Here is a 141472-nt window from a genome sequence, read left to right as displayed (position 1 = left end):
TACATGAAGGAGCACTGACTCACCAGCGGAGGCAGTAGAGCTGCATGTGGAGTCACAGCAGGAGCACATTGAGGCCGAACCATACAGCTCAAACCATCTGAGAAAAGCAGTGAGAGTAAAGGGGGGCAGCATGAGAACCATTTCCTTTTATTTCTTACATGTCAAGAAACATGGAAATACGCATACCACACAGAATACTAATTGGGAGTGCCATGCTGTTCTCTGGTATTTCTTATTCCCAAATTTCCTTGACATAAAAAAAACAACAACCAGAACTCACCTTCCTGCTTTTGTGTCAAAGTTACAGGACTTGGCTGTAGGAGTGGGGACAGAACTGCCCACAGACATGGTGCAGTGCATGTAGAGTTGCTGTGGGTGATAAATTTGGCCTCAAGTCAAGACTTTCTTCCTATTTCATGCTTCACAATCTTTTAAAATTGTATTCAACCTTAAACTAGATAGTTCACAACAAAGAAAGCAGCATAATGGCAATAGAAGCTGCACAAAAAAATGTGCGTAACCCAAAAATACAGTCTAATATCACACTAAATTCACCAGTCTCACTCATGTTATAATTTGAGGCATCGTTGCTCACCTGGCCTGTCATTCCCTTGAACAGGAATGCATCCACAGTGAATCTCACAGCGTTCTTCTTGTATGGGATGAATCTGGAGCGACTCTCCTTGCTTTCAACCATGCACCTTTATCAGGGGGGAGCAAACAGCAGACACATTTGGTGGATGCATACATTGTTTTTCCCCCTCATTTGATTTTTGTTTAATAAATCAGATCAAACCTCTGACCCTTGCACAGGACAGGATGACAAACATGTTCCAGAGCATTTGTGAGCGGCAAATGTTTCATTACCCAAAGTTTTCCACAACTGGGAACTGAGGCACTGAGGTGTGCGACTTCTTGAGGGTCACATGACAGGAGTGGACATACAGTCTTCCATCTTGGGACATGGATGGAGCCTCAGCCTCGAAGTACATGGGCTTCCCAATCACAACGTGATCTGATGGGGAAAGTCTTTCCCACTGAGCTGAAAGGCAGAAGATAAAGTCAGACAACCAGACCAGCAGCAGTTTCAAGACTCTGTCATTTCATGTAGTCAAAAGAAATCCAGGGTTCCCACACTCACTTGGACATCAAATTCGAGGTCTTGTTTAGTAGGAATTTCTTCACTTGCAGTTAAAGTTAGGTTTTATTGGGAACAGCGTTTCGGTACTAATACTTTCATCAGGTTACATAGAGATAACCTGATTGCAAGTGAGCTGTCACCTGTCTGTGGAACATCCAGGTGTGCAAAACTTCTATTGAACCCAAGGTCGTATTTGGTGATATTCAGGGCATGACATTGGTCAGGAAGGCCTTGTTTTTTACTTGTGGGTTAGGGTTAAATCCTTCATTTTAAAACTGCTGCTACAGTAAAGCAAAAATCCATCACAGTTTTCCTCAGGATGTGAAGTGTTGATCCTTAGGACAGAGAGCAGTCTGGGGAGCTGTGGCAAATGGATGAATTTGGATTCGCTGTTTTAATAATAAAAAATAAAAAATAAAAAAAAGAGTTATTTCCAGGCCATCCATTAATTTTCAAAAAGTTTAAGGCTTTTTTTCTAAATCCACAAACTTTCAATGATTTTTCAAGGACCGTGTGAACCCTGGAAATCAGACAGGAGCAGAGCTTTCAACAATTAGATGTGATTTGGGGGTTTACCATTTCGTGGAGTGAGAACGAATTTAACTCTGTTCTTCATTGGTTTGAAGATCTTGCGCATCTGTATCTTAGGCGTGTAGCCAATCTTGTATGAGTATTGATATCTGGAAAGTGGAAATACAATAATGTTCATGTTCTTAAAAACACAGGCTCAAAGAACTTCGTGTAAAATACTTTTCGGTCGGAAACCTATTCCAATCCCAGTCTCACCTGTTATAATAACAAGCAACAGGCAAGGTGAAGGGTGCAGCTCTTCTGATTGGTCCAAGGAGCCTCGGCGGGTCATATTGAAGTGTGTTTGAATAGGCCACCCGGCTGTTGATCAGCTGTTATGAAACCATCAGTTAGCCTATAAATCTGCCCTTTACAACTGGTCAAGTATTTAAAGAATAACTATCAAAACTTACCGTGCGCTTGCTTCCACACTGGCCAAGGTCATATTCAAAATAAAGGAAATATTTTGTAGATTTACTGGCTTGGCACGTCCCCAGCTTCAGTTGAGAAGAGGATCCACCGGCGCCTAAAATGCTTCTCTGTACCTGAACTTGCATCTTGTTCACCTTGCACACGGTTTTCACGGAAAAGGCTTCGTCTGAAGCGGTGGGTGAACCGGCCGTCGGAGGCACCGGCAGCAGAATTTCCCTCACGGTTTCGGGTAAAGGCTCCTGTCCGGTGCCGCTGGTCGGAGAGAAATGCTCCTTCTCCACCAGCGGCAGCCTTGAATGCAGAAACACAGGGAGCTGTAGGTATGGAGGCGGTAAAGTCTCGGTGTCTCGCATCTGTCTCACAGTGTTCCTGGAAACCTGTTTCAACACCTGTGTTGTCAAAGACTCAAACCTGGAGTCAGACCTTCCTTCAGTGGCCAAAGGGAAAATAGCACAGATGAAAAGATAAGCTATGCCCATAACTGTTGAGCAAAAGGTAGCCTAATACGTTTCAAACAATATTTTAAGCTGAGGAATAGACCAAAAAATCAGACGGATGATGTGATTCTCGTTCAGGCCCAAATTAACAGCACCTGGTGGTGAGAAGGCAGCACAGTCACTAATTGGTTCTTGCATGCACAGCAGCAAGAGTTTCTGCTCTACATTGAAACCTACTGACTCAACTGACTCAAAGCCAAAGCAGAAACTGTCTTGAAGGGTGTAAACAATTCCATTATTATCAGGTAGGCTATCATTTAGCAACAAATGCAAAGGAGTAGGTAGAGCTGTAAAAGATAGCTTTGATTATGACACAGATGTCATAAAAATGAGCTCTTTATCCTGCAGCTATAAAAACATTTTTTGAAGGCTTAGTAAGTAGTCTACTTTGCCCAGATGTAAAAAAAAAAGAAAAGAAATGTGGGGCCTATTTTCATTTCAGTTTTAGCTATTGATGTTATCTTTCATTGCATATTTGCATCATGGTTTATTTCAGAGAAAACACTTTGTAAATCTATCAGCCAGTGCCACTTGATTTACCAAAAGCCCAGTTGTTGCTTCACATTTTGAAAGAGAGTCACATAATGAGCTGTAGTGATTTTTAGCATAGGGAGACCAGGGATGGCTGTAACAAAGGGCAGTGGTTCCCAACTCCAGTCCTCTGATGAACATATTTGCATCATGTGCAACCTCTCACCTCTACAGAGACGACGCTTTAGGAAACCACAGTGTGATGGAGGTTGACTTCATTTTAATAACAAGCTGTGAGACCATTTACAAATAAAAATGGAAATTACAAAGATGTTTTAAATAATTTCCAAACATGCATTGGTTGTGTGCCAGTATTTGTGTGTGCATGCATGCCTGCATGTATGTGTTGTGTACATTTGCATGAAATAGTTCATATGAACAGACACACAAACATGCACGTCTGCTGTTGAGAAACACCAGAAAAATGGAGATTTAAAAAACAAAACAAACGTGTGTCAAACACAACCTCTGCTAAACTGGAAATCTTCAAACATATTGGGCTGTCTGATTTTAGAAGTATATTCTTAATTTAAGTTTCTCTTTTTTTAAATTGTATGGTGGAGGCTCATGCTTCTGCTGTTTTCTTGTATTGTAGTCCCAGCTAGTGTTTTAACATAGTCCAGTAGTGGGGTGGATTGCAACAGTTGAACAATTTGTTAAGCTCGGTGATAACATTACAGATACTGAAAGTTATGTGATTAGCAAACAAATAGAAATACTTTTTTATCAAAATTTGAAAGCTCTAGCCTATGTAACAGGTGAGTTATGGGAGCAGAAGTCAAAAGTGTTACTCTTGTCCCCAGTCTCCCCTACACAAACACTTCACTATGCAATCAAAAAAGCATCTCCTCAAATTAAGCCACTAACTAAGCACTAAACTAAGCCATCGGTAAAAGAAGACTTGGCACATACAGATTAGTGGACAGTTATCAGAAGTGAGGTAAGTAGAGTATCAGTCTATTAGAGGACAGAAAAGACAAATCCATTACACAAGTGTGTGTTGCAGCTTGTCAAATGTAATTAGCAAATACACAGCAAAAACCCAGATGTAAGCCTCTCTTCCAATATAAGCCTTTGTTATTTTGTGATCACCAAATTGAGTATGAAATGAGGAGTGTGAGTAGTGTGCCAGTCCAGTAGGGGGCAGTAGGTGCTGAAGCTCCATTGCACAGGTGTGTGTTGCAGCATTCATTGGTGAAAGTGAAGTTGAGTCCCATGGCAAACTTTTCACCGGTGACGCCGCACAGGACGGGCAGGACGCAGCTCTTCTCATACAACACCACACGGAAGTCTCCTGGAAACCAGAGGTGGTTGTAAACATCAGTGTGGGAGACACACACACACACACACACACACACACACACACACACACACACACACACACACAATGTCCCCACTGCATGTGACTGAACTACATTCTCAAATGCTTTTCTTTATTTTTTAATTTGAATGTGTGTGTGATACTTCTGAGAAAGGCGTTTTTTGTATTTTGAAAATACTTCAGTATTTTCTGGCTGAGATCAGACTTTTGATATGAAAAATGGCCATTTACATATTACATTTCAAACATAGATGATGCATACTTGCTAGTAGCCTAATATTTATGATCTAGGAATTTCATTGTATTCTTGTTGTAAATTGCTCTGGATTAGAGTGTCAGCTATAGGTTTTAAAGGAATAATCCATCCTCGATTACTTTTACACTGTTAGATACCATCAATCTGTCATGTTCGATGCATTCCAGGAGTTATTTTGTGTTGAGGTGCTGTTACTTATGTTTTCATTGCACCCACTTTCCCTCAACCTTGTCTACTTTTACTTTTTAGTGATTTCATTTCTCAGAATGACTTTCAACAAGTCAGAGAACAGGCCTGACCATGTTGCATTCAGCTGTGGGTGAAACGTGGAGGTGGAGAGAACGATAGCGATAGCAGAGTGAGAGAAAAAATGCGAGTCACACTGTTCACTCAAAACCCAACATGTCTTGCTGCATTGCATCCTGGTCTATTGAGGCTACTGTTGGTGGAGAAATTGGTCTCTCTGCCTCTTCTACGATGGATTTCTCCCTGTATGATTGTTGAACACTGGTGCAAAATGGTGAGTCTAGAAAGAAGCCCTCGCTCTTTGATTCTTTCTCTTTGACACCAAAACCTGACGTTTACCGTTGGAAATGTCTTAACATGGACCCAGGAATGCAAAGTACATTGTCAAACACTATTTTTACTTAAAGGAATAGTTCACCCAAAAATGAAAATTCCGTCATTATCTACTCACCCTGAGGTGAAGTCACCCACAAGTCACCCACAGGTGAAGTTTTCAGCTCTGCTAAAAGTGTCTCAGTCAGATCTAACCTTACCTTTTCGGTAAATAGATAGATATTTAAAAAGTCTTGGATGCTTCAACAGAGAGAAGCTTTTAAGACTCTGTGACGGGTAGTAGCCCATTCAGTTACATTTTCCTCCCCGACAGGATGGGCTACCGTGATTGTTTTTTTCAAAAACAACGGCTGTAGTGAAGATTTGCGCTAAATAATGGTGTAAATATCTGTCTTTTCCACTCACTGTGCGATTGTTTGGCTTCAGAAGACTTGGATTATGCTGCATAACTCTGTGTGGATTAATTTTATGCAAATGTTTTGCTCTTTTTGGAACTCTATCAACTCTATCTAACTTTATCAACAAGTGAACCCAGTGTTGAAGTGTTTAAGGTGGATTTTCCCTTTAAATGTAAATGTACAAGTAGTCTTTAGGTCTATGGACCAATGACATTCGTAAAGTCAGATGGTACAGGAGGCCCTGCTCAAGGAATACCAATCCCATCAACTTTTACTTATTTATTTATCTGAATGTCCTGGAAACAGGTCGAGGGCTTCGAACCCTGGTGATCCTGTGTAGCTCAGCAGGTGGAGCATGGCATGCACACTGTCAGGAACAAGGATTCAAATTCCTACTCTTCCAAAAATGTATGCAGTTTTGGTGCTGTAAAGCGCTTTCAATAAGATTTTCCAAATTGCATACCGTATTTAAATTTATATTAGTTTATATTATAAACCTTAAAAGTGAGGTAAACAGCTAATTATAAGTATAGGCTCTATTTGTGCCATGAAACAGTTTATTTAACTTCCTGGGGTCACACCTGATCAGACAATGGAAAGGATTTGATTCACTCCCAGGACTTAGGATTTTATTTAGGATTTATGTTTCACTGTTTTGAAGATGATCTTCACTCAAAATTCTAAAAAAAAATAATGTATACTATAATTGAATAACTTTTAGTAGTGTAATTTATTTGGATACATTTATTGAGGAGGTATTTGTAATATATTTTGTAGTTTTGTATTTTTGCTCTCTCATTCTCTCTCTCTCTCTCTCTCTCTCTCTCTCTCGTTTACACACGAAACAAGCCACCAAAACACAACCCACCCAGCTACACACACACACACACCCCCCCTCCACACTCACACAGCTCCCTCTGTGCCTATCACAGTCATTCTCAGTTCTTTTTCTCAGTTTTGATTCATTTAAATGTTGTTGAGTCACTTAAGGCGGCCTCACCTTTCTGTCCCACAGCCTTGCTGGACAGGCAGAGCTGGCCTGGTGGACACTTCATCGGGAATCTGATGCAGTCCAGAGGCGAGATGGCGGGGAACACACAGGTGTAACAGAACAGGGGAACTGAAGGACAGAGAGATTGATTATAACCAGAAAATGACTTTGAGAAGTTTAGTTTTGCAGTGGAGCAGGAGTGACATTAGGATTTCTTTCCAAAATGCAATCTATTTTGGAAAAGACAAAAACTGTACCCAGTGTTCACTGCTCAATATTTAAAAACACAGAAGATTACATCCTCTAAAATGTTACCAATTTGTAATTAATGGCCTCAAAAAACATCTCACAATTGTATTATTATTCAAGTTAGTTTGTGCATTATGTATATTGTTGCAAAAGCCCTAATATAGCTATTGAAATAAGCAGATGCATGTACACAGAGCACACACACACTCACACTCACACACATACACACACACCCACACACACACACACACACACACGCACACATCTGCGTTGTTCACTTACCCACAGCTGGAAGTAAACACAGGAAAAGCAGGGGGTAAACCAGCTTCGACATCACTGACTGTTTTTGTCTCACAGTAAACAAAGAGAAAACCGTCTGGCAGCTCGCTTCTTCTGCTCTTCAGGTCTTTTTAGCTTGTTACTGTCTATACAAAACCTGCTGTCTTCATCTTGGACAGAAGAAACCTGATGTCTTTTCCACTTTAACTCCTTTCCCAATAATCCTTATCAGCTTTATCCAAGCTTGCTCTCTCCCCAGGCAGCCGGCTACAGAGATCTGACGGCAAATCTCCAGTTTCTCTTGATATCATGTTAATTAACTCCAAGAATCTCCCCACCCCAACACTTCTGATTCAATTAGGCTATTAGCTTCCCAGTGATAACACTGAAGTTACGCCACTGCCAGGCTAACTCCCATGCAAACATGCCATTTAACAGAATCAACTCTAAATAGGGCTTTGTAAGGAAACAATGCTCCATATGAATTCAATCTATATTAAACTATTTTTATGCCTGTTTATATAACATTTACAAAGCCTGAAAAGACATGTGCCCTGTACAGAAGTAAAGCAGGAGCAGGTTTATTAAATCATCTGTTATTTCTTAATGAAAGACGTGAAGTTTGGTGGGACGGCTGTCAAGTGACCTGCAGTCTCATGACTAGGGAACTGAATAGGAGGAAGAGATAAGGAGCTTTACCCTCAGCAACAGTGAATGGAAGACATGTTAGTTCACAGGTAAAAATAGCTGGTGAAGCACTGTTGACTGTTTTGGTTTTAAGTAACACAGATAGTTGTTGGTTTATGTATTAAACTCTGATAATAGACCCTGGTGCCAATGTTGTAATCTTATTCAAATTTAAGTTAAAAGGTTAAGAGTTAAGTTTAAAAAATGAAGCAGAAGAAAAGGTCTTCAGCAGGTAAGAGGAACTGATTCGTTCACATTATGAATGAACTTACCTAACCTGAGTGAGTATTAGATTTCTGATAATCCTGGCACATATAAGTTAAGGTGTAACTGTGTCAATTTGAAATGCTGACTACTAGCTTTTTTTTTGACCACATAAAATGTCCCTCCTCCTATCACAGGCATGTTTTTGGGTCATGTTATGATACTCTGGTTAGACCTGGGTCAAATAGTGGTAACAGATAAATAGCAATTAGCATTTCTTTTAACTTGTTTGGAGTAACAGAAGGATGTGATTCAGGTACGTTGTCAAGTACAGAAAAGTATAGGCCAATTACAGCGACTTTCAAAAACATTCTGGCATTTTTATATAATTCTGTGGCAAAACCTGCCCTTTTGGTACCTGAGTCGACTGAAACAAGTCACAAACAGAATTTGCTGATACCATTTGACCAGGAGTGTAAGGATTTCACAAGAAGAGTCTTACACATAGAATTTAACTTATAACATTTAGTTTTAGCTTTAATAAAAGTACAATGTTTGGTGGTCTCCACTGGAAAACAAACATTCAATTTGGAATGAATTGACATGGTAAAAATAAACATTTGCAGCTCACTGCAGGAACGCAGCTGATCATCTTTTTTATTCCACACATCAGATTGCAGCTCAGTAATCTTGCACCGGCCCTTTCACACATCTAATATTTCACATCACACTTTGAAATAACTCAAGTGGCTGTACTTGCATGCAGACTCCACAGAACACAAGGCGATGGGAGTTGGTTTCAGTTGGTTTCAGTTGGTTTCAGTACGCCCCCTGCTGGAGGACGGTAGGCATGGCTCTCTTGTCGACCAGCTGCCTCCTCATGCGGACCACAGCTGAGTCCACCTGAGCTGCGGCTCTCTTGCCCCGCAGGTTGCCCAGCAGCTGCAGACAGGCGGACTGCAGCCTGGACAGCTCGTCCTCAGAAGAGGTCAGACAGCGTCTCAGCACTGCGCTGCCCTAAGAGACACGGAAAAAAACACAGAAAAACACATTTATTTTGGCGCCCCGGTGGCTCAACTGGTACAGTGCATAGGCGAAGTCCTAATTGCAGTGACATGGGTTTGAATCTGGCCCATGCCCTTTGCTGCTTGTCATCCCCTTGTCTTTCTTGTCAGCCCCTACTGACCTACAAATAAAGGCACAAGGTAATAATAAGATTGTTTTTTAGAGACACTCAGTAGCAAGTTTAAGGTTAGTAGAAACTAGCAGTGTTTTTAATCTATCAGTGTCATATACTATATTTACAGTCAGTATACATTGATTCTGATTTGTTGAATAATACAGAACATTAGATTTTCCTATAGTTTTACCCTTGATGTCACTGTCATTAGACTCATTTGGAGTGAGAAAGTCCATGGAGCAACACAGTTTTTTGACCCAGAACAATTATTGCCAATTGATGAATCTTGTTAGTCTGTAACTGGATAAATTTCTAATCTATTCACTCCCCATCTGGTTTGTTGTTATCCCCCTGTGTTTATCTCAATGTATTATTTCTGGGTCGTAAAAAAGCTCCTCTCCTATATATCTGGAGCCCTTCCCACCACCTTATGACTGTTCAGGCAGAAGTCGGGTTCTGGCTTTGGTTTGGTTTAGATCTGTCATTCATCTTTGTGCCTGCTGGGGCGCAGAGACAATCTTAAATAATGCGCTTTAAAATCATTCCCCAGAAGGATTTATTTGTCGCGACACATGATTTCACAGTGTTTCCAAACGTTTGCCTTTGTAACACCAGCAATTATGAGTGCATTTGAACACGGCTCGTTAGACATTTTGATAACAGTTGATACCTGTATGAGATGAGCAGCCTCAGGTAACTGAGTCCCCGGGTGTCGTTGGTAGACCTGCACCAGAGGCCGGTTCAGCTTCTCTCTGGACAGTATGTCACCACTGTACTCTGGACCCTGAAAACAGAACCACAGCGAGGGGAAACTACATCACCCACTGTTAACTGTCTTTGGATTTCAAATAAATTCAATGAACCCTATCTCCCATTCAGTATCCATGTAATCAACACACGCTGGCTGACCTGCGCCCTGCCGTGGCTGTGGAGAATACAGTTGATTTCCCTCTGCTTGCGAAACACGGCCTGCCTGGTTGCTGCAGACATCATAGTCAGGTTTTGCTGCCAAGGGAGAATGAGTTATTCTAATACCAAAAGGATGTTAGATTTCTGATAATCCTGGCACATATAAGTTAAGGTGTAACTGTCAATTTGAAATGCTGACTACTAGTTGTTTTTTTTTTGACCATATAAAATGTCCCTTCTCCTATCACAGGCATGTTTTTGGGTCATGTTCATTTTACAGATACTCTGGTTAGACCTGGGTCAAATAGTGGTAACAGATAAATCTTAGCATTTCTTTTAACTTGTTTGGAGTAACAGAAGGATGTGATTCAGGTACGTTGTCAAGTACAGAAAAGTATAGGCCAATTACAGCGACTTTTGAAAACATTCTGGCATTTCTTTGATAACCGGATTCTCCCTTTGACAAAGGGAGAATGAGTTATTCTAATACCAAAAGGATGTTGCAGAGTATTTCTGTACTGCACACAGAAATGCTCAACACTTTGCTGTGTTGGTATCTACCTTCAGAGTCACAGTCTCTGCTATTTTCTTCACCAGGCCGTCGTTGACGGTGCGGTGAGCTGCTCTCTGCCTGGCGATGGCACTGGTCAGCATCTGCCTGATGTTTTCCCTCAGTAACTGAGACTGGTTGACTGTCACAGTGGACGACTCTAAAACCTGCTTACATTCTGTGGACACAAACAAGTGAACCCTGTATTCAGTGGGTGATTTGTTTATATTTAACAAGGGGAGGTGGACAGGTAAAATACTATTTTCCACGCTTTTCCCATGCCACTTTTTATTTTTCTTAAAACCAAGAGTATACAACAGAGGCGAGTTTTTAACATGTGGGTAGCATCCTGCAATAACCCCACCCTTCTGTTGTTGCTATTTGCAGTGCTATAATAACTTTAACTCAGTTTCTGAACTGCTGACTGGGTTGTTTTAAACCAGAAGAGTCAGCCGTCCCATTGGCCAATTGTTGCTCTCACCCACTCCTCTTTCTGTTAACATCCAAGCTAGCTTTCTACATGGGCACAAGGGATAGTTACATCAGATCCTGTGCATTGGTATATGTGGTATACTGTATGTTCCATGTTCTTATAATAGTGATATAGTGATACTGTGAATAATAATGCAGATGGTTCCTCTGTGCTGGAAAAGGGAACAGCTAGTAATGTACATATCCAAATGGCACATTCTGTTCATATGCTATCAACATCTGTAAAGTGAATGTATTTGATAAGGTGTATAGTTTTTTTTAACACTAGTCTACAGGGCAAAACACATTCTGTACATACATATATATGGTCTTCTGTAGACTTAATACGATGCACATTTGCACACCATGTACATTTTTGATTCACATACTCGCTTCTTCAGTTTTCACATAACTCTCTCACTGTTATATTCTGCATAATGGTATTTTCATAATGGATCCACTATTTCGTACTATCCAGACAGATACTTTTATATTTTTAATACATTATGTTGATATATCCTTAAATTTATATATGGCACCTATTTCTACTAATCCATATTTAAGTAAACAATTGTGAGTGCTAGTAACAACTGTAACTTAATCCATACATGTTAGTAATCCATATAGTCCACTAAATGTGTTTAAATTGACACCAAAACTGTTCACATTTATTGCTCTGTTGATGTTATACGTGGGTTTTTTTTTACTGTTTTTATTGCGTATTTTATGTTCTATTTATCTTTTCCTTGTTGAATCCTATTACTTTTGCTGCTGCAATGACCTGATTTCCCTGCGAGAATCAATAAAGTTTCATCTCATGACTCATTCTGACCCGAACTGCCCTGACTGTACCTGGAGTGAAGGGGCTGACTGGGTCTGTTCTGCTGAAGGTCGGAGAGGAAGGAGACGGAGATCCGCTGAGCGGCAGCAGCTCCAGGACTCGAGCCCTCTCACCGGCACAGTCCAGCAGCTGCCTGCTGCACTGACCCAGGGCCTGAAGGGGACACACACAGACAAAATATGGAACCATCAAACAAGAGTTTTTCTTTACTGTCTGATACTCAGAAATTAGCTGTGATCCTTGAAGAGGAAGATGATACCTTGTTTATAGCTGAAATATATATATCAGCTTTACATCTTTCAAGACATTGTGATTAACATTGTATATTGACTATAAATATAGTATATGACACTGTAAATTACATATGATATGATATATTGACATATGATATATTTTACTATTCTGTTGTTAACTTATAATATTGCACCTTAAGTTTACTTCTATTCTGTTTCTTTGTTTCCTTTTTGCATTTTAATCATATGTCTTGTGTACATACTGACACAATGTATGTCATGACACATTGTATGTATACTGCTTTGGCAAAATTGTATCCTAACAGTCCTGCCAATAAAGCATATTTGAATTGAAATTTAATTGAATTGACAGAAGGGAAGTCATCTATATGTGCTGATGCAGCTGAGACTGAGACTTAACTTAATTTGTTGAACTGTGCATGTCTGAAACGCCTGTTGTAGGCCTGTAAGTTATATGGTTATTTTTCACTGCAGTTGCTTTTAAAGACTGCTTTTTCCATTTCACATTTCTCTGCAATTAAAATTTATCGTGAAAGCATTTTGCTAGCTAGAAGAAGATTGATTTCAAGTTTCCTGGTTTCCTAATATGGTAAGTCGTGTCATTTTGGATCATATGACTGATTTAGGTTTTGAATATTGTTTGTTGGACTTCTTTATAATTGGGCTTAATTCTTTGTTGAGGATCTAATGTAAACATCATATGCTTTGCTAAGCGTATGTTAGTAGTAACATTAGTAGTTATAGCAGTGAACTATTAGTGGTGATTTTATTGTTTTTTTCAATGTTATATTTTCAGGTTGCTTTTCAAAACTGATGTTCATGCTAACAAAACACTTGTAAGTGAGATTATTGGTACTTGGAGGCTTTGCCAATATTGTTTCTTTTTCGATATTCATGCCAATAAAGCACATGGAAGGGTGAGATGAACTGGAATTGAGAGAGGGAAAGTGAATAGATGAGGGGAGATGACGTCAAAGGAAATGAGTCAGTCAGCCAGTGAAGACAGCACAGTAACAGATTCACCTGCAGCAGGGTCAGAGTGTTTCTCAGCGCTCCCTCCAGATCCTGTTTCAGCTCAGCCAGCTCTCGCCTCTCACACGCCAGCAAGTAATCAGCACCGTCTCTCTCCTGCATCACCACACAAGTCACACAATGAACATCTCATCTCCTGACGCATGAAGTTCACAATACTTCAGGGTCAGAGGTCAAGCTCCGCTGTGGTGACTCTGCTGGTGAGTGTATTGTATCACTTGTACTGTCTGGTGTTGGAAGATTAAACAGTAATGGCTGTGAAAAATAATTTCCTCAGTGAGTTAAAAGATACTTAGCAGTCCTTGCTGCCAGGATTTAGAAACAATTACATGTTATCATAATGTAATCATAATGTGTGTTACTTTATTGATTGGTGATTGATTACACCAGTGATTCTCAACCCTTTTTCATATCAAGGACCCATAATTTAGTCCACATTAGGGCCACGGACCCCCATTTGGTGAGATTTTGTCTCTCGAACCCAAATCTAAGAATATCTTTATTGTTAGCTATATATGATTTTGTCCAGAATCCCATGACTGTATTGTAGGTAGAGAGATGACAGTGAAACTATGATCAAAACAGTCATTCTTCTACATTCTCTAATGGTGTTAACTTCTTGTAAATGAAATAACGGTGAAGTTTAACAATTCATCACTTTGCTGGGGACCCCCTGTAACTCCCTCAAGGACCCCTGGTGGTCCCCGGACCCCACGTTGAGAACCACTGGTTTAGACCACCTTAGTCAAATCCAAGTCAATTCCAAGACCAAGTCCTGTTGAGTTTGAGTTGAGACCCAAATCCAAATGGGGTTGAAACCAAGTCAAGACTGAAACCAGAGCAAACCGAGTCCTATTCAAGATCAAGACCAAATGCAAAAATAATGATTAAGGAGTTTCATTATCAACTCGTCGCGCCTGATCTTTATACCTGACAACAACTTCAACAACAACTTCCACCATCCACTTCCCACAGTCCCTCACCGTCTCAGCAGTGGCGGGCCTCCTGCTCCTCCCCTCCTTGCTCTTCCTGTTGACCTGCAGGTCGACCCTCAGGCTGCGCAGCATCTTCTCCAGGTGAACCCTCTCCCTCTCCAGCTTGGTGCCCTCCTGCCTCACCCTGCCGGCCTGTCTGCGCAGCTGGCCCTCCACCTCCCGCACCCTGCGCATGTACTCGCTGGCCGCTCCCACGCTGCCCGCCGCGCACTGCTCACGCAAACTGGGCGGCGGGAACGGGGCCACAGAGGTCCTTTGGGTGCCGTGAGGGAACTTAAGAAAAAACACAGAGAGTGTGACTGAGACTGTCCAAAAAAGGGAGACAGGTGGAGTTAGAGAATTGACATTTAGGCTAAATTTGGTTGGAAATTCTCAGTTCTTTGATTAATTGTCACTAGAACAAATCTCATAATAGTCAAGTATATTGATACTCTATTCCAAATCAAAAATTCACTAATATTCTTGTAGGCTAATACATAGAAACTTAAAATGGGTCAGTGGTAATCAGTAGTGAGTTTATTGTGACTTTATTGTATTTTATGGTTTTTTATGATTTTATCTTATATGACAGCAGCACTATAATACCCCTATAGAGACTTAAAAATGTTGTGATAATTGTATAATAGATACAAATGTATTATAGGATTGCTATAACTCTTTTTCATAAAGGTGGATAGTCCATTTTGGCACACATGGGGGTCAGCTGAGGCATGGTGTTGCACTCACCATACCTCAGCCTAAATTAATCCAGATTTGATCTTGCAGTATTTATCATTATAATGGAGTAAAAATCCCAAGGAGTTTATTTGGAAGACCAATGCTATCTTAAACTGTGTGGATTTGATAGTTTAGTAAGTAGGCCTAATTTATCACATTGACCAAATAATATTGTGAGGCATCAGTCATTGCTCCATTTGTCTCTAGATAAAAAAAAAAACATATATATAAATTTTGGAAGCAAATTAGATGCAGGTACTTTGGCTTTAGTGAACTGACGCCCCTGTCGGCAGGTCGTTACTGTCTGTACGGGCCTGTGTTTCTCACCATTGCCCCCGTCGTTTGGGGCCTCGACATCTTCTTGTTGCGGATGGAGTCTCGACTATCTCCACGTTCCCCCTCCGTGATCGTATCTCCGGCTGCTTCCGCGTCTGTGCGCTTTGGGAAGAAACCGGTGGCGGTGGCGGCGGCGGCGGCGACGCAGGTCCGGGGGCGGCTGCCGGTCCCGGCCCGCCCGGCCCGGGTCTGCCGCACCAGGCGCTCCGCCCGCCGGATGGAGCGGACCGTCTCATCGCGCCACGACTGCGGTCCGATGGTCACAGAGCCGAGCGGGACCGACTGGACCTGCATTCCTTCAAATAGACTTTCCTCCTCAAAATATCATTTACTATCGGCTACTACCCCTCTAATGTGCTGATACCTCTAACAAAAAAACGTCTGTAGGCTACTTGTAAAGCATCAAATGTGACAACTTGCAAGTGTTGCCTTCAGCTCCATAGCAACAGTTCCTGAAGTAACTAGAAACTCGAGGCCGTTTGGTGATTGGACAGTAGAGACCGAGGAGAGTGGAAATGAGGTCAGTCAGCATTGGCTTTTACTGCAATTTAATAGCTAAAGATCATATTTCATGTGTAGCCTATAGAGCTATAGAGATACCCACAGGTCACCAGTAGGCTAAACATACTGCTGCATGATAGGCAATGAAATAAAGTCAGATGTAATTTGGATCAGAGTATTTTATTCTCTTGAGTTAAAAGAAAGGAAAGACAGCTCCAGTACCAGACAGACTGACAAAGCAACACATGTAAACAAGGAAGATAATCCAGAAAAGTTCCAAAAAAAAAAAAAAAAAAAGCCATACATATATAAAAAGGAGACAACAAAACGTTTAAAATAAATGATTTTGGTCCTATATAAGTGTATTCAACACCTTGACATTTAAAGTGCCAAGCAAGTACTGTAAACAAAAATGGCAGTACTGTACCAGGAAACTAAAAAGGGCTCATCAGGACGAAAAGGATGAAAATATTAACGATGAAAAAGAAACACGATTTAGAAGACAGACAGTAGAAGAGAAATTGACATCCTCATCCAAATTTAAAGAAATCGTACCCACTACAGGCCAAAACCTTACACAAAATCCTACTGATCATGCCATTCAGAAATGCATCAGCAACCATCCCATCCCATGAAATGAAATCTAATCATCATCGCCTAACCATTACACCCATTACATTCAAAATCAACTATACAGCCATGTAATGATTTTTAAATCAAGTATTGAATATCCAGCTTTAAGAAGCTAGACCTGACATCGCTCCATATGAAAACAATCAGGTTGTATTTGACTCTACAGGACTGAAATGACTGTGCTGATTCACTCCAGAGAGTTGAGTAGTAAATTAAGTTAATTAAGTAGTCAATATGGAAAATTTTATTTTCCTTTGGCCCATGCTAGAACAAGGCAGGTCTGCAAATGCAAACCTCAAGAATGAGAAAAAAAACAAAAAAACCCCACTTAAATAGACTCAAATGTACACCACAATAAATATGTTGTAGAGGCAAACGTGGTGCAGAAAGTGCAAGTTATTCTTCTGTCTCGTACAGTGAATGTGCATCCTGTCAGTGTGTCAACACAACAGTCTTCTATCATAATGTGTGTTTGACGGCAGTCACAGGTTCGTATTTGTTGTGCAGGTTCTGCTGCAGCTCTCTGAACAGACAGTCCCGGTCCTCAGCATCCAAGAGGATTTGCTACATTGAAGAAAATAAAGATAATCAGAAGTCATCGCAATGAAGTTCAGAGCATCATTTAGTCTAAAAGAAAAGGGATGTGTCATGTTCTACGTATTCTACATGTCTGTGTGTCTAGTTTAGGAGAGCACACAACTCCTCAACACACCAAATGTTCATAACAACATGTATCGGTACGTGTTGCCATGTGTTGAAAAAGTGTTGAAAAGTGTTGTCCCAAACTAAATGTGTTGAAAGTGAAGTGTTGAAAAATAAAAGTGTTGAAATTGAAAAATCATTTACGAGAGTGTTGAGATAAAGCACAAACATCAAGATGGAATTTACAAGGGATGGGTCATAAAAACAAAATATTTGAATATTAATTTGCAGGATCAATGTTGACTTTTGCAATTTTATTGTTAACATTTTTTTTTTTATATTGAGATACATCATTAAAATAATCTTAACAGCATTTTAACTGGAACTAACTTGTGGCTATGTAGCTGTATGTTCATAGAGCAACCACTAGAGGGCTTCTGGTGTCATTTAAAGGAAGATCTAGCCTTGGAACCTGTGATGCTCAGTGCATTCCAGGAGTTACTTTGTAATAAAGTGTTGTAATTAACTTTTTTCTTTCCCTCAACCTGCCTCCTTTACTTCAATTCAAGTTAGCGATTTCCTACATTTCCGAGAATTACTTTGTTCCCTTACTCATAATACAACATGTCTTGTGGCTGCATTGCATTCTGGTCTATGGACACTTCTGTCAGTGGAGAAATTGGTCTCTCTGCCTCTTCTACGATGGATTTCTCCCTGTATGATTGTTGAACATCGGTGCAAAATGGTGAGTCTAGAAATAAGCTCTTACTTTTTTTTATTCTCAGGGACTGATACTAAAACCTGACCTTTACTTTGATGCTGAAACATTTTCTGCTATCAAACTCCATTGTAGGTGCACTGGAAATATCACAACGCAACGTCATGGTGTCTACATTGGGCCGGGTATCTCTGGAACTAACAAAAAAATATGCCACCAAACAACAAAAAAAGACGCAGAACTGCAAGGTTCATCGCCAATAACTGCTTTTTAACAGTGCTAAAAGTGTTTTAGGGTGGATTGTTCCTTTACAAAACCATCCACACTCTCCATCTTGTTTTGTAGTCATCCTTCAGTAAATGCTGTCAGTAGCAATTATGTCATTATCAAGCCACACAAAAGCTCAATGTGGGCGAACTTGAGGAAGTTAAGGGCACTCTTGTTCAGTGTAAGGTATGACAACAATGCTGAATCGTATCAAAAAGCATCCAGCTTTGTTTACGAGTGATGAGAACAGACCTAGCCAAACCAGCATGACGACATATGTGTGAAGTGTGACAGAAGCCAAACTGAGGGATTCTCTGCCCTCATTGCCAAGATGATTATTCAAATATTTGTTTAGAAAGCACACACTGAAGAGTCCATGAGAAAATAGACTTGTGCCCATCCATGCTCTTTACCTCTATGAGTTTGTCTCTCTTGTCCAGGCTGTCCCTCAGTTTCCTCTCCTCCCTCTGTCTGTCCTCCCTGTCGTTCTGCCAGGCTCTCTCCACCTCCTTCTTCTCCTTCCCTTTCTCCCTCAGCTCCCTCCGAGAGTCTCTGAGTTGGTCCGCCAGAGAAGAAACCGCCTGACTGTGACTCTCCTGCTGATTCTGATGAGAGCAAAGGGAGCGGTTTGAAAGACAAACTCTAGGGTAATAACATAATTTTGCCTCATATTCCAGTACTTTTCCATGACTATTTCAGGACATAGAATGCATTTTTCCATCAGCGATATTTGCCAGTGTTTAGTTACAGATGAGTTAGGTAGTCAGGAAAATCAAGTTAACTTGTTCTAACAGCAGCCAAGCTTTACATTAAACCAACTGAAAAGAAAATAGTATAATTAGGGCTGGGCGATATATCGTATAATATCGATATCGTAATATGAGACTAGATATCGTCTGGGATTGTAATATTTTGAAATAACTTAAATGTTACTTCTTCCTGGTCTTGGAGGCTGCGTTACAGTAAAGTGAAACAATTTTCTGAACTTATTAGCCTGTTCTGGCTGAGTAAAATGAACAATGATTGGCTTTACCTTCTCATCATATCCACATTACTTATTACTCATTACTGTTTACTAATGATCATTACTAATTTTCAAAATTTTCTTGTGTAAATATCTTATGAAAAAACGAATACTCATTCCCTCAAAATATTGTCACGTTATCGATATCAAGGTATTCAGTCTAAAATATTGTGATATTTGATTTTGTCAATATCGCCCAGCTCTAAGTATAATATAAAAGAAAACAAAAGAAAATATAAAAAGAAAAGAAAGACATTTCTCAACCTTTCTGTATATGTGTTATTTTGCATGATCTTGCCAGTTTTCTATTGGACATGATAAACCTTGAAAGTGTAGAAGCAGCAGGTGAAAAAGTAAAAGTTGTAGTGAACTCAGAATATGTGGAACATAAGAAAAGCCCCTCCCTGCACTCACCTGCACCATGAGCTGGTATTCCTGCAGGGCCGTGGTGAGCTTGGTGACCTCCTGGCACATGGTGGCGCTGTTTGCCTCTCTATTTTGCAAGCGGTCTGCCAGCTGACTCTCCTTCTCCTTCAGCTGTGAGGCAAGAGCTGCCTCAGCCCCGCCCCCTGACAAACCCTGGCCAATCACAGAGTCGGAGAGGGCCTATAGAAAAACGACAAGTTATGAGCAAAAACTTTCCCTGTGGTGGGTGAAGTCAATATTTACCGACAAAACTCATCTGCCAGAAAAGACCAGGAGGGATGAGGACTGCAGAACAAGCTCCTCATTCAATAATAAAGGGGGAATGACTGCTATGCAACTTCTTTAAGGTGGAACTACTGAAATTAACGTCATTATATATCCTGGTCACACTGCAGTACACTAACAAGCTCTTTTCCCAATCCAATATATTTCTGTGTCTGTGGTTAAAATAATACCATACCACTTCCAATAATGACCGGGCCCTTTATTTACCTCAACAAAAAAGAACAGCAGGCTGTTATCAGAGACAGGCTATGATTAGAGTCACCAAGTTATTTATTTTGGCAGGTCCACAGTTTCATTTACTATGCTTGAAAGTGACAGACTTTGCTGGTATTCTGTAAAGAACTGTGCCGCTCAAATTTACTCAGTTGCCTTATGGCCTAAAACTATTACTGGCAGCTGATGTCAGCTACTACTACTACTACCACCACCACCTATATCCATGGCAACAAACATGTCAGCATGTTCCACTACATGCAACATCGTGTACATGATGTTGCAATACATTAGGCCATAAATATTGTAGGAATTTTGACTCCTTTCTGGTAATTCTGCCATATGCATTTACCTGGCTTTTTATTGGGGACAGGCCCTTATTTACACAGACATAGAACTCTCTCCAGCTCTTATCACTATTTAAGACCCAGTCTTTATTGTTTCTAGGTAGAATGAGTTATGTGTATTACCTGCACATCTTTCTGACAGCTCTGTAGCTCCTCCCTGAGGCAGTGGAGCAGAGCCTCCTTCTCCTGCAGCACCGCAGTGAGAGCCTGGTCCCTCTGCCTCCACACCTCCCTCTCCTTCTCCACCTCCCTCTGCATGTGCTCCTTCTCCCCCAGAGCCAGTCGCAGATCCTGGAGTCCAGACAAAATGCAGGTCTATCTAAACAACGCCTCTGACACACTGAACTGTGCGTGGGACAAAGTGCAATGTGTGCAGTGTGTGAATGTGGCGACAGGGTGTGTTTTTGAGCTGTAAGGCATGCAATTATGTCCAGGGCTTGTTGTGTGTGTGTGTTCTTACATTGATAACATCCTGGTTGCATTGCAGCACGGTGTTGAGTGTATTGAGGTCTCTCTCTCGGTCTCTCCCAGCCTTCCTCAGTGCCTCGATCTCTCTCTCCATCCCCTTTTCTTTCTCAGCCATTTCAGACCTCAAACTCTCCAAGGCCGTCTAGAGAGCACAAAACACATTACATCTATATCTGAGGCGTTTAATTTAGATCTGGATTACAATGCTGGCAAGCATAGATTACAACCAACAAATAGTAAAGAGGGTCAAAGCTGCAATGCTGTCAGACCATAATGTAGCTGTAAAAATATTCCTGTGTCCCAAGAGTGTCCATGTATGATAACATACACTTTAAGGTCCAAAAACACAATTGCAGTATGGCAGCATCTGTTGACTGCTGGCTTTGCTTAGATTTTGATTGATTGGATTGAGGACATTTTTCTCTGTCTCATCTTGATTGACTGAGCTATAGGTAGAGCTATACAACAGCTGATGGCATGTGAAAGCTAAACATGAGATTCAATTTATTTTGAAGATGTAAAAAGTTTGTTTACATTTGTACTATTTTGTTAACATCAGAGCAAAAAGGAGCAATTTTGAGTGACAACAGCCGTCTCCGGACGCCATTATTATTACCAAGAGAGAGGTCAACTGATTTTGCCCATGCACATCAGTAATTTTAGTCAGTCATCTGGAAGGTAAAACAATTAACTGGGGGATCGTAGTAATCCAGCGACACACTCCACAATGTTACCTACAGTAAAGCAAAACAGGCCAAACTCTCTTCAAGTGCCTCCATATTGCTGTAAAGCGCCACTACTAGTTATATGATGCTAGTATTTGACATATCAGGTCCACAAATTGATAATTGCATGAAACACCATGTCAATCCTGACAGGATTAAAATTACCTGTCACAGAAAATCACTGACATGTTACTGCTGGATGGGATAAACCTCCTGAGGTAAAAAACCACCAGATCAACCTCCTCTGTTAATGCTAATGCCTTTGAGAGAGGGCTAATGAAAACTAAAAGTTTACCTCCAGCAAACTCTACCCTTCAAAAATCTGTGTGCTTATACCCATCATTGCTGTACTTAAGTGAAACGGCATCATCTTTAGTTGTGTCATCGTAAACAGACTCAACACTAGGCGTTTAACATTAATCAGGATCAGGAAGCCCTCACCTTGTTGTCAGACAGAGTCTCCTTCAGGTTCTCCTCCAGTTTCTCAGTCAGCTTGTCAGCCAGCTCAGTCCCTGCTCCCTCCTCCACACACAGCCTCCTGATCAGACCCATACACTCCTGAGAAGACAGAAAGATACTGTCTGCTTAGTGGAAGATGGAAAATACAACATACAAATACAAACATCTTAACTGCAGTTTAGCTGATGTTCATGTCTTTGTTTGAGTTGAAGGATTAAACGGCCCTCCAATATGGTGAGAGATTCTTATGACCTTAAGCCTTGATGAAACCATTTCAGAAATCACTGGACAATTTCAAAAATGCACTGTTGTCAGTCTAAAAATATTATCTATAAATCTCTATAAAATAATCATAACCGGAAAGTAATCAATATAATATTTTTTTTTTCTTAACTAAATTTTGGCAATATACAGTTTTAATCTGACAGTAGAGCCATCCTTTTAGGACATATTACAATGTAAGGATATGGATCTCCATCATGGGAATTTTTTCAACCAATAATGTGAGCTGGTTAACTCAGTGTTGTTACACGCTGCAACAGAGGCAGTAAAGAGCCATTTGTATAATCTGTTTGGCACATGGTTACTGGTAATCTTTAGCAGGCAATGGTTCCTCCAAACACTCAGATAAGAAAAGCTTTGGTCAGCTTTTTGATAAAGCAGACCTATTTGCTTTAGGCTTTCACCAGAGAGACTTGTGCAACAGTTCAATAAACTTAAATTCCTAGATTACAAACCTTACAAGCAACCAAAATGAAGGATAGTAAGGGTCAAAGCCAGATGATAGATGTAATAAATATTCCTATATGGCCCCAGGATAATCATGTATGATAGAGAACTGCTAGGTACAGAAACAAAGGGAATGCATCCCGGTAGTACTGCAGCTTTAAGGGCGTACAGTGACTTTAAAGACAAACAACATTCCAGTGAGCTTTGAGCCGGAGCACCAGCAGTAGGAGAGGATCCCGCTGCTGTGTGCATGACCGAGTCCTGTCTCCCCTCATAACCTCACCCACCTGGATCAGACGCTCCCGGCTGCGGAGGGAGTGGCCGAGGCTCTGCAGCAGGGGACTGCCACCCTGCTCCTGGGGCAACTGGAGAAGGAAGGACACATGACACTGTTTTCATGACACAAGTCAGAGCAGTAGATAAAACCATGGTGCATATAAAACCAGGCAGTGTGGTATATGAAATCATGGTGTATCTGAAACCATTTTGGAGAGAGAGCGAATTTTGCTTTTGCGTTCAATTGCCTATTTTGATTAATTTTGTTTTGTTAAAGTGCATCTCCAATTGTTGTGCGCATCTATAATCTAAGTTATCCAAATTATGTAATTCTTGTCCTCATCTGGCAAAACTCTCATCCTCCATAAAATCCTATAGTAGATGTTTAAAAAATAATTTAATCTCGGGTTCATGCTCATACTCATATATTACACTAGTTATACCAGTTTTTAAGTTCTTTTACATTTCATGTTTATAGCCATTACTATCATTGTATTCATTATTATCAGTATCATGTTTTGTTCTTTATGCTCTTGATTTGCTTTGTGGTTTTTTCTCTAATCTTTCATAATGTGTTGTAATAATGTTTATTACTCAGGTAGAGGCCATGAAAAAGCCCCTCAGGTTTTCCTGCCTCTTACCCTGCACTATCTACTGCTACCTTTTTTTACCCCCTTTCTTATGTCTTCTCTTTTTTGCTCTTAAAAAATAAAATGGGCAAAATAAATAAAATGGGCTGAAAGATGGAACCTATGCACCTGAAGCACACTTCTTTTTGTACTATTTATAAAGAACTACTCCACATAGATTACTCTATAAATAAATAAAAATGAAAAAGAAAACAAGTAAAGTTGTCATGTGAATAAAGACACTTTGATTCTGATGGAAAACAGGTCATGCAGAACACAGGCTCTACACAGCTGAGAGGCCTGTTAATGATATCTGCAATCATAAGACCTCTGAGCCCCGGGCAAACTCCACCGGTCAGGGAAGATTCCAGAGAAAGGCCTTAGTGTACGTTTCTGTGTGTGTGTGTCTGTGTCTCTCTTTATGTGCACCTGCATTAAGGAAAGGCGACACACCCTTGCAGAGTGACAAAGCTCAATACACCCACCCACAATTCCTTGCATAATGCTATATTTGTGCTCAGTCAACACAATATTTATGGGGTGGTTTGTGGAGCTGTTTAGCCACGTGACTAAAGAGGAGGTTCTGCTGTGCATGTGTGCGCCACTGCACCGCATAATAAACCTGTTTTTCTTGTGTAAAAAAAAAGTTCTTAGCACTCAATTCACATGACAGTTGGCAAGAAACTGTGTGGGTAAATGTCAGTGTCTATTATGTCATGGCGTTGCTGACATTTGGGAATTTGTTACCGTTAATAATTATATTTGTGGAAGGCTTTTATTGTTAATATGAACCATTTTACCATCGAATCATCTCATCAATGCTGCCCTATAAAGCTAAAGGCTACTAACTGCGTGAGAGCAAGACTGAGAAAAATGACTTAATTATCTTCATCTTGCTGACAAAAGTATTCTTGGTACAGAAGTGGAAAATATATTTTTTAGTAGCACCTATAGGTCTAATTTTGTTAAATTGTGATGTTTGACCTTTGAAAAACCCCAAATAGTTCCTGTTGTTTACCTTTATTAATGGAAGAATAAGATGTGTGTCAGATTACAAACTAAATGCTTACTGGGGCCCAGTCCTCTGATCCGTTGACTTCAGTGTTAGCTGTTGGTTTGCTCTTTCCATGTTTCAGCTCGGCCTCCAGGGTCCTGATGCGGGCCGTAGCTTGATCCAGCTGGCCTCGCAAATGCCTGACGGCATGGTGAACCCTGCCTGTAGTGTTCTGAAATGACAATGAATTCATGCTAAATATGGGTTGTGGTATTCTTCAGTGAAAACACCTGTAGTTCAAATCTTGTCATACTATTGGACTGACCTTTATTGCTCCCGGATAATCTATTGCAGTGCTCTGTGTCAATATTTACACGGGACTATCATAGATCATTTGGTCAACCACAGGCCAGCTTTCTTCAGTTCCTATATAGACACATTTCTACTGTCTATGGCATGTTTGGACAGGAGTGAAAACACTCACCTCTCGATGAAAAGGCATGAACTCGTCCCTCAGCTCAGTTAGAATATCGCCGTCTTCTCCATCCATTTCATGCCCTCCGTTCTGTCCATTCTCCACATCTCCAAAATTCAGGACCCTGTTCACTTCAGGTGACACCGTCTCTCCTGAGTACCTCCCTTCCTTCCTGCCTAGAACCGGGATCCTACTCCCTGATGGCGAGCTGACCGGCTTTCCTTCAATACGTTTCAGCTCTTTAAGCACCAAGTTAACTGACTGATCACCTGGCGAATCGAACGGGTCAGCGTCATCAAGAGAGTCCAGAGACTGGACGGACTCTGTGCGGGAAGGCGCCCGTAAGGAGAGACTGGACCCTGACAATGAAGCCGGGCTGGAGCCGATGGATGCCGCCCTCAGCCAGTGGAGAGGCATGCTCTGGGACTTGTCCCGCGACAGGGCCAATGGGGAGAAGGGCTGGAAGGGCAAGTGGCGGGGAATCCCGCAAACGGACTCATAATCTGAGTCTGACACCCGTAAGGAATTGCACCCTTCACAGCCTTTACCCTTGCTACACCTTTTGCCCGTTCTGATGAAATACGGACACGTGTCCCACTTCTCGGACCAGCACTCGTACTCTGAGAGAGCCATGTTCTCTTTGAGCATCTCCCTGTAGCCCTCCTTGTCTCCCTCTCCATCCTCCTCACTGGTGCTGCCCTTGCTCTGGGCGTCCTGCGGGTGTCTCTGGCAGTAATTGTGGCGCACCCACCGCCTGATCTTGTCCCTCTCCTGGGTCAACTTCTGAAGCCTCTCGGACGAAAGCACGCTCACCCTGGCTATGACCGAGTCGAACTTGAACACTCGCTCTAGGACGCAGACACATTTGCCGCACAAAAACTCCCCCCGCCCACTGCCTCGTGGTACACACTGCCCCAGTATGTGGGTCAACACAGACAGCAGGTCCACTCCTTTTGAGGGGGAGCACAGGGACAACTGGGACTTGGAGAGAGACACAGAGGACCCCAGGGATAATGTGCTACCTGTGAAAGGCAAAAAATAGTCGCTAAAAGACATTCATGCAAATACTTCAATCTCTTCAATAGGCATGTGTACTAAAATTTGTTTTTTTTGCTTCCTTTTCCTGCAGACTCACCCCAGGGGCTGCTCTGGGAGGACCGGGACAGGCTTCCTCCTCTCAGGGACTCGGTCGGGGTTTGAGGCGGACCACCCCTCTTATTTTGGCCCCCGAACAGCCACCGTCTTTGATTCCCTTGGAGGGCCCCCCCACAAATTCGGCAGCAGTCATTTTTACCTCTGGAGGACATTACGGACGGAGGGCTGAACTGTCCCCCCCCCTTGATGTCCACTGGATGTTTGGAATTCTCTGCGAATACAGAAGAAAAGTTTTTGTGATTGTGTTTGCAGCCTACTTTATTCTCACAATGTTAATTCGAGGAGATAATAAGCTGGGAAACTAATCTAGGATTCATTTTACGATGGCTTGCAGCCTTTACTGCTGGCAGCGACTCGGCTTCAGCTTCAAAGTCGCTCCTCAAGTCAGAGCTGGATGCTGAATAAGTTGGCTTCACTTTTCTCCCTCTTTAGAGAAATTAGGCCAGGGGCATTTTGATTCAGCTATCTGTTCTGGCTAGTTTGAAGTATTAAATGTCTTCCTAGTGCTTTGTCTGTCAGTTTGGTTTTTATCTGTTCCCTGGTGGATGTTTGGGCCAGTCAGTCTGCTCTTGCAGCACACAGCTGGTGGGTGTTTACAGTAGCTTCCCACAGGGCGGGACACGTCGACCTTGAGCCACGCTGACAGAGAATTCAGTCAGACTGTCGATGACTGAAACAACATTCAATCTCTCCATACGTTTTTTCCCTAGTAGTAGTACAGGATGTCTACAACGTTCTCAAAGTGAATATACGACTTTTACAGCCATTTAAATCCTGTTTAAATGAAATAAGACCATTTTCGCATCTGAAATAAACGCGAAAATGAGAACAACTGTATATCGGCTTGCATACAGCGACCTTTTAAGACCTCGGAAACTCAACTTATGACTTTAATTGCCACATCGAACTGTATCCACCACATTTGAAGGCTTTATAGCTTTTTTAGATGATATCATTTAAGACAGTGTAATCTTTTTCGGGACCTGCAGACAGCCTGTAACACCATGTTTCCAAAGGGAATAACCTTTGGCTGAAATGGACTCTTCACCATCCAGTGGAAAGCAGATGAACTGTTGCCTATCTGCGTCTATTTTAAGCAACTGAGGTGCAGCGATTCAATGTGAAAAGTCACGCTGGGCTATGAAAGAAAGACGTGTAACAATCTTTCACCATGAGGGTACAAACTATCTTGCACGCTCGTTTGGTACCTTCGGGTTTAGTTAGTTCAATCCGGTAACATACGGCTACATAAACCCACGATTAGTTTTCATATAAATCATTTTGAAGCGGAGTCATAATCATTTCAATCCGGGTTTCGCGAACTCACTGAGCGTGATAAAGTTGAGAAATCTGATTAAAGCCTATCACAAATCGTTACGGACAAGATAATAAATACACCAATCTCACAACCAATCGGTAACATCTTCCAACAAAATGTGTGTAAAATCATATAGAAGAGTTTCTTACAAAATCTCCACCGGGAACTGGAGCGCGTTGCAACACACCGCGGAGAGGAAGGGAGCTGGGTGTCACCTTGCTGACGTCATCGATCATACCTGTTTAGAGGAGTTTGGGCAGCTGGGAGGACTGGTTTTCATGTGCACCCCATCCAGGGGCGCAGCTAGGAATTATGGGTCCTATATGCACATGAGATTACTCTGAACGCCAGCCCCCCCCCCCCCCCTCTCTCTACATTATCCCGTCATCCCCACACCATTAATATGAGGGGGGGCAGTAAAATAGATGTGATGCAAGTGCTATTGAATTGACAACAGGAGTGATAAACTGTTAAGAGATTGGATAAATCCAAAATAGAGGTTATTTGATAAAAACAGAGCCGTTTTTTTATCACCACTTTCTATTATCAATCATTTATCATTTAAACAACAAATTGCCATCTGTTGTTTAAGGTGAGCGACCTCTAGTGATAAGAAGGGTGGAAGTGACAAAAAGGAACTGATGAATGCAGAGGTGATAAAATATAATGTGAACTGAAAAACAGCATGATGAAAATGCATGAGTTGAACAAAAGAGTGATAAATTGTGAGTTGACTTTATAAGGCGGACTGATTAAATAACTGATAATTTTAAAATTTGCTTTCATTCAATACTGGCACTACAAACTTGTCATTTATTGTTTAAATTAATTTATCAAGGCACTTGACAATTTATCATTGTCAATTGTCAATTTCTACCTCTACTACCATTATTACATTTGTGACAACATCTATGTCTCTCCATCCATAACTACGTCTATGCCCCCCCCCCCCACACACACACACACACACACACACACACACACACATACACACACACACACACACACACACACAAACACACACACACACACACACACACAAACACACACACACACACACACACACATTCATTTAGTGATCAATTCACTGACACATCACTAATTTAAATTATAGGTTTTGGTCTCTACCCTGATAGTGCTGATCAGCTGTCTTCACCAAACTCTCACCAGTTGTCTCCTGTTCAAAATCTGTCTAGGAATAACAATTTTGTTTTAGTCTGCACAGGAAAAACTTTTATTTTATCAAATTGTATTCCTGCTTGTTTGTCTCAGATAACACAACAGTTGCTGTGTCATCTTTCTGAGAAAGTTTTATTTGTTTGCAGTTTTGTAGATTTCAACAAAACCTTGTTTCAAAACCAGAGCAGTGTCAAATAAAAGTGTAAAACATTTATAAATGTAGCCTACACTTGGCAGTCCAGACACACAGCACATATTCCCCCCACTACAGTATCACAGAAGACACTGAAGGAAAACAAACAAATAAATATCTTAACATTATTCAAAGAGTTTCTGATTAGATACATTTCTATCACTCTGGAATTCATGATTTTCCTCTTATCAATCAGTTTATTAGGGAAAATCAATTGGTTCAAATTGATTGATGATGCCCTCCATGCTGCTTTGATGTAATCATGTGTAAAGGGCAAAAGGGGCATGTGTACATTTCAATCTGAGGCTAAATGAACAAAATCTATACGGGTTACCAGGACAAACTGCCTGAATAAGCAGTTTAACCTTCAGCAGTGTGGCATAAAGGTGGATCATTTTGAATTACAGTAATGATGCTTCACAAGATTTATCAACAAGAGGAACAAAAAGACAGACCATCACTAATAAAGGGTTCTTGTGGGCTAAATGTTTCTTTTTAAAATAAGTACTTGAAACTCTGAATGGTTCTCTTCTGCTATTTGAGGAACTATTTTCGGTTCCTTTAACACCTAGCACTTCTATACAGAATTGAACAGTTCCTCAACAGCTTTGACTTTCAACTCCAGCAAACCAAAACAGTTTGCTGGTGATTCAGTCTTTGCATCTGCATTTGGATCAAGTTAACGGTTGACAGCGGGTGAAAAACAGACTTGAACTCTTGTCTCCATCATTCTGTCTATGCAGAAAACAGGAAAATAACGATACAGAGATCAATGTTCCTAAAAAAGCCTCATTTAATACAGCTGGTGGACCATTTCATTTATTCTTAAAGGACTCCATAGCATCACAAAAGCACACCAGAGGCCAGCGATTGGCTTGTTTGAACTGTGACTTATGTTGACCCATGATGCACAGCAACATCTTGAGTGTTAATAAGCAGGGTTGGGGACAATTCATGAATTAACTCATTCATTCCACTTCAACTGCAGGATCTGGAATTTGAAAAAACCTACAGGAATTTAATTCAAGGAAATTCCATGTTTTTTTTGGTTTTTCTTACCACATATCTGAGCGTACACGTAGTGTTATACAGTATATTATCAATACTGAATATCATAAAATGTTAAAAGTTCCTTTCAGGTGGTATTTGATGCAGAACATGTAATCATAATACATACATTATGATTGAATGCATTTGATTTGTTTAACTGTCATTTATTTGATTCATACAGTTTAGCGAGTCAAGACGAACTCTCTTAGAAGTGGAATTTAATGGAATTTAATGGAATTAAATTCTGTTTCCTGTCATTCCAATTCAATTCACATTCTGTTTCCTTAGAGCTGGGTGACATTCACATTCTAGCTCCAGGAATTGAAGTTGAATTTACCATGCATTCTCAATTCAGTTCATGAATGGCCCCAACTCTGTTAATAAGTGTTGATTTGACTCTATAAATACTGGCATTGTAGATTTTAACACTTTCAGAGTTAAATTAACACTGACAATTTTACTGTGTATGGCTGGCCGTGTTTCATGGGAATTATCAGCATAGTTGACGTGTGTCTTTGACCAGTCAGGTTGCTACAGACTGAAGTTACCCACAGTACGAGGAACCATTTGAGCATGGTTCTATAAAGAACATTTCTTTCATTCATGGTTCATTACAGCACCAAAAAGTGCAGCAGAAGCATCAGGAGAAAGCAAAAGCAAGTAGATATTTTTGACTTAAAACACAGTATCAAATATAAAATCAGAAAGCTTATGCAAAAGTTGCAAAAAGCGCTCTATGTAACCAAGCATATTTTGGTGTCTGTGTGCGTAACCAGTGTTGATTAGACATATGTGAAATAACAGCCGACTTTACACTGACATTGATAACACTCTGTATGGGATGAAACAGTGTGTGTTGTCATGTGAGCCACTCCTCTATGCAGCTGCTGAACACTGTGTAGTTGGAGTGCCAGAAAACGTGCTGCACTCCTGAGTGCACACACACCGACAAGTCTCCCCGAGCGTCCAGCGTCTTCAGCCCGAACGAGTCTCTGATGTAATACTTTCAGAGAGAGAGAGAAAGAGGAGAGAGCGCACACTTACCAAACACATTCAGTTGTTAATAAACACAATTCATATTTGAAGGGTTTCAATCCAAAATGAGATATAAAAGGTGTCACCTACTGTTTCTAAATGATCGATAGCATGAAATTAAAACAAACAATAGTTCCTTTAAGAAAATAATAGGTAACTTAAGTCATCTCTTGATGAAATGATAGTACTTCCAAAGACTGGATCCTCTATACCTTAGATATATATTGTCTAGCTGATGTTGAAACAACTTACTTCCTGGTTCCTCATCTGAACTACATGTTCGTCGCTGTCATAGAATCCAAAGTGACTGTGTGAAAAGAGGAAACAAGGAGTTAGTCCAGGTAAACAGGCTCTGCACTGCAAAGAAACTCACTGATTTACACCGAAAATCTGCAGCCATTTTGACCGAGAACAGAAACAGAGCTCATATAACAGCTGCTTTTAAGTCTCTTCATTCATTGCCTGTTAGTTTTAGAATTGATTTTAAAATTCTTCTATTACTTTTTACAGCAGAAGAAGATTTGAGGGCTGCAGAGTCAGTGGACAAAAAGCTGAGGACTTTTTAGCATAACGTTTCCTTAGAGCATCACTCTCCCCTGTAAACTATCTTGATATATTGTTGCTCTGTATCTTTTATTATGATAGTGTATTTTATTTGTCTTATTGTATCTGGTTGTACACCTTTGCTATAATATTATTTTATTCACACTCTCTTTTACTCTGTGAGACACCTTGAATTACTTTCCTTGTATGGGTTGTGCTATATAAACATACTGTATTCATTCATTCATTCATTCATTCATTCATTCATTCATTCATTCATTCATTCATTCATTCATTATCTAACCAGGTAAGTCAATTAAAAACAAATGTTTTGCCTGGAAAGAGGCAAAATGCCTTTTGATGGGGAATTGGGGGAAAGGGGAGAGAAATAAATAGAAAAAATATTATTATTAACAGTAGTGGTAATAGTATTATTGGTATTATTGCTCTTATAAGAGAAAAAAATGTCAGGGAAACAAGATAAGAAGGATAGTAGTTTGCATCGCTGATTAATTAATTTATCATAGACCCATACAAATATCAGAGCTATGAGTGAAACAGAATAGAAATGTTGATGCGATGTAAAAGCTTGATGACATTTTCCACCTGGACTGCCATGGTGTGATGACGCCATCATCCGGTCCACCAATCAGCACAAGCTTCCTGATGCGCAGGAAGTTTTCCCGCCAGGCTGAGGAGGATAAAGGGAGAAATACATATACACATATACATATACATTTTGTAAATGCATATCATTAGAGTAAAACACACCATGTACGTTTCAGATACGATGCCCAGGAAGGGAATTTAGTCCATTACCTTTCATCTGCTTGTGAGGCCTTTCTCCGTTCAGGAGAGCCAGAAAGGTGCTGCTCTGCAGGTAGCGGGACCTGTGGTGAGGGTCTGAGGGGAAATTCAACATACTGCATGATGAAAACAAGTTTTAGTATCTATTTGGAGGGAGAAGTCACTGGTTTTTTAGTCACCAGTACTTTTACTTCTACTTAAATAAAATATCAAAAGTAACAGTATACTTCTACTTGAGTAGGACATTCTAGTACTCTTTCCACCACTGCCTAAACTGGACATGGCCTTGACTTCTCCCTCCAAATAGATACTAAAACTTGTTTTCATCTACTTAAGTAAAAGTCAAAAGTAGCTCATTTTGTACACAGAATAAAAGTTACTGAGTTACTTTTTTAGAAAAAAATACATTTTTAGCTGTGATCTTTCCCATGCAATTCTAAAAGGACGAGATGACAGAGTTAAAACTAGATTCTTTTAATTGGAAAATTTAGAAATTACTCAATAAAGTGCACAAACAAAGTAAAGCAAGATTACTCTTCTCATGGCTCCACAATTTGTCAATTTACATCAGTCCAGTTTCTGTTGCTTATGGAGAGCCACAAAATCTGTCCTCTGTAATGGATGTGATTTAAAATGTAGCTAAGTACAATACTTCAGTAGCAAAATGTAATTAGTTTCTTCCACCCCTGGTTATAATTGCCAGCGGTTTAAAAACTGAGGACCCTTCCCCATTCTCACCGTTCCAGTAGTCGCAAATAGAGAATTTCTGCCCATATCTGTTGTAGCAGATATGAAAGACTGTCTTCTTTACATGCTCAGGGAAAACCCACCTCAGGTAGTCAGTGTCTGTGGAGTGAGATAGGTAGAGATAGTCATGTGATGCACAAGAGGGAAATGTAAGTAAGTAAAAGTTCTGGTGATTTGGATGAGAGTCCTATATTTCAACACAGTCAGTCGCTCAGAAGACCTTTTGTTAAGTCCTGTGTCAGTGTGTGAGCTAGTTCCCTTGTCAGTGTGATTGTTAAAGGCAGAAATCATCTTTGACACGTTTTGGACAGTAAAAGGAAGCGGCCTGACCTCCGTACTGCCCGGCCTGCGGCGAGGAGAGCGAGATGAAGGTGTGGACGTTGTGGTCTGGAATGGTGGAGAGGAGCGCTCGACAGATCAAACCGCCTGGGGAAAGGAAAAATCACAACATCAAGCAAGACAGAGATCCACAGTGTTACCATTTCAGAACCATGAGGATCTGATTTGATGTAGCTATCTGTTTGCTGTTGAACTACTGGGTGAATCCTTCTGTAGAAATGTTAAAGGATAAGGCCGGTGTTTTTTAATGCATTGCTTACCGTCAACAAATCCTATGAAAATAACAAAATCAACAATGCGTTTGCTCTACTCCCGTTACTTTCTGACTTCCCACGTACCGTTTTTAGCCGTCAACCCGGAAGTCACTGGCTCCAATTGTAAGCTAAAAACCTTTAAATACAGCTCACAAAGACATAGTTTCACTTTTAAAAATCGCTAACTGTTACCACGAAAAGTCAGGCTGTTGTAGTTATTACCAAATCAAATTCAAATGGGAACAAATTCTTCATTACACCGGGGACTATTTTCAGTGCTACGGAACTACTTTCCTGAGATCCTGCACCTCCCATCACAGATGTTTCATCAAATTAGGCCTTGAAAAGGGTCGGAAAATATAAATATTGTCATTGTTGGGCGAAAACATCATATCTCCCAAATGGCAGACTTTTGAGACTTGTTTTTAGCTTTACCACCAGGCATTTTTGAGTTTATCCAATGGTTTTGAAAAGGGACAACACACAGTTGTGTAATACATTTTAACACAACATGTGTTGTTATTACAGTAACATATCTTGTGCTGAAAAGTAACACAAAGTGTGTGTTGTCCCAATGAAGAAACACAGTATTACTGTAAAAATGACACATCCTTTGTAAGTGCAGTGAAATCACGAAAATCACCAAAATTTGAGTTAAAATTTGAGGTTTTCACATGATAGCATCAATATGCTCCTAAAAATAAATATATGCTACTGAGAAAATGTAAAAAAGAGTATACAGCTGTATGTCCAACTCAAGGTTTAAAAGCAGGGTGTGCATTTCCAATTATTTTTACACTGTAGATACTTTTAAAAGTGTTTCCTGCTCCTGCACTTCTCATATAGCAGAACAAAGTTACTGCACAGCCTGGCAAGACCTGTGAACTGTTTGATAGAAATGTCACTTATCTTGCTATGCCAAAAATGTGGAAGTGAGTTCAAGGCCTTCAGTATCTAAATATTTTTATTCCACTTGAGTGTATGTGTGTGTGTGTGTGTGTGTGTGTGTGTGTGTGTGTGTGTGTTTGGAGTGTGTGTCTGCCTGTCTCTGTATGTATGTGTTAAATATTTGCATTCAACCTGTGTGTATGTAGGTATGTGTGTGAGTCTTTGTGAATGAGATGAATGAGTGAGTGGCTGCATGTGTGTGTGTCTGACTGTGTGTGTGTGTGTGTGTGTGTCTCTGTATCTGTGCATATGTGTGTGTGTGTGTGAGTGTGTGTGACTGGGAGAGACCTTGTGAAAAGCAAAGCAGATGGACGCCCTCGGGCGCCTGTTGCATGATGGGATCGACGGCCATCCTGAAGCCTCGGACTTGTCTCCACATGGGCTTCAGGCTGGACAGGTCATCGTACAGATCGATCACTGTCACCTCAGTACCTGGATGGACCTGGAAAAACAGATAAAAGTCTTATTGGATTTAAAAAAAATAGGACAGAAGTACAGTAATCAATGATAAAGCCCATTTCCAGCAGTTTAAACCCTCATCGTTCTGATTGATAATGTTATCAGCTCTCGTAACAAATAAAAGGTGGTTTCATATGGAGGAATAGAAAGTGATACCGGAACAGAAATCAATACCTTGAAGTGGCTTGGTGGGATTCTCACTTCACTTGAAACCTATAGCTGCCTTCAAAACAGTGTGCCAGTTCCTAAATGTTGGCTCTAGTCGAAAATAAGTTTCAGCAATTCCCAGTTGAGAGTCTAGTGGCAAATTTGTCCAGTAGGCTAACACAGTTCAAATTACAACCTGCAAGAATATTTTTTCCATCCCACATAAATCAAATAGAGATGTAATCTCAGCAAAGCAGGTTCATTCCAAAATAAGATTTCCACCATTTGAAAAAAGTGGCTCATAATCTTACAAAATGTTGGATAGCAAAAATGTACTCAAATTATACTTCTTTTAAAAGACTCAACTTAAATCCTCATATATACATAGATACAGAAACAGTGAATGATGAATTTCAGGTAAAGATATTACATAGCGTTTTGGGGTTTCCTTTGCGTCTGCACTCCGTCCTTGCACTGTAAATGAATGAGTTTGTGTAATTTTACGGTCTTAAAATATTATTAATATTTGATATTATTATTAAATATTATTTTAATTTGATGTTTTCTGTAAAACCACAGTTATAATTTATAGACTGGAATTACATGCAGTCTGTATATTCACAGTAGCCTATCTGACAGTTTCTTACATTTACAAACACGAGTGACATTTTACAGAAATGTCACCTTATTTTAATAAACTAATAAACTTTGACCGATTTTTCTACTTTTTTAAATTTTATTTATTTATTTTACAGTGCATGCTTTAAAGTCAGATTTGAGATGTGTACCTTGGTTATGAAATGAGAAAGCATCTGGAACTGCTTCGGTCCATCCAAAATGCCATGCACGATGATGACAGGCTTGTATCCGTCCGTCCTGGGAAGCAGCAGCAGCAGCAGCAGCAGCAGCAGCGGGGCGCCTCGGCTGTCTGCAGGTTTCCTCATCTCATCCCACAAACTCTTCCGACTGTCCGGAGCTGACCTGCGGGGAGACAGGAGGGCAGAGACACCGGGACAGACTTTGACCTGGAGATGCAGACTCGACGTCTTGATGCTGATGAATAAATATCGACCTCTTTGTTTCGGTTCTGTTTGTAGACGAACCCGGAGAACAGTGCGGCACTTCCTTCTTCCTCTGTCATGTGTGTTAGTTCTGTTATCAGGTTACTAGTCTCTCTCTCGCTCTCTCTCTCTGTGTGTGTGTGTGTGTGTGTGTGTGTGTGTGTGTGTGTGTTTTTTTTGGCCACATCAGTGTCGACTGAGAAGTCCTCCGATACGCCTGTGTAATCAAGAATGTAGTGGCGTGTAATCTCACATGAAATTCAGTTCAACAAGCGTGTTAGTGGCAGAATAGAGTTTACACAACTTTTAGGCTGACGTGCTTTACACACAGCTGGTGTGAGTTGTAGCTTATATTGAGGAGATACTGTCATTTTAGGGGAAAACACTATAGGCTGAAACGAAACTACAATTATATATATTGCTATATATTGCTATAGCCTATATATGCCTATTGCTCACCGACTGGTCCTCTAGACCTTTTTATTTAGCCTACCACTAAATCAGTGGGCATATTACACATTTAATATGTTTTTTTTCTAGAGTTATGTGGGTTGATTGTTCAAATGAATGAATGTGATTATAATTTATGTTAAGGCAAGTTTCGCAGCATTCTTCAAAGTAGGCTAATAGATAAAATCTAGCGCGTGACGGCTGGCTTGAATTAGTATGAAAAACAACTAGGCCTATTCCAGAAAAATTAAATGGTGAATTTCACTTTAACTGTGTATGTGTGTGTGTCATAGCTTATTATAGGCTACTGTTTAAATCACGTAGTATTCGTTGTTGAGTGGGAAATTGAAATGCCCATTTTTTGCAGGATCTATGGCCAAAAGCAGAACACAACCCGAACAACAAATCACTGATATTCCTATAAATCTTCCAATAGACCGTTCTTTATGGTATTTTTTTCTCTCTTATGGTATCGCTGCAAGATTCCTGTCGGGAGTCATAATTTTGCTGTGAAGTTTGTATAAATGTATTAGGCCTATAGGATTACTACAGTTCATTCCATGGGGGAAAACCACGCAAGTATCAAGGGGAAACAAGGCTACACCTGTCGCTTGTCAGTTGTTTGTCAGCTGACCACGTGGCGGCAGCAAACTGGATGCAGCTCTGTCTTCTTCGGAGTTTGGTCTTCTTTGGTGCGTATAGATGACGCATTTCCGCTTCCGACTACAGTGCGCGTTAAGCTAAGTTAGCACAACATGTATTGATAACTCGATTGTCGGTGTTTATAATCAACAACAAATGATTACGCGTGACCATTATGGGGTGTACGTAACCGTTAAGTGTCATTTTAGGAAACGTGCAAGCTACAACTCAAGTTAGCGGCTAATCTTTAACTAAAGTTAGCCAACTCATCGCAGTTAGCCCGCTGCTTCTGACCATCACAACAACGTTGTTACAACATTTTGAACCGGGGTAAGATCTGTTCGGCTTGTTCTCTGCGTAATTCTAGTTTGTCTTATGTGCTGCAACAAACTGTGAGATGATTTTGCTTAGAGTAAAGCGTAGCAACGCGTACTGTTGTCCCCCATCCAGCGTTAAATAAAACGGCACATGCTGCATAATATTTAACAATGTGGGCATGGAGTTATTTGAGTTGTAGTCAGCGTGGAAACTGAACTTCCTCAACAATGTCTCCTCTTCACCTGCCAAGGGCTGGTGAACTACGAACAAAAACACCTGCCAAGAACAATTTTACCAGCCAAAAAACAATTTAAAAAATACACATTTTTCATTGGAGTGTGTCGCCCTGCCCACTTTTCTGTTTCATTTATAGATACAGGCACTGTGTGTTAATATAAAACGTGCTTGTTCACTTATACTGTACAATGGATTGGACAAGTGCAGCAGACTTCAATATATCCGAGGCATTCCAATGTTGTGGCCTCAAAAAGTTACCACCCAGTGTGACCCTTAGTGATTTTTCTGCCAAAGACAAATTTAACAGGCATTTACAGGCATTTGGTGGACGTTAATTTCGGACTCTGAGCACAGGCATGTACAATGGAAATGTCAACAAAATAATTTGCTTGTAGCTAGCAAGAAAACTGTAGGTACTACTACTACTGGGTTCACACCTTGATTGCAGCAGAATAACACATAACCATGTCCTCGCCAGGTGACTCAACATGGCCAATCTGGAGCAGTGGGTGAAGGACCGTCTCCATGACATCCTCGGGCTGAGTGACAGATATGTGGCCCAATTTATGATTGGCACCGCGCGAAAATCCTCTGGCCACCAGGACTTTGTGGCCCGCCTGCAGCAGACGGGCACAATCGACATTGACCAGAGTGTGATTGCCTTTGCGCAAGAGCTCTACGACAAGGTAAACGCTTTTATTGTATAGTCAGTATATTTATGAGCTTTAGTGGATCATTAGTCCTGGTGAACACTTGCCATAACATGGTTAGTTGTATTGTAAATGCCATACAATACAGGAAGTGCATACATTCTCAGTATGGAAGGTCTCAGTGAAAATCAAACCTCTAACCATAGTAAATGCAAGTATCATAACATCAACCTCTTCTACCGTTGTGCATTAGATTCCTCGCAAGCAGGTTGTCGAGAAACCGGCGCGAGCGATGGAACGGGAAGCCATAGAGATGGATAGGAAGAATCGGACGTACACCTTACTGGAGGACAGCGACAGCGATGGGGACGCAGTGAAGGAGAAGGAGAGAGGGAAGAAGAAGAGCAAGGACAAGGACAGAGGAAACAGGAGGAAGCACATCAGACAGAAAAAGGAGAGCGAGTCGTCAAGCGAAGAGGAACCGGCCAAAGGGTAACATAGAGGTTTTCTACTGTTTTCGTAATGCTTGTTTAGTGTTTTGTTGCTTTTGTCTATTTGTGTTGTTGACATGCAGATACCTTTGAGTAGTGTTAACAGGTAAGCTGTCTTGTAGTATTTGTTGGTATCAGTCAGTCCCCTACAGTACAGTTATCCTGATGCTTGTTTGCTTTTGTTTCTTCCATATTTGTTTCCTAACATAGACGTGCCATAACATACAGTTAGGGCTGGGCGATATGGTTGAAATCAATATCACAATACCCATATTCTTTTTTTTTTGTTGCATTTTTTTGTATTGATATGCATCACAATATGGCTCATGTATGCAAAATCACATGTTAAATAATCAAGTTAATATTCATCCCATTAATCCTAATAATGGTAATGTTAGGTCTGAAGTAAAAAAAAAACCCAGAAATTTTCAAATAATATTCATTAAAATGTTACATACGTCATTTTGTCAGCTTTAAAACAAAAATGAGCTTGTTATCATCAATTTAGACAGCAGAATTGTGTGTCACGATATCCCAAAATCACCATATCATCATGATATGATTCCACTGAAAGATGATAAATGATAATATTGATTGCCCAGCCCTACATACAGTTATGCATGAGCAGTCCTCTTATTAGGCTGTCTTAAAACTGGGGCTGTGGCACAAAAAATGGGGTTCCCTTTGTTCACTCAGATTGAGATTGGCTCTAGAGAATAGCTGATCCCTGTGTAGCAGATATAAGTAAATATTTATCACAAGTAGGTCAATACAACACCCCAGGGAGCAGCACTGGTCCAGCAATCAGACTTTGAGAAGCATGAGAAACAGTGGTATGATGCATCTTTCTTAACATCAGGAGTAATTCCAGCCGAGGGGACCAGGAGTCTGTCAAGAAAGAGGAGGAGGAGGAGGAGTGGGAGAGGGAAGAGAGAGAGCGACTGCAGGATATTGAAGAGAGAGATGCGTTCGCCGAGCGAGTGAAACAGAAAGACAAAGAGAAGACCCGCAACATAACGGAGAGGACTGACAAGAAGGTGGGGATGGCTGAATCACAACACGGCTCGTGCATTTGTCAAAGATGACCCACTATGTGATCGCTTAAATAAAATCCCTTTGTTTATTTTTCTCCAGGCTTATGAAGAAGCTCAGAAGAGACTGAAGTTGGCTGAAGAAGATCAGAGGAAAATGGTGGGTGCTTGGACTCGCCTATAATAATGGGAACAAATTTCTATTTGAGCTGGAAAACCAGTTTCTCTTTTATGAACAGAAAACATTGTCTCATTCGTCACTATTCACACAAGGGGAGCATCAGACTTCTTTGTTACCGTATCCCTGTGTCCCTCTACACAAGCAATTGTCTGAATCAAGCAGAATTGGCTTTTTTTTATGTGGACATACAACAAATACAAGAACATATTTGATTGCAATACAATCCTTCGATTGCTGTGTAATAAAATAAAAATTTCGATATGTAATACAGTTTGTAATCCTCTCCCTTCCTCCCTCCCTAGCTGCCAGAGTTGAGGAAGCGTTCCCGCTGGGACTATCTGCAGAAGAGAGAGGCGGAGAAGCTGGAGGACCTGGAGGCAGAGATCGCTGACGACGAGTACCTCTTCTCCACAGACGAGCTGACAGAGAGGGAGAGAAAGGAGTTAGAATACAAACGCACCCTCCGCGACCTGGCCAAAGATTACAAGAAGGCTGGTGCCAAGGAGAAGGAGGAGAGGAAGAACAGATACTACATGCCGGAAGAAAAGAGGAGCAAGGTATGGATGATGGATGAAATTGTGATGCTGTTATTTGTTTCAGTCTTCATCTCTGCACCTCTCCACCTCTTTTATATTAATCTTTCTCTGCCTCTTTTTTCCTTTGCACCTTCCCCCTTACTTTCTCTTCCTCTCTCCCCTTCTCTTTCTGCTCTCCCCCCTGTTTCCACCCTCTCTGTCCCTCTCTCTCTCCTTCCACCCCCTCCCTCCCCCCACCAGGAGGTGCCCCAGAGGGACCTGGAGCTGGATGAAATGCCCATGGAGCTGGGAGGAGAGCAGGGCCGCTGGGAGGAGGAGAGGCTGAAGACGGCCTCCCTCAGCTTCGGGGCCAAGAAGGAGCGGGAGCGAGGGATGAAGGAGGAGAGGGAGAAGTACCAGCTGATCCTGGAGGAGGATGAGATGATCAACTTTGTCAGCAGCGCCGTCACCATGAAGGGAACCCTGTCGGAAAAGGTGGGTTTTATGTGTTACCCTCAACTATCATATTAGTATTTGTGTCCCAGGAACATGGATTGGAACAATGAACTCTAACAACCCAGCCAAATGTTGGCAGATTTTGACTTTTTTGAGAGTTAGTTGGTGTGTTAATTCTCCCAGCCACTTTGGCAGCATGTGTTCAGATGGTTTATTCTAATCTTCAAACGCAGTTCCAAGTCCTGCAGTGTTTGTTACAGCACTAATGTTGTGGACTAATAAGCAGCACTATGAATAAACAAAATTCTTTTGTTTGGAATAAATTGTAACTGGGGCCAATTACAATTAAATGACAGTGACTGGTGTGTCCAGCAGGGTTGGGCTCACTTTCAAGTCAGGCAATTCAGAATATTACAATAAACTGAAACTGAAATTCACAGAATAATAATGATAGAGCCTTAATTCTTGATTTCTTTAGAGATTGGTTACAAGTACATTTTTATGGCAAATGATTTTAAATTTTTGAATACTGAAGAACATTCTCTTTATGGATTGTTGAATTTGCGTGGGAGGATGAACAGAAAAATTCAGCAGCCAGTGTATCCATCAGCAGCCATATATTCTGTCAAGGAGTCCTGGAGCAGGACATTAAACCCCTACCTCCTTCACAGCATCTGCTACATGCCTAAAAAAAATAATAATGTTAATGAATAAAGAGTCACATCCTCCACCCCCGGTGCGTTCAGGAGCAGGAGACCCCGGCTCCGTCCCAGGCGGAACTGAAGAAACAGTCCATCCAGGAGGTGCGACGCAGCCTGCCGGTCTTCCCCTACAGAGGAGACCTGCTGGCTGCCATCCACGAACACCAGATCCTGGTCATCGAGGGCGAGACGGGCTCCGGCAAGACCACCCAGATCCCACAGTACCTCATGGAGGACGTAAGTGGAAAAGCTCATGAAGGATGGAAATGAAAAGTCAAAATAGATAAATGGGTGTTGTTATTGCCGAGAGGGCAGACCATGGCACAAATGCTGCCAGGGTTAGGGGTTTGAATCCCACTTGCCCCACTCATGCTAAAAATAGATTCACTCATAGAACTGTAAGGTACTTTGGATAAAACACTAAATTAGCTTTAGATTTCTTATGATGGTCGCATGTCCACGTGTGTCCATTTTCTTTCTTTCTTTATTTCAGAATCATTTATCAGGCTCTGCAAATGGACTTTATCCAAACTAATCATCTGTTTTCCTCAATTTGTCTTTGATTTTCCAGTGATGTTGATATCTTTTAGGCCAGACCTGACACAGCATGTCAAACTGCGTTATACTTTAAATGTTGAGTGTTAATAGAAATGTCAACTTGTTTCTTTGTTGTTCCTCTCTCTCAGGGCTACACTAAAGGAGGGATGAAGATCGGGTGCACCCAGCCTCGCAGAGTGGCAGCCATGTCTGTGGCGGCCAGAGTGGCGGAGGAAGTGGGCGTCAAGCTCGGTAATGAGGTGAGCATGACACACTTCTTTGGGTATCTAAAATGTCTTGCCAGCTTTTTGTTTCTTTTTATTTTGGTTTTTAAATTGCTCTTTAATTCAATTCCAGCTAGCATTAGAAAGATCTGAAAAGTAACCTGCAGATACCCTGAGATGAAACAAATATGGTCTATTTTGTTCTGTTTTCTCTTCAGGGTTTCACTTGTATTCACGTTTTTGTGTACTGTTACTGTTCTATGGCTGTTTGTTGATCTCAGTGTGTACTGTATGTAGTTTTCTCTCTATAATGTACTTGAAAAGTGTTTTCAGATTCATTTTGTATTGCTTCACCCAGGTGGGCTACAGTATCCGTTTTGAGGACTGCACCTCGGAGCGGACGGTGCTCAAGTACATGACAGACGGCATGCTGCTCCGAGAGTTTCTCACCGAGCCGGACCTGGCCAGCTACAGGTAACAACACATGGAACGACTAGCAGTGCTTAGTTGATGCCTTTTCATGATGTACTTTCACTGGAATTTGCTGGAAAATAATAATCACACAGTCAATCCATTACACAGCTAGGTGCATTTTTTTTCAGGATTTCAGGTTTAATTTCAGGTTACACAACATAAAATGTATTCATTTCTTATGGGAGATAAATGTTCTCCTACCTTTTTCCTGCTTTTTGTGCTGCTGATCACATCCCTCATCGCACCATACTAGTTCAGTTTTCATTGTGTGTCTTTGAATAATGTTTTACTGTAATAATACTAATTATACATGACATTTAAAGGTTAACATACCAGTATATTATGTTTACTACACATCTGCCTCTTGTTCCCATTCACCTCCCTCTTTTCCCTCTGCAGTTTGATAATCCTGGACGAGACTCTGCGGTCTGAGTTAGCCTATTAAAAAAAATTCATATCTGATCACGAGTCTTACATTAACATTAGATTTTCACCTTTCTTCCTTTTCTCTCCAGTGTGGTCATCATAGACGAGGCCCATGAGCGGACGCTCCACACAGACATCCTGTTTGGCCTGATCAAGGACATCGCCAGGTTCAGACCGGACCTGAAGGTGCTGGTGGCCAGCGCCACTCTGGACACGGAGCGCTTCTCCTGCTTCTTCGACGACGCGCCCGTCTTCAGGATCCCTGGCAGGAGATTTCCCGTCGATATCTACTACACCAAAGTAGGAATTCGCATGCTATGCAGATGCTCGATATGGTGGAATTGTTGCAAATAAGAGATTTGTACCAAGGCACTCTTCAAGAAAAATTTTAAAAAGCCTTTATTTCATGGCTACTTCAAAAGAACACATGAAAAACAACTTGAATGTTTTTCGGCCAGGCTGTGGCCTTCATCAGGGAGTCACACAACAAACTGCTTTTTCAATTTTTGCTTTAAGAATGCCTTGGAACTCCTTTCTTTTTCATTCTTTTATTTTAAAAAAATGAAAAAAATCCAAAAGGAGTAAATAATTAAAACATAAAAAAAATAAAAGTTTGTCTACTGAACATTAATCTTTTTAGGGGTTGAATAATCTATATATTTTTTTACCTATTGCTTGATGCATTTGAAGAAATAAATTCTGTATATAGTGTTTTGGATTGAAACCAACCCGTTAACCTGAAGCTTAGTGGTTTTTGCGTTATAGTTGACGGATTGGTGGTTTCAAGGCACAGAAATGTTTGTCTGTAACTAGACAATGCCAAACTTGTTTAGACAATTTTGTCACCCTTCCCCCCCTCCCAAAAATAAAACTTAATATTTTCTGTTGATGGAAGCGTCTGTATCCTGTGTTGTGTAGGCTCCGGAGGCGGACTACCTGGAGGCATGTGTGGTGTCAGTGCTGCAGATCCACGTCACCCAGTCTCCTGGAGACATCCTGGTCTTCCTCACTGGACAGGTACTGTTTCTGTCAGGGATTCTCCAGGATTTATATCAAGGGTTTGGACACAAGTTTTTGGACAACTTGCTCATTTGTAATGGGAGATTACAGTTTTCCTACTTTTTTTTGTGTTCCAAGTCACATCCTTGTATTTTTATCCATTATTGAAAGGTTAATATTCAGGTATACTTAAAATTCACACAATGCTTTTTTATATCACAGACAAATCAGTCTCCATGTATGCTTCTTAAACAAAGTGCTTATGACCACAAAGGAGACCTAAGTTAATACGTATTCAATGGAAAGCCAAACAGTGCTGATACCATTACCATAATAGGGCTAATACTGTAACAGAATGGTACTGGTGCAATGGGAAAAATCCTTTAATTCACTTTTGTGGGATAATTGACCTTTTGAATCTAATCTAATCTAATCTCTTCCCCTGTGTGTGTGTGTGTGTGTGTATGTGTGTGTGTCTTGCAGGAGGAGATTGAGGCGTGTTGCGAGCTGCTCCAGGAGAGATGCAGGCGGCTTGGATCCAAGATCTCGGAGCTGCTGGTGCTGCCCATCTACGCCAATTTGCCGTCTGACATGCAGGCTAAGATCTTCAACCCTACTCCGCCTGGAGCCCGTAAGGTGAGGCGCTGTGATGTCATTTTTTATGTAGTTTAGTTGGTAGACTGGTCTTGGAATACATAACACAGTGGTATATTTAATTAGTTTACTTTTACAGTTCCATTTCTTGTAGAATACAGGTATTTTACATTTTAAATTGCTAGATTCATAATGGTCAGTAGACTCTGTAAGCTTTTCCCCTTTGTATTTGCTTCTATTTCTAGAGACCCTGATATAGACAATCACTATATATTATCTGTTTACTGTGTAATTGTGTGTAAAGTAATTTAACAGGTGAGAGCGTATTCACATTTATCCAGTTTAAGTGGTTGTAAATGTCCATACTATTATCCACCATTAGGGGTTGCTGTAGTACAGTGAATGTGAGTCTGAGGTGAGTGGAGAGACTTGGACTGGCTGTTAACCACTGTTATCATCATAGATCAAAGCTTTGTTTTGTTGTTTTTATCAAACCATTGATCCTGTTGTTGTTCACTCCTGGATTTAATCCAACTTCTGCTGTACTTACACAGCGCTTGCTCACTTTATCCCTCGGCTCTGTGTGTTCTCTCCCTGTCAATCCAAGGTGGTGGTGGCGACTAACATAGCAGAGACTTCACTCACCATAGATGGCATCATCTACGTCATCGACCCCGGCTTCTGCAAACAGAAGAGTTACAACGCCCGCACTGGCATGGAGTCACTCATCGTCACGCCCTGCTCACGGGTAACTTCTGGCTTTCTCAGTGCATTCTAGCAGCAACTCAATTTAGGAGTGATGTTAAATTGAGTTTTGTCCACCAGTGTAGTGCACCCAAAGATTTTGAGGGTATCCAAATTCATACAACACATCCACAGTGCAAATCATGAACATGCACAAAAAAAGTTATTGCCAGTTTAGCAATAACTGCATTTGCACATGGGGACGGGGTATTAATGCAGTATGATATATTACACACTTAGAATTATCATTAGTATGTTTTTACAAATAAAAACAACCTCAAATCCCTGTTTATTTTATGCCTGAGAGATGTTGGATACCAAATACCTGAAGGGTTTTATATCCCCCTCAGTTTGAATGGGCATATTGCCACTGATTTAAGATAACTCATATTGAGTTTGACCATCCTTTGTAAAAAATAAAAATAAAAATCATTTTATAGATTGTCTTCATGTATTGTGTATTCTTAAAGTTTCGCCGTTTTGCCAACTCGTGCCGTGTGTTTTGTTCTGCTTTCAGGCCTCGGCCAACCAGAGAGCGGGCCGTGCAGGCAGAGTGGCTGCTGGGAAATGTTTTCGGCTTTACACGGCCTGGGCCTTTAAGCACGAGATGGAGGAGTCCACCGTGCCCGAGATCCAGAGGACCAACTTGGGAAATGTAGTCCTACTGCTCAAGAGTCTGGGTGAGGAGAGGAAGTGCTTTATCTAGTAGTTATAGTGAAGATATAGTTTTCATAAAAGAACAGATAAAATTTTACCTTTTAAATGTATAGTCTAAAACACTAAACAAAAAGTGCAACAGAGAAGGTAATATGATTTTAAATGCACAGTGATGACACATAGTGATGGAGCACGGTCACGTGTCGATCACGTTTGATTGCCATCATTTTATCAGTCTAGTAAGCATGATATCTTTGTTCCCGCAGGCATCAATGACCTCATTCACTTTGACTTCATGGACCCGCCTCCTCATGAGACTCTGGTCCTGGCTCTGGAGCAGCTCTATGCTCTGGGAGCGCTCAACCACCTGGGAGAGCTCACCAAGGTACTGGGCAAACTTAGGACATAGTGGACAAACAAAGTAATAATCCGCAACATTTTCATATGAATAAATGTCATTTTTGCTACTCTCCATTGCCGATTTTTCACGAAAGCATTTGCCATTCTAAACACCCGGTGTCAGTTAGGTGTTTCCGGGGAAAAATCCTCTGCGGTACAGGAAGTGATGTGTTTTACATTTCTGGCAGCAGCAATAGTGGTTTGTTTGAAATAAATAGAGGAACTGTGTTGTTAGAATGAGCAGCGATAGCCACCATGGCTGAACAGACAGAGAAAAGAGCGCCACGTACAGAAACTCAAACTTCATCAACAGAAAATCCAAGCTAAAAGACGTCACAACACACTGTTTGATTGACAGGTGATCTGTGGGAAGTGCAGTGCAGAAACACCACTAATGATAATAATTCTAATAGTGACAATGATGGTAAACGTTTCTTATATAGCACTTTTCAAAACAGTGTTACAGTGTTTCTAAACAAAAAATGCCAAACTAATAAGACAGCCAGTAAACAGGTAGACACACTCCAAAATCCACCACATTGTTTTCAGAGATGCAAGGTAAAGATATATTACTGAGAAAATCCTTACAATTATCCTTGTTGAAAGAAATCTGGAGAATATAAAGGAAAGAATTTTTTTTATTAATTTGATGAGGTTCACTAGATTTGTTGGCCTTTACATCAGTGAAACGTTTGTCGTTATGTAATTTGAGAGGCTTTCATAATCTCAAAGATACACGTAGAGACAAAGACCTGCACACATTCCGAGATCTGAAGATCGTCATCTTCCACGCACTTCCTTTTAGTTTTATTTACGATTACATTCTTCAGTGAAAGCCTATGGTTTTCCCTGGGATAATAAACTTGTCTGTCTCTCGAATCTATTCTAGTTCAAAAAGCCATACAGGACGTATATTTCAACAATTTGCCTTTGAGACGGATTTATACAAATGTGAAACTGTTCTCCAAAAATCCCCATCACCAAATTATCCACTTCAACTTTTTACACAGAACTTATCTTGCACCTAAAAAACAACATGCAATGAACAATAATAATTTCCTATTGCATACACTGTGCACTGAAAATGGTATAGGCTCTTTCTTTCATATGTTTTTTTGCACTGTGACACTGTACTTTCTTTTCTGGAAACAAGTCAGCTCATTATTATCTAATATCAATGGGAAGATGATCCCATGTTCCCAAGGGTTTTCCTGTTAAATGATGATTCTGAATTAAATTTAACAGCTCGGAAAGATCAGTATGGCTAGCTGGACTTAGAGCTGGAAACCACCTCATCATTTGTCCATTACACACCGGATCAACACATTTCATGGTATTCTACATATTGATCTTTGAGCCTCCAGGATCCAGCAGTCTCTAAGAACCTTAGAGTCATGGACTGTAGACATTAAGAATATAAAAGCCTTCACATTACTTAAGTTTCTTCCATTTACTCCTTATCCACATTTGCTCTATTGCAAATTTTGGTATGGGAAGAAGCGTGGGGTGTCTGCAATTATTGACATATTACTTGTTTGTTGCTATACACACAGAATTGTATATTCATTGAAATAAAACATTTGATCACAAAAAATGGTTTCATAACATTAGAGTTAGTGCAGCATCGATGGCCATCTTCACTCAAAGTACATACCTGCCCCTTCTGATAGTGTGGTATGCGTACTACTTACGTAATACTAAAGAGTCACTCCCTTTATTGATCGCCAAAACTGATACACGTGAGAGATGATACATGGTGTTTCCTTACAGCTGTTATTACTAAGCCAGTCTTGTTAATGAGTGATTTTAAAGGAAGGAAAATGTGTTTCCTATAGGGCCAACAGCATCATTAGAAATTATTATAGGTTAGTGTTTACTATTAAAGGAGCTGAGTCATGGTGTTGAATTGGTGAAAGGTCATTAACTGTGTGTTTTTTTTTTTTTTTTTTTGGTACAGTTGGGTCGCAGGATGGCTGAGCTGCCGGTGGACCCCATGCTGAGCAAGATGATCCTGGCCTCCGAGCAGTAAGTCTCTCATAAGCCTTCACTATACTGTCAGCTGGACGGATGCAACAGAAGAGCATACTTTTTCTCACATTGAGAAATTGCCCAAGCTGGATAAGCGTCAAACATTCTATAACAGCTTTTAATTGTCAGTTTTGGCGGGGGTGGGATCAATCTGGTTAGCTCTTAAAGCTGCACTAGGCATCTTTCCTTGTTGGTAGCCCCAATGGGAGTGAAAGGTATCTGTTTGAAAAATTTGAACTTCAATACCCACAAATCCTGTAATGTGACATCAGTAAACGTCACACAGCTCGCTCATGTTTACCAACCTGACTGATCTGTGATGCTCAACGTGGGGTCCGGGGACCACCAGGGGTCCTCGAGGAGGTTCCAGGGGGTCCCCAGCAAATTGATGAATTGTTAAATTTCACCATTATTTCATTTACAAGAAGTTAACACAATTATGTAGAAGAATGACTATTTTGATCATAGTTTTACCTCTCTACCTACAGTACAGATATTAATTGAATTCTGGACAAAATCATATCTGACAATAAAAATATTCTCAGATATGCGTCCGAGAGACAAAATCTCATTAAATGGGGGTCCATGGCTCTAATGTGGACTAAATTAGGGGTCCTTGATATGAAAAAGGTTGAGAATTACTGCTGTATACCAAAGGAAACCAAAGAGACAAGAGAGGCAAAAGATCTAACGTTTGTGAGTCCAGCTTTCTCTGGACGGAGCGCTGCTCACTGCTGTTTAGGAGACAGTTTGTAGTTTCAAGTTTCAACTCATCACCTCCTGTGGGTGGAAAAGTGACTAAATCTGACAGATCTACAGGGTTTCAATCAGGGGATGGGACACTCCTTCCTATTGAAGCCTCATTCTGTGATTTAGACTCATAGGATTAATGTGTTTTTATGTAAAAATGTTGCCTAGTGCAACTATAAAATGTGATCACAACAGAAATTTGATTTCTCTGATACTTCATTCAAAATTCAGGTTGAGGTCAGCACAAAAGGAGACGAGTACAGGATGCTCAACACATAAATAATAAAAATAATTCCTATATTCTCACACACAACAGTACATTGGATTTTACCCACATACACACACTGCATTCTCACAAAACATGTTGCCCTGTTAGGGCTGTGAGGATGAAACTTCTTCTGCTTTTGTTCTTTACAAAATGGGACACTGTCTCCTTTCAGAAGGCAACAGTTCACCTTCACCGCCTCTCTATATTTCTCTGTATTTCAGTTTCACCTCTCCCTCTCTGCCTCCCTCTAGGTATAAGTGTTCCGAGGAGGTGCTGACCATAGCGGCCATGCTGTCGGTGAACAACTCTATTTTCTACCGGCCCAAAGACAAGGTGGTGCACGCCGACAACGCCAGGATGAACTTCGTGGTGCCGGGGGGAGATCACCTGGTGCTGCTCAACGTCTACACACAGGTATGAGGACAGCAGTGTAGCACCAGTTAGAGCTGCAGATACAATATGTGTCCAAAATACACTCTCATTGAATTAAAATGTTTTACAACCTGTATCACAAATATTTGATTTTCTATTAACAGATGTAACCTACCAGTTCAAGTTCAAAGTCAAAGTAGAAATTTAGTTTGATTGTGTTTAGATTATACCTGAATTCAGGGACTGGATCCACTAAACAACCGGTCGGTTAACAGCTGGGTCATATACTAGTTAACAAAAATGAAACAAGTAGGTTAAACTGAATTGAAACTATATACAGAGTTGCCACAGCAAACCACTAAACTGAATAAATAAAGGAGTTGTCAGTTATGTTTTTTGTATCTTTATGTTTTTAGACCAGTTTTTACACTTATTTATGATTAATTGGCAGTGAATAATTTACCTGTTTTTTTGCAACGTATAAAACATTTTTGGAATTGTAGAGCTGCAAGATTAGGACTAAAATGATTGTCGCATTACATTTAGATTGTGATAATTAATCACAGTTATTAGTCTTTGTCTTCATGATTTGAAGAACAAAATAAACTAAATCGTGAAGAACTGTTATATATATACGATTAATTGCGCAGCCCTATGAAATTCCCATTCCTGCCTAAAACCCGAGCGCTGTGCTGATGGAGGTCATGGTGTCTTTATCCCTCAGTGGGTGGAGAGCGGTTACTCCACACAGTGGTGCTATGAGAACTTCATCCAGTTCCGCTCCATGAAGAGAGCGCGGGACGTCAGGGAGCAGCTGGAGGGCCTGATGGATCGCATCGAGGTGGAGGTGGTCAGCTCCCGGGAAGACAGCGTGCCCATCCGCAAGGTCAGTGTCACCGACGGGCATCCAGAAGTTTTGACCTTTTTTTTTTGTTGACCGCTATTCTTGCCTAGAACCTGGATGTGCTATACTGCATTATGCCCATTTTAAAGCTATATGCAACTTTTTTTACATGAATAAATAGGATTTATTGTACATTACCAGTCTGTCTATCTGTCTGTGACCCAGTGTGTACATGCCTCAATCCCCTTTTTTGCGTGAAATTGGCTTTTCAAATATGTTGGGGACGTTTTGGGGTGTGTACCATTTGCTGTGGGTGTACCATATGAGCGCACCCAGCGGTGAGCACGGTTGTTGCTATCAAGCACAGGGAAGTCACAGCAACAACAACAATGGCGGAAAGCGGTAAGAAACGACAGACCGGCAAAGCTAAACATGTGGCAGACAAGACCTGTTCAAAAAGACAGAGAACATCGGGATCGGTCATTTCTTAAATTGATTTTGTGTTTGTCTGCTTCTTCAACGCCCGTGGCGACACTTCCTGCCTCAAGGGGAATGGTTGCATATTGTAGCTTTAACCAGCATGTCAACATGCATCATTTGTTACTCTATGGATTCCTAAAGGAGAAATTCATCTTTTGGCTTGCTCCCATCCACCGGGAGGTCAGAGGTGAGTGCTTGCTGTCACTGCAGGTTTAATCTGGACCTATGAGTTGAAGCATGAGTCCCTTAATCACTACACCACACTGGTTGAACACCAATAGATTGGGGTCTGGAAAAAGTTTTAAGTTTTAAACTGTGTAGGAATCCTTTAACCACCACCGATCAGAAGTGGTGAGCATGGCCTGCATCGACCTTTAAAACCTTCTCATATCAGGGTCTGTGTGGTTTGTGAACGCACCCCTAAACCACTTGAGATAAGCGAGGGCGTTTGTTTTGTGAATCGGGATACGCCTTACGTGTCAGAAGCTGTCACGTGTGCTAACAAACCTGCAATCACAGAATTGGATTAAAGGAATCCCATTTTGAATTTTAGTTATTTAGATGTACTAAATTAATAGTTAAAATAAGTAAACAAATCAGTAGTTCATACAATTATTGAATTAAAAGAAAATCCCTCCTCCCTCTCTTCTTAGTTGTTATTGCTCTTGTGTCTTTTCCTAGCACTTCTCTTACATACTCATTACAGGGTAACAGGAATATTGGCAGGGCATCTTTTGTAATTTTGGTGATCTACAATTTGGAACCTATTCTACTGTTGCACTTGTAAGTTGTGCTAAGAACTTCAGGCATGAAGCTTGACATTAAGCCAATTTTTTCTCATCCGGAACATTGTGTGGGGGACAAAGTTTCTAACATTACATTTGTCCTTCAGTTTTTCTATAATTTGCCTTTGATAGCATCGTTGGTGTTCTTCATTTAAAGCACTGATAGCTGCAAACAAACATAAACTAGAAAATTAGGAATTTTAAAATGTCAGTGACGCCTGTTTTTCTTTTAACACAATCACTTTTCTTTAAACAACTTTACAGTTCTAAAAAAAATGATGACTTAAAAAAACTTATGATGATATGAATCGCAGTTTGAATCGCAATTGCAATATTCTGTCAAATAATCACAATTTGAATTTCAGCCCTAGCCTCCTTTCCAATCAAATTACTCCACCGGAACTAACTGTTGTTTAATGTTTTTTTGTTATGCTGCTGTTGTCGCCCTGATTTCCCCCCCTGCATGGTGATTAATCAGCTGTATTTATCCCCTCTTCCCCCTCCCCCCCCCCTCCCAGTCGGTGACGGCAGGATATTTCTACCACACGGCGCGACTGAGCAAAGGCGGCTACAAGACGGTGAAGCACCAGCAGACGGTGTACGTCCATCCCAACAGCTCTCTGTTCGAGGAGCAGCCGCGCTGGCTCATCTACCACGAGCTCGTCTTCACCACCAAGGAGTTCATGAGACAGGTAGGAGGAAGCACAGGATACCATACAGCTTAGCTTCAGATGGTCATCATGTCAGGGCTGGGCGATAATTCAATATTATCGTTTATCGTCTTTCAGTGGAATCATATCGTGATGATATGGTGATTTTTGGGATATCGTGACGCACAATTCTGCTGTCTAAATTGATGAAAACAAGCATATTTTATTTAAAAACTGACAAAATGAAGTATGAAACATTTTAAGGAATATTATTTGAACATTTTGTTTGACATCACACATCACCCTTTGGGTTAATGGGATGAACATTAATTTGATTATTTGAACATGCGATTTTGCATATGTGAGCCATATTGGTAGATAATGATAGTAGTAGTAGTAGTATTGGTTTGTCTAAATTAGTGATAGTCTGTGTGTTTTAGAAGCTTGTCCACTAATGCGGAAGACAAATCATGCAACAGGGAAAAAGCAATAGTCATTGTTTAAACTACATGAAACACAGTCACACCTTCCACTGAGTCCAGTCGGAAAGCCTTTGCAGAGTCACTGCTGTTGTGTAGCCTTATCTGTGGGAAAACGGGACTGCATGGCAATGAGGAAGTCTGATGAGTGTTCCTGTACAACATTAACAATATTCCAGTCAATATTGGCGTTAGATTAATCGATCTCTCCCCCTTTGCCCCTAGGTGATTGAGATAGAGAGTGGCTGGCTGCTTGAAGTGGCTCCTCACTACTACAAGAACAAAGAGCTGGAGGACAGCAGCAGCAAGAAGATGCCCCGCAAGCAGGGCAAAACAAAAGAGGAACTGGGTTGAGCGGATGACCTGGGCTCAGGGGATAGACAGAAAAAGACAAAAAAACACAGGGGCGCACTCCCTCCCGCTCTCAGGGCTCCTGCACAGGTCTGGAAAAGTATGGAAAATTTATTTGAAAGTTTGGGAATGGCACAAAAAGTCAGGAAAATGTATGAAAAAGATTAAAAAAGTGCTGTTTAGTCCCAGTACATAAACAGCTTTTTACATATTGTGGTATTAGTTGTTGTGAAAAACAGTTTTCTTCTATAGTGTAATATTTCCTTTTTGACGTCATCACATTGCCCAGCCACTATCAGCACTGAGCGTATTGAATATTAACCAAATTATTCAAAATCACGCAAGAAATTCATATCAGCAAAAAGTTGGGAGTTTTTGAATAGAAAACATGCTGCCTGTCTGCACACACAAGGAACTGAGAGATGGGTTCAGCAGGAAGCGGATCACAAACTCATGCGGGTCGGCTTAATCATAAACCAGCTGTGTGAGCTGGGCCACAACAAGGAAACGTTGCGATGCACTTGGATTTTAGTTTCCTGCATCAACAGTGACCTGCCTGACCGCAGCAAGCAGACTCGCTGGGTCGGTTTTTCAGCTCATTGGAGAACGTGAGACTGCTACTTTGTTTTTCTGCTGCTCTTGAACAGCCACCGGAGGCCTTGTTTACTTTGCCTAATGTTCAGTGGATGTGAAAGCAGGGCATTGGAAATGTGTGATAAATGGACCATAACTGACAAGTCTCCATCAAGCAGAACGGACTAATATCCAAATAATGTGTTTCACCCGGGAGGCTCCCCATCTCCTGTTTTTATTTTTCTACGGCAATAAACTTTTACAGCCACTTGTTTTTTTGTTCTGTAATCTGACTCTGTGTGTTTTGGGTAATGCAGGCATGTCAGTTTGTTTGCAGCACAAGCATTAGTCATGACCTAGTATTCTTTAACTATGTTCAATGTGCTCAAGATTCAACCTAGTTTTCTGTTTGGTTTTATTTGTAAGAGGAAGTTCACCAATATGCAGCAGGGAGGATATACTGTATGTAGACCGCTTGTTTTGAATGGCTTTCTATCATCCTATTGTCCAGCTGGTAAACTAGAACTCTAAAGGGACGGTCTAAATGAGTTGGTAGATTTTGAGATTACTTAAAAAAAAAAAAAAAAAAGGTTTTCCAAGGTCAATATAACCATCCAGTATGCTCAAAAGATGTGCCATTTTTACCACATCTGTTTGTCTAGATTGGGACAACACATATTTGTGTTACTGTTAAACCTATATGCTTATACAAGATATGTTGTCTCAAAAAGTAACTAACAAACTGGATCCACCCTTTTATAAGAATGTTGTTTAAAAAAAAATCCATCGGTGTCAGGTTCAGGTTCAGCTGCTTGACTAGGCAAACAAACCTCCATGTTTTGCATGTTGAGTTAAATGCCTCAGAAAATATTCAAATAATACCATATGGCCTGTTACCCGTGGTATCGGTATCTTAACTTACTTTTTGAATCAAGGTATATTCACTGATCCTCAAAAACCTTAAAAAAGTGAGTAACTACGACTACAGTGTTTGTATTTTACTGTCAAGTAGAGGGGGAAGGTTAAGGTAAGAAGCTATTCTCGTTTGGGTGGTGAACCCACATAGTGACAGAAGAGCAGTGGAGGTATGACAGGTATGTGTTGTCAGGTACTGTATATGTGCTGCACTGTTGACAGTCTGTCCTCTTGTCTCTGCTGCAGCGACAATGGAAATTTCCACAGAGCCACTACTGTCTTTCCTGATCTGTATCACACAATTACATAAAGAAGAAAATATTCAGCTGTATTTCTAGCATGCAATCAAACTCCTCCTGTCATGCGATTGACCCCAAGTGTGATGCAATGCTCAGTTACATGAAGTAAAGCTGGGAAAAGTGAACTTGATTCTTTATCTAGAAAGCTGAGCTGCTCATCACTGGCAAGGCTCACTGTAAATGATACTTTAATGACAGGTGGAACTACTTTATGAATACAAACACACACACAGATACAACACACTTAAGAGATGTCTCAACAGGAGGCTAAAGTTGATCCACATATTCCAAGCACACACACACACTGAAGCGCTGGCTTAAATGCCACATCGGCTGGTCCAACTGGTCAGACGAGAGAGAAAAAGGGCGGGAGGGAGGCAGCAAGACACCGGAGGCGAGGAGGAGAGGGAGGAGGGACGTTCAGAGGAGGCAGGGCCGTGACACAGGTAAGAAAAAGTAAGAGAGCAAAGATACAAACATTAAACGAGAAGAGGGAATACAGGGAGAGAGGACCAGTGCCAGAATAAAGGTTTAAAGGAATGAAGTTTGTTTGGGTGTGAGCAGAGATGTGCAAGTATTGAAGGCAGTGGAACTGTTCTGCTAGATTATCTCTGACGGAGTGATCCAACAGTTATCTACCTCAGCAGGTCAGTGTGTCCAACTTCTGTCTAATAATTCAGTTTTCTTGTTCATTGTCCTTAAGAAAGGCAGTTTCACTGCTGGTCATGAATGCCTGACTCATACTGACTTCACTTTAATGTCTCTATCTCTTGATTTAACAAAGTCTGAAACTTGTTGCCAATGTTAGGTTTAATGCAAATTAACTGGAGGACTTCAGCTGCATAAAATGCTAATTGAGGTTACTGGAGGTTAAAATTGTGAGGTTAATGATTGAGTTACTATGTAAGTGGACTGGTATGGTGGAATGTTTGCTATGACATTTCAAAACAATGAAACAGCGTCGCCAACCAGAGACAGAGTCAGTTTAGTTTTACAAGTTTTGGCATGCCAAGATTGTAGGACCATAAAACCGCTTCAATGAGCTGAAATGTATTTGAAGCACTTCTAGTTCTCTTCCAGGCAGTGCTCACTACACTGCAGATGTGTTTGCTGATGACTTCTGTACAGGAAAGCCTATTAAACAAATACAGCAACCCATTATCAAGGCAGAATTACCACATGCTTGTTGAGTAAATGAAAAAGAATCAAAGCCAACAGATAGCATTAGAGCACAATAGAAAGTGTTAGATTCCAATAGATTAAGCCGTATTGCTTCATCTCAGCAATGAAACAGCAAAGGTACTTTTTTTCAAGATTCACAGTGGCAGCGCAGGTAAATTCCTCTGCTCTTTTTCCTGCTCTACCGGTTTTCAGGAACCAATCATCTTATCTCATATTTCATTTTTCACAACAGCAAACTTCCACAGACTCTGTCCAGCAAGAGTCTCCACCTCTGACTTCATCCCACCAACATGAGCGATGACAGGGAGAGACAGGGAGACGGAGGCAGCCGGGACCAGAACCGTGGTGCCAGACAGGCCTCCAATGCCAAACCCAAACCCAACTACAAAGAGAGGACCAGTAAGCAGGACCAAGGGAAGAAGGAGAAGCCTGTGAAAGTGAGGAGATCTAGGAGCATCGACTCAGAGAGAGTCGAGAGAGACAGAGGGCGGAGGAGAGAGCGAGAGAGACACTCGGGGGAGAGGAGGGAGCGTGGGAGGAGTGAGGAGGCCCGCCGGCGGGACAGGAGGCCGGGAGAGAGCGAACGGAGGAAGTCGACGCCCCCTGAAGACGACGTGGACGATACGGAGTGCGTTGTGTGCTTCTGCTCCTACGATAACGTCTTCAAGACCCCCAAGCTGCTCTCCTGCGGACACACCTTCTGTCTGGAGTGCCTCGCACGCATCAACGTGTCCTCCGTGGAGCTCAAGTCCCTGTCCTGCCCCGTGTGCCGTGAACTGACCGACCTGCCCCACGGCCGGGACCTGCCCCAGCTGGGCAACAACCAGGACATCTTCCGCAAGCTGCCTCCGGACATGCAGAGGGCGCTGTCCATCCGCTTCAAGCGCAACAAGGGTAAACTGGTCCTGAAGAACCCGCCTCCCAGCAGCCCGACCAAGTCTAGCACCCTCACCCTGCCCAAAAAGAAGCAGGACAGCCAGTTAGTTGCGGGCGGTGACATCCACCTGGGCACCGTGGAGCAGGGCATAACCCCGGCCACTGTGGTAGACGTGGGCCGACCTCCCAACAGGGTCAGAGGTCGCCTGCGCAGGCTGTTCCGCTCGGACCAGTGCTACTACGCCGTGGTGGCATCCATTATCACCATCACTGTGGCACTTATGCTGGTGGGGATTCTGGCCTTCGTGGTCATACCGAATGTGGTCCCTCACAACAGGCCTTTCCGCCCGAATAACCAAACACTACATCTGCCAGGAAACGGCATTTTGAGACCCTGAGGGGGGAAGAGGGACGGGGTGTGGAGATGGGATTTTCCCTCCTGTAGTGAGCTATGAGGAAAATGATGGTGAAGGAAAAGCTAACAGCACTGGGACACATTCAGGCCGGTTCAGAGGCAATGAAGTAAAGCAAGGACAACATCTTTTTAAACAAAGGACAAAAATTGCACATGGGGGAAATAATGAAACCAGATATATATTTTTTCATTTCCCTTTTTGTTCTTTTCTAAACTTTCCACTATGTTAAGAGGAAATGTTTGTGATGACTGTGAATGGGACTGATGCTACAATGAATGTAGAGGAGGCCATGAATATTATCTGTAAGTCTGTAAGTAAGAAACTGTCCATAATGACGAATAAGCTGTAAATATTCAAATGCACTAAACTCTGTTATGAAGAGTCTTGAGTATCTTATGATTGCAGTAGGCCAATCAAAATACCCAGCTCAGGTTTTCTAATTCTTACAACCTTTGTTTATATTCTCCAGCACCATTGTATATATGATATATTGAATGATATATTTGTAAGAAAATAATTTCTCTTTTCGCTTTTAAAAAATTGACTTTATTCCTCCATCTTTAATAAAGCATTTTTGAGACATTGGAAGGGTTTGTTCCAAAAGGTTTTATATCCACTTTGGAGAAAGTATTGCTTCTTTGCTCAGTATTTCCAAAATACAGATGACCTAATTCTCTAAAATCACCATTTTGTAAGCAATGAAGAAGATTTTGTCAGATTAGGTATCATATTTTTGTAATACAACTTTGAAATTAAACGTTTCTTTACATGTCAGCTTACATCTTGACTGCTCTGAATTATTATTTCCATTAAGATAATTAATAATATCGTTCCTGGCTACAATGAGGGGAATCCCTGTTAGTTTCCATGACGCATGTCGTCTTCCAGAAGAAAAACACATTTGCTGTCTGTTAAGATCTTGTCTCCCTTGCTGCTTTAGATACCTAATCACCTCTAATGGGGTAAACAGACCAGCTGTCAGTGTGGCTTAAATGGTCAATTTCACTTTAACAGTGTAGTTTTTTTCTTCCGTGGCTTTGTGCTGTGGCTGACAAACCTGTTTGACAGGCAGGGTGTCTCTGCTTTCAGGGCATTTTTCAGGCTTACTAAGGGAAAGCAACAGGTAAAATTTGACCTACTAAATGAGATGTGTATTCATATCTCGTCCCTTGGGCTGCGGCTCCTAATTTCACGTAATAATCACAGAGGCCAACGTCAAACATTGGAAGAACAACAGAGAAGAAAATAGCTGAGTCAAACTTTCATTTTCGTGAGCAATCCTCGTGATCGAGGATTAGTCTTTCTCCGTTTCTCGAGTCTTTAGCGAACTTTTTGAGCACTTTATTCCAGCGGGTTCCCTTTGTTGCCTCTTGGCCTATATATTCTGAGAGAGAGCATGTTTAACTCAGCTTGATACACAGGCAATATTAACATGAACTGAAGAATAAGCAGGATATGTTTTAAATAAGTGATGAATCCAAATTCAATATTCTTTAATATTGCAAGAACATGAAATTAGGCCATCTGTAAAAAGTATCCTACATAGAAGTTTCCCACATTCTGGTTTCTGGACTGATCCCAGTTGCATGTCCAGGGTGTTAAATCCCCTGAAGACACACCCACCTTGTCTTGTCTGACCCCCCCGGACGAAGCAAATATGGTCGGGTGGACGAGACCAGACTAGACGAGACCCCACTTCTCCCCCTTCCCTGTCCTGACGCAAATTAGCCTTTATAGGCCTACGTAGTGTGACCGCCTGGTTAGAGGTTGAATATGCCGTAAACTATAACTGGTAGACCATTAGAAATCCCAGCAGAAGTGTCCGATGAATTGTCAACACAAACCGGACCATTGCGGATTTATCGACAGTTATGGCTTCCACTCCCTCCGCCTCCGCCTTGTCTGCTGTTCTCCGGTGTCGGGGGAATATTTTGACTAGGAACCCACCGACCAAGCGGCCTGCCACCGCAGCTTACAGCCTCGGACTGGCCGGCGGGGCGGCGCGCGATTCGACCAGCGAGCGCACCCGGTCCAACCAGGCGTCAACATGGAAGTCTTTCCTCCAGGGAGAGCGTATTCTGGTGGGGAAAGGATTGGTAATAGCGTATAAATCATCTGGCACGGACGACATCATGTTGAGAAAGAAAGAGTACCGGGAAACAAATAATAGCTGTTATCCAAAGGTTTCGCAATCCAGAATGCGCGCCGCAGAGGACGCGCGCTCTCCTGTGGCGGCAGGTGCCCAAAACGCATTGGTGCGCCCGCCAATGCGCAAACTGACATCTAACCTGCCTGGGATGGAGAAATGCTTTCAATTAATTCGAATGATTAAATACGAAGCATTTGCAGCACACATCATCTGTAAAACAATATTTTTTCAGAATATCACTGAACTCCCAACTGGCGTTTTGAAAGTTTCCACAACGTCACCAAGTGCGAAGGAAAAGGGGGGACAAATCTCTTCTTTCGTGCTAAGTGGTTGGACGACACTGAAGAGCACCTGCTTATCTTTGACTGCTAAGGTGTCAGAAATAATATTTTTGAAACTGGGAGTGCTGTGCAGGTCCAGCAGCCACAATGATGCGCCACTAGAGCCTCTACTGGGGGAACGAGACATGAATGTAAAAAATGTAAAAATCGGTGCCCTGCAGGTGAGCGGTAAAATAAAAAAAAAAAACCCAAATCATTCTAAACTGAAAATGCCCAAATTAATAAATGTTTTTTTTTCACAACAAAAATAGGCTAACTAATTTTACATCCACTTTCAGGTAACTGGGCCAATCTGCAGTCCAGCTGACCTTTGCCCCACTGAGGAAAACTCCAGCTCTGGACAAAAGATCACAGAGGACAGACCGGACTGAGAGTCCAAGGCCTCAGCACCAAAAATACACACTGTGATACAATATTTATTGACTTTTTGGGGGCTTTCACAACACACCACGGACTTCAACCTACCTTCAACAGTCTACAAAACACCGACTTGTTTTGATTGTTGAATGTTGAATTTGCTGATTGTTTATTCTTCATCAAAATGTGGGATGATGAAGTGAATATGGCTATTTTTTTCATAGAACCAAAACATATTTTGCCTCTTGTCCATTGAGACTGATGTTAACTGCATGCACCTCTCTTGAGCATGTGTAGAAAAAAAGATATTGTAATATTAAATTAAATTTCATATCTGACTAATTGGCATCATGATGCCTTTTTTATAGCCTCCCTTGCTTTTCATTAGCATATTTCACATCAGGGGTAGGAGCCATAACGGTTTTAATGTGGAGTATAAAGCTTCACTGAGACATCAAAGTGTGTATCTTAATTAGCTCCGCAGAGAGCAGCAGACATCACAAGTTGTGTAATTTCTCAAGGTGACAGTTGGGGGCGGGACTTCCGGGGAATGTTTCCCAATCCCGGAAGTCGTCGCTTTACTTCTTGTCTTGCGAGAAACAAGGAAAACTAACGTGATGAAGTTGACTTAATTGCGGGGAAACTAGCAAAAGAACAAGTTTACAACGACTCGGCGCGTCCCCTTCGTTTGTCTCGTTTAACTTTGCCGATTGTCATCGAAGAAACAGCGGAGAAATGGCCACAGGAGGAAGAAACGGTCACACAGTCAGCAGGGTAAGGGCTAATTTCAGTGAACACGCTCCTCCTCAGCTACAACAGAAGCTATTTTACACAACGAGCTTGGCTTTTCCTACAGCAGGGAAAACAGAAAGCTGGAAAATCAGGATTTGCAGTTGTTTTTCGGTTTGTGTAACTCCGGGTGTCGCTGCTTCGGCGAGGTAGCTACAGGTGATAAGAAAATCGATTAGTGTCAGAGTGTCACGTACGTTCGTTTCCCCGTGCACCGACTTCCAGCTGCCATATGGCATACTAGCACAAACCATAAAATAATATTAGCTTGATGAAATGCCTTGATTTTCTGGGTTTATTTTCGCCAGCTTCAAATACAATAAATGATTTCGGCACGTACATTTTATTGCCTGTTCATAGCACTGTTGCTTGTTGTCTGTGTTTTGTCCAAGCCCCTGTTTACCATGTTGTTTTTTATTATTTCAGGTGGAGGACAGTGAGAGTTGAGGCTCGAATTGAAGTTGAGGCTTAAATCCAAGATGAATCCTGCCCTCCCTCGGATTTCCCTCATCTTGGCCTCGATTGACCCTCTACTATGTCTTGCCAACTTTAGCAACTACACAAAAACTTTCCACTAGCAAAAAAAAAAAGTGCAACTCCAGATCTTTCATCATGGCTTTGTGATGAGTCACAAACCGCCCCTCCCATGCCCTTTTTGTATTGTTCCTAGTAAGGACATCTCTTTCTATTCAAACCCTGTCCTCCTGACTCCCCCTCCCTCTTGAGTCTCAAGTTTTTTGGGCCATGCTCCGCAAGAGAGGCTCTCTCATTGTCTGCGGTACGCTCGTGTTTGTCAGCTGGAATGCCATACTGGTGCTTCTGCTGTGGGGGAGAGCCCCGTCCGGCCAGCCAGGCGAGCCCAGCAGGGAGCAGAGGGGGCTGGCTAAAGAGCCAGCTGCCGATGTGCTGGCAGATGTGCTCCGCATGGCAGACACCTTTGAAGCAGAGCTGGAAATGCAGAAAGAAATCCTGCTACAGATCCAGGACCATCGCTCACTGTGGGAATTGCCCAACAAAAAGGGGCGGAAGGTCGTCCCTCGTCAACCCGTCATTCCTATCTTGGTTATCGCCTGTAATAGGGTCACTGTGAAACGCTGCCTGGACAAACTTCTGGAGTACCGCCCTTCAGCAGAGCTCTACCCAATAATAGTGAGTCAGGACTGCGGGCATGCTGAGACGGCTGAGGTGATCGGGTCGTATGGCAGTCAGGTTACTCACCTGAAGCAGCCGGACTTGTCGGATATCGCTGTGCGACCGGAACACAAGAAGTTTCAGGGTTACTACAAAATCTCCAGGCATTACCACTGGGCTCTCAACCAAGTCTTCAAGTCTCTGTCTCACTCCTCTGTTGTGATTGTAGAGGATGACCTGGAGGTAATAATGGTTTCATTAAATCGCTCCATTTAAATGCTTTTAATCTATACTGTAGGGCTGGGCGATAATTCAATATTATCATTTATCGTCTTTCAGTGGAATCATATTGTGATGTTATGGTGATTTGTGGATATCGTGACACAATTCTGCTGTCTAAATTGATGATAACAAGCGAATTTTACTTAAAAACTCTGACAAAGTGAGGTGTGGTAGGAATATTATTAGAACATTTCAGTTTTGTTGTACATCACACCTAACATTACCATTAGGTTCAATGGGATGAACATCAATTTTATTACTTAGCCTAACATGTGATTTTGCATACATGAGCCATATTGTGATATATATCGATATCGGGGGAAAGAAAATCCTTATCGCGATATTGATTTCAACCATATCGCCCAGCCTTAATCTATAGTATTACATAAGATTCAAAAGCCCGCTGACACAGTTAAAGGTTCATTCTTGCATACGGGAAAATATAAACAATGCATGGATTCCATATTTCACTGTTGACAAGTTATTGTAATGTTAACAAAACAGTTGATTCCACTTGTTGGTCATGGGTCGTGTAAATCGAAATGTTCAATCTCCTACTCTAGGTGGCGCCAGACTTCTTTGAGTACTTCCGAGCCTTGCACCCGCTCTTGAAGTCCGACCCCAGCCTGTGGTGTGTGTCGGCCTGGAACGACAACGGCAGAGACGGCTACGTAGATCCTGGCAAGGCCGACCTGCTCTACCGGACGGACTTCTTCCCCGGCCTGGGCTGGATGCTCCTCAGGGAACTGTGGGAGGAGCTGGAGCCCAAGTGGCCCGCTTCCTTCTGGGACGACTGGATGCGTCAGCCGGAGCAGCGCCGCGGCCGCGCCTGCATCCGTCCGGAGATATCCCGAACTTTAACCTTCGGCCGGAGAGGCGTGAGTCTGGGCCAGTTTTACGACAAGTACCTACGTTACATTAAACTGAATTCTGAATTTGTGCCTTTCACCAAGTCGGACCTGAGTTACTTGAAGGAGGAGACGTACAGAGAAAAGTTTGAGAAGGAGGTTTACAGCGCTCCTGTGGTGACGTACGAAGATGTGAAGCAGGGTCACCTGAGTGGAGCGGGGCCCTTTCGTCTGCAGTACTCCAGTAAGGACAGTTTTAAAGTCATGGCTAAAAACCTGGGGATCATGGAAGACCTCAAGTCCGGAGTGCCAAGGTCAGGATACAGGGGCGTGGTCAGTTTCATGTCAAGAGGACGGAGAGTCTTCTTGGCCCCGCCCCCAGGCTGGACCCACTATGACCCCACCTGGAGCTGATGATGCAGAAGAAAGCCTTAACCTGTTTGTAATCTCTGTATCAATGGGTGGGGGGCATTCCAGACCAAAGAATGATTTAGTTTCTGTTTGAGTGAATGCTAAGATGTACTTAAGCTCAGTATCCGTGATAATGAAGAATGGATTGTCCTCCTTTCCTTTTTGGTGTAGGAGTTGTCGCCAATACCACTCAGGTCTTTCTCATGATTCCAAAACATATTTTTTACAATGTAGGATACAGCCTAAACATTTGGGTAGACACGATTGCTGTAAAACTCAAGAGATCTATTTTTATATTATGCTAATTGTGCACATGGCATTCATTAATGCATTCAATGCGATTACCTGTTTTGTCACTTTTGTTTAAATTATATGCAATATCTGGGAGCTTATCTGTGCTATTGAATTTTTTGTCTGGTACAAATGTATATTACTTAATCTGTGGTTTGGTTGCTTATGGTGGTGGTCACAGGTATTAACTGCAGTATAATCCATCATTTGAGATCCTATCGTCTGTGTCTTCTGTGGCAATAATGTCTTTCTTCTGGTTGCTTTATAATCACATAACTTTGTTTAACTGTTCTCAAATGAGTACCCCTTGCAGTCTTGTCACCGTGCAAAATTAAAATCTTGTGTGTTGGTATATTTTTGAAATAAAATCAATACACCATTTTACTTATTTCATTCATTTATAACTTCCATTACACAGAAAGAACATGATGTTCTCAGGTCAACTTGTCTGCTGTGTCAAATTAATATCAACTAATAGTTTAGATTACAAGATAGATGACTACCAATAATCGCGTCGTAAGACATAACTAATGCAAGTATACATTGTTCGCATGTGACTGTATTCTTATTACATTTAAACAGTACTTCGTAAGGGTTTTGTCAATACTGTTGTGGCTACGGTAGCCGTCTGGGTCCAAACAGTTGCTGTGCGTCTGTTTCTAACTACTCTGCTCTGTTTACCTTTTTTCCATGATGATGTGAGAGGCCAGACCAGCTAGCTAGCTAGTCTAGCTAACTTAACGAGGAATCGGTAGGAGATGGAGGAAAAAATACGGGTAAGGGAGGGACATAGTGATGGGCCTCCATTTACTTTTAAATTTAAATTATGATATTTCCTCTCATCTCCTAAGCAAACGTTAACAAATTCACACTGACGGCATCACGCTGTTAGCGAGCTAACGTTAGCTGCTAACCTGGTTTGGTGAATATCAAGAAGGGCTTCATTGGGTTTGCACTTCGGTGTGATCTGATATGGCAGCTTGCAAACTAAATGACTCTCACGATCGCTGGACTTATATTTTATTTTATGGTTGCCTAATCACACTTGGCGGTTGTTAATAGGGGGTCGTTGTTAGCTAGCCTTAAAGTCTGCTAGCAAGCTAACTGTAGCTAACGCTGCTTAGAAGTGCCAACTCAGTCGGTGTCTGGCCTGGAATGGAGCCAGGCGACTTGCGAGAGAGCCCCGCCGGGTCCGGAGACTCAGAGGCGGGGGAGTGGATGGAAGTTATTCCCGGTGGGGATGACGAGGTGAAGGCTACTGAAACTAATGAAACCACACTAGATACAGTGCACAAGGACACCTGCGAGGAAGACGACAGTGGAGAAAAACAGAAAGGCGAGGGGGAACAACCACACACTCCCTACGAGGAGGAGCTGGACCCCAGGATCCAGGTAGGAGAAATTACTGGTTTGCCCCCTGAATTGGCATTTCACCTCCCAGCCAAGCTATGGGAACAACTAACCTACAGTTACAAGAGTACCTGGGCGATGCTGGATTTCATAGAGCTAAACCCGAAACGGCGGGTATGAGTAAGACTTTCGTGACTCAGTGTGTTACCCATGTTGATTTCATGATGTGATAATCCAAGTATCTGAGATTAGAGGTGGTTATCTTGTCAATTGGCACTAGATGTGCAACACACAATCATACCATCATGTCCATTTTACTGTAGCAACATACCTGTGAAGTACATTCATTCTAGACTGGATGGCCAAGAACATGGCGTTTGTCAGGGCAGAAAGAGCTCAGTCTGTTTCTTTGTCCCACAGGAGGAGTTGGAGCACCTCAATGAAGCCAGTGCAGAAATCAACAAACTAGAGCTGCAGCTGGATGTAAGTAAAAACTAGATATTCCACCCATGGAAGTACGTTTGTTTTGGTTTTCTATGGAGGACTAAAATATGGAAACATATTTTTGAAACTCTCCTGTTTTTTAAAAGTGTGGCAAAACAAAAAATCATGAGAAATGTGGAAAAATATGTACATTTGCCACCACACGGTTAATTGCTTGAACCTGAATGTATGTCTCTGCTACCCAATATTTTATTAGTCTATCTAGAAAGTACTAATAACTGTTAAAATGAAGGTCTGGAAAAACATGAACCCTTAAAATGGAAAATGTATTGGAGCTGAAAGTGTAACAGTGACTGAATTGATTGCTCACTTCCAGTCATACTCCCTTGTGAAATCATGGTGCTGATCAATCGTTCCATTACAGGGAAATCTAATCTCGGCATTTTCATACATTCCCCATCCAGGATGCCAGATCAGGGTATCGGAAGATCCTCACAGAGTCCGCCAGGAAGTTGAATGCCCACAGCTCCCAGCTTGGCAGCTGCATAGAGAAAGCCAGGCCATACTATGAGGCTCGTCGCCTCGCCAAAGAGGTATACACAAACAATATGTGTGTCTAATTAAAATGTGTGCATGTGTCTGATGTGTGTAACACATTGTGGTCTTAAACAAAAACATGGGTATGTAGCCTACCCTTCTAAATAAACCACATTACCAGGAAACACAGTTTACCAAATGAAGATGCCACAGATCACAGTAATTCTGTCAATAATATGGTGCGGTGGCTGGTGTCTGAAGGCAAGAGAAAAGAGAATTCCCTAATGGGGATCAATAAATTATCACATCATTATTTATCAGACCTGGAACTCTGGAGTATTTACTCCTTTAGTTCAGTTTGTTTGGCCAGGTGAGAACAACGCCATGCGAATCTGATGGCACCAAATAACGGCACTAAGGCGCCTGAAAATGCAAGTATAGGTCCTCTCACCAGAGAAATACGGACCAGTTTGTTAGGAGTGAGAATGTAATACGAAGCAACCACAGGAAACGACCCCAAAATACAAGGATTTATGGTATAAGGAGACTGATGATGACATCTGACAGCCAGCAGTTACTCATGCTTAGAAAGCCTGGCATAACAAAATCAACTGAGGACAAACCACAGTCTGGACTGATGCTCATATTCAACTATTTCTTCATGTGTTTTTAACTGGCATGAACACTAGAGAAGGTAAATGAAAGAAAAGAGTGCAGACAGATCTATCACTTGTAGAAATTAGGCCCCAAAATCTCTAACCTCACTGGATGACAGGTTACTAAAACTCAGTCCAATGACTTCTGTCATTCGCTTGTAATTGGGCAGTGTGAACCTAAACAAACCAAATACAAAAATGCATCAAAGTAAACTTTTCCGCTGTGGTTCGGACCAAAGAAAACAAACTGTTGGTTTGATTGCACCCTTAGTTTGTTTTATCCTTCTCACTAGATGGGTGAGATTTGCTACAAGACAAGGAGAGTTAGAGTATTTGAAACTCCAATTATTGTTTTCTGTGATTGACAACTTATGTGGTACTATGAATTGTCCTGATGCAGTTGGTTGCAGGGGATTGGCTGCTTGTCATATTCCACTTCCCTAGTCTGTGATTGGTTGTCTGCTCTCTCCAGGCGCAGCAGGAGACCCAGAAGGCGGCTCTGAGCTATGAGAGAGCCGTTTCCATGCACACAGCTGCCAGGGAGATGGTGTATGTGGCAGAGCAGGGCCTGATGGCTGATGGCAAGAACACCCTGGATCCCACCTGGCAGGAGATGCTCAACCACGCCACCTCCAAGGTAAGGAGGAAGAGGAGGAGGAGATCAATGTGTTCTAGGTACAGGATGGGTGGGGTTTGTCACATTGAACAACACAGTGTCTGCTAGGAAGGTTAAGCATTCATAGGAAAGCATTTGAAAGTCAACTTCAACTTCAATGAAAGTTAACACAAAAACATTATACAAAAAAATATTTACAAATACTGTTTGACCCACGTCGGTATGAACACATCCAAGGAGAGAGTTTTAAGGAATAGCTCACCCCAGAATAAAAATTCAGTCATTGTCTACCCACTCATGTCAGTCCAAACTTCACTGATGTTCGTAGGACCACCAAACACATTTGGAGTTAGCCCTCATAGTTCATTTCAGGCTTCACCCAAACTATTTAAGTTAACAGTGCTATCTTTCTGCAGCTCCAAAAAAAGCATAAAATGTACATCAAATTTCTCCAAACAGTTTGTGAAGCATTATGCAAGTGTTCTGTAGCCAAACGACCGCACTCTGGATCCAAAGTACACTACGCTACAGTAGCAAGCTGAGTCTTCCACCAGAGCGCTGTAGGGAGCGGATATGAATTTGATTTATGTTTTATGTTTTGGAGCTGTAAAAAGAGGGCCCAGTTAACTTCAATAGTTTAGGTTAAGGCTAAGAGGGAACTACGGGGGCTAACTCCTACCAACTTTAGTGGCATTTTGACTGACATGAGAGTGAGTAGAAAATGACAGAATTTTTGTTTTGGGGTGAACAACTACTAGAGTTCCAGGTCTTGTGCTTGTCCGTAATGCACTGGCCTTGACCCTGTGTGTGTGTGTGTGTTAATTCTGTGTGTGCGCATGTGTGTGTCTTTCCCAGGTGAACGAAGCTGAGGAGGAGCGTCTCCGCAGTGAGAGGGAGCACATGCGCGTCACCCACGCCTGTCAGGAGGCTGAGGCCCGGGTCCAGACGCTGCAGAAGTCCCTCAAGAGAGTCATCGTCAAGTCCAAACCTTACTTTGAGCTCAAGGCCCAGTTCAACCACATCCTGGAGGTAAAACAGACCTACAGAACACACTGATGCTGCAGTGGTCAAGACCTCCATGTCTGAAACCACACGCACTCCTGCTGACTTACGATCCAATCCTGCCCAGGTGCTGCTGACGTGACAAAAAAATGCTATGATTTATGTATAATGTGTCTTATGGATTTATTACAGGTTACTGGTAGGTTGTTTGCCTGGTGGCATAAAATCAATGTTGAAATTAATGATGAAAGTTGCTTTGCCCTCTGTGTGACTCCAGGAGCACAAGGCCAAAGTGCTGCAGCTGGAGCAGCATGTAGCCAAAGTGAAGACCCGCTACTCCATCGCCCTGCGCAACTTGGAGCAAATCAGCGAGCAGATCCACGCCCAGAGGGGGAGGGACCAGGCCGAGGGAGGACTAACCACCGTCTGCGGTGGGCGGAGCCCCCCCGTGGGAGCGGAGTCCGACTGCGGGATCCAGGAAGAAGGTGGAGCCTGTGGAGGCGGTGCGGCGGGGAAAGATAGAGCGGATACAGCTACCGATCTGGTGGAGAAATACAGGGAGAGGGAGAATGAAAAGGAGAGGGAACGGGCGGGGTCAGATTCCCTTTCCGTCTTCAGCCTGCAGACCATCGCTTCCGACTTGGAGAAATGCGACTCCATCGAACACCTCGGGGACTTCAGCGATGTGGGGAGCGTAACTGGGGATGATGGGGAGAAAGAGAAAGAGAGAGTGATGGATAAAAGAGACAGGCCGATGGAAACCACCGCCAAAGAGCGCCAACAGCAGTTCTACAAGCAGCACCACCGAAGCTTCAGTTTGTGAGGCTGTCATAGCTATAATAGTAACACTGGAACAAATGTAAAATTTGACTTTCTAATATAACTCATTGAAAAAGTGTAAAAGGGGACAAACTGGCCCTGCCACATTGGTACAAACCAAAGTATAAGACAGTGAATTTGCTGCAAAAGTGAAAGAACTGGAGTGAAACAATGTTACAGGTGTATGATACTCTGTAAAGAAGCACAGGTACGTTAACTGACAACACATTATTCTAAGGCTGACATTAAACGCGTTAATATTGCAACCTAGTTAGAACACAGCTGGAGTTCTTAGACCCTGCATCCCTCCAAGATAAGTATATATTCACTTCCGCTACTTCGGTAGGAAGGGAACTGGGTAGAATTTGTTCTTTGAGCATGAAGGAACTGCGAGGAAAGATCAAAAGCCCGGTTTGAATGGACATTGTGTTTAGAAAGGCATCATTTCTTCCTTTCCTGGGGTAATCGGTGATCTAATTTGAATAGACTGGTCAAAACAAACTCTGAATTGTTTTCCCACAGTCATGTCGAGTCAAATCAGTGATTGCTTCAAGGTAGAGGGGTCGCGGGGTCCGTCCATGCGCACTCCACTTTATCAAACCATATCAAGTTAGTCTGTAGGGAAGAATGACAAAAACAAATCTCTTTCTGTGCAAAGTGAAAGCATGTTCAAATTCACATTTCATATATTTATTTCCTGTGACATAAGTAGAGTTTTGTCAGCTTGGCACGAAAGAATGCGTTTTTTGATAATTCCTGAAACGGTTAACAGAACAAACGGAGTAGAGCCTTAAGACACTAAAGAGAGCCTCCGACTCCATTTGACTATTTCCATAAAGCATGCACTCCCAATTAGCTGTTTATGTAGGCATTGATGATATTGTATTGTATTCAGGGCTATAAGATGAACAAACACTGAGAACAGTTATGCTAAGATGATGAAGCTCAGTCATCATGTTTTGTTTTTGTTTTTATCTGTAGTTATGCTGTAGTTTTTTGATTCAAAAGCCTTTCCCAACTTTCCATTATTTTATGTTTACATTTATAAAAGTGTATTTCATTGGCAGCAAATGCAAAAATGCATTTAATCCTTTTGTGAGCCTTTTTTTTTAATCTTTAGTTGTAATTTGAAGTGTGCCTTGACACAGAACACCTAACAAATTTAGCCTATGTAGTATCATATTATATTGTTAACTGAATAATATGAATAGCTCAGTTTAGAACCATTTGAAGAAAATGTTTGTGCCCTTTTATGATTATTTTTTTAATTGTGAATCATCTGAGTCACCCAAGCACTATTTCTGGTGAGACTTGAAGAGATTTGATTTTTTTCTTTTTCTTTAACCATAAATGATATTGTACTTTGATTGTCAAAGTGTAAGATGCAAAAGAATGAAGTCAAGAAATGACTTGTAAATGTATGTAATTATTACAAAGCTGGAACATAATGAAATGTATAGTTACACACACTGCTGATTTGAATATTTGACAAATTTGTTGTACAGCTGTTCTGAATACTGACATTTTATTTGCCGCCTTCTCCACAGTTTACATTCTGTATTTAAATGAGTAACCTTGCAATTTATCCAAAACATTCCCCTCCCTCTCCTTCACTGCTGTGTCTTAACAATTTATCTTCATCTCTTAATGACATTTAACCATTTGTGACTGTGTGTAATGTCACCCACTGTACTGTCAAAATTCACCGACTTGGCCATTTATGCAATGTCATACATATAATCAATAAAACATCATATGAGATAATCCTTCCATGGGCTTCTGTGGTTCACATATTTTCATGGTTTTGCTTTTTCTTGCTGTGTGTGTATTCCTTCATATAGAATTGTAAGACTGACTGGTAGGAAGTGATGTGAATTAATGGCTTACAGAAATAGGAAGAGGGATGGTGATACAGAGGAGGAGAGGTTATGTCTTCCCCAACCAGGCTTCAATTATTCAGCGGAGATATAAATATGAAGGAGAATGCTGATCTCAGAATAGATGAGAGGAGGGGAGAGCAGAATAGCAGAGAATGGTGGAAAAGCCACAAAGGGAGATAAAAGGAGTCAGTAAGCTTCTGGTTTAATAGATGACCAGTGTTGTAGAAACGACTGATTGCTGCTTCGTTGACTTAAGCTCCAAAGAGCTTTAGAAAAAGGCTTAACAATGTAGTCACTGTTAATACCAGAGCGCCATATCTGCACCTCCACCCGTGTCTAGTCTTCATGCCTTGATATAATTATTCACGGTGGGATAAATCCGCGAGCTTATCATAAATCCAAAGCCTCCTCTTAAGATTTTTTATGATAATTTGCTGTTGTGGGCCTACACCTTAGTGTGCTTCATCTTGGTGGGGGAAAAAAAAAAAGGCAAATGCGTGAGAGAGGGACTGTTACGCACGGTGCGTCTCCATCATGACGTCGTGAATTAGCTCAAGATTGTAGGGGGGGAGAGAAAAAAGAGGAGGGGAGTGTGGTGAATCGCTGTTTCGTCGTTTATAGGGATGCGTTTGTATATAGTGCATGTATATTTCTATGGATATTTGTCATTTCTTACCTTTGGCGTGCGTAACTGCAATACATGGCAACAAACCCGAATAAGATACGTTTCGCTTTTGTAACATTCTGTTGGTTGCACATTTATAGCCATATCAATATAGCCATAAAATTCGTTGCAAAGATGCATGTTTTTACCAAATAATCCGACACTGGGCATTCCCTGACGGGTCCCACCCGGAGGACGTACTGTTATCTTGACTGAGCGCATCGAAACTAATAGTAAGTACACATGCTACAGCTTTGCTTCAGGGGGAAATACTATACTATGACTGTAGATCGCAAGATTAGACTGTATTTATTTAAAATCTGCTCTATTTCACAGGTAGATAATATAGACCGATGCATATTTCGTCCTTATTTCAGTGTGTAAAGGCCATATATTTTCGATGGGCAGAGGCCAGTTTGTTTTGAGTTGCTTCTTACAAGAAACCTCGGCCATCCTACAAAGCATCTGCATTTACCTTTATTATGCTTTAGGAAGAAAAAAAAAAAGCGGCTTGGCATTTAACGCCTTTAAACGACATCCAGCCCATTCAAGCAGATGACATGCCAAATCTGAGATGCATCCACTACTTTTGAGATCTTTTGAGACGGGGACCGGGGAAACGTCTTGTAAATATGGTCGGCCTTCCTCCATAGGCCATCACGGATTCCCTTATCACCAGTAACTACCGGCAGCATACGGTTGGTGGCACCCTTACTGTGACCCTCACGTCTCAATAGTTCATGCTCACTCATGCACAAAATACAGTAGCCTATCTGAGTCAACGTGCATGTATCACAATGGCTCCGGAGCTTGAAGATAGCCTGTACATGCTACAGAGCCGGGCGGAGGGCTGTTGACTGCTGCATTAACTGTCTGAACACGAGCCGCGCGCTGTCTTTGGTGCTGAAACGGACCAGACTCTTCCGGCATTAACACACACACACACACACACACACACAAGGAAGTAGGAAATGTCTATCCAGCGGCAGCATTAGAGGTGGAGGTGATTCTGGATGGGTTAGAAACCGATTTGCATCAACAGAACAGTTGGCAAGATATTCCACCTCGCTGCAACGTTTCGGGCCGCCGTGGCGCTGTCCGCGGTGCTGAACAGCGCCTTAATTGCATTTAAAGCTTGCGGCTTGTTATGGCCCCTTTCTCATGTCTGCTTTGTGCCATTACAGCCCCAGCGCTGGGGGAGTTTGCTGGCTTTGTGCTGTCTCGGCCGCCTGATCCATGCTACAGTCAGTCACAGAGTTTGCTTTTATCCTGCTCAGTGTGTGACCGCTGATATTAATGTTTCCTGCTGGGATGTCCTTCTCTCCCCCCTTTTCTCCTGCCTGCCTGCCTCTTTCCCACAAAGATAAATGCATAATGCACACACTGCACACACTACTCTCTCTCTCTCTCTCTCTCTCTCTCTCTCTCTCACACACACACACACACACACACACACACACACACACACACACACACAGAACAATACTCAGGTGGTGTCTACCTCCTGCATGCTTCTTGTCAGTGAGCTCTAAAAATACACTGGCTAATGCTAATGAAGTATCCAGCAGAGTTTGTCTGTCTTCCACAAGCAAGCCTCGCTGCCATCTGTCTCCCTCGCTGTGGTGCTGTGCTTTGTTACAACAACGCCACCCCCTTCTACCCCTTTACCACCTCGCTAAGTGCGTGTGTGTGTGTGAGAGAGAGAGAGAGAGAGAGAGAGAGAGAGAGTATGGATGTGTTTATGTTTGTGTATGTGTGGCAACGTCATGAGGCCACATTTATTATTCAAAGCTGCAAATGAGCAGCTATATATAGTGTGTTTATAGTTGATACAAACAATCTGGGTGGCTTGGGGTGTGTGTGTGTATGTGTGTGTGTGTCTGCGAGCACTCGAGGCACTGTAGGCCCACTGGAGTCAAGGGACTTTTGACTTATCGCAGGTTAACATAACACACACTTCTCATTCTCCCCCACAGTGGCAGAGCGCTCATGAAATCTTTGCAGCAGACAGTCAGTTTGATGGCTAAGTGGCCCGTTTCTTCACTCTCCATGTATGGCAGATGGACTCTATGTACATGTTATGAGTGCTCAAGTAGGGTTAGCGCGATATATCGGTTTGCCCATACGTCAGGCCGATATTTTCCTTTTCTTTTAAATATCAGATATCGGCCGGGCATGTCATCCACTGTCGATATGATGGAGGTTCCTCCCTGACCACAGCTATAAAATCAGTGTGCGCATTTTGCTTGTTGATTTAATTGTTCATTCTTGTTTTTTTAGTTACTTCTTCGGTTAAGGGTAGTAATGTATTCCACAGTTTCTCTGCCACTGAATAGATCCGGTGGGTCTCGCTGCCTTTAAGAGCTGCCAACCCACCTAAAATAACTTAATTATTCTGGGTTTCAGTGGAGAGTTTTGGTGTCCCATAAGTCTAATGCTGTTTCAGACGCTTTTTAACCCTGCTGAGGATTAACGTCTGGGGGAAACACTGAATAATTGTCATTTTTTGGCATGAAAATGGAAAAAAAAGATATTAAAAACAAAATTATATATTGAATATCGGCAGAAAATATTGGCGATGGGTAGCTTCAGTACAAAAATCGCATCTGGCCCCGGACCTTTGTCGCATGTCATCCCCCTCTCTCTCCCAGTCTTTCCTGCCTCTCTTGACTTTAAGCTGTCTAATAAAGGCGAAAATGCCAAAAAAAAAATCTTAAAATATCGTTATCGGCCTTCAAAAACCCATATCGGTTGAACCCTAGGACACAGCGCCTTTAAAATGATGTACAGCTGGCTGCTGTCTCCTGAACACAAGCTGTCTGCACTGTAAAAAAACCCCCCATATAAAATCAATCTAAAAAATACTGAAGCACTGGACACAGAGAGGTGGACTAGCTACTGATCCTCTCTGTGCACAACAGCAGGTTGAACAGGGAGCTTACTGCCAAAAAGTCGATGCATTCCCTTTATAGTGCCAGCAGTTAGTAGGCCCAAACCGGTTGTATCTGTATCTGAGGACTATGTCAGGACAGCGTAGTCTTTATACTGTAAGAATGCCTTCTCAGTAACCCTTTTGTCTCTCTGTCTCTTGTTCCCTCTCCTTTTCTTTCTCCAAACCCCTCAATTTCTCTGTCATACTTCCCTGCTTCCTTATACAACCCCTCTCTCTCTCTCTCTTTTTTTCTTTCAGATCCAGAGATGGCACAGCTATTGTTGCTGATAATTCTCTATGCTCTTCCATCTCTTGTTGTGCCCATACATAATTCATCAGCTGGAGGTAATTTGCGTCTGTTTGTGACTGAGTATGCGCGGGAATTTCTGTCTCTGTTTTAGTGTTTGTGTTTGTGTGTGTGTGTGTGTGTGTGTGTGTGTGTTTATATGCATTAATGGATAGGAGTAACTCACTGGAGATTGCTAAGTGACCTAAATGGAGCGCTGTAATTTGAGCATGGAGGAAGGCGTCGAAACGGCGATATCATGTTACCGTAATATATATACGTGATGTGGAGATGATGCTTCCTCTCTCGTCTCTTGTCGTCCTTCCTCCTTCACTCTTCTTCCCCTTCTTTTCTTTCAGGCTGTGCCATCATCCGGCCTCCCAGGGATGGAGGGATCCGCTACAGAGGCCTGACACAGGAACAGGTACACAGGCTGCTGTTACTGCGCTGGGTCAAAATCACAGCACACAACCTGTGATACTGGACACTTCAAAGCACAACTGATTGAAAGATTTTCAAAGTAATCACAGAATTGGAGAGTGTGGCAGCTGATAATGTAATAACTGTCAGATAATGTAATAACTTATTAAAATGTTATAAAATGCCACTCTAAATGGCTTGAAAATATAATAAAACATGTCGAAATAAGGAAATTAATTATATTATTACATTATCCAGATAATGTAATAATGTTCATCACATCAGAACATTAACTGCCTATTATTACCTAAGGGGCGACATATTTTAGCTGATGATGTAATAATATTGACTAATAATGTAGCAACTTGTAACAATAAGAAATAATAAAGTAATACCTTGAGCTATCACATTATTAGTTGATATTATTATTACGCCATCAGTCACACCCAATCAGTTACACCCTTTATGAAGTAACAATCGCAGGTTAATGTAATATTGTAATGTTATTATCTGAGGATTTTCTTACATTGACATGTTTTAGTACATTTTCAACTCGTTTAGAAGGACATTTTATTATTACATTATATGACTGTTACTGCATTATTAGTTGCTACATGGTGGCTCAGCTGGCTAAGGTGCTTACCATGTACCAGTGACATCCTGTGTTTGAAGTGCTATTAAGTGCTATTTTGAGTGTAAAATCACTGGCATTTGGCACTTGCTATGTGTGAATTTCGGCGTCTGCATGTACCACTTTGGATGTACACACACATGCACGCAAACACACGTATATACACACACGTACACACCTCATCTCAACACAAGAGTGAAACATAAAGCCCACGCCCTCCCAGAGATTTTCCCCCTCCTGCAACCCAGAGTCAAGGTGCGATTCAAAAGCATGAAAGCTCATAAATTCAGACGAAATTGCCATGAAATGTCCTTTCTAGCACGACTCTACCGCCAGCGCCATATGGCTGCAGAATCCAGTGTATTAAGACAGAATGACGAGTCCCTGAGTGAATGAGAAACAATGGTATGAGAGAGCATCAATCACGCTGTCTCTCTCCCAACCTCTCTCTCTCTCTCTCTGTGTCTCTGACAGATCCGCAGTGTGCAGATCCTGCCAGTGGATTATGAGATAGAGTACATCTGCAGAGGAAACAGGGTGATCGTGGGACCGAAGGTCAGGAAGTGCTTACCCAACGGCACATGGACGGACATAATGCAGCACAGCAGATGTTGTAAGTCCTCTCTGGTCTGACTCTCTTCCCCCATTAGCTACATTTCACAATTTTCCACAACTGTCCTCTTCCCTTTCCTTTATCCTGTCCAAAATTTCCTTTTTCCAGGCTGTCCTTGTGAATAATAATTTGTTCTTACATGTCCTGTCTGGTTAAATTAATAATAAATAAAAGGTCAAATAAAAAATAAAATATAGTTTTTACGTTCCTTTCTAATGGGTTCAGTACAATTTACTGGTGTCCCTGTTTGGACTACACTGAAAAGGATGTACAGAGTGAGATACTGTGTATCCTTTCCCTTTTTCTAAGGCTAGGTGTGATCTGTTCCTGCTTATATGATTTGAATGTGAAAAATCCACAAGTAAAGCAAAGTAAATGCAATCCTAAATGGGGTTTAGATTAAATTAATGCAGAACCTTGTATTGTTGTGGGTTCCTACCTCCCCAGTGACTGTCATTTCATCCACTGGGGACGTTTCAATGCTTGACACAATTCTTACAAAATGACTGCTGGAATGAAAGTAAAACTCACTACTGAATAAAGTATCTAGCCATCTTGAGCCCTTTACTTACAAAATATTAATTCAAAGGATGTAATCATCTTGTAATTACTGAGAAATGAACATCAATTAACTTTTTCATTAAAGGTCCCATATTTTACTCAGCAGTTTGTAGCAGTTTATTTCCCTGTGGTTATATGTAATTTTGGAGTGAAATCCATCATTTGCTGTACAGGAGGTAAAAGACGATACCGACCAGACCGGTTTAAAACTCGCTGATCAGCTCTGTTGCACTAACTGACCTGTTGAGCTGGTGTTTGAATGCCTCTACTGACTCTCTATCTGTGTGTGTATGGTATACAGTATGTTGAGACCATTTGTTATGCGCTTTATTGTGGTGTTTGTTATGTGTTTTTATTATGTTTTTACTATGCGCTTTGATCGTGTGTTTATGCTGTAAACCTTATCTGCAAACCAAATTTCCCTTATGACACAACAAAGCTTGAATTTAATTGCTACTCAAATCATATACAGCTATGCAAATACAGCCACCATTCCAGTCAAACCTCTGCTTTCTGTCTGTTCTTTCTCTTCACAGTTAACTTCAGTAGAATTTGTTTTCCCAAGAGTCCATTCACTTTGCTGAAGCAGTATTTGTCGTTTGTGTGCTTTCTGACTTCATCATCCGACTTTTGTTCATGTGAAAGTAGAAAATCTGTTTATCCAATATATCGGATAGCAGATGAATCAAAGGTGATAAAAAAAATTCTTGGAGGTAGAACTGCTCTGTAGGAATAATTTCATCGGTCGAGTTAAACCTCAATGGGCGGGTTAGGGTTAGGGTTAAGTAACATCAGACTGAGGCCCAGTGAAAAAGACTTTTTCACAGTTCGCTCTTGTAACTGAAAAGCCATTCACAAGTCATTGCCATTTGTATTTATTTTGACCTGAGTTCCTTCTTTGCCGTTCAAGTTTGCCAGTTAGTTAACTTGCACTGGTTCTTTGGCTCCGCCCACTGAGGTTTAACACAACCAATGAGATTATCTCTGCCTCCAAAGCAGCTCTGCCTCTAAGAAATGTTTGTATAACTAAAACTCCAATCTCCCTGCAATAGCATAATTACCTTTCTCTGACTCCCTGTGTATCTGTCTCTGTCTCCCTCCCTCTCCTCCCTCTCCTCCTCTCTCCCTCTCCCTCCCTCTCGGTGTCTTCAGTGCTGCTGTGCCCGCGGGTGTGGACGTCCCTGGAGAACGGCCGGGTGGCGGTGAAGCCCCCCGGGCCGCCGGTGGAGGGGACGGTCCTGCATTACAGCTGCCATGCAGGCTTCATCCTGGAGGGCAGGAACATCAGCCACTGCACCAAGCTGGGCAAGTGGGACTCGCCCAAACCCACCTGCCTCTGTGAGTGTCTGTGCCGACATGAGGCTTCACATTAAGCTTCTAATTACAGCAGCATACAGGAAATGTATATGATGTGATACCACTTACTGTCCTGAGGGAAATTCAGTAGGCAAGGCCAGCACAGAAAACATAGTGCACATCATACATCACATCATACCAATGCACAGCAGGCTAGTCGGTGAGTAGTTAATGACATTTCTATTTCCATTACCAGTCCTGTCAGTCTAGTAATGGAGAGGCTAGCAAAGAAAATTAAGCGCACAATGAACTGCCAACATTCATAAGCAGGGATTTAGTGCAGGGTAAATCCACATAGACTCAGTTTAACCACCTTTCTACACTGACGTAAATATTTATCATGTAAATTCAGAGTATACATCGTAGGGAGTAGTGTCAAACTGATGTAGATTATGTGTCTTTCAAGGAAACAACAGCATAAATTAAGACTTTTGTGAAAATATAACTGATTTGTGTTTCTATTGGTGGTCGTTTGCCTTGAAAATCACCTACTGCAGGTCATAATTTACTCACCTATTTATTTACCACTACATGACTGTTCATAAATAAATGTAACGATAGCAACAATATAATATAAGATTAATATAATATATGTATCTTTTTTTGATTGACCCACCACTGTGGGATTTGGGGGGAAGAACTGCAAATGAAATGCAGTGGCAGTCTTTTGACTGATTCTTGCTAGCAGGAATGTAGGCCTACACTGTAATCAAATAAACATAATTCAGCCCAGGCCACCACAACAGGTAGACGTGCCACACTTGGCTTGTGCAGTGTGTGTAACAAGGTGGGGACTTAGGGTTTTAAAGATGACAGTTAATTACAAACACCTGTTCTCCCAACAGTGGAGCAGCGTTGCTAGGCAATAAATGATCCAACCAATCAGAATGTAATCCATTGAGGCTAGTCTGTAAGATTAGCCCCAACAAGTAAACTGGAGTAAACACCTGATGTCCCATACACTTAACTATCCATTAAATAAATAGCGCAACATAATATAGGAACATAAGTGGCTTGTGACAGCAATATTATGTAAGAGCTCCCAGGTAGAACAGTTGCCAACGAATATCTACTGTCTGAAAAGATTTCTTCAAAGTAGTGCTCATAAATGAGACTTAAAAAAAACTGGATGAAACAAAAAAAAAAAACTGCAGGAAACAAGAAAGATTGCCAACTAGCTTCCTGGTTACCACGAGAGTTGGCATAGCAACCAGTAAAGTTGCTATGGGAATGATAGTATTAACAAGGGATGATAGAGGGAATTATCACAGTTGGACTGGGTATCCGAAAGTACTCATTGTATAATCCCTTTAAAAATATCTACACTCTGTATTAATAGTGAGTTTATAGTGACGGTATCGTACTCTTTGCTTTTATTTTATTATCTCCTATGGTATTACTATAGGATTTCCTATGGTTTCATTTTTGACCCATAGCAATTGCATGAGATTTTAAAGTTTTGCTGTGATATTTGTATGGCCTCCTTCTAAAATGTATTATAGGATTACATAATCCCTTGTGGATCATGCATGTACCCATAATCACAGCTGAGACCCCCTCCCAGGCATTATTACTCTAGTTGTTAAACCCACTTACAGCACATTACACAGGACAGCTGGAGTGTTGTATTAGCCTACTGCCATCTGGTGGAGTGAAATAACATGAATTATGAGCATGATGGTGCATAAAATTGTGGCAAAATTGCACATTACAGCAATATGCCAGTGGACATTGTAATTTTTACATGGTTTGTTTTTAACATTTTTCATCAAAGACAGCTGTCTTTTCAAATGCTGAAAAAAAAAAAATCTATGTTCTAGTAGTTCTAGAGTTTTCTGTTTTCACCCTAATTCTCTTTGGTAATCAGCTTCTTCTTCTTTTTTCTATTTGCTTGCCAAAGATGACAGAAACTACACAGGTAGGAATTTTTCAGTCTTATTTTATCATCTTGTCTTTGCTATTATGCACAGGTACCAACTCCTACAATTTATTAGTACTGTACTGAAGCTACGATGCATACTGTTGCCACAAGAGGGCAGCAGCAATCTATGAAAATGAGACATGGGTGTGTCTTCATTTGGGGCAGCAGCAGCCTGAGGTTGGGGAAGTGGTTGCTAGTTCGAATCCCCAGACCAGCTGGAAAAAAATCTGACTGGGGGAACAAGAAACATCCTCCCTGTATTAACAACTGATGCAGTTTAACCCCAAATTTAGGAGATAGCAGCTTTTTGCTGGTGTGAGAAATATTGAAGTCAGTCGTTCAATATTCATAATAAAGTACAAACTCTTGGTGTTTGGGGAGACACAAGTTAAATGAATTAGTATTCACACCTGGCATAAAAAAATATGCACGTTGTCAGGCCTTCAAAAACCTGCTGACAGCTTTTCCCCCTGGTTCCTCACCAGCACATTGCATGAAAAACAGGATTTTGGCCCCAGTGTTGAGCAAATCCTTCTGCTATGAAGTGAGACACTGAGAGAGAAAATTAAGTCTATTTTCACTCGCTTATAAGCATCATCAGTCAGGTAGCATTTTGAAACCCAACTCATCTAAACCAACCCCATGTCTTAAGTTCATTTTAGCTCACTGCCTCTAAATTTTTAATGAAAATTATGTATCACTACCTGTCCAGCTTATTCACGGTCATTTAATGGACCTGCCCACTATGCAGATTAGCTGGGATTGGGATCATAGTAGAATATCTGAGTTTATGTCAGTTGAGTTTGTAGTCATGCAGGGATGAGCATGATTGGATGTGCGTTGTTTGTTTCAACTGGGATGCATGCTAACTCAGGTTTCCCACCCCAGTCTTAACTACTCTAATGGAACCACTCCATTACCAGTACTACTGTGGAGTATGAAGCAGCAGGGTTGGGGTCAGTTCATGAATGAATGAACTCAATTCCAATTGAACTGAAGTGTTGGAAGAGAAGAGTTGGAATTGGAATTTGAAAAAACCTAAAGGAAACAGAATTAGAATAGAATTGGAATTTCAGGAAGTTGAATTTAATTCAGTGAAATTCTGTGAAATTCCTGTTTGTTTGTTAGTTTTTTTCTTACCACATATCTGAGATTACATGTAGAGTTATATATATAATCAATACTGAATATCATAAAAGGTACCTTTCAAGTGATATTTGATACATAACATGTAATTGTAATACATACATTATGATTGAATCTATTTGATTTGTTGAACTGTCTTTTATTTGATTGATAATGTTTGATTTATAATGTTTAACAAGTCAAGACAGCCTCTCTTAGAAGTGGAATTCCGTGGAATTTAATGGAATTCAATTATGTTTCCTGTCATGCCAGTTCAATTCCATTTCTGATTCCTTAGAGCTGGGTGACATTCCAATTCCAACTTCCAGTTCCATAAAATGGAATTCAATACCGTGCATTCTCAAATCAATTCATGAACGGCTTCAACCCTGTGAAGCAGGTTGCGCTTAGTTAACCTTCCCTGGATTTTGAAAGGGCAAAAGAAAAATGGTGAATACATGGTGAATGGTGAATACATGGTGAATACATGTGTTACTGTTGGATGGTTCACCCTGTTGCAGTTACTCTAATGAATTAGCGATGGACCTGTGCAGGCTTGTTAACTACTCACACACACAGAACATGGAACACGTAAACCAGTGAATACTTAGCCAGTAAGTTGTGGAGGAAAACTCAGATAATGTAAAGGACAGACTTGACAAAAACATAATTAACAAAGCAGCAGAGAATGCTGTTTCCTCAAATAGAATTTTCCATCTACTGTCTCAATACCGACCTCTTTCTGGCTCTCCTGTCTCTCTCTCTCTCTCTCGCTCCACTCAATGTGCCATCACCACCCACTTACTGCCTCCTCAGCAGGAGAAAGGTTAATACCCTGCTCCTGTCTATGTCTGCCTGTCTATGTCTGTGTGCGCGCGTGCGTGTATGTGTGTGTATGTGTATATGTGTGTGTGTGTGTGTGTGTGTGTGTGCGGGTACACGCAGGAGAGTGCATATGCGTGTTTACCTCCACAACTGCAGAGCCCATATCTGCAGAGGATTGCTTCCTCTAGCTTTTCTTCTCCTCTGTTTTCTCCAAGTTCTCTGGAACAGCAAAGCTACAGGTACACAGCGAGAAGAAACAAAAACAGCAGACAATCAGGGTTTAACATGCTGAAAGGATAGAAACTCCTGAGGTTCCTCCTGTCCAAACCAAATGTGAACATCTATTTTATATTTGTGCCAGCCTGTCATAATGTTAGTTGTGTCATGTTTTACATATTTGGTCGTCTCTGCGCTCAACGGACTGGAAAACGCTAACAGGCATTAAGAGACTGGCTGCATCACTAACAAGTTGGCCTATGTGTATCTACAGAAAATCTGTAGAGCACATACCAGACAAACTCTTAGCACTGCAGCTTCAGTACACATGATGTCCATAAAGAAATACTTCACAATAACATCAGAGTAGTAATACTGTATGTGCAAATCGTTTTCATAGTTTGTTTTATCCTACATAGCTGTCGTATGGGGGTGGTTTGAGTGCAAGAAAGTTTAGAAAATCAATTTAATATACTTTTCTGTGATTTAGACCTCACCTGACACTATCTGAGTTGTCCTGATGCGTTTAAACCCCACTCATCTGGTACAAGAAGCAGATTTAAACAAACATTAAGAACGTATTTGCAGATACTATTAGACTGAAGTGTGGTGTATGCACAAAGAGATTGCATATGGCTTGCATTGTCAACATTGTGGAAAAACCTTACTGTATGTCTACAAGATATCAGCTTCTTTGGAATAGAGAAACGTGGATTGATTTCACCACTGATGCTTGTGCACAATTGATATTTTGTCAATGCTTTTTCACAATGGCTTGGCTCTGTCCTGGATCATGAAAAATGCTCTGCATGCGGAGGACAATGTAAGCTGGCAATTATGTTAAAAATGGGACATGCAAAACACAACATTTACCCACCAACGCATCTGACAGCAGGAAAACAGGCCATCCTAGGCATCCTGAAGGAAGCCTAGTGTACATGCTGCAGACACACTAATCTAAAAGGCCCTCATTAAACCAGCTCAGCAACACGTTGCAGCAGTCATGTCTCCATTGCATCTTCCAGTCTGTGCCACAGATAATGCCTCAGCTGAATATGGCAATTTGCCTTCACGGGGGTTGTTAACACTGCACTCTCCGGTGCTGTGTGTGTTGTCTGTTGCGGCTGCGGGGGGTATGGATTGAAACGCCATATAAAGTTCATGGCTGAATAATTGATGCTGTGCTGGATGGGTCATGGGGTGGGAGTGTGGATGAGGAGGAGGAAGCGGAGGGCAAATGCCAGCAGATGATCACTAGACTCACCTCAGTCTCTGGGGGCTTGTTAGCAGCTGGATCTGAATAGCTCTCTCCTACATGGGGATATTCCGATAATGAGATTTGGGTAATGAACCAGGCTTATATAATAGTCATATTCCGCCGCCTGACTATAGAGGTTTTTAATTTGGATGGGAGAAATAATGGTCTCTTTCTAAATTGCTGCAATAAGTAATTTTCAAAAGTGAATTGTAACACTAACACGAGAGTGCAATTAGAATACTTATAGAGGAAGTGCAAAAACATGAACATAATAATTGAAAAAGTATAGTCAATAAAATAAATAGGCTGTATTGAAAATGGCACAAACTATTCTTCTACACTGTGATGACAGTCCACTTTTTCCCTGATAATAAGCTATTAACTATTAGTTATAACATTCCTCAAAGGCTTCATGGATATGTTGGCATGAGGCAGGCGGATGAATCTCCAATGAAGTGGATATTCACTTTGGAGAAGGACACAAATCATAACCAGCTCTATAATTTGATTCTAACTCTAATTCTATTATGCCCATTGACCTACCAGGGGATTTAACTCAGTGTTGTGAGTTGGCAGGAGGAACGTGCTGCATTGGCTGCTGAAAGGCCAGAGTGTGTGTGTGTGTGTGTGTGTGTGTGCGCGTGCACGTATGCATACATGTACATGACTGTGTGTGTGTGTGTGTGTGTGGGTAGGTGTGAGTGTGTGTTAGATGTGAACAGAAGGTTCAAACAGCAGGTAGGCAGAGAGTCCAGTCCCTCATAGCCACACATCACCGTCTCCACTCTGCTTAGACGAAGATGAAGGCAAAAAAAAATCTGCGATGATTGATACAGCCTGCCAGGTTTTTGCTGATTTCTCAAAGCAGCTTCTAGCATTTTACAGACTTGGCCGTGGATGCGGGGGGAAGAAATGTCCTACTAACAGAGGTTGTTACAAAGAAGACGAGTAGCTACAGATCTGACATCTGACTTACTGGTCAGTGTAACGATCAGAGTATTCAATAGTTTGATATTGGCGTTTAATCTAGGTAACGTCTTTATTTAGTGAGAAGCATCAATGCATCGATCAGATATTGATTATGAATGCATCAGTCTAACCTTGTAGGCCTGACCTGGTGGGCGGCGAGTCATGGTAAGTAGCCAAATTGTGAAGGCTGTGTGATAAAATAAGGTTGTGTGGGACTCTTGTGGGATGAATGTAGTGCTAAAATGAATCTCAGTGTGTAACTCATTAGAAAATCTTTGAAGAGATATTGCCCAAAGCCCCCTCCCAACCATGCCCCCAGCAGCACGCACGCGCACTCATACCACGCACGCACACAGCCCCTCTCTCTCTCTCTCTCTCTCTCTCTCGCTCTCGCTCTCTCTCGCTCTCTCTCTCTCTCAGCATACATTTCAGACTGTCCTGGCTCCCTCCGCTCTCTCTCGCACTCAGCCAGCCGGTGCTGCAGTGGATGAGACGCAGAGCTGGCTCGCCTGGTTTCCGCGGCAAATCGTTTCATCTGTTGGAATACGGAGATACAGCCCGCTATTTTCCACCGCTTCAATTCACACTCCAGTCTCTCCATTGCCGCTTTTCAACCCACACTCATTTAGCCCAGTTGACGTAGCCTATTCTTCGCGGACTCGTTAATCAATGCGCGCGCTCTGTTGCATATTTGTAAAAGTCGTGAGTATGGGATGTGATGTCCAATATGCATAATTGATTGAAAGTAGACAGCGATGCTTTCGTTTAGTTTGGTCGCGCAAAAACGTGCGAAATTGCATGGAAATTAGTTGGATTGCAGGATCGCCATGCATTAAGCTCCAAACTTGACTGATGAGCGCGCGGCACCGTGTCCTTACATGCCCAACAAGCGGATCGTTATGGACTATAAAAAAGATTGACTGAACTGTTTGAATTTGTTCCAAACCAAAATATTCGATGTAGCAATGGCTATATAATTAACCGGCGGCTACATTATGCAAAATTATATTTTGACTAAATTACTGCCTTGATTTGCCACGCACTGTTAAACATGAACTATTCACTTACACAGCATCAGCAAAGCTAAAGATACAATCTAAAGCCGATCAGAGCAGTTTTTCAGTGAACTGGACACGTGTTGAGTTTAGTTATCGCGGGCAACCAGTTGCAAAATTCAATTCAAAATCGGCACCAGAGCAGTGAGTCTCCTAACTAAAATAAAGCAACAACCTTTTGCCCGGCTTCACTCCACTGCAGCACTGGGGCCAACCCGCTCCGGTTCAGCTCACCTTGACCATGCCGGTAATTGGGAGCAGTCTGCGGCGGGCGCCTCGGGTCGCCTGCGGGCACGCAAGGCTCCTCCGGGCTTCTCTCATCCTGCTTCTCCTCCTCTGGCCCCGGCCGTCCGCAGGCAAGAAGAAGCTGTACATCGGAGCTCTGTTCCCCATGAGCGGAGGCTGGCCGGGCGGACAGGCGTGTCTGCCCTCCGCTCAGATGGCTCTGGACCTGGTGAACAACAGGAGCGACATCCTGCCCGACTACGAACTGGAGCTCATCCACTACGACAGCATGGTGAGTGGATGTGGAGCAGAGTGATGCTCAGAGTCAGAGGAGGTGTGCACAAACACAGAAGGAGCTAATGACCTGTCTGTCAGACTGCTATGAGGGGTAATTGACTTCATTGTGTAATTCCAAGTGGCTTTGTTGTGCTGAATTACATTTATCATCATTGTTGTGCTTATTTTGATTTATTTAAAAGAATAACAAACCCATGCATACTTTTGCCCTTCCTGGTTAACAATGTTTCCCTTGCTTTTTTTGAGATTAGCTATTTTTTTCCCTGCCTTAGTTCTCTTACACATCATGTCAGCTGAGGTGATTTAACCTGGACAAAGTAGGAGACTTCACCTTTCCGCAGCTACTGCCCTAGTTACTGACATCTCAAATCTCAAAGGGGAGATTTCATCACGGCTCACCCCACTGACAACTAGCTCCACTCACTTCTCCTAACAATCCTCAGTCCTCCTGACAAGGGAACTGCCATGCCATGCATTATGTTTGTGTTTGTGTTCAATGAACAAAACACCTCCTGCTTGTTGCTCATCAATCATTAATCACGGTGGTATTTTAAAATGTCAGCATTATTCAACCACTATACTTCCAGTATCTGCTCTCCCCCCACTGGTTTCTGGCCCAGTTTACCACCTCCTACTTTGCCATTGACTTTAGAAGGCAAATTCCAATAAAAAAAAGAAATTTCCCCTCAGTCAATAATCTTTCTGTTACTGTCCTAATTGTTATTCAGAAACTTGCTTCTTGAAAGAACCAATTTTTCTCAACAGTCTCCACTATTTCAAGAATGGACTGAGAGAAAACGCATGAAAATAATTAACGGATTTCCCCTTTAATCCTCTGTCTCCTCCCTTGAGGGTCTTTATCAATCATACTGCAGGACAGATGCCTAGAGAGCGGCCCAGGCACCAAACAGTTAACTGCGCTGTGACTGGTTAGAAATTGCTACGAGCTTTGTTCTGATTGGTGTATGAGGCTCTGCATTGGAATCCTGTTAAAAAGAATAGGAGAGAGAGAGAAAGAGAGAGAGAGAGAGAGAGAGAGAGAGGGGGAGAGAGAGAGAGAGAGTTGGCATGGCAACACAGTTACTCTTGAAGCAAACCACAGAAACAAACAGGTTTCAGGGCTGTGAAAATATGTGCAAATTCATACGGTAGATGTATGCGCAGCATATGGCGCAATGCATGCTTGTTCACATTCTATTATGCATACACCTTGTTGTATGCAATCATATGTTAAAGAGATCAAACGTGTGTGTGTGTGTGTGTGTGAAAGAGAGAGTGTCTGTGAGCAGCCTCCGATTACGAGTTTACTGAAGCAAGCAGCTGTGGATGTAGCAGCCATAATCAAAAGATAAGGCAATTCTATGAACAGATTTCATAGGGATTGGAAAACATCACTCCTGGCGCTTCAGGAATCGTTGCCGCCTCTGGCTCGAGAAATAGATGCAGATCCTTTGAATAGAACAGCTCAAAGAGGCTGGTACGACATTGTCGGAGTGACAGTGGTTAATTCCCCGAATTAAGTCAAGGGGAGATTTTCTTTTTCCTTCTTTCTGTAGTTTGTTTGGAATGAGGTCTTTAGTTTTCTGATTGGAAATGTTTTTCACCTGGCTGAAATATTAACGAGAAGCTTACCCTCTCAGACACAGAAAAGCAATTAGGAGAAAAGGGATTAATTGGGCGTGATATTTACTTCCAGTTATTACTGCTCAACCCTCTTGTTTGGCCAACGAGCAAATCTCCACCTGGTGAGCAGAACTCACATCTCCTTGTTTAATCGTCAGATTAAGACAAGAGCGTAACCGGCCCTCTGTTTGTCTTATTACTTGTGTCTCAAGATCAAGGCCGGAGAAGCGGGATTATGCAGCAGACCGTCTTGACCTGAATTTGTTATCATGAAGAGGAACTTTGATTGCGTGTTTAAAGTCTAACAACAGTATCTGAGATCTGAGAGAGGCAGTAGTAAAGTTTGAGCTCACTTTGACTTGGAATCGTCAAACAGGGAGCCTGAACACACAGCAATATGTGACCATTAAGATTTGGGGTATCAAGTGATGTCCTCAGCTTGTTCAACATTATACAATATTCATGAAGCTGAACACTTAATCCTAGCCTGTCCTTTTAATGGATGCAGATAGCCTGTGGTAGGGGAAACGGCTTGCTTCTGCGGCTGTTCTGGCGACAGCATCAGACTATTTACAGCATTCTGAGGTCTGCACACACACGGACAGACGCGTACACAAGCACACGCGCACACGTACAGACACACACACACACACACACACACACACACACACACCCTACGCACAGACCGTTGCCATGGATATATCAAAGCGGAGACTGCAAACTTTGATCAATTATTAACAGTGATGGAGTGAGACAGTGGAGGTACAGAGAAGTGGTGAGACGAGGTGCTTTCCTCACTTCCGTCCTTTATTTTAATTGGCAGCTGGGACACGATTTCCCATCCAGTGTGGCATCGACAGTATTCATCACCAGTCCTCACGCATGTCCACTGGCATACGAGCCTGGAGTGGGGCGCCGGGTGTAATTATGAGGAAATTAGGAGATGTAGCTACACAGGCTTTGAGATTCAATACATAGGCTCCCCCCCCCAGGCCCTTATCTTATTCTCTCTTCACACTCCCTTTATATTATTCAATCTGGAGTGTAATTAGAGAGTGCATTAAGACGAGCCAGTGTCTTCTCCCATTCTTCCCAGGGAATCTTCATTTCCCTTCAAAGATTCTCGCAGGCAGTGGCTCGACTGATTGGAAAAGGCTTTCATAGGCATGCTAACATAGACGCTGATATTGGTTTGGGGAATTTCAGCACCAAGGACAGAGCCAGCAGTGGTGGTTTTAATGTCGTGTGTGTGTGTGTGTATGTGTCTGCATGTGTGTGTATGTGGTAATGATAGCTGTACCATTGCACTTTTATGGTTGCGTACACTGCACACTGCACTAAAGTGTGTGTGTGTGTGTGTGTGTGTGTGTGTGTCATGGCCGTCAATCCAGGCGTTCCCATGAGTTCTGTGTGATGGGGGGGTCGAGATGAGAGTGGAAATAGTGATGACCCCAGGGGGTTGTACAAGACAGACCTCCAAGAATAGAAGAGATACCTCAGCCTTTATTGCATACCTGCCAACACCTCTATTTTTCCTCTTTTTTTTTTTGGTTTCTTTTTCCTCATAAGGGAGACCTGGTTCTTTTTTACCTCTTACCACACCATGTTCCCATTTTCTTACTGCTCAGATTTGGTTTCATTTCTTAAGTTACAGTAACAGCGATTGGTTGATAAATTTAATAATTGATTGAAAAAATTCAAAGACAATATATGCAATATACTACTGCTCACCAGAGTATAGTTACAAACCATCACAGATAACACAAGAAAGCTAACAAGCTTCTTCTCAGCATGCAGCCAACCCACAGCTACATCAGTGACAGAGAACACAAACAACCTTTGGGTAAGACAGTATGTAAAAGCCTCTGTGCGTCAGTCTGTATCTCGATGACTAGATGTTGTCACAGCAATTAGATACACCAGGGACAGGGGCAACCGTGAGCCGTGGTGGGCCAAGAGTCTGCAGGTTTTTATTCCAACCGAACACTACAGCAGCTGATTTCACCGGTTAACACACTCTTGGCCTTGGTCTTCCATGGCACATAGTTGCCTAACCCAAGGTTACATCAATATTGTGACGCTGCTTCCCATATCAATATTAATGATAATGTGTAATCAGCTTAACACCTTCCTCTAATAACCTGGTTTCATTTGGTTTTGGATTCATTTAATAATCGGTCTGTACAACCGACGCAAGAACCAGCGTTCCCAGCACTTCCTCTCCTTTCTGGTGACTTTTTGATGATTGCACACTTAAAAAAAAAATAATAATGATATGAAATCTGAATATGGCGTTCACATGCCTCGAAATTGAGTTGTGTTAACACTGGGTTATGCTCACTCTAATTATGACCTAACCCCGATTAAGATAACAGATAATGGCGGAGTATTGCCTTAATTGAGTTACAATCAAATTATTAGTGTGCATGTAAACATTTTCCCTACTCACTGTTTCCACGATGACATGACACCACTATAATTCCCCCCAATCTAGACTTAATGGAAAAAACATCAATCACTAAGGAGCTATTGCACATATTCTCGAGTCTTGAGCGGCGATTAACACTTCAGAAAAATCACAGCCCCTCCTCAAAGAGACAATTCTCCTGCCGAGACAAACATCCCAATTAGGAGCCATATTGGTTGTTGCTACCGTCAGCTGCGGTGCGATTGTTTGTGACACTCATCTGGAGTGTATCTTTCGTATGTGAAAGTGTGTGTGTGTGTGTGTGTGTGTGTGTGTGTTTTGGAGAGCCGTATCTCCTCCTCCACTCTGAATCATCATTAGACGTGTCAGGCCGGTTTAGTTGTGACTCTGATGAGCACTGCGACGCTGACGGCCTATCGGTAATCTGGCTGACAGAGCAGTGATGGATCATTCCAGCCTCGCTCTCGCCACCCAGACACGCCGTAAATGGCTTTATTGGAGGGTTGTAATGACTTGTGATGGCTGCTGTTGTGTTTGTTGGGCTCTCTTTGTTTAGTCTGTCTTTTTATATCTCTGGATCTGTTTTCTTTTTTTTTGTTTTTCATTTGGACAGTGTGCTGTGTTTGGATGATGCACAGTGAATTCTGATGTTTATTGTGCATAACTTTTTGCCTTTTCTTCTTCCCAAATTCTCTGCACATTTCCATCTGCATCTTTGTCGCCCCCCTGCTACTTCTGTTTCTCCTCTCTTTTCTTCTTTCTGTTTCCCTTTACGATCCCTCTCCATCTCTTTCTCGTCTCTTCCTTTCCTTCACCCCGTCTTCTCCCTCTCTCTTTCCACCCAACTCACCGTCCATCTATCTCCCTCACCCTTATCTCTCCCCTGTGACTCCTCTATGTCCGTCTCTCTCCTCCTGTTTACCCCTCTATCCCTGTTTTTTCGTCTCTGTCACGTCATTTCTCATTGTTCCTGACGCTTACCATTGATCCATCCATTCATTCATTAATCCATCCATCAATACGTCGATGCATTGATCCTTCCATCCTTCCAGTGTGACCCAGGCGAAGCCACCAAGCTGCTGTATGACCTTCTCTACACGGAGCCCATCAAGATCGTGCTGATGCCCGGCTGCAGCGGCGTCTCCACCCTGGTGGCCGAAGCCGCCCGCATGTGGAACCTCATAGTGGTGAGTTTCTTTCCCTATTTGCACCCAGAGACCTGGATACACACAGCTAAGACATTTACAGTGGCAGGTTACAGGTTAGCCCCACCGCCCTGCTCCATAGCTCCATTTATTTTATTGATGCAAATTGCTTTATTATTACTTTCTTTTATCTGTCTTGTTTAGGTGAGTTTTTTGATCTCACCTGCACAGTTTTCTTCACATGCGTTTTCTGTCTTGTAGAATGATTGTTTCACTGTGCAAATAAAGAAATAAATACAACACAATACAAACATGTTAACCCCACCGCCCTGCACCATAGCTGTTGCTAAGTAACATGTCAACTTATAGTTAAATCAGAGCTTTTCATCAGAGCAGCAAAGGACACAAACAAACAAAAACAAGAGGAAACACACCCATCAAGGGCGCATTGCAGTCAGAATCAGAATGGCTTCACTTTGCCAAGTACAAAAGGTGCTTGAGGGAATATGACCTGGTTAAATGTGCTAAATGGAACATTTTTAAACATCTATATATCATTGTCAAATTAATTGTGATACCTTGGTATAATTACTGTAAACAAATGAGACCGTGGTCGAGACAGTTGGGAGACTGTGCCTCATGCCAGTGGTATTATTAGTATGAGTGTTTCTCAAAATTAAGGCCACATTTCCCATAAACCCTGTTGCGTTCTGTCACAGAAAGGATGTTGCTACTTGTCCCTTCTTCCCCTCTCTGGTGTACGTTTGTTTTGAAGAGCAAGAAAAGGGAGAAGAGCCAATAACAGCCCTTGATGACAGTGAATATGCTTTCACAAACTGAAAGCTTTAGCTCAGTTTGTGCTAGAAGAACAGCGCTTTTGTGCCATAAAGCGATATAGTAGATTTCCCACTAAATCCGACCCAGTGGCACACAATGTAAAATGCAGAGTAGAGGCTGACAGTCTTCTCGGTGATGGTCTGGTTTGTTTATAATAATTATACTAATGTCTCAGAACTAACGCGGTAATGATTTATTGATGTTAAATTACTCCATGTAGCCCCTTTAATTGGTGAAGCCACATTACAAGGCAGCTACACAATACAGTATTGACAGCTAGGTGCAGGACAAAACATACTGCAGAACATCACATAGAGTGCGACAATAGATATACTGTGTGACAAATAGATTTAATATGAACATAAACACTCTGAGCCAGCAACTGATGCCATCTTCTGCTACTGTTATTTTTATATGGTATTGCTGCTTTTTTGTTTCTTCAATCTTTGGTCTATTTTTCTGTTTATCTCATTCTTCCTCCTCTCTTGATCACACAGTCTGTCACTCCCGGTGCTCTGCTAATTAGTTTTGTCCCATAATTCAAGTTTCATCCAGAGATTAGTCATCGAGAACAGCCAGTTATAGTGGCTGGTATCTCTCTGCCCCTCTTTCTCGTTTCCGGTCTTTCTCTGTTCCCCAGTCTTTCTTTCCTCATCATTAAAACTCTCTCCCACTTTTTGACTTTTTGTTTCCTCACTTTTCTCTTTTCTCTGTCTGCTCCCGATGCCTGGAGCTGGTCTGCTCCATTTCCTTCCTCCCTTCCTTGCTACCTTCTCTCCTTTCTTACTGTCTCTCTTTCCATCTCCCACTCTTCGTTTCCGCCTCGCTCCCTCAATTGGAGCTGTCGATTCTCCCCTCACACAAAGGGATCTGTCTCTCTTTACTATACGCCACCACCGGCACAACCTCCTAACCGCCACACTCAATTATTTCTGTATGCGTTCTGCCTGCAGGAGCCTCCGCGCATGTCAAACAAGCTCATCAGAGAGCGGGGAAGGCAAAAGCAACATCCATTTCTGGACGCTGATCAAGGAGGGGCTCTCGATCGCCTCCTCTTGGCACAGTGTTAATTTGATCTCCCATCGCCTTCTGTAAAGGCACTGTAAGCCGTAGACGGGCATTGATCTACTACTACAAGGCTAAGGAGGAACAGGCGAAGCGAGAATCGAAAGATATTGTTTTGTTTGTGGTCTTTGGAAAGCGTCAATGTGGAACTTTGCCTGTCTCCCACAGAGCGCTGCTGCATCAGTCTATTTCTGCCCCCGTAGTTTTTGCTCTATTTTAATTTTGTCACTCTGTTTGTGTGTGTGTGTGTGTTTTGTGATGGTGTCGTGTGACAACCTCGTAACTCACTAATTTTGGTGGTTTTCATGTTTTGACTGCAGTTAAATGATTACATGGTTGAGCAAATTATACAACCCTTGATGCTTAAGAAACCCTTTCAAAACCCATATTTGAAAGACTGAACAAGGCGGTTTTTTCTTAGTTCCTGCAAGGTTGACATTTTGGAAATATGTTTTCTCCCAACAGTGATACTTCTGTGTATGTATGTATCTATATTTGTCTGTGTGCTTATGCGTGTGTGTACATGTATGTTATATATAAGTGTTGCCTCTATTATTGAGCGTATGTTTCTCATGATTGAGCTTGTGTCACCCGTCGATACTGTTGCTGTTTTCTCCAGCAGCGCCCATATCAGCTGTCACTAGCTGTATTGTTTCCTATCACCCGTATTGATGCCTTCGTCTACCTGTGTGTGCGCACGGGGATTTGTTAGAGCGGGGAGTCCGTATCGTACATGACATTTGACATCTATCACCACCCTCCCCCCCCTTCACTCCCTATGGTGAACGTCCCAATGCTCTGAACACGGCGGGGCTGAGATGAGAGTGTGTATCTGTAATGATTCCCCAAACACTGTGTTTCTCATTTTAAAGGAAACCTGTGTAGGGTTTTATCTTCATATGTCATTGGCAAATGAATTGTTAGATGAACAGTCATCCCTACTAGATTCTATAGTTGTTAAGTTGTTTCCTTTGGCATTTTCCACCGTCTCCCTTGCCCACTACTTTGGACACACAACTTACCAGTCTGCTCTCCACCAGAAGGATTTTTTTTTTTTTGTGGGAATCGAGCCTGAGATTTCAAATACTATTGAGCCAACTGAAAGAAACATATCATCACGGTGGCTACTGTTTGTAACAACAACAATTAGATTTTTTTGTTGCTCGTGGCAGAAAGTCCCATCACAATTTCATGGCGATATATTCATGAGAAAACTCTAAACATGCGGTGTTTTTATTAAAATTACAGGGTTTAGGGAGGGATGCAAAGTGGGTGTGGATGAAAACAAGAAAAAGGAAATAGAGATTGTCTCTCTGGTTCTGTATCTTGTTGCTGCATTTCTTTCAATCTTTCTCTCTGTTGCTTGCTTTTTGAACCAGTCGCCTTCAAAGAGCTCTGTGTACAGAGAAGGAACACAAAAACTCCTGATTTGAATACATTTTGATTGAAGTCTGTTTACTACTGATGCCTGGTAGGACCTTCAGAAGTATATATATATATGTTTTTTTCACGATATCTCTCTCTGTGTCTCTCTTTTTCTCCTCCCTGAACCCCTCCATCCCTACATCCCTTGGTCCTCTTGCCTCCACCTCATCCATATTTCCCCCCCAATCTCTCTCTCCATTTCTGTCCCTCTTTACCCCCTTTTTTTTTTTTTTTTTTTTCCCTATCCCGTGTTTTACCCTTTTCTCAGTTGTCCTACGGCTCCAGCTCACCGGCTCTGTCCAACCGTCAGCGCTTCCCCACCTTCTTCCGCACCCACCCGTCCGCCACCCTCCACAACCCCACCCGGGTGCAGCTGTTCCAGAAGTGGAAGTGGACCCGCATCGCCACCATCCAGCAGACCACCGAAGTGTTCACCTCAGTCAGTAGCTCTAATCTTCTTCTTCTTCTTCTTCTTCGACTCACCTTCAATTTTACACCCTCGTTTTATCACTCACTCTCTCTTCTCTCTCTCTCTCTCTCTTTCTCTTTTTTTTTTATCTCGCTCTTCAATTTTCACTCTCTTTTTTATCTGTTCTGTATGTCCTGGATTTTGGCCTCTCATTTTTTGGTAAGGTGTGTGAGTGTGTGTGCGTTCAGATGTGTGAACGCCTGCATTAAACTTGCCTTGCTTGATTGCCTGCCTGCCTGCCTCTCTGTGTGTGTGTGTGTGTGTGTGTGTGTGTGTGTATACGTGTGTGTGTGTGTGTGTGAGTGGGTGATTGCTCTTGTGTTCCCAGGCCACGCGATACTCCTTTAAGCATTCTCTCCTGGCAATTGATGGAGGATTTTTTTAAGTAATTTGTTGGAATATTGGTTGTGAGAAATATTGATCAAGCAATACCTCTCTCCCAGGCCCAGCGGTCGATACTGTGGCACTTGGGTTGGTTCCTGTAATGGAGGTTAATGATCCCTCTCTCACACACTCTTTCCTCTCCCCTCTCACATTCTTCTTTTCTTCCCTCCATTCTTGTCCATTGTCTAAAAATCTATTCTCTCCCATCCTGCTCTTCTTGCGCTTTACTCTCTCGATTTTTCTGATATTCACTTCAAATTTTTTGCCCCCCACCCTCCCCCCCAGATTTTTCCCGCGCCTTTGTTTTTCTCCCTTCGGACGTCGTTGCTGTTCTTTTGTCTTTCTCACACACACACACACACACACACACACACGCGTGCTCTCAACCCTTCGCCTCTCTGTCTCTCTGTTTGGCTGCCTCTCTTAACCCCGTCTCTATCTCTCTCTCTCCCCCTCTGTCCTTGCCTTTCATCTCGCAGACTCTGGATGATCTGGAGCAGAGGGTGAAGGAGGCAGGCATCGAGATCAGCGTTCGTCAGAGTTTCCTCACCGACCCGGCTGTCGCTGTCAAGAACCTCAAGGTGCTTTGATTAAAAATTCACCTCAGCTGCTGGTCGCCTCTCTCCCTCTCCTTCCTCCCCCGGCTCACAGCTGCGCGCGATAGCATTAGCATAGAGGCGATTTGATAGAGGAAATTAATGCGCCATGCTAATTAGCAACTCCCGAACAGCGGTACGTGCCGTCCTGTGAAGTAGCAGGAACTTTGGCACGCTGCGCTGCTATATCAAGCTGTGCTATTGTGGAGTTATGTTGTTGCTGTTGATGTGACTAAGCATTTTTTTTTTTTTTTTGCTTTGTTTTCGTGTTTTTTGACGCAGCGCCAGGATGCGAGGATCATCGTGGGACTCTTTTATGAGACTGAAGCCAGGAAGGTGTTTTGTGAGGTTAGTGCCTTATCCCGCTCGATTGATCCCAATAGGCAGATCCTCACTGGCTATTAGCAGAAATTGAGCTCTGTAATGAGCTGGTTGAACGTCCGAATTAATTTTCTCGTTTGGCAGCGATACAATACGCTCTTGTTTTCAGGGAATAAATTCTCCTCATAAGTATTCATCATTCTCTCCCTCCCTTCGTTCGCCCTGCCACCCCTCCTTCCTCCCCTCCCTCGCTCCTGCAGGTGTTCAAGGAGAAGCTCTATGGGAAGAAGTATGTGTGGTTCCTGATTGGCTGGTATGCGGACAACTGGTTTAAGATCAAAGACCCGGCTATCAACTGTACGGTGGAGAACATGACGGAGGCCGTGGAGGGACACGTCACCACGGAGATCGTCATGCTGAACCCCGAGACTGTCCGCGGCGCCTCCAACCTGGTAGGAACCCCGAGCACACTGAGCTCTGTCATCCTCGCCCTCTCTAATAATCATATTTATATTAAAGGGGCATTAAGTAATCTATGACTTTTATTGATGACCAAGGAATTGTCTCTGGCACAGCTTACGGTGGCCTGTAATCGACACAAGTAAGAAAGTCACATTTTCGTAATAGAGACAAGTAAGCAAATTAGAGCAGAGATTCAACAGAAATGTCTTGTGAAGAGGTAATATTGTATATCAATGCAAAATACTGTAATAATTAGGGATGCATGATCGGTATTGGCCAATATCAGCCTTAAAAGCAATATCGGTATCAGTCTGATATTATTTTTTACTGCCGATTGGCATTTTTATGACCTTTTTACCTAGGAGTGTGTCACTTAATACAGTGATTCTCAACCTTTTTCATATCAAGGACCCCTAATTTAGTCCATATTAGAGCCACAGACCCCCATTTGATTTTGTCTCTCGGACCCAAATCTGAGAATATTTTTATTGTCAGATATGATTTTGTCCAGAATTGCATGACTATCTGTATTGTAGGTAGAGAGATAACAGTGAAACTATGATCAAAATAGTCATTCTTCTACTTTCTCTAATAACATTAACTTCTTGTAAATGAAATAATGGTGAAGTTTAACAATTCATCAATTTGCTGGGGACCCCCTGGAACCCCCCCAAGGACCCCTGGTGGTCCCCGGACCCCACGTTGAGAGCCACTGACTTAATACGACTGTCAAATTAGCAACAGAATAAAAATAACATGGTCTTTTGTTTAAAAAACACTTCATTAAGATAGGCCTTTCTGAAAAGCTTCACCTGTTCTGCACCTGCATTTGTACTAAGATTCTTACAAAAGTGCATATTGGTATCGGTATCGGCTGATGTGGGTGGGAGAGTAATGGTTGTCGGTATCGGCCTCAAAAAAACATATCAGTGCATACTTAGTAATCATAATACTGCTTTGTCATTCGTTTTTTTTTGGCTTGAGAACGAAGATGCCAGTAGTAGTAGAGGGAGGGTTAATGAGCGGCGAGTTTTTGTTCCAGGAAAGTCAGTTTTAAAAGCCAGAAATCTCCTGGCAAAGTAATTGTTGACTCATTGGTTTTGATCAACAACGCTATCAATCATCTGCAGATGTGATGTGATTTTCTATCGATGAAGTTTGAGTTTCTGTAGGTGGCGCTCTTTTCTTTGTCTGTTCAGCCATGGTGGCTATCGCTGCTCATGCTCAACTACCCAGTTCTTCTTCTTTCTGTTTTATTCCAAACAAACCGCTGTTGCTGCTTCCTGTAACATAAAACGCATCACTTCCTGTGCGGCAGAGGATTTTCCCCTGAAAAGAACAGTGAATGCAGTAAAAGTAAAAGCCTTCATGAACTGGATATAGGTTGAATCACCATTGTGTTGTACCAGCCAGTGATAGAGAGCGGCAAAACGGAAATTTATTCATATAAAAATGTCACAGATTATTACTTTAAATTATCGTCATGTCACACTCTTCCTTAACACCATCCTTCCTAATTTCCCCTGGTCCAACCCCTCACTCCTTTGCTTTTCAGATACTGTTTTTTTTCCACTCTGTTTCCTTTCGCCCACCGCTCCCCTCTGTTCACCTCTAATCCGCTCAGACTGTCTCTTCCTTTCTCCCCCTCTCCCTTTGTTCGACCCTCTCTGACTCTGCTGGCCTTTCACGGATCATCCTTTCATTCTTCTTGTTTACCCACCTCTCCCTCTCCCTCTCTTCTTACCCTTTCCTCATCCCTCCCTCATCCCTTCCTTTATCGCACCCCCCTCCCCTCCCCTCCGCACCCCCCTCTCCTCCCCCCCCCCACCCCTCCCTCGCACCTCATCAGCAGCTGTTGTTTATATTCATACAGTACCTGCCGCTACCTGCTGATTTAGCTGTTGACGTGCGGCTCAACGGGTGATAAGAATTACAGCCACCACTCCCGTCATAGTCAGTCTATTCAAATTCAATTTCCAAGTTTAGAATTGGCATATTTCTCCGAGATAGAGCGCTCAGATGAAGACAGTGTGCCAATATTGCAGGGTTTGCAATAGCACATTGTCAGCGTGTTTTCACTAGGTAGTGGCAGATTTAAATGCCAAATGCCAAGCTTGGAATTTCAATGAGATGAATATGAGATGACTGAACTGGAAGTGTGTAATTGACCACAGAGATTGGCAACAATTATCTCCTGTCACACATGTATCTCTGCTTTCAGTCTGAGATGGTGTTTTGTTAAATTGGTGTTTATTTTAATTACAAAAATGATTCCAAAAGGCTCAGTTGTATAGCTGTGAGAAAAGGAACAAATTGGCACACTTGAAAACCACTTCTTACATAAGGCATTGAGTTTCTAGTGAAGTGGAAGCTAGGATAGTTGAATGGTCAAGTCCGCCTCTGAGCTGCGCCCAGATCAGCATTATCCTTGTACCAGATATCTATTAAAAACAATGGGGTCACATTCAACAGTAGGAGAGAGATATTTATGAGCAGGATTTATTTCAAGACATAAAATAGTTTTCGGACAGATTTGAAGTCCACTCCTGCCTTATATAGGGTGTTTCTGGGTCAAGGATGAAGACATTCAGTTCAGTCAAATCCTATTGATATCAAGTGGGTTCACATCAAACCATATTAACAATTTGCAGATGAGAAATCAGACAAGTAAAAATAAAAAAAAAAAGAGACCAAAGATCAGTCCTGAGGGATTGAATCCTGCCAGATCTTTCTCAATTGTTTCTTTCCCTCTCTCCTTTACCAAAAAACACAATAATAAAAGTAGTAAAGGTGATTGGCGTCAACACTTTGCTTTAAAAAAGAAGAAGTTAGTGTTCATAATCAACCATAGATGAAAAAAAATATTGCATGGCAGATTGGCCAGAAAGAACACAATCCTTGACAAAACAATCTTTGACATGGACTCCTTCCTGATCCTGATGTCCGTTTCTTCCTGTTTTTCGTCCAATCAGACGTCGCAGGAGTTTCTGGCCGCGTTGATGTCCCGCCTGGGAGGGATGAACCCCGAGGAGACCGGTGGGTTTCAGGAGGCTCCTCTGGCCTACGATGCAGTGTGGGCTCTGGCTCTGGCCCTCAACAAGACCGTGGCCCCACTGAAGGCCAAGGGCCGACGCCTGGAGGACTTCAACTACAACAACCATGACATCACCTCCGAGATCTACCGGGCGCTCAACACCAGCTCCTTTGAGGGAGTGTCGGTGAGTGCAGGGGGGGAAAGGAGGGGGAGGAAAAAGAAGGGAAGGGTGATGAATGATGATGAAAATGTATTTTTATGCCCCGCTCTTATTAATTTACCCAGCACTTCTCTATTAAATATGAATATTGTAGGGTCATGGAAATATTCCTCACATCTTTGGACTGGCTGGCTGCTGTGGTTTAGACTCTTATTGCACACTGGTTGCTTGTAATGTTGGTGATCAAGCAGTTTAAACTTATTCTGTCACTGTGGATCACCAAATGTAAATGTAAAACGGTTCGAAGGGAAGGAAAGAATGAAGAATAAAGTGTTTGATGTGACACAATCAAGGATGTAGAGGAGGGTGAACCCAACCCAACTCAGTTTACCTGCTATTACTTGTTAGAATAGTTTACCTAACTTTTTAAAGCAATATCAATCTTTCTGATAGCAATTCATAAAATACATCATTATGAATAATATCAGGCTATATCCAGTAAAATACATTGTATTGGTAATCATATGGTGACCACTGACAGCAGATCATAGCCAACCTTTTGATTTACCACTACATTACTTCATGCAATACATATCAAATTAGACTGAGTGTGTGTGTGTGTGTGTGTGTGTGTGTGTGTGTGTGTGTGTGTTAGGGCAATGGTTCTGGGTGGATTTAATCTCACACTGACACAATTCAAAGATGTGTGAGATGTGAGATGGCCAGTGGTACAAGACGCCGGTGTGTGTAACCCTCCCACCCCTGCAGCTCCTCCCCCAGGCTCTAAATGGGAATGTATTTCTCTTAATTACAGCTTATTTAAGCGGTTAATTATTTGGAGTAAAAGAAACTTCCTCCTGTCTGTGTCCTAGGGCCATGTGGTGTTCGATGCCCAGGGCTCCAGGATGGCAATGACTCTTATCGAGCAGCTGCAAGGTAAAGCACTCTGTTATCTCGGCCCTTTTTGTCCTCCCACAGACGCCGTATTGCAGAAGCCGGTCTGAACAGTAAATGTCACTCATCCGTCAAAAAAATCATTGCTGACTGTATTGTTTATTTATTGATTCCCGCTCTCGGCTCATTTCAGAGCAAAGCCTCTTTTTTTGGGGGGGTGCAGTGAGATTGCACTGCAATTGGTCTCAATGTCCCATAATTGCACATGCGAATGGGCCTGATGCAGAAATATGTTGACTCAAGGCTTCAGTCTAATTGGGCGCGAGCCTTCGTCTTAAGCTGTTTCTGGAAATGGCACCCTATTTGTCACCAGTGACTTAATGAGTTTCCCCGCGCAGGATAAGGTTGAGGATTATTTTCTACCTCTGTTCTTTTTGGTGTCCTAAAAGATGAGAATTTATAATCCCTTCCCTCTCCCCACACATTCTGTCTCATATTTCCTGTTGTGGCGTCGAGGTAATTTGACATCCACAATGAGACGACCTGACTTGAATCCCTGAATCGCTCTGGGACCTAATCAGTATTCCTGGTCAAGACTGCCACATAAGCTCCTTTTTTTTTTCTCCTCTCCCTTTTCTCCTTCTCCTTCTCCCCTTGGTACGTCTTTGTTTGTCCTTCTTTATGCACCCTTTCATCACTCATTTCTCCTTTATCTGTTCATTGTGGCGTTTCTGTGCAGTACATGATACGAAAGCAGAGGAACGATCGCTGAATGGCGGAAATATGAATATGAATGTTTTTCAGTTCTGTCAAGTCGGATTGTATTGTTTGCTGCTGCTTGAAATGATGATCGCCCAGGAACACCAGGGGAGAAAAAGAATTAGACGAACGGTACTAATTGCACTTCGTCTATCTCTTTACATCTGTCTCTTTCTTTCACTCTCTTTATCTCTCTTCTATCTTGCTATATCTCTATCTTTCTCCAACATCTAGGTGGCAGTTATAAGAAGATTGGTTACTACGACAGCTCTCAGAAAAACCTCTCCTGGTTTGGCAACGATGTTTGGATAGGTGAGATGGAGTTCATGACACCGTCTTTGTCCAGCTTCCTGTGTCTGTATTTGTCTGTGTCTGTCATGCTGTGAGTCAGCAGAGTTTCCCATTAGACCTCACAGGGCTCGCTTAATTTAGACTTCCGCACTCTTTAAATGGTATGTAATCATGCTGAATTATGTCTAACCACTAGTTTGAGTAAAGCTAGTCATTTGGATGCTGACTCTCACCCAAAATTAGCTGGCAGCGCACCCACCGTCCAACATGTGTTAAAATGTTGGTGTGAGCAGATGCACAGCAAGCTAATATTTAGCCATTGTAGGGCAACACTTAAGTTTGATTGGCTAACCTTAACAACTGAATAGGACTTTGGTTTTACATCATTCCTATATATAGAGAAGCTCGAGCTTGCGTCACACAAACCAGAACTTACTCTCTCCGTTGCTGATGGGAAGTTGAGACTCGGGTGCCACACTGCCCATATTCTAGTCTGCTGTAAAAAGCTATTACTGTTGATTTGCCTCAGCCACCAAGACCAATTCTGCGGTTGTTTACTGGCCCATCCCTCCCCGGAGAGGTGACACACTTGTGCCTGGACCGACTGTGCCGCTAATCAATCCTGCACGCTGGTCGGGCCCGTAGAGAGCCGCCTTTTTTAGGCTTTTAAGGAAATGATCTGTTGCCGAGGCTTAAGTGAACCCAGAAGAGGGTAGCGAGTCCAGTTCAGCATCAGTGGCAAGTGATGGGTGACCTGTATGCATGTAGGCGACATGTCCTTGGCTGTGGCTCGTTGCGGTGTGACGGGCTCAGCGGCAGTGTGATTAAAACCTGCAGAGGTGAAAGTGGCTTGCTTTCTAAAGGCGAGTTTTGTTTACCTTCTTGGCAGGTGTGTTTGAGTTGACAGACAGATTTTTGTTTGTACTGTTAACCAAATGAGGACAGAGGTGACATCCACTTGTCAAGAGGAAATAATGATTTCCGGCTCTCTGGAGTTGACTCAGTTTGGGGAAGACAGTTTTTTGACAGGGGCGCGCTTGGTTTGCTGCACACTGACAGGGTGGAGTAAGCCTAGGTGTTTTCAACTTAACCCCTCCTCTTGTTTTCCTCAGTGTTTACTAGGCGTCTCCCTCCATCACTTTCTCACTCTCTTTACGGTCGCCCTAACAACCACTTCAGCTCAGCTCTCCTTCTAATCGCTGTGGCAACTGTTATAGAGCTGGGTCTCCATGGCAACACCCTGTCCTGATTCCTTGATCAAGGACGGAGTGTTTAAATGGTGCAAACACACTGACTGAATGGACCGTACACGCACACACACACACATGCAATTGCACGCACGTACACACACACACACACACACACACACACATATGCATATATACACTCTAAAAAAGGTTGTACCATTTACAACACGTCCATGTGTCTAGTTTGGGTCAATACACACTTATATCTCTTTTATGCACTGAATGTCTCCTTGCCTGGTGGGACACTTGTGCAGATGTAGGTTTGCACACACACACACACACACACACATATTCAAAGAAAGTCTTATAGCGTCAGTCCATAGTCAGACTGGTGCTGCGTCTCTGCTGACAAGCATCAAAACAGAGCAGGAGGGGCGTCCTGACACCCCGCGACCCTTGGGGGGCGACACTCTGACACTATCCTCTGACATCTGACACATCGACTTCACACAGTGCTGACACTACTGCTCTGCTTCCCCTGACATGCACACACACTCTCTCAGACACACACATGCTCCACTGCACTCACATGCACCCATATGACAATGCATGCACACACACAAATAGGCCCACATGCATATATACATACAACTACATATGCACGTAGGCATACTTAGGAGCACACACACACACACACACACACAGACGCAGACACACACACACACACACACAAATCCACAGGCAATCCCAGATTTAGACAGACAGACAGTCAGAGGCTGTTGAGCGTAAAGAGAGGCTCCCAGTCCATCTGCCCCACTTTGAACCATCCTCAGTTAGGAATGCTTCTCTTTTACAGCTATACAAGCATGAATAATTGAGTAGTTAGCGTATACTAGCATCCACACGCGCTCTTTAAAACCCTAAAGCTCCAACTCTTAATTAACACCAAAGTTGCTCAACCTCTGTGTGATAATTATGCATATTTGTAATTTACTGTAAGTATGAATCACTGGTGATACAGCTGTACATTTTAGTTTTTTGTGCCTTGGTCATTAACAATATTTTACTGCAGCAGGAGGAGTGCAAGTTATGTTGATGTCAACCTGTGTGTTAAGTATATACAGTATGTACTGCAAATGAGTCTCTGACACCTGTGGCATCAATGCAAATGGTGCTTTTATTTAATGCATTTAAAAAAACAACTTTTCTGGCTATGAGTGCCAGACGATAAGTTCTGTTGAACTTTCCGCACCTCAAAAATGCAGGAAAATGTATATGTCCAAAGTGTTCTTATTTTCCAATTCTTGCTCAGGCATTTTAAAAACTGCAAAATGTGTATTGAGTGTTTTTCACAGGCCAAGTCAAGCAAAGTTTATTAGTAAAGCCCTTAATCACTGTTACAGTCTCAAAGGGCTTCACGACGCCCCACAATACGAAAACAATAAATGAAAAGCTCCAAAGGTCATGTCACTTCATCGACACACATATCGCCACATGCACACTCCGTTCCAGCAAGCAAAATAAAAACATCTAAATTGCGAGTTGCGAGGTTTTCTCTTCACTGCAGCGATAGGTTCTCTTCTATAATTTGATGCTTGTAAATTCTGTCGAAACATTGTTGTGGTCAGCAAAATGCCACAGTGAGAAAAGAGAGTGCTTCTTTTTTTTTTTCTCTCTTTTTTTTTTCATATTTGACATATTCCATTAATCAGCAGCTCACTTGGGGGTGCAGCCATGTTCTGCTGTCAGTTCTCTAGTTTCCCCCCCTGAGAAGACACCCATATACTTTTGACTGACATTTATTGGCTTTTTACCAGTCTTGTTGTAGGCGTAGAAGAAGAGACCTCAGCACACTTTATTTATAAAATCGGTTATTCATATTAAAGGAATCCATATGAAACTTGCATTTGATCTAAGAAAGCAGAAGTTCTGTTTTCTACAACCATGGGATTATATTTTTGCCTCTTTGCGCTTTATCTTAAGTTGCCATGTGTGTCGCGGATCTTCTGCAGTATATTATAAAATCACTATTATCCTCAGTGTGGGTTGAGTTTCTCTTACCATCTCTACTCCCTTTTTCTCTCCCTCTCCCTTTCTATCTCTCTTTATTTCTCTTTCTTTTTCTCTTTTTATCTTACCTCCCTTTCCCTTTCGCTTTCTTTCATTCTTTCCCTCTCTGTGTTTCTATTTCTCTTCCTCTCCCTTCCTTTCTCCTTTCCATGTCTTATACTCTCTCTTTTACTCCTTTCCCTTCTACTGTCTTTCTATTTCTCTTCATCTCTCCCTTACTTTCTCTTTCCCATCTGTCTTTTACTCTCTCTCTCTCTTTCTCTCACTCTCTTCCCTGTCTGTCTTGCTCTCTTTGTCTTTCTATTTCTCTTGCTCTCTCCCTTACTCTCTCCTTCCCATCTGTCTTTTACTCTCTCTCTCTGTCTCTCTCTCTCTCTCTCTTTCTCTCACTCTCTTTCCTGTCTGTCTGGCTCTCTTTGTCTTTCTATTTCTCTTCCTCTCTCCCTTACTCTCTCCTTCCCATCTGTCTTTTACTCTCTCTCTCTCTTCCCTGTCTCTGTCTCTCTCTCTGTCTCTCTCTTTCTCTCACTCTCTTCCTGTCTGTCTCGCTCTCTGTCTTTCTGTTTCTCTTCCTCTCTTCCTTACTCTCTCCTTCCCATCTGTCTTTTACTCTCTCTCCCCCCCCCTCTCTCTCTTTCCTGTCTCTGTCTCTCTTTTTCTCACTCTCTTCCCTGTCTGTCTCGCTCTCTGTCTTTCTATTTCTCTTCATCTCTCCCTTACTTTCTCTTTCCCATCTGTCTTTTACTCTCTGTCTCTCTCTCTCTTTCTCTCACTCTCTTCCCTGTCTGTCTCGCTCTCTTTGTCTTTCTATTTCTCTTCCTTACTCTCTCCTTCCCATCTGTCTTTTACTCTCTCTCTCTCCCCCCTCTCTCTCTTTCCTGTCTCTGTCTCTCTCTCTCTTTCTCTCATTCTCTTCCCTGTCTGTCTCGCTCTATTTGTCTTTCTATTTCTCTTCCTCTCTCCCAGGCGCTGGGCCTCCGGCTGACCGGACGGTGGTGATTGAGGAGTTCAGGTTCTTGTCTCAGAAGCTCTTTGCGGCCGTCTCCGTCTTCGCTGGCCTCGGCATCCTGCTGGGCATCGTCTGTCTCACCTTCAACATCTACAACAGCAACGTCCGGTAAGTTCAGTGAGAATGGATGGAAGAATAACATGGAGCATCAATGGCCTATGAGCAAGGCACTTAACTGGAGCGCCCAGGTGTGAATGTGTGTAACTTTATGATGTGAAGCAGGGTGGTGCAGAAAGAAAAAACTTCTGCGCTCAGCAGAAATCCTTCTCTGTTTAAAGGTTAATGGAAATATGGAACAGCACTTTTGCTTCTTGAGTTTAAGGATTGCAAAGTTAGTGATTTTGGGTGTGGCTTTTGCAATCTAGCAGCTGGTTTCATTGTCACAGCTTAAGCATAGTCCTAGACTAAATGCAAATAGACCTCCTTTCAAAAATGCCTTTTGATGTAGGATTTCTAGGCTTAATCCATGTCTGTGAACCCAGCACAGTATATCTCTGATGCCTTTTTAATACAATATTTTTATGTTTGACCTGGGTCAAAGTGATTTAAAGTCCCATAAGTCTGTGAGCTTATCTGCAGTTTTCTAGGAGTTGGGGAAGTTTGTTCTTTTGGGAATATCTGGCTGGCTCCAATGTGCCAGTCAAGCCCTCGTCCAGCTTTGATTATATTTCAAACACAATTTCACCGAGGGCTGCGTTCAGCAGCCAAAACACTGTGAGTCAAATCAAATCAAATCAAATTTATTCACTAAGCACTTTTTATAAAACAAGTTGCCACAAACTGCCTTGTTAGGCAACCAAAGTTCATAACCAATTCACTTTAAAAACAAGAGAAATCCACCCTACACCACTTTAACACTGTTAAAAATAGAGCTATCAATGAAGTGTCTTTCATTTCTGGGCTCATTTTGTTGTTTGCCGCTGTATTTTTCTTATTCTCTCAGATATCTGTCCAAATTAAGATGATGTGACATCACATTGAGATATTTCCAGTGCAGCTACAATGGAGTTTTATAGTAGAATATTTCTCACCTATCTAAAACATCAGCAGAAAATGTCAGGTTTTGGTGTCAGTCCCTCGGAATCAAAGAGCAAGAGCTTCTTTCTAGACTCACCATTTTGCACCGACATTCAACAATCATACTGGGAGAAATCCATCATAGAAGAGGCAGAGAGACAAATGTCTCCACAGACAGAAGCCTCAGTAGACATGTTGCTTTTTGAGTAAAGGAAGGAAGTCATTCTGGGAAACGTAGGAAGTCGCTAACTGAAGTAGAAGTTGAGGGAAAGCGGATACACCAAAAAAGTAAATTACAACACTTGATCATAAAATAACTCCTGGAATGCTTTGAATATCACAGATTGATGATATCTAACAGTGTAAGAGTATCCGAGGATGGATTTCGCCTTTAACATACGAGGCCAAATGAGTGTGTTCATGTGGATGTGTGTTTGTACGCTGGCATGGTGGGTGGGTGTTGTGGTAAATCACAGACTGTGTTAAATACACAGGTCTTGAATCTGGACTTCCTCAGAATACTGCAGTACTCCCATTGTGTCTGATGTGGCATTTAAATAAACACATTTCTCTCTATCAGATACTAATTACATTTCTTATTATGGTAATTGCCTTTTACTCTTTTATCCTTTAAACCCTGTCTGTACCTTCACATATAGTGTTTCAACATGATTACCACAGCCACGCTTTACTCAAATCTACAGTGCTTGATTTTTAAATGAAAGTAGAGATTTACAAAGTTCCGGCTGATATCAATATGTCATGCTGCCGAGCAGGGAAATGTGGATAAGGAGCTTAAGACGTCCACGATGAACTGGCACTGCCATGGCAAAATGATATCTCACTTTAAATGCGTTAAGTTGAAGTGTTATAGCCCAAATGAAGCAGAAGAGCCAGCAGATACGGAATATATCCGTGGCATTTCCCTGGCATGCAAGTAATAGTTTTGTTTTTCTTACCTTTGATTCGACTTAAGGGAAAACTTTAGAGGTAATTAAGCAGGAACGTAAACTGTCAGCGTATCTGAATGTGTCTGTTGTGTATGTCTGTTTGTCTCTGCTGCAGCTACATCCAGAACTCGCAGCCCTACCTGAACAACATGACAGCGGTGGGCTGCATGATGGCTCTGGCTGCCGTCTTCCCACTGGGGATCGACGGCCACCACGTCCACAGGTCCCAGTTCCCCGTGGTCTGCCAGGTGAGAGAGAGAGAGAGAGAGAGAGAGAGAGAGAGGGAGGGGAAGGGGGGGGGGGGGGGGGGGGGAGAGAGAGAGACTGTGTGTGTCTGCATGGCATGCGAGACAGAAGTGAAGCGAATGGTAATGTTAGGGTGTGATGTCAAACAGAACTGAATTTTTCACCTTGTTATCATCAATTTAGACAGCAGAGTTGTGTGTCATGATATCCCAGAATCACCATATCATGACGTATGATATGGTATGGTATACGATTCCACTGAAGGTGGAAAACGATAAACGATAGTATTGAATTATCGCCCAGCCCTAGGTGAAGGTGTCATGACGCCCTGACATGTTTGTTTTTTCCTGCCTGTCGCGAGTAGACACCCAGAGAGCCAATCAGCAGTTAGGCTTTAGAACAGGCATGGTGATTGGATGAACGCCGATGTCAGATTAAACAACTGAAGTACCAAACTTTTTCACTGAAGGCTTTAACACATTTTTAGCAGTCGGTAGTGCCGATGTGATTCAGCCGGTGCCAAAAAAAGCTCTGACCGCCAGCACCCAGCCCTAATGAGGAGTGGGAGCATGTTTCTGTCAGCCATGTTGAGGCTTTGTGTTGCGGAGGCGAGAGCGAGAGATTTATTGCGGTAGATTTCCATTTCTGTCGCTTTTCTGCTCTTTGTCCCTGTCCAGTTATTCCCTCTCATGCCTTGTTCTGCCTCTCTCTCGCACTCTGCCTCTGACCTTGCACTCTGGCTCATTTTTCTCTTTCTCCAATCCCTCGGTCTTCCTTAAACTTTTATTGTCTCTCTCCCTCTCTCTCTCTTTCGTCTGACTTTTTCATCACCCAATCTGACTCCTTATGCTCTCCGTCTCCCTCAATTCTGGTTTCTTCGTTGCTGCTTAACGGTCCACAACCTCCCTCCCCCTGTCTCTCTCCCTCTTCCAATTTCTGTCTCCTCTTCACTTGTCTCCTTCTTTCTTTCCCTCCACCTCCTCCCTTCATCCCACCTCTTCGCTCTCCCCTCCACCTCCCCTCCCTCTCACTTTTTGAACTCCCCTTGACCATTTCGGCTCCCCTCTCCCTCCCAACTCTCCTCTCCTCTCCTCTCCTCTCCTCTCCTCTCCTCTCCTCTCCTCTCCTCTCCTCTCCTCTCCCCTCCTCTCTCCTCTCTCCTCTCTCCTCTCTCCTCTCTCCTCTTTCCATTCCTCTCACCTCTCTCATCCCTCCTCTCTCCAGTTCCGTCTGTGGCTGCTGGGTCTGGGCTTCAGCCTGGCGTACGGCAGCATGTTCACCAAGATCTGGTGGGTCCACACCCTCTTTACGAAGAAGGAAGAGAAGAAGGAGAAGAAGAAGGTAGGTAGGGATGGATGGATGAAGGGTTGGGGAGGGATGGAGGGAGGGATAAGCTCCTCTGAGGTCTCGGTAGGGGAGGGAGGGGGAGGAGGGAGGGCTTGCAGCATGTGTGGCGCCGGCTGATAAAAAAAAAAGTTCCCCCGCCATTCTAAACTTTACAGGCTTCCTGGTAACATAAGCTTCTAAGAGGCCGGCATCGTTCACTACGGCGAGCTGTAGTGAGAGCGCAGGGATAAGGGGGTTTGGACATACACTGGCATAGATACAGTATTTGGGAATACATGAGTACACACACACACACACACACACATGAAGCGAATGCACCTACATACACACACATACATGCATGCACAGACGCAGATACAGTATTTGGGCACAGAGGCACAAACACGCACACACACGCAGACCCCTGATACCCACGTCATCAGCTCGATTATGCATGCTAGCGTGTTTGAGTGTGTGTGTGTGTGTGTGTGTGAGTGTGTGTGTGTGTGTGTGTATGTGTGTCTGTGTGTGTGTGTGTGTGTGTGTGTGTGTGTGTGTGTGTGTGTATGCGCGCCTCCCCTCAAAGATAGTGTGTCCTGGAGCCAGCGAGATACTGCCAGTCTGCGATGTGTTGTGGGAATTTCTAAGACCTAATCAGAAGAATACGAGATTAAGCCATTTATGGAATATTTATGAATATGGATGAGTATTAAAGTTCTATGCAGAAATCCAACCTTCCGGGGCTTTATTATTTGAGCCAAAGCACAACGAATCGGGTTGACTTTCAACTCTCTTCATGTCCACAGAAGGGCAATTTGCCAGCGAGCACTGTGAGAGTATTTAAAGAAACTTTGCCGCGCGTCAGAAATCGAGGGGAGAATGAGCGCTTTTCAAATCGTTTTCATGCAACTCAAGTGAAGAGGCGCCCGGGACTGCGTAATACGTTTTCTTCTTTATTTTATTTTTCAGTTTTTAGTCATTGCATGGTTGAATGGTTGTTAACAGTGTTGGAGGTGCTGGTAGTAAGCCAGCGTGGCTGAATAAAAGGATGTGTGGAAAGAGAGGGGGAGCAAAGTGGGAGAGCTCATATTTTTTCGCTGCCTGTGTCGGTTACGGCTGCGTTTTCTTCCATTATAGCCTAAGTTCACAATAATAGGAGATGATACTGGAAGCATCGAAAACTATCCACACAAAGTGATGTCGATTCAGTGTGTACAAGTGACGATTTGAGATGGCAGCACAAATATAGCAGCTGCAGCTTTCTTTGTGTCGCATGCAAACACACACACACACACACACACACACACACAAACTGACACACACACGCCCTCGAATACACCCACGCTCCCGAAATACACACACTCACATTTATGCACACCCAAAGACACACACACAGCCGCACATTCAGACAATTCGTGCCCGGTCATCCAGAAATCACAAGGACGCCTGTCGTTTTATTTGTCCCGGTTGTTTGTCTTTGTTTGTGGACTGGCTTGCGATGCCCTTGGACAGTGATGATTGTTGTTGCGCGTGTGTGTGTTTGTGTGTTTGTGTGTGTGTGTGTGTCTGCGCTCAAACTCCCAGCAGCACTTGGAGCCATGGAAACTCTATGCAACAGTTGGAGTGCTGCTGGCTATCGACTTCCTGTCACTCATGATCTGGCAGATCGTGGATCCTCTGCACATTACGGTGGAGGTAGAGTATGAGAGACAGAGGAGATAATTTGTGTGTCATAGTCCATTTGCACAGACTGTGCAGCCACTGTCATCGATCAATAACGCAGTGGAGAGACACTGGGCCTTGTTTGTAAAAGTGTTCTTTGGCTTTATCCTTGATCCCATCTTACAGTCATATCAAAGAACAGGATTTAAAACAAGGGTAAATGTAATGTAACGTGAAAAAGCACAAAATTGGAATTATATCTCTGGCATTCATGGCTTGAATAATGATAGAAAGCGTTTTAGTGTTTGATAATATGTCACGAATATCAGTGTAACACTCTAATTTCAGCATCAAGATAAATTTTTCATAAATTACAGTTTTGCTTTGGATTTGACCGTAAGCACATCATTAATGTGAAAAAAATGAAAATAAAAAGGTCAAACCTTATCGGCCCAAATCTGCACACCACTCACTTCCACTGCAGTTTAATCTAAATAGCGAATTTTGGAATAACTACGTTTCATGTATTTCAAAGATTTAATATTTCATATGCATTGTCCATCAAAGGTTTGAGGACACCTAGCTTTTGAAAATGTCCAATAAATAAACATGTTTTCTTTGTTGGTTTGCAATAACTTAACCCCCAATGAAGACTAACTAGGTTTAGTTTGAGAAAAAAATCATACATGACAATTAACACTAAAACAATTATACTATGCGTTCATCATAAAACTCCCTCAGCAGCTGTAACTGCTGCACACACTTTCTTCATGCCAGCAGTCAGTTTTTCCTCAGCGATGCTCTGCCATGAAAAACCTTCTCCTCATACCAGAGGACACAGACTTTGATGAACATGAAGCTGAGTGTTGAATCCAAAGTGTTAAAATCCAAAGTATTAGTAAATAGCTGTTTTATGCTAACAAAAGCATAAAATTGCTTAAAATGAATTGGAAAAATAACAGAGAAAATCAAATAGTACTTATTTAGAAAAGGCAAAGTGTCCCCAAACTTTTGACGGGAAGTGTATGTGTATTGAATATCTGACACCCTTGTATATTAATTCAGTCGTCCCAATCTGACTTGTGGGAGGGACCTGTGCACCCGAGGGAATTTGGCTATACAGTCATTCTGGCTTATGCTTACTGCGCATTTTTACCTCCTTCTCCACTGTGTTGCTGTCTCATCGTTTCTCATTATCTTCCTCTCTCTCTCTCTCTCTCTCCCTGTCTCCTCTCTTGCTTCCTATCCTTCCATCCCTCCTCTCTCTCTATCTCTCTCTCTCTCTCTCTTCTCTCCCTCCATCCTCATGTGAGTAGAAGTTCACTAAGGAGGCCCCTAAAGGAGATTTGGACGTCCTGATTCAGCCCTTGCTGGAACACTGCAGCTCAGAGAAGATGAACACGTGGCTCGGTATCCGTCCTCGCTTCTTCTTCTTCTTCTTTTTTTTACTCTAATCTTACTTTTCCTCTCCTCTCTCTCTCTCTCTCTCTCGCTCTCTCTCTGCCCGCTTTTTTTTCTCTCTCTCCCTTCCTATCTCAGTCTGTCGCTCTTTCGCTCTCTCCCGCTCTGGTTTTGAATATCTCTGTCAGACACATGGACGTACGCAGGCACGTATGCATACACACACACACACACACACACACACACACACACACACATATCATGCACCGTTCACTCTGAATTAAGCAGGTCTCATATCACAGCCCCCTCGCCCCCCTTGCCACCCCCCCCCCCCCACCCGTTTGATTTTTTTTTCCTCTCTTTTCTCCCTCCTCGTTTCTCTTTTCGTCATCCCACACACTCTCTTCTTCCCTCTCTTCACTCACCCAGTCAGTCATTCTCTCACTTTATCTCCCTCTCGCGTACTTTCATGTTATCGTCTCCCCTCATCTTTCTCTCCCGTCACTACCGTCTCTCTCTCTCTCTCTCGCTCTCTCACTCTCTCTCACTCTCTCTCCTGTCTTTCTAAGCGTGGCAGCTCTTATGAAAGTATAATGGTGTTGAAATTCAAATAATGTGGGTCACAAACTGGGCCATTGCCCCATAGCATTTCCTCTCTCTGAGAAGAAAAGATACTGTAGTGGATTAATATCAAGCGGTATAAAGAAACAATGGACAGTCTGAAGAAGTGTCTAACTTCCTCAGACGCACACATTCCCTTTTCTTCTCTTTTCTTCTCTGCTCCTCTTGCTCTCGCTGCTATATTCTCTTTTCTCTGTCATTCCGTCTGGCTCTGATTGGCTTTCTACGTATTCAGGATTTCTGCTCTACAGTATCTGTTTAATCTTAATCTTTGGTTTTCTCTCTCTGTAGAACTCTCTCTTACCCTCATTCACTCACTCTTTCACGTGGCTACGTTTACATGCACACAATAATGCGACTATTGCCAATACTGCGAGTAAGGACATTGTCTGATTAACCCGTTTACATGATTCCACTATTAGACAACTCCACATAATAGTCCTGTTTACATCAGTGAAGTACTTACTTCTTTTGCCCAGAGAGAGCTGTGGGAATTGGAGGTTTTATTGCCAAGAAAAATAATTAAATTTCATTAAGGAGGTCATAGTGTGTTTGGGTTAGAGCTGCTGGTTGAGTTCTACTTTTTAGCTCTGCAGTCTGCAGCCTCCAGTGCTTTCCAACAGTTCTGACAAATCCTCCCTCCTTACTTTTTTCTGACACTCGTCTAAACATGTCACCATTAAGGTCGTCTAAAAACCCAATCATCTCCATATCTTGCACGTTCACTCCATGTGACTGGACACATGCGCAACTTGACCACAAGGCAAGGCAAGGCAAGGCAAGTTTATTTATATAGCACATTTCAGCAACAAGGCAATTCAAAGTGCTTTACATAAAACATTAAAAGCATCGAGACAAAATAAAAAGGATTAAATTCATATAAAAGACCAAGAAAAATAAAGTTCATTAAACAGCACAGTTCAACAAATGCTAAACTATGATTACGCTTACTTTGACTAAGATCATAAATGCATTAATATAATTAGAGCATGGTGTTTACATAGGCTCTGCATTATTGCCTTAGTCGCATTATAAACTCACTCACTCACTCACTCACCCACTCTTTCACTCACTCGTTCACATGCTCACTCTCCCACTAATTCTCTCACTCACTCTCTCCCTCTCTCCCTCACTCACTCCTTTCTTCCTCTGTTTCCCCTCTTCCTCTAGGCGTGGTGTACGGCTACAAGGGCCTGCTGCTGCTGCTGGGCATATTTTTGGCTTACGAGACCAAATCTGTCTCCACAGAGAAAATCAATGACCATCGGGCCGTGGGGATGGCTATTTACAACGTCGCTGTGAGTCCAAAAAAGAAATGACACTCTCACGCCTTAACTCCTGCATCTGGGCGCCAGTGTCTGCTTTCTGCTGTTTTGCCTGTTTTGCAGACTGTTGGACGCTGAATAACGTTTAAGGGGCAATAAGTAATATTTTTACTGCCCTATAGCACAGAATGACCATGATATATCTGTGGGGGGTTGATAGGGTTGTTTATCAGTGCCAATGACTCATCAATTACTTTGCCAGATGCTGAGAGTTCTGTCCTTCAAAACTCACTTTCCTGCCTGTGCTCTGTTTTGGAACAATAAGTCCCCACCCATTGTTATTTCATGGTCTCAATAGACCAGAATGCATTGCAGCTACAAGACGTGTTGTGTTTTGTGTAAGGGACAACACTCTCAGTTTTTCCTGACTCACACAAACTCAAAACTCAAAAACTCTCTTGCTCTTACTATTGCTATCACTCTTGCTCTCTCCACCTACACGTATAACCCACAGCTGAATGCAGTAAGTTCAGGTCCGTCCTCTGGGGGGGGGTGTCGCAGGGCATTCTGGGAAATGTAGGAAATCACTAACTGAAGTAGAAGTAGACGAGACAGGTTGAGGGAAAGTGGATGCAGCAAAAAAGTAAATTACAACACTGGCTGCACAGACTGATGATATCTAACAGTATACAAGGGTGGATTTTTCCTTTAAAGATGAGCTGTGTATGCACTAAGGTTGTCGGTATTGTGCCCTACATACCTGCATCAGGCAAAGGATCACAACACCAGATAACCCAGTACCACAGCAAAAACTACTGAAAACTACATGTAGATAGATAGCGGCCTGTTGGAGCAGTACATGGTACAGAAACTTCCAAGCTAAATACATTTTCCTCAAGTTTCGCTTGTGATTTTACTGTCTAAAATGTGGAAATATGGAGGCATTTCCCTCCACATTCTGCCAACACAAGCTGCTTTCTTGTTTGAATCATGAATTCTGATGCTGATGCTACGATCCTTCAGAACATCTCAAATCATATACACCATAGGGATTTGATATCAACAAAACTTTGGTAGTACTGAAATCTCATACAACTCAAGTGTACTTTAGTCTTGTAGCTGGGTGCTGTGTAGCTTTATACTGCAGCATACGCATGGGAGGGGAATGATGAACAGTGCGTGGATTATGGATTCTTACTCTTGTGTGTTTTTAGTAGAGAGCACATCCAGAATGCATTGCATGGAGCAAGTGCCTTGCCCTATAGCCGGAATAAGTTTGAAAATGTACCCATTTGGGCTCTAAAGCACAGTGTACATACAGCAGTCAGACGTAAAAAAAAATTCAGCGGCTGTTAAAAGCAAGTGAATCATCTTAAACGGAGGCACCCAGAATGCACTTTCCACTGAAATAGCTGCCATTATGTTCGGTTTCTGCACTTTAGACAAATACTCACTGCCATTTGTTGGCACTCTTGACACAGGGTAAGTTGGGAACTGATGTGAAATATGTGGATAAAGTATTTTCTGTCACATCAAACACTTACCTATAGACAGAGGAGTTTTCTGTTTGGGTCAACAGCATGCAAACAATTTTATTAGTTCCTAACTGCTTATTTACATCATTTCCTCTGCTTACCAAGATCTCCATTTTCCCCTAACCCTAACTTAATGAACATCCAAGCATTCATCAGTTTATACTTTATTGATATGTAATTAATGAATGCATTGATTTTCCCCCGTTCTGCCAAGGAAAGGGTTTATCATTGATCTATCATTCATGGTTATTTATGAGAGCCGTAAATGCGGTTGAACAAGTGTGAGAGCTTGTGTGCTTATTCCATAATATTAGACAAGTCTAGTGCACCATCTTATGTTATGATACACACAATTCTGTGTTTATGGCGATGTCAATAGTTAATGGCATCTGAAAAAAAAGGGCCTCCTTCCTCTTTGCTCAGCTGTGAGCTCTTCAGGCCCTGATGAGACGACAATGTGGTGATTGTCAGCACGCCACCGCCACTTCAGTCATGACTTTTTAATGCTGTTTTCACATGGGAGCTCTACTCGGAATGATAAACAGATGCCTAATGCTTTTATGGATGTGATTTTCCTCCCCTCTCACTCTCTCGCTCTCCAACTCTTCTTTTCTCTCCACCTTCTCTCCTCTACGCCTCCTTCTTCTCTCTCTTTACTTTAAACCTCACTTGCACTTTTCTTTTTACAATTTTTTTCTTTCTTTGTTCCAACTTCTCCATGTTTTTCTGTCTCTCTCTCCCTCACTCTCTCTCTCTCTCTCTGTTTCTCCCTCTCTCTTCCTGCAGGTGTTGTGCATGATCACGGCTCCAGTGACTATGATCCTCTCTTCACAGCAGGACGCCTCCTTTGCCTTTGCCTCTCTAGCAATCGTCTTCTCTGCCTACATCACTCTGGTGGTGCTTTTCGTGCCCAAGGTGCTCTGACTCATGACTGACACCTTTAGGAACTGCTGCACACACTCAAAGTACACTCACTGCACACTAACACCAAAGGTCAAACATACTCACTTCAGTCTCTGTGGGGAAGCTAGTCCAGAGAACTTATACTGCATGGTGCATGAAAATGGCAGACTTACTGAAATACATTCAGTCCTCATGGTCCATCTCACAGTTCAGTGTTTTTACGAACTTGCAAAAACAAATTTGGATGTTTGAGTGCATAATTGGATTGGTCATATTGTTAAACAAGAAGGCAGCCATCTTTATTCCAGGTCCTTTGGTAAGAGAATGACACTGTCCATACAAGGGCGGGTTATGAACTTTAAATATTAGCTAGCTGCTCATGTGAGTCCCAGCCCAGTCTTTAATTGTTGATTTCACCCATTAAAGTAAAAATTTGTGACATTTCTATGTAGATATTTGATATAACACAATAGTGATTCAACCTATAGCCAGTTTATGAAAGCTTTTACATTTGTAATTGTTCTAAACACCCGGTGTCTGGTAGCTGTTTCCTCAGAAAAATCCTCTGCTGCACAGGAAGTGATGCATGTTTCGTTTCTGGCAGCAGCAACAGTGGTTTGTTTGGAATAAACAGAAGAAGAACTGGGTAGTTAGCATGAGCAGCGATAGCCACCATGGCTGAACAGACAGAGAAAAGAGCGCCACCTACAGAAACTCAAACTGCATCAACAGAAAATCCAAGGAAAAAGACGTTGCGGTACTGGACAAACTGTTTGACTTGACAAGTGATCTTTTGCACTGCACTCTGGGAAGTACAGTGCAAAAACACTGCTGCAACGACCGCTTAGCACCAACATAAGAAAAAATAAATAAGAAAAAATAAATCTTGAGGATTACCATTTTAAATCCACTTCTGTCATGAAGGGATTTTTAAGGCTTGAGACAAGTGTGACGTGGATTGGGCAAAAGGGGCGGCAAATATTAGGAAGGTGTTGAATATTTTGTACACTCACTGTCTGTTTTGGCACTGGATAAGAAAATGTCTTCTGTTGGGACAAGACGATACAGCAGCTCAGTAGTTAAGAGTAATTACCCAGCTACAGTCCACTGCCAGACCTTCTCTTCTCACTGCTGGCTCTGTTTCCTGTCGTTTACTGATTTTGCGTTCCTGTGGCGGTCCAGATGCGTCGTCTCATCACCCGCGGTGAATGGCAGTCGGAGCAGCAGGACACTCTGAAGACCGGCTCCTCCACCAACAACAACGACGAGGAGAAATCCAGGCAGCTGGAGAGAGAGAACAGGGAGCTGCAGAAGATCATCCAGGAGGTAAAGCAGGCAGACACATTACAGTAAAGTCAAATACACATAAATAAATGCACACACACACACATCCAAATACATCCAAATATACTGTACATAGACACAAACACAAGATCATCCAGGAGGTAGAGACTGTATGTTACATATTGATGTACATAGAAAATACCCATTCACATATATGTGCATGTATACACATATATTCTATGTACTGTACTTGCTTGTTATTTTATCTGTGTGTATGTATGTGTGTGTGCGTGTGTGTGTGTGTGTGTGTGTGGGTGCAGAAACGCAACACACTACTGTGAATCCCAAAAAGCAGTGATTTGATTGCTCATGCTCTGTCCGCAACTAAGAATATTGCATATTAGAAACTAGTTACTTGATATATAAATCACTTCTTTCTATTTCTGTAGCCATGTTCTTTTTATGTAATGATGTTTCCGTTCCCACTGTTGCTTCTTTGTTTTTGCCTCACTCCTCCTCTTTGCTTATGTAACGAAGATGCCATACAGATAAAGTCTTTTGTTTTTTTAATAAATGGCTATATTGTGTACACAGAAAAATAAAGAAAATGGTTCTTCAGAGTGAAAAAGGACCATTTCCGGTTCCACATAGAACCTTTCAGACCAAGGTTCTTTAAAGAACCACTTCTGCACTCCTTTGCTTAGACACCTGCATTGTGTTTTTGTTTATCTGCCCTTGTATAGTCTCATTTACAATTGCACAATATACAGTATACTATGGAGGGTTTGGTTATTTTCCACATTTATGCCATCACCCACCATCCAATAACGAAGAATTAAGAACCTTTTAATATCCCAAAGAACTATATATGGTTCTTTGGGATATTAAAAGGTTCTTTGTGGAACCAGAAATGGTTCTTCTATGGCGTCACTCCGAAGAACCATTTTTCAGTTCCAGTTCACACCTTTATTTCTCTGTGTGACAACTCCTTGACAAACTCGTTCTCCTCTTGTCGCGTCTTTTAGAAAGAAGAGAGGGTGTCGGCGCTCCGCAACCAGCTGGCCGAGCGGCAAGCCCTGCGCAACCGCCGCCGACCGTCAGCGGGCCAGAACCAGAACCACAACGCCCCCCCGCCCTCGTCCCAGCCGGATCCCAAGTCCCTGCTGCCCCCGCCCGGCTACCCCAACCCCACCACGGACAATCACTCCCTGCCCCCTTCCTTCTCCAACTCCTCCAACCTCTACCAGGCGGACAGCAAGATGAGCCGCAACCACTGTCACAACAGCCAGATCCCCCTGCTGTACAAGTAGGCCTGACGCGGGGGTAGAAGGCCGCCGCACAGTGCACCCAGGGGACACACACACACACACACACACACAACGAGACACTGTGACTTTCACTTGTTTCGGCGACAAGCACAACGGTGTAGTGACATTTTTACGTTTCGGCGCAGGAAGCACAAATAGTACGCGGGAGTGCTTTTTTTACACTCGGCAGCTCGGGAGAGAGTCACGCAGGTAAACACCCGTTCCTCACAGTTTTAAACCCAGCTAGCAGGCACTTGTGACCGGTGACCACGGCGTCGAGCACATCCCAGTCTGGCAGCGCTCACTGTCTTTCTAAAGGTCAAGTGAACGGACAGATCTCTCAGTCATTCCTCTCCCTCATTCGTTATCTTGTTCTGTTGTAGACACATCGCTTCGAGGATCTTAAAAGGAAAACTTTATGTATGTGTTTGCTATCTATCTCCACCCTTTGTCTTTCGAGTTTGTTGACTAGACAAGCACATAGTGATTTATATTGTTATTCTGTAATATCTGATCTGTTTTGTCATGGAGTTGTTGTTAACTATTTGTTTACTTTTGGAGAGAGTTGTGGAAATTTACCAAGGGACAAAGCAATGTACAGTTTTTTCCAATATTTGTTCTTAAAGAGCAACTGAGCTCAAAAGTGTGGAATACTGATTTCACTGAGAAGTGATAATGTGCATTATTCAATAGCCATAATTAAGAAGGGCCAAGCGTCTTGGCATGTATGGATGTTTGTTGTCAGGACTGTATATTCAAGTACAGCATCACATCTTAAAAATCCAGACCTTTGCTGATGTACGAACTTACGAATATGAGGCCCATTTGGTAGGATGATATTATCAGAACTTGCTGATGTATTAATACTTTTTGATAGTTTTTGCCATTTGAAAAAACATTTTACAATGTATTTTCCAAGATTGGTGTTTTATCAATTTAGTTGTACAGTGGTAGCCATCAAATAAATCCCTCATCCTGCATCTATCCTGCAAATATCCTCCACTGGTGCTGCAACAGCCACAGCAGCCTGTTCCCTCTCAAATGTTGTAGGTAGAAATTAATAGGGACATTATAACAAAACTCTAATCTTTCAAACTCCTACTTGTCAGAACAATTTTTGTACCTTCTGAAAAGGAAACACAATTTACATTTTCTGCAGCAGTAGTCCAGAAAGCATGCAGTAAAATGTGGGGTTTCTGCGATGGCCACATCTGTAGATATTCAGAAAAAGCACACAGTCTTTTCTCAAGATTTTATACATGTGCATCTGCTGCACATCATTCTTCTAAGCCTTTTTATTTTGAATGGATGCTAGTTATGTTTTCCCATAAAAGACAATCTGGATAAATGCGGATGCTCATTCTTACACTGAATTCTTTCTGATTTTTTTGTATTTGTTTTTCCCATTTTTGCCTTTGGATAACTACAGTTGTAAATGTATCAAAGAGGGATATATGTAAAGTAATCTGATATATTTATTCAACAGTTAATCTGGATGTACTATTTCATTCATTAGCTATTTTCAAATTTTATAAAGCAATGATACCTAACAGCTTTATCAGATGGTGATACAATACTTTGACAAATATTTTTTGAATATATATTTCATTGTGCACTTTAAACTCAACAAACTATGGTTCTTCAACTTTATGTTGCTGTTACAATAATACACTTTAGCTCAGGTATGGAGAAGGAAGACATAATGCAGTCGCAGGACATTAATGAATGAAATAGCCCATATTCATTAACTGTGCAGTACCTGGATCAGATAGTGTAAAATATGAATGCAGAAATCATTTAGGAAATCTTCTATAATCTTGCACATATATGACAATATACCTAAATTTGAGGATATTTGTATTCACTATATCTAAGATCTTAAATGTTAATATATTTCAGAGTATGTGTATGCAAATATATGGATACCATGGTCAAATAAAACCATTGTTTTTCACTGGGTATGTTTGTGCGTCATTATTATCTTTTGTTAACAGAAAAAGGGATTACATGAGCAATGTGGAATTACAGAGTTAATTTCTAAAATGCTACATATCCATTTTGGAAAAAAAATACCTGAAATTCATCATTGAAAATCTCTTGAATATAGAGAATCTAGTCTGTATAACCATTTTCATCCAAGGACAAGTAACCTACTATCTTTTATATAGAACCATAATTAGATTTTTCAACCTATGGTTTTCAAAAGTCCCACTTTTTTCAAATGAAGGCTTTTGTTCAGTCCTATTATTATTAGTAGTATTCCTGTGGATTTCCCTGTAGAGCTACATCACATTTACGTCAACCACTAGATGTCACCAATTATTTACTGTTTTTCTGACTCATGAGGACCTTAGAGCAATTAACTCTATCAGACTAAGCCTTTTATTGTTAGGGAAATGTGTTATTATTCTCCAGCTCGGCTTGCTGGAGTCACTCCATAAAAGAGCAAATAAACCCCCGAAGATGAGATCATTAAATGAAAGTGGGAAGTGTTTTTTAATACAATAGCCAGCTGCAAAGGCCCATGGGAACGTCATTACTGGGACAATAAGTGGATGTTTATAGATAAAAGAAAACTCATATATACCGTATGTCTAAGTACATCCTATATATGTGTGCTTTTACATGATGATAATGTCACCAAACCAGCTGTGGGCACCCCCTTCCCCTCCTCCCAGGTCTGATCCTTTTCCAGCTGACTGAAGACGAGGTATGCAGTAATGGAGAGGGCGGGGGGGAGGAGGAGGAGGAGGAGGAAGGGGGGTGGGGGTGGGGGTGGTGGTGGTGTAGGAGGGGGGGGGGGGGGGTCACTGGGGAAAACCCGCTCTGGGCTGAGGCTTCTGCGGGCCTCCACCTGACACAGCACTCAGCAAGACACAAAAAGCAGGAAATTCCCCTCGTCTTGTCTGATCTAACAAAGGAAGTATTTGCTGGCTGTGGAGGAATTTCATAGTGGCCTTGCCAAATAATAGACTGAGCCTATTGCAGTATGTGAGCTACTGCCCAGGCTAGCTGGAGCTGTTTCCCTTCTCAGCTACAAATCTCTGCTTGGTACCACAAGTATGAAATCATTCTGTCCTTTGTAGCAACAGGGTGAAACAAAATCGTGATTTGAGGTCATTTTGGCACTTTAATGTCAAAAAAGGTATATAAATATAGTCTTTAACACCTAATCCTAAATACTTAAATACAAATAAATACAAATAAATACATACGGAATGTAATGGTAAGTGATAATAATAAGTAAAATAGAACAATTTGCAATAATCCATGAACCTACACTCTTCAGTGAAGAGCTGTCGTCATCTGATACAGTACAGAAAGTCTAGACTACAATCTCAGGTCAACATAAATAATGAACAAAAGTGCCCAAAATAGCAGTAATATTGCAAACTGTTGCAGTTTATACGATTTACAATCAGAAAAGCCTGTTAGGCTACAACATGTATCTCCATTGAGATTTCAAATTTCCATATCACCACGAAGATGAATAATAACAAAAAAAAAACAACATAAAAGTAAAGATTTGCCAAAAACTGATGGCACTTGGCTGAACTTTGTACCTATTGCATTAATGTCATACCCATAATCACAGCAAAGATCGCCCTCTTGGGAGTTACTGCTATATTAAAGTGCAAACACACCAAAGAATGTCTTGCCCCCTTCGGTCTCCAGCTCTTCTAGTTGGTTGGTCTCCGTCCACAGTTTGTCTCCCTTATTCAGCTGAAACACTGCACCAAGATAGATGGTGTTGTACCAGCCCTCTCCGACTCTGTAGCTGTCTTCGTGAGCGGCGCGCTGGCAAGCCGACCTCACTGCGCTCATCAGAGACACTCTGCTGCCAATGGAGTCCGAAAGGCGCCAAATTCTGTGGCTGAGTGGAGCGAGGCGCTTTCCCGCGCTCTCCTCGTCGCCATCGTTGCAGGAGACTCTGAACGACGCCTGGCTGTAGACGAAGTACAGACCGGTTTTGGGGATAATGATCTGGTTGTCCTCCAGCCTGAACCCCCCCTGTGCGAATGCCTGGCCTTGATCCTTCCTCCACTCCACCTGGTCTTTGAAAGCCTCGCCTTCTTCGTAGCTGCCTAGAATCAGAACAAAAACTGTTGTTACAGCTTTAAAGCGCCTGGGCTCTGCTGTGAGCAGGGGGTCAAACACAGGAGAGAATAATCAACAGGTTTATTTGGAGGTCTGAATGAAATAATGAGGGAAGGCAATGAAAAACGTCTACAGCCACTTCCTCATAGCGTTCCTCCCTATATTGTTTCTAAAAAAGGAAACACTGCAAATATCACACAAGGGGGAGAACGAGTTTGAAAGACACAGTGGAAAAGACTAGACCATGGGCCCATTGTTTGCTGAGAAACAAATCAAGGTAGGCTATGATGACTCACCTTCTAAATGGATGGCTGCCTTGGCTTTGCTGCCGATTCGCCTCAGTGTTAAGTGGGGATCTGAGAAGAGGGAGACAAATGTGAGCTTGTCTCAAATGATCCACGAAAGCTCAGAAATATCCCACGATACCTTCAGCATTTGGGAATGAGCAGCCATGCATATAATCACCTGTTGCTTCACCGGCTTCCTTCTCGATTCGTGGTTCTGTTTGGCCTGGCTGCATCTGTGGGGGGGGGAAACCATCCAGCAGTTAGACACAGCAACTCTCTTTCTCACCAGATACACCAGATACAGGCTTCTAAAACATTTCCAATCAAATTGATGAGACAGAGCCACTCCTTACCATTATTTCCTGCCTTCCATTCCAGTACCAAACAAATAACTGGGTGCCACCTATACAAAGGCCCACCATGAAGAGGGCCCCGCACACCTTCCATATCCAGCCCAAGGATGACTTCTTTTCAACCACAGTCACTGTCCTCTCCCCAAGGCCGATCTCCATGTCGCCTGGTGTTGCTGCGTATGCCACCATACTGTGTACAACACTAAGCTCAAAGGCTTTACTCTGCTGCTGAGAAAATTCTGGTAACTGGATACTTGACTTGAATTTCTCTGTATGTCCAGATGCCTCCAGCGCTCTGTGATGATGCCGTCTCTTTGTGTTGCTATTGTGTTAGGAGTGAACTTCTGCCAGAGAGCTTGTAGTATTTATGCTGTGGCAGCTGCTTCTGCAGAAGGGAAACTCCAGTGATGTCACTCTGTAAGTGGAGACAGTGCAGTCGGCAGCAGAGCAACCTGGGCCGTGGAGAGAGCTGGGAGGGAAAGAGAAGTCAGAAATATGAGAGGACTTTTACCAAATGGGAATTGCGGTTTCAGGATGGGAAAGTGGTTTCCTGCTACTTTAAGGGTTTTGAAAAATTACACGGTGAAGCAACACACAGATACACAGACAGACGCAGACACAAATACTACACACACACACACACACACACACACACACAGACTGAGACACACACTCACAAACACAAACATGGTGAGTTTAACCACTGAGTGTTTATTACCGCTTATCTGCTGAGTGTTTATTACTGCTACCCAAAGAATGTAAGCCTTGTCTGTTAATTGCTGTGGTTTACAACTTAATCCGCCACTCACCATGCGCAATTTGAGGTCACATCGGACCAGTAGCATTGAAATCCCAAGAAACTACAGTATGTGGTCCTGTAATTCCAGTAATCCACCTGTAAATCAATGATTTTAGTGGTGATTATTCTTATTAGTATTGATGTAGAGGTTCACTTTAATTAGCGTAGGTAAAAAATACATCACCAAATATGCATACTGCATGCTCAGGATAGTCAAGAAGCCTTTGTCATATTTCAGATAGGCTCTGACGCTCAATTAGATGCACTGTTCACAATGTTCTAAGAATATATACCATACATTTACATATAAACACAATTTACATATACTCAAATATGTTTCAGCCTCGAAAGAGAAAACTGGGCTCAGGCAAATATTGGCAGCGTTCGTGTTTCTGTTTCAGCGCTGGGAGGTGATGCAACTCAGTCCAAACCACTGAACTAACAGGTTTCAGCACTTCTCCTTCTCTGCCACTGTCTCTGCCTTTCGCTTCCCCTTTTCACTTTCTTACCTGACTGCTTGAGTTTGAAGCGGAACATGCAAGCGTGTGGGCTTTTCATCATACATGCCCGAAATGTACGCTAAGTCCTCTTTTCATTTGACTGCGCTATTTTTAGCGACTGTTGTAAAATTGCTTTCTGATTTGGTTTCCCTTTCCATTTTACTGCCCTGGTTTGGGGAATGTCTCTCTCTCTCTCTCTCTCAGGCTGCTTGTTCAGTAGCCTACACAACATGCTTTTTCAGTGTAATGTATGTTTGTCTAGCCTATCTTGGAAACATGCAAAGGTTCAACAGCTGCAACATTGAGTATTACCGCTGTGGTTTGCAACTGTGTCATTTGTGAAATCAGTGGTGAAATCTCACCTATTTTCATCTCTGGCACTGACTGTATCATTCCTACATGCAAACACGAACCGACCGCAAGATGTTGCACGATGGCATCATCATCATCATCCTATACACCCACATGACACACTCACACACATACAACTACACACATTCCTTTCTTACAGTACTTCCTGTCTGTTCACCCTCCATCTCCCTCCAATTCACATTAACATAATAAAATTTGGTGTACATGAAGTTCATAAACGCTACATTTCCCAGCCATTTAATTGAAAATACCTCTGATTTATGTTTGAATGTGCTTTGGCATTTCTTGCCACCTGGTATACTGTATTATACTGTAGCTGTGTAGCTGTACAATCTGCTCGATGGTTTCAAACCTGACACAAAGCTGTGTTTTCCCCGTCGGCAACAAAGTCAGAGGTCACCTGTAATATGTAACTCACAAACTCCCACTGGATTCCACAGGGAGACAAATACCTCTTTTCATGACGCTGGGGAATACAAACCTAGTGAGATCAAAGATGGGGAAACTCAACCTCCACAGTTAGGGACTTCATATCTAGGTGCCCTTTTCCCTGCCCTGTTTCGAATGCCTTTATCTTCACCAGCCCTCTCCCAGTAGCATGGTGGCATATTCCCTCACATGTAACTCTCCCTTCGATATTATGAACACGGTGAAAAAGCCCCCTTTTGTTCTCCCCTGATTTTGCTCTGGGTTTGCATCATCAGCTCCCAGAGTGCGGTCATCACACGATTAAGCTCGACTACAATGCCAAATGAGATTACGAATAGCTCAGGGCAGGAAAGGATGGAGGAAGGAAGGGCAGAGGGAAGGTGGGAGGGTAGGGAGGGAAGGAAGCTGTAATAGAATTAGACACTGTGTTTATGTGATGCGCTTTGGTGCTACATTTTCAGATTTGTGTGGTTACACGATCACAGGTGCAAGTTTGAAGAAACAAAAGATCCACATCACAAGGTTTTGGTTTCCTAGTCACCATCCCTCCTTCGATGTTACCATGTGGGGGTTTGGAGGGAGCTGTGTGTGTAAGGGAATAAACTAGGCCAAAATGAGGTTGAACCACAAATGCAAGGTGGCTTCCACTGTCACCAGACTGTATAGTCTAGCAGGCTACAAGCGTCTTTTTCATCTCCGCTGAGGAGGTTCTGTTTTCACCCTGTTAGTTAGCAAGTTTGCCTGTCTGTTTGTCAGCAGGATATCTCAAAAACTGAGAAATTTAGAGGACAGGGTTGGGCCTTGGCCCACGGAACAGCTGATTAGATCTAGGTGATCTGGATCTGTGGTTTCCCCCATTAGACAAATATTTTTTTTTTTTAGACATAACCATGAAACTAATGAAGATAGAGTCTCAATTCCAAATCCTAAGGGTAAATTTGCAGAGTCAAGAAATCAATTTAACTTAAAATTGAAGAGAGAGGAGTGATGTCTTTGGGTGTTAGAGCAAGTCAGAGAAACTTCTGGTTCAGTGAAATAGTTTAAAAGTTAGACCTGGTTAGAAAGCTGCTGTGCACATTCCTGTGATCAAACACTCATAAATGTGTGTGTATGTGGATAGGTGTGCATGGGTGTGTGTGTGTGTGTGTGTGTGTGTGCGTGTTTGTGTGTTGATAGGCAAAACCAAAAACAAATTTATGGCCCTAATGAGCTAATTAGCTGTTTTAAAGGATAAGGCCGGTGTTTTTTAATGCATTGCTTACCGTCAATAAATCCTATGAAAATAACAAAATCAGCAATGATTTTGTTTTGCCAGCAAATCTCATCCATGTAACCAGTGCCCAATGAAGCCATGTCCCACTCCATTGTACTAAAAAAACGGTTAAAAACACGTCAAAGAGCCATGCCGTTGCTCTCAGGAAAGTAGCTAGTTCCGTAGCACCGAAAATAGTCCCCGGCGTAATGAAGAATTTGTTCCCATTTGAATTTGATTTGGTAATAACTACAACAGCCTGACTTTTCATGGTAACAGTTCGCGATTTTTTAAAATTGAAACTCTGTCTTTGTGAGCTGTATTTCAAGGTTTTTAGCTTACAATTGGAGCCAATTACTTCCGGGTTGACGGCTAAAAACGGTACGTGGGAAGTCAGAAAGTAACGGGAGTAGAGCAAACGCATTGTTGATTTTCTTATTTTCATAGGATTTGTTGACGGTAAGCAATGCATTAAAAAACACCGGCCTTATCCTTTAAAGTAGAACCTCCACGTTTGTTTCCTTGTTTAATGTCACTTACAGAACTTATATTAAATTAGAATGAGAATCAATCTTAATCAAAATGCAATAAATGTAGAGGAAATTGTCTTGGTGGAATTGTTGCAGAGACATTACAGACGTTTTGAGTTTACGACACAGTGACTCCTCCCCTCCTCTGCTCAGATTTTCCCAGTTGCTTTGGGGATTTGAACTCATGACATTCCAGTCACAAGCCCACCCCTCTAATCTTTAGGCAACCAATTCCTACATTTCATGAATTTCAGCTTAACTGTAGAAATGAAAGAATTAGATTTCGCTCATTTCCTTCCACACTTGTTGCCTCAGTGGATCTTTTCAGACATTTCGTTTCAGACAGTCTGACCTTTGCTTCAGCAAGGCAACAATGAGACATTGATGCAATGGCTATATTCACAGGTTAACAACCGTGACAGTTTATTCACGTTTCTTCCCTCTACATCACATTCATGAAACTGGAAATTTAGAGATAATGGCATAATCATGCAAGGGGGCAATTCTTTTTTTATTGTACTGTATTTGTATTCACGATTCTTGCCAGTCTTCCCATTTGGATTTGCCTTTGCTCTCTTGACAGTTGACACTATCACATGATGAATGGCTGGTGACCGTCCACATGTGACTTAACCACAGTATGAAAAAAATAAATTTCAACCGAGTGGAACATTACTGTATTTCATGAAAAATCACACTGGAATACTGGAAGTACATAACAACAACATGACTTAAAGTCAAGTGATTCACAGCTGGGGAATTACAACAGTGAGGAAGTGATGTTGGGCCTTTTTTTTGTTTTTTATTTACAGTAGAAACCGCCCATATCCCTATTAGTGTTTTGCCTGACGGAGGTGACGGTTAGAACTTTACACATCAGGTAACTGTTGGAGCTGATGTAATTCTTGAAAGTGCTATAATAGGAACTGCTATCCCACACTGTTATCACTCACACACACAGCACATATGACTAAAACGTAACCACATTATTGATGAGATGCAAATCCAAAATGCAACTTTTTTTGTACAAATATGACATGGCTTTGGTTGAGCTACAGCAGGAGGGTGACGCAGAGGGGGAAGCTTCATATTTTAATCATCATGGTGACTTGATTAACTGTTGTCAAATACTGCTCAGGTCAAGCTAAGAAAGCAAAGGAATTGGTTATCATCAATTGTAGCCAGCTCCAACAATTCAACCAGGTATAATAACAAGCCAGCTGGTACAAACAGCAGAGGATTGTAAATATTTAAGCACTTTTCACGGTTTCACAGTGAATTTAGAGTACATCTTCAAAAAGCCTATGCAATGTTTGCATCTCATGTCCAGAGGAGCATAAATAGTTTTGCTTTAAGAAAAGAAATGCTAGAGTTGGTGTATAAAAGCCACATTGGAAAGGGATTTTTAACATTTTCAGCTTGGTAAGGAAACCTCGGGGCCAAGAATATGAGTAAATTGGCAGTCATTGTGAAGATGGCCAGTATAATAACCGGAATACCACAGAGAAAACTGTTAGAGATTCATGTGATAGACAGCCGGCAAAAGGCCCCAGGCTGTTTACAATCCCTTTTCAATAAAATTGATAAGCTGTCATCTGGGAAGTGCAATAGAATGCTTAGAAAAACAAGCAATTTATTCAAGAAGTGTTTTATCCCATATGCCACTACCTTACTGAATCTCTCCCACATCACCACCAGGAATTTAACTTTTCGTAAACATGAACTTGAATATGCATTGGAAGCTCAGTTATGTTGTCCTTGCATCTTGTGGTGTGTGTGGTGTAAATTTACTGTATCTTTTCTGTTTCTAATTCTGCCACAGTGAAGCCAGAGGCAAAGGCTCTATTCCTGCTCAGTGAAATCCAGAATCTCTTTGTCGTGAGAGGCCTGACTAAGAAACTGACATAATGACAAACAACGTTTTACAGCACTGCAAAGGCCAAAGAAAACAAAGGCACTAGTGTTGTGCTTGTGTGATGAAGTCAGCATTAGATCCCCATTGGAAGTGATGTCATTCTCTGAAATTGAAATAGGAAATACTTTCCCCAAATCCTGGTTTTATAGGGCCAATGAGTCAACAGGTTTTGTGAACAACGATAAGATCGAATGATGAGATGATGGGTAAATGCCTCACACACACAATACAGCAACAAAGGAACAAGATATCACAGTTGTGTGTGTGTGTGTGTGTGTGCGTGTGTGTGTGTGTGTGCGGGTGGTTTATAGGCAAGGCAAGGCAAACTTTATTTACGTATATGGCACATTTCATACACAAGGAGAATTAAATGTGCTTCACATAAACACACATAAATACGCAATTTGTCTAATACAATTATATTAAGAAAGAAAGAAAGAAAGAAAGAAAGAAAGAAAGAAAGCTAATTATGTGTCCATTCACACATTTTGTTGGGTTGTTCAATCTTGCTCAGTTTAATAATTGAATTAGAACTCCAATTAAATCCTAATTATCCTAATTACAATCCAATAAATGAATAGGAATTTGCCTTGGTGGAATTGGTGCAGAGACATATGAGGACAACAGGACATAAAGGACAGTGTAAAATATAGACTATATAGATTAGATTCAATGGAGATCAGTACAATACATATAACCTATACACACTCAACATTAATTTACTGAATGCTCCAAGAACAGTATCAGCTCTTATTGCATGAGAGGAACCAAATTGCCTCCAGGGAGTGTGATCACAGGTCAAACATGTCTATGGAGGTAATGACAACTAGGAAGTAGAGTGACTAAATTTGCACCAAATTTGCGGTTTCCTGTTTTGTACACGTTGCTACTGCAGGCGCGATAGGAGGGCGTAATGAAATGTCACTGCAACTGTACAGTATCAGGCATGGGTGTATTAGCCTCGGGCCAATAAAATGAGGAACAGTTGTATCTTAGCACTGTCAAGGTTTTGAGAATTGTTCCAGATATTCTTCAGACATTACAGTAAAGCGTTTGTGCATTTGTAGTTTTGTCTATTGATGAATGAGTGCAGCGTGTTAGCAAAGAACGTGTTATGTAATGTGATAGTGTGTAGGTAACAGATCCAATACAGAAGCAGTGTTTTGTTCCATCTCTGATTTGGTGGAAGGTGGCACCACCATGTGGCTGGCTGGCACCTCACAGTAAAAACAAAAAGTCAGTAAGTGGACACAACAGCTTCATAGCTTTAAAATATTTATCATTACTTTTAATTACTCATACATTTGCTTGCCATCCTTGAAATTATACCATTTCATTTCATAAATTATACAAGCAAATAGCAGTGAAACGACACAGTTTACATTCATTTAAAAGACACATAACTTAAACATTCACAATGACACCAAACTCCACATGTTTTCCTGAATGAACACCAGCTGGCATACTTAACAGTACAGACTCTTCTGAGGTTAGACTGATATATTGGTTTACAGACACTCTACTGTATATCAGGCTGATTTTGGCCTTTCAGTAAAAATCAGATATCGGCTAGTCAATGTTGCCAGATATGACGGAGGTGAAGATAGGATTTTACTCCACAGTGCTTTACGGAGCTGCTAACCAACCTAAGAATTTCCTTAGTGTGGGTTTAAATGGAGAGTTTGAGTCTCCCATGATGGACTAGATGATGATTCAGAGACTTTTCCACCCTTCGAAGAATGAATCATTGAACCCTTGCAATTTTTGGGATTTTGTGGCATGAAAATTGTCAGATTTAAATATACAGTACAACATATTGGCACAAAATATCAGCTATCGGCAGCTTCGGCCCAAAAATATTATTATCAGCCTTCAAAACCCCATACAGGTGGACCACAAGACTCTTCTGTCTTGTATAGTATCTAAGCCTGGAGACTCGGTGCTAGTGGAGCTGATAGGCCCCCCAGTATGTGTTCTGTGGCCCCCTTTGATAATCAGCTGTGATAGTTAAGCTGACACTGTCTCCCTTTTGGAGCCTGACAATCTTTGCCACAAACACAGAGCCCGACATCTCGCTGGGGGAGCCCAGCCTCTCGCTGGGGAAGACCGACTCAAACAGCGTCCTCGCAGATTTATCGGCTCTGCCATTTTTAAACAGAGTCACAGTCCTTTTCTCACTCGTGTCCAGGTCTTCACGTTGCATGTTGAAGGTGACTTGAGCGTAGAAGAAGTAGAGGCTGTCCTGTGTGCAGTGGATGGAGTTGTTCAGCAGGACGAGGGGGCAGGATTCACAGGAAGATATTTCAGTGTCGCTCTGCCAGGAGCCTTCATCGGGACCTGACAGGTGGGAGATTAGACAAACCTTTATTTAGGCATTCAGCAGAGGTGGCAACTCGAGTCACATGACTTGGACGCGAGTCAGACTCGACTAGACTTGACTTGATGCATGAAGAGAATATTTGGGACTTGACTTTGACTTGTACTTTAATGACTTGAATAGGTTTCTAAAAGCTTCACTTGAGATCTTGTGTTTGTGTCAATGACTTAGATTGAAAGTGATGAGATTTGTTCCAGCAGACGACTGAATTTAAATTCTGTTTTCTGAATTTGTATGGAATGACTGAATTTATTGCAGTTGAAACTGATTATAGAAAGCAAACTCTTGATGCTCTTACCAAGTATTTTTCCTATTAAAACCATATTGCATTGAAAAGTCCTAGATATTATGTTTTCTTTAAGATATTAAATTGATTTGTTCTGAGTTGACTTGGTGTTCTACATTTAGACTTGGGACTTGTGCCTCAAAACTTGAGACTGACTTGGGACTCGAGAACAAGTTGACTTGATCACACCTCTGGCATTCAGCTAAACATTCTTATTCTCAACTCGTCCATAAAACCTTAGGCAATGACATAATGAGGCCTCCTCGGTTTAAGCTGCAGTTTCATAATACACCAATCAGAGAGGCCTTTTGGAACATTTATGCTCAAATTATCATCACAAGCTGATATAAAGACATCAGATAAACAAAGTTGATCTTCCCATTAATGTCTAACTTCCTTTCAGCTGACAGACTAAGCATCCCCTGACAAACTGACAACGTCTGTTGCTGTGGGCTGTAATTATACCTTGTTATGTTTGGTTGGTGTCGCCCACATTAGAGCTGTGCTAGGGGTTTGTTGTGGTTTTTGGAACCCACTTCACACAGGAAAAAGGCAGTGGGGTGGGAGGAACACAGTGCATGAGACTGGAAACATGACGGGGCTATATCTTTCTTTCTGTCTAAGCAGCGGTTTAGCCTGCCTGTGAGCGTGTGCGTGTGTTTGTGCAAGCATTCTTGTGTGTGTGTAGTATAGTTTTATCTCTTAGCTATAAGAGGGTGACAAACTATTGCTATGCTATTGTGCAAAAAGTAGAAATCAGAAAAAGCGCTTCAGTGGGTTAAAAAAGTTAAAAAGCCTTTATTGCTAATTCATACTGAATTTGTTAAAAACGCCAACATGTTTAGGCAATATGCCTCCATCACGGTCATCACTTATATATAGGTTTCCTGTTAGCAAGGAAATGGAGACATCTTGTTCAGTCAGAACACAAGAGTGTTGGAGATATAGGAGATAACCATAATAAGTATAATTTACAATGACAAAGAGAATTACCATTTACATAACTAATAAAGAAAAGTAAATCACAAAGGAAAGAAATATGGATACAAAAATAATTAAATAGAGTCAAATAAAAATCCTCACTGGTACCTGGATAGGTTGTGGCCTTAAGTTTAAAGGCCCAACAGGCCTCTCTTTTATTCAATAGTTTGAGGTGGTTTCCCTTCCTAATAGACTATTAGGAATAGAATAAAAGATAATAAGTTTACCACGCTCTTGTTTTCTGATTGGTTCACAGCAAGATGTCTCCACTTCCTTGCTAACAGGAAACCAATAAATATGACTGAGAAGTGATGACCCTGATGAAGGCATATTGCCTAAACATGTTGGAGTTTTCTACAAATTCAGTATGAATTAGCCATGCAATAAAAGCTTTTTAACTTTTTCAGTTGAAGACCTGCCTTGGTCCTTTTCTTATTTTTTATATATGCTATTGTTTTTAATGTAGAAGCAGTAAAGATTTTATATGTGCAAATAATTAGAGGTTGACGTTAATGAGGAAAACCTGATGGGACCCAACTGGACCCAGTGGGATCTGAGTTTCTCGCTTAAAGGAAAAATCCACCATTAGAAACTCTGACACTCTTACATATCATCAATCTGTGACGTTCAATACATTCCAGGAGTTATTTTGTGGTGAAGTTTTGTAATTTCTTAATTTTTTGGTGAGCCCACTTTCCCTCGTCCTGCCTTGTCTACTTCTACTTCAGTTAGCGATTTACTACATTTCCCAGAATGCCTTTCACCAACCCCGAGAGAACAGGCCTGTACTTGTTGCACTCAGTATGTGTAGGTGGAGAGCATGAGAGCAATAGTGATGATAGCTAGTGAGAGTGGTGCCCCTTACTCAGAACACAACATGTCTTGTGGCTTGTGGTCTATTGCGGCTGTCAGTGGAGAAACTGGTATCTCTTCCTCTTCTATGATGGATTTCTCCCTTTATGATTGCTGAACGTCAGTATAAAATGTTGAGTCTAGAAAAAAGCTCTTGTGCTTTAATTCTGAGGGACTGACACCAAAACCTGACATTTATATAAGTGATGCTTAGGACAGCTGAAAACATTTCTGCCATCAAACTCCACATAAATATTTTGACAAGTCGTCATGTTGTCTACATTTGGCCAGTCATCCTCAGGAGTTGGACCCAGAAATGCAAAGTACATCACCAAAATCTGTTGGGGTTTTTTTTACAGTATTGAACTGCTTAAGGGTGGATTTTTCCTTTAACTGCATGGGTTTGTCATGTTAAAAAATACTAATAGAACATCTTCAGTACAAACTTGTAAGTTTGGGTTTTAGTTTAGTGTTTGGGCTTGTAAAAATCTATAACTGTTGGACTTAGTTCACATTTAGACAGTCAGTCTGAGCTCAAAATTTGAGTCAAAGTCATGCTCTATAAACAATACAACCACAGACATCTACAGTATCTACAGTAGTAACAGTAGAAACTCAAACACATGGTGTCTAGTGCTACCTCAAAATCTGAAGAAAAATGAGGCAACTCACTAAAGGTAACAGAGGGATACATTGTCATATTATTATAAACTCAAAACCATCCAAATTTACCACAGGAGAAGGAGCTGTAAAAACACCTAAAGTGTTTGGTCTGACCATTAACAAAAAGAGGAAGTGCACTCACTCATAGTTAGCTGGATGAATGAGAAAGTGGCACCTGAAAAGCAACATGATACACATTTTACTTCCTGGTGCAAAACCTTTTACAGAACGTTGTTATAAATATCAGTTCTCCCATCTCTTTCACTGTGTAACTTTTGGAAAGTTTGGTGCTCTTAGACCCAGTACAATAAAGACAATAATTTACATTACTCTAAGTTCATGCAACCAGTTTTCCCATATGGGGAAACCAATTTTTATTTTCATATTCACTATCACATATAAACTTGAAAGATTTATAAGATGAAATTACACTTAACTTACCTGACTTGAAGGGAGCCAAAACGCTGGCTGCAAAAGAAATAGCTTCAAGTCACATGCGTTTCCATTCATGTTGGTATAGGATGTTTTAATGTTTTTGTTATAACACTCACAAGCCTTTGCTTGACTGGTACAATATCTTGAGCAAACAAGTCTAGTTTAACTGACATTGTTCACTGTGAATATACTGAAATTTGCCATCAAATACAAATGTACCTGTTGGAGTGGCATTCTGTGGTTTCCATGTAGAGACACCGTCCTTGAAAAGATAGAAGACAAAGCATCACAAAGAGATCATCTTCATCTTCTTCATCATCATCATCATCATCATCATCATCATCATCATCATCATCATCATCACCATCATCATCATCATCTTCATCATCATCATCTTCATCATCAACAACATCATCACCATCACTTTGTAGTCTGAATAGCAATTAAGAGCAACAATCCGATTTGAAAACCTGAAATCTGATTAAACCCAGAGTCCTGGTCCGGTTAGATCCCTGGCCTGCCGTATCAGGCCGCCACCTATAAGGCATTTGAAGGGAATTTTTGGGAAGAGTTCACCCAAATAATGTGGTCATTATCTACTCACCCTCATGTCAGTTGAAACACTGATGATGTTTGTATGTCAATATAACACACAGCGTTCTCCAAAACAACTGGAGTGAATGGAGTCTGTTTCTTTAGAGTTCCACGAAGAGCAAAGAATGATCATAAAATTACTCCAAACAGTGTACTCCAAGTGTTCTGAAGCCAAACGACTGCAATGTGGGTCCAAAAGCCCAATATTTACTGCTGTGTGTTATGTTGACACAGTAGATAATTACATTTTTCTATTCCGTTAATGCTGTGACTTGGTCAGCTAGTTAGTCACTGATCTCTCTACTTGGCTTCTAAATCATAACTGCAATACACAAACGTTATCACAGTCAGGGCAGAAATTAAATTAAAGTTGTTTTAAAAAATGGTTGGATATATCATATCTGAAATTAATGGAAAAACAACATGGTGTCACGTGGTATTATGTAATATCATGTTATCACGTGTGAGGGAATTTATTGTAATCACATGTGAACCACATGGTTTGCTATGTGACGTCAAATTACACATGGGGAATCATGTTTAAGTGGATGTGTGACATGTTTTTTACATGTGATCACATTTGATTTGTTCCAAAAACTCACATTATCACATGCCATTCATATTAAAAAGTCCCATGTGACATGTGCTAGCCCTATGTGAAATAATGTGAAGTCTAAGTTGGTGATCACATGTTCATTTTTATGTGAAATGTGTTTTTTTCTGTAAGGGAGCATCCTTTTAGACAGCTTGAAATAATGGTTAATCATTGGTGTATGTGACGGTTATAGCACAGCTGAAATTAGTGTCTTAAAGTGTGTTTAACGTCATATTTTCTATAATTTGGATGCAAAGTAACCCAAAATTAGTAAATCCAGTATTTGGAGTAATCCAATTTGATCACTTTACTGATCATGTCAAATTTCAGGTAATCAGGTGTACCAGATGACACTTAAAGCACCAACCCCAAACCCTGAATATACTCTACAGAGTATTTACCGCATGGCAGAACAGAAGCATTTACCTTTTCAGTTGAGATTAGTTTGACTGAAGTAAGAACTGCAGCCATAACCACCATGGCCACAGTGAGGAGGCCACACCACACTTGCAGCTGCAGGTAGTTAGAGCACCTTGAATTACTCCCCATTCTGCCAAACACACACACACACACACACACACACACACCACACACACACACACACACACACACACACACACACACACACACACACACACACACACACATACAGATTATAATGTAGAATTTACAGCGCTTCACAAGTAGTCTGTACAACTTCCCTAAAAGGGCCCATGAACAAATACAAAAAGAGTTAGAAGGCATCAGGAATTGGGAGATATACACACACTCTCTCTCACACACACACACACACACACACATTGTGCATGTTGCATTATGAGTGTATGCACGCTCAGATCCATGCCCCCTACTCCGCCACTGGGATTTCACCTTAGCAAGTGTTTCCCCTGCCTGACCACAGTGCGGCCAGCAACATGCAGTTTGTGGTTTTCTTGTTTGTTTGTAATGACATTGCCTGCAAATGTCACTGATTGTTAAAAGGCCACAGGTCCGGTTTAAACTACTCATGAACTGTGTCAGCAAGTGGCTGTCAACCAGACTATTTATAAATAAACGGTATTATATTGGATAGTACACAGGTGATTTCCAGTAGCAGCCGTTGCTGGTACTGCTATGTGTGTATGCTATGCTTTACATATCACATATGATATATATTTAGCAACAAGTGTAACACATTTCATTTGGTACATTATGACACAGGTGAAAAGTAAAAGGATTGGCCACAACTTAATGACTCAGTCAGTCATTTTAAGTGGATTGATGCTTTCTAGATGATCAACCTTCCATGATGAAGAGGAATTCTGAAGTGGAAAAATGATTTCCGATCAACGCAAAGTCAATTGTATGTTGTGGGAGAAGACTAATAAAGGGAATGACATTTATAATACTGCAGCATCAATTAAGATTTGGTGTTCACCGGATCAGTCAGGTGTGCGACCAGTTAAAGATGTAAAATCTATAGTAGAGGAGCAGCAGCATCACATTCTCATTGGAACAGAGTGTGCTCCGACCATAGAGGCCAAACGCAACATTAGATGACTGACCTTTTAAAATGCAGATCAGTAAATACATCCACACCAATGAATCAATCAATCAATAACCCAACCAAATCCCAATGAGTCTGTGACCATTGATTGAACTATGTGTAGACAAGGGAAAAGCACATGCTCAAAGATGTAGAAGAATTATCTATTTTTTTAAATAAGTCCATGATTTTATATCTTTTCAGAGCCAAAACAGCACCTTGGCATTGAAGAATTAATAAAATCATAGTCTAATTCATCTATCTTTGAGCATTTGCTTTCCCAATTCTACACATACTAATTGCACAGCTTTAGAACTTCAGCATCATAGAAACAGTCTTAACATTTTTTCCTTGCTGTGAGGACTCTATTGATAGATCACTGAATAAAAACATAATAGGGTCCAATATTTACAGAATTATAACCAAAGTTATTCAATAACTCTAATCTTGACTCACCTAGTGTGTGTTGTAGTGTCAGCGTCCAAAAGCCTCTGCCTGCTGCCTCTCTGAGAGAGACATGTTACATTGACAGGGTTTTTCCTTCGACATGTGGTTATAGTTAAGATGAGATGGAGTTTTTTTTTTCCTATGTAGAGAGAGTTGTGGTTAGACAGAGAGGAGGAGGAGGCAGGCTGAGCTGTAGGTGGCTCCACACACATGTATCTATCGCATGTTGGCCACACTGAAACTGAAACTCATCAGCTAGGGACTGGTGATGAAAGTTTTATTGGATTTATGAAACCAAATTGCAGTTTCATATAGTATATCTTTGATGTTGACCTGGAACTGGGAAGAAACAGTCGCAAAAAAATCACCCAAAGCAAGTGGGAAATTGGTTCATCAGTTGTTGTTACATTAAATATTTCAGCACAAATAGCTGGGAAGGGGGGGGGATAAATTGCTAAAAAGATATACATTATATAAGTATATCGGTGGTACGGCCCCACACTGACACACTAATGCATGTAGTGGGTGGCTTGTGATTTCCCATGTTTATAGGTCAGTGTCAGAGAGTTTAACACGCAAACAAATACGATGTGACAGGGACTTTTTCTTCTCACCATAACACATGCATTTGATCTGAGATGACTTGAGCTGTGATGAGGAAATTCACTATCTGCTATCTAGATCACATTGTGGTACCGCCGTTGAAATGCTATCCCCCCATTACCGGCTTTATAAACAGTACTGTGTGTCCTTTAGGTATAAGGACACGCAGTATGAGACAGCTTAATA

At 41.9% G+C, this 141472-nt stretch overlaps 11 protein-coding genes and 1 pseudogene across 11 annotated transcripts in view; 5 read left to right on the top strand and 7 right to left on the bottom strand.

The window, feature by feature from the left end:
* Positions 1 to 2496, bottom strand: part of LOC139653040 (zona pellucida sperm-binding protein 3-like) — a 3105-nt gene extending 609 nt beyond the window's left edge. The window contains exons 1-7 of the mRNA XM_071529987.1: positions 2125 to 2496; positions 1928 to 2043; positions 1718 to 1821; positions 868 to 1042; positions 596 to 701; positions 281 to 369; positions 24 to 97 (exon numbers count right to left, since the gene is read on the bottom strand). Of these exons, the coding sequence (XP_071386088.1) occupies positions 24 to 97; positions 281 to 369; positions 596 to 701; positions 868 to 1042; positions 1718 to 1821; positions 1928 to 2043; positions 2125 to 2496 (1036 nt within the window). The remainder of the gene's footprint in view (positions 1 to 23; positions 98 to 280; positions 370 to 595; positions 702 to 867; positions 1043 to 1717; positions 1822 to 1927; positions 2044 to 2124) is intronic.
* Positions 2497 to 4123: 1627 nt separating this feature from the next.
* LOC139653037 (sperm acrosome membrane-associated protein 4-like) lies at positions 4124 to 7299 on the bottom strand (annotated as a pseudogene).
* Positions 7300 to 8954: 1655 nt separating this feature from the next.
* On the bottom strand, positions 8955 to 15714 carry tektl1 (tektin like 1). Its single transcript, XM_071529986.1, has 8 exons — positions 15417 to 15714; positions 14356 to 14621; positions 13364 to 13468; positions 12098 to 12239; positions 10786 to 10952; positions 10225 to 10320; positions 9986 to 10099; positions 8955 to 9152 (listed from the first exon to the last, which is right to left on the bottom strand). The coding sequence occupies exons 1-8, from the start codon at positions 15712 to 15714 to the stop codon at positions 8955 to 8957; spliced, it is 1386 nt and encodes a 461-aa protein (XP_071386087.1).
* Positions 15715 to 16104: 390 nt separating this feature from the next.
* Positions 16105 to 27938, bottom strand: LOC139653029 (uncharacterized). The gene is made up of 11 exons (XM_071529978.1): positions 27854 to 27938; positions 26367 to 26597; positions 25241 to 26253; positions 24833 to 24988; positions 23145 to 23222; positions 22111 to 22227; positions 20937 to 21086; positions 20600 to 20767; positions 19620 to 19811; positions 18595 to 18786; positions 16105 to 17118 (listed from the first exon to the last, which is right to left on the bottom strand). The coding sequence occupies exons 2-11, from the start codon at positions 26536 to 26538 to the stop codon at positions 17014 to 17016; spliced, it is 2343 nt and encodes a 780-aa protein (XP_071386079.1). The 5' UTR covers positions 26539 to 26597; positions 27854 to 27938; the 3' UTR covers positions 16105 to 17013.
* Positions 27939 to 29036: 1098 nt separating this feature from the next.
* On the bottom strand, positions 29037 to 36509 carry LOC139653022 (lysosomal thioesterase PPT2-like). The gene is made up of 8 exons (XM_071529972.1): positions 36194 to 36509; positions 35088 to 35241; positions 33589 to 33684; positions 33250 to 33357; positions 32524 to 32607; positions 32311 to 32395; positions 31414 to 31468; positions 29037 to 31129 (listed from the first exon to the last, which is right to left on the bottom strand). The coding sequence occupies exons 1-8, from the start codon at positions 36347 to 36349 to the stop codon at positions 30986 to 30988; spliced, it is 882 nt and encodes a 293-aa protein (XP_071386073.1). The 5' UTR covers positions 36350 to 36509; the 3' UTR covers positions 29037 to 30985.
* A 1152-nt stretch (positions 36510 to 37661) lies between these two features.
* Positions 37662 to 55043, top strand: dhx16 (DEAH (Asp-Glu-Ala-His) box polypeptide 16). Its single transcript, XM_071529981.1, has 21 exons — positions 37662 to 37888; positions 38592 to 38799; positions 39017 to 39255; positions 40114 to 40291; positions 40389 to 40445; positions 40769 to 41023; positions 41243 to 41476; positions 42184 to 42375; positions 42825 to 42935; positions 43258 to 43373; positions 43889 to 44099; positions 44718 to 44816; positions 45282 to 45434; positions 46000 to 46140; positions 46654 to 46816; positions 47060 to 47178; positions 49150 to 49217; positions 50490 to 50652; positions 51335 to 51496; positions 53238 to 53411; positions 54074 to 55043. Exons 2-21 carry the CDS (start codon positions 38602 to 38604, stop codon positions 54200 to 54202), a joined length of 3162 nt encoding a protein of 1053 aa, XP_071386082.1. The 5' UTR covers positions 37662 to 37888; positions 38592 to 38601; the 3' UTR covers positions 54203 to 55043.
* A 1403-nt stretch (positions 55044 to 56446) lies between these two features.
* Positions 56447 to 59048, top strand: rnf183 (ring finger protein 183). The gene is made up of 2 exons (XM_071529971.1): positions 56447 to 56633; positions 57401 to 59048. The coding sequence occupies exon 2, from the start codon at positions 57459 to 57461 to the stop codon at positions 58440 to 58442; it is 984 nt and encodes a 327-aa protein (XP_071386072.1). The 5' UTR covers positions 56447 to 56633; positions 57401 to 57458; the 3' UTR covers positions 58443 to 59048.
* A 2837-nt stretch (positions 59049 to 61885) lies between these two features.
* mgat1a (alpha-1,3-mannosyl-glycoprotein 2-beta-N-acetylglucosaminyltransferase a) lies at positions 61886 to 65440 on the top strand. Its single transcript, XM_071529973.1, has 3 exons — positions 61886 to 62081; positions 62523 to 63470; positions 64073 to 65440. Exons 2-3 carry the CDS (start codon positions 62841 to 62843, stop codon positions 64769 to 64771), a joined length of 1329 nt encoding a protein of 442 aa, XP_071386074.1. The 5' UTR covers positions 61886 to 62081; positions 62523 to 62840; the 3' UTR covers positions 64772 to 65440.
* A 319-nt stretch (positions 65441 to 65759) lies between these two features.
* On the top strand, positions 65760 to 72239 carry sh3bp5la (SH3-binding domain protein 5-like, a). The gene is made up of 6 exons (XM_071529974.1): positions 65760 to 66451; positions 66830 to 66892; positions 67318 to 67446; positions 68519 to 68683; positions 69518 to 69691; positions 69942 to 72239. The coding sequence occupies exons 1-6, from the start codon at positions 66215 to 66217 to the stop codon at positions 70485 to 70487; spliced, it is 1314 nt and encodes a 437-aa protein (XP_071386075.1). The 5' UTR covers positions 65760 to 66214; the 3' UTR covers positions 70488 to 72239.
* A 15308-nt stretch (positions 72240 to 87547) lies between these two features.
* On the top strand, positions 87548 to 121396 carry gabbr1a (gamma-aminobutyric acid (GABA) B receptor, 1a). Its single transcript, XM_071529970.1, has 18 exons — positions 87548 to 87712; positions 92821 to 92955; positions 96509 to 96679; positions 97573 to 97674; positions 97972 to 98037; positions 98271 to 98462; positions 101445 to 101690; positions 102539 to 102602; positions 103554 to 103631; positions 107834 to 107984; positions 109959 to 110091; positions 111314 to 111430; positions 113003 to 113110; positions 114394 to 114487; positions 116270 to 116397; positions 118686 to 118814; positions 119985 to 120128; positions 121112 to 121396. The coding sequence occupies exons 1-18, from the start codon at positions 87587 to 87589 to the stop codon at positions 121394 to 121396; spliced, it is 2469 nt and encodes an 822-aa protein (XP_071386071.1). The 5' UTR covers positions 87548 to 87586.
* Positions 121397 to 124521: 3125 nt separating this feature from the next.
* Positions 124522 to 126450, bottom strand: tnfb (tumor necrosis factor b (TNF superfamily, member 2)). Its single transcript, XM_071529960.1, has 4 exons — positions 126132 to 126450; positions 125957 to 126011; positions 125788 to 125847; positions 124522 to 125478 (listed from the first exon to the last, which is right to left on the bottom strand). The coding sequence occupies exons 1-4, from the start codon at positions 126318 to 126320 to the stop codon at positions 125021 to 125023; spliced, it is 762 nt and encodes a 253-aa protein (XP_071386061.1). The 5' UTR covers positions 126321 to 126450; the 3' UTR covers positions 124522 to 125020.
* A 6794-nt stretch (positions 126451 to 133244) lies between these two features.
* lta (lymphotoxin alpha (TNF superfamily, member 1)) lies at positions 133245 to 139260 on the bottom strand. Its single transcript, XM_071529985.1, has 5 exons — positions 139138 to 139260; positions 137742 to 137784; positions 137529 to 137555; positions 137230 to 137262; positions 133245 to 134265 (listed from the first exon to the last, which is right to left on the bottom strand). The coding sequence occupies exons 1-5, from the start codon at positions 139258 to 139260 to the stop codon at positions 133871 to 133873; spliced, it is 621 nt and encodes a 206-aa protein (XP_071386086.1). The 3' UTR covers positions 133245 to 133870.
* Between the last annotated feature and the right edge of the window lie 2212 nt (positions 139261 to 141472).

This window comes from Centroberyx affinis, unplaced genomic scaffold, assembly GCF_046629955.1.
Source record: "Centroberyx affinis isolate AG114_WGS23_722 - 3 ecotype Tasmania unplaced genomic scaffold, CSIRO-AGI_Caff_v1 ptg001856l_1, whole genome shotgun sequence".
In the NCBI taxonomy this organism is placed as follows: Eukaryota; Metazoa; Chordata; class Actinopteri; order Beryciformes; family Berycidae; genus Centroberyx; species Centroberyx affinis.
This window is presented reverse-complemented; position numbering and strand designations above follow the sequence as displayed.

Bases quoted from the DNA above. Each gene is read 5' to 3' on its own strand.
- tektl1 (XM_071529986.1), bottom strand. From the start codon at position 15,714: ATGCAGGTCCAGTCGGTCCCGCTCGGCTCTGTGACCATCGGACCGCAG. The intron at 13,469-14,355 runs GTGAGGGACTGT...GTGGTGATGCAG, and splicing joins GGCCCGCCACTGCTGAGACG to GAGAGAGACGGTGCTGATTA. The intron at 10,100-10,224 runs GTCAGCCAGCGT...TTCTGTTTTCAG, and splicing joins ACAGCCACGGCAGGGCGCAG to GGTCCAGAGTACAGTGGTGA.
- LOC139653029 (XM_071529978.1), bottom strand. From the start codon at position 26,538: ATGTCCTCCAGAGGTAAAAATGACTGCTGCCGAATTTGTGGGGGGGCC. The intron at 24,989-25,240 runs GTGAGTGTTTTC...TTGTCATTTCAG, and splicing joins TCATGCCTTTTCATCGAGAG to AACACTACAGGCAGGGTTCA. The intron at 22,228-23,144 runs GTGGGTGAGGTT...CTGTCTTCTCAG, and splicing joins GCCGGGAGCGTCTGATCCAG to GAGTGTATGGGTCTGATCAG.
- LOC139653022 (XM_071529972.1), bottom strand. From the start codon at position 36,349: ATGAGGAAACCTGCAGACAGCCGAGGCGCCCCGCTGCTGCTGCTGCTG. The intron at 35,242-36,193 runs GTACACATCTCA...CTGTTTTTCCAG, and splicing joins TTTCTCATTTCATAACCAAG to GTCCATCCAGGTACTGAGGT. The intron at 32,396-32,523 runs GTAATGGACTAA...TATCCTCCTCAG, and splicing joins GCCTCACAAGCAGATGAAAG to CCTGGCGGGAAAACTTCCTG.
- dhx16 (XM_071529981.1), top strand. From the start codon at position 38,602: ATGGCCAATCTGGAGCAGTGGGTGAAGGACCGTCTCCATGACATCCTC. The intron at 38,800-39,016 runs GTAAACGCTTTT...GTTGTGCATTAG, and splicing joins CGCAAGAGCTCTACGACAAG to ATTCCTCGCAAGCAGGTTGT. The intron at 40,446-40,768 runs GTGGGTGCTTGG...CTCCCTCCCTAG, and splicing joins AAGAAGATCAGAGGAAAATG to CTGCCAGAGTTGAGGAAGCG.
- rnf183 (XM_071529971.1), top strand. From the start codon at position 57,459: ATGAGCGATGACAGGGAGAGACAGGGAGACGGAGGCAGCCGGGACCAG.
- mgat1a (XM_071529973.1), top strand. From the start codon at position 62,841: ATGCTCCGCAAGAGAGGCTCTCTCATTGTCTGCGGTACGCTCGTGTTT. The intron at 63,471-64,072 runs GTAATAATGGTT...CTCCTACTCTAG, and splicing joins TTGTAGAGGATGACCTGGAG to GTGGCGCCAGACTTCTTTGA.
- sh3bp5la (XM_071529974.1), top strand. From the start codon at position 66,215: ATGGAGCCAGGCGACTTGCGAGAGAGCCCCGCCGGGTCCGGAGACTCA. The intron at 66,452-66,829 runs GTAGGAGAAATT...TTTGTCCCACAG, and splicing joins AGCTGGACCCCAGGATCCAG to GAGGAGTTGGAGCACCTCAA. The intron at 69,692-69,941 runs GTAAAACAGACC...GTGTGACTCCAG, and splicing joins AGTTCAACCACATCCTGGAG to GAGCACAAGGCCAAAGTGCT.
- gabbr1a (XM_071529970.1), top strand. From the start codon at position 87,587: ATGAGCGGAGGCTGGCCGGGCGGACAGGCGTGTCTGCCCTCCGCTCAG. The intron at 97,675-97,971 runs GTGCTTTGATTA...TTTTTGACGCAG, and splicing joins TCGCTGTCAAGAACCTCAAG to CGCCAGGATGCGAGGATCAT. The intron at 107,985-109,958 runs GTAAGTTCAGTG...TCTCTGCTGCAG, and splicing joins ATCTACAACAGCAACGTCCG to CTACATCCAGAACTCGCAGC.
- tnfb (XM_071529960.1), bottom strand. From the start codon at position 126,320: ATGGTGGCATACGCAGCAACACCAGGCGACATGGAGATCGGCCTTGGG. The intron at 125,848-125,956 runs GTGATTATATGC...CCCTCTTCTCAG, and splicing joins GGAAGCCGGTGAAGCAACAG to ATCCCCACTTAACACTGAGG. The intron at 125,479-125,787 runs GTGAGTCATCAT...TTCTGATTCTAG, and splicing joins GGCAGCCATCCATTTAGAAG to GCAGCTACGAAGAAGGCGAG.
- lta (XM_071529985.1), bottom strand. From the start codon at position 139,260: ATGGGGAGTAATTCAAGGTGCTCTAACTACCTGCAGCTGCAAGTGTGG. The intron at 137,556-137,741 runs GTACATTTGTAT...TTTCTTTTGCAG, and splicing joins ACAGAATGCCACTCCAACAG to CCAGCGTTTTGGCTCCCTTC. The intron at 137,263-137,528 runs GTAAGTTAAGTG...GTTGCTTTTCAG, and splicing joins TTTGGCTCCCTTCAAGTCAG to GTGCCACTTTCTCATTCATC.